This window comes from Natator depressus, chromosome 21, assembly GCF_965152275.1.
Source record: "Natator depressus isolate rNatDep1 chromosome 21, rNatDep2.hap1, whole genome shotgun sequence".
NCBI lineage: Eukaryota > Metazoa > Chordata > Testudines > Cheloniidae > Natator > Natator depressus.
The window spans coordinates 12823657-12943791 of record NC_134254.1 but is presented as its reverse complement, the minus strand read 5'-3'; the positions used below and the strand labels follow the sequence as shown (position 1 = coordinate 12943791).

Below are 120135 nucleotides of genomic sequence, written 5' to 3'. Positions count from 1 at the left end.
CGGGCAGGGGGCTTCTCCCCGGGCCCCGGGGAGCCTGGAACCCAGGACCCTGCGCCCCGACTCCCGACTTTTCCACCCTCCTGAGCTCCTTTCATAGAATCCGAGAGGATCGGGGTGGAGGGGCCTCAGGAGGTCACCTAGTCCCACTCCTGCTCAAAGCAGGACCGGTCCCCAATCTTTGCCCCCGATCCCTAAATGGCCCCCTCAGGGATTGAACTCCCCACCCTGCCAATGCTCCAACCACTGACCTATGCCTCCCGTAACCCCAGATCCGCCTCGCTTACAAACACCTCGCTTACAAAATCAGACCGCAAAATATGAAAGTCTCACAGCCACGAGTACTGAAAAATGACGTTTTCCTCATTTTTAACCCTACCGTTGTCAAATAAATCGATTGTACTTACATTTCAGTGTGACGCTTGAGCTTGTTCTTTCACTCGTGAGCCTTGTTTGAAGCCCGAGTCCCACCACCCCAGCGTGTAACTTAGCTTCGCAGGGCCCCCGGTGGCATGGGGCCTCAGGCAATTGCCCCGCTTGCTGCCCCCTGCTGCCAGCCCTGCACTTGCAACCCCCCTAAACCTGTCCCATGACCCCCCCCCACAGGGGCTGCCACCCCCTCGGTTGAGAAACACTGATCTAGATGAGTTCCTTCTGGAAGATCTCTGAGTGCCCCCAGGTGAGCCACTTCTCTCGGGTATCAGCTGTTGGTTACTGCGAGAGACAGGGCTTGATTAGTCTGATTTGGAATGAAAAATCCCACGGCAGATGCCCAATCTAGGCCCTGCCCTGTTCCATTGTCTGCTCCTCCTCTAGGTCACTGAGCTCATGTGTAAGAGTTTATCACCGGTACGTGGCAGGTGTTTAATACTTTAACACACTTGTTTTCAGTAAGTGACAGAATAGAGGAGCCCCTCTACTGAGGTGTGACGCTCTTCACTCCCCACTGGAGGGCATTACATTTGCATCCAAATGCAGACCACACTGACTGGAACCGCACACCTAAGTCCGGTTTACAGAGGCCTTTCCAAACAAAATACCTGACCCGCAGCTGGCACAAGCATACGCATACTCGAGCTAAGCGCTGTGTAGAGACTGGGTTCCAGGTCGCATGGGAGTTCATGGCTACTGAGGGCTGAAACCACAGCTACTCCAATCCAAGCCTCCCCAGCTGCTGGGAATGGAGGGCCGAGGGGGGAGTTCATAACTACGACGCTTCCAGCTTGTCCCAACAGGAGGCGCTGAGGTGACAGCTGCCCCGCACCAAGCCGGACTCTGTTACTTTGCACCTTGTGTTGTCATTTATACTGCTGGAAGTCAGGGGTAAAAGGCTCCCAGATCAGCATGGTCTTGTTTTCTGCCCACTGGTGTAAGCGATGACCCACGGTGCAGGACAGGGGTGGCCAGCCTGTAGCTCCGGAGCCACATGCGGCTCTTCAGATGTTACTATGCGGCTCCTTGTCTAGGCACCGACCTTGGGGCTGGAGCTACAGGTGCCAACTTTCCCATGTGCCGGGGTGGGGGGGGCACCTCACTGCTCAACCCCTGGCTCTGCCACAGGCCCTGCCCCCACTCCACCCCTTCCCACCCGCTCCCCTGAGCCTGCCGTGCCCTCGCTCCTCCCCCCCCCAGAGCCTCCTGCACGCCACAAAACAGTTGATCGGGAGGTGCGGGGAGGGAGGGGGCGGGGCTGCCGGTGGGTGGGAGGCGCTGGGGGCTGGAGGAGGGGGAGCGGATGCGGTGCTGCTGACGTATTCCTGTGGCGCTTTGGCAATGTACATTGGTAAATTCTGGCTCCTCAGGCTCAGGTTGGCCACCCCTGGAGCAGGACAATGCTGAGTCAGACCCAGAATCTATAGGGCTGGGATTTTTTCCTCCCTATTAAGCCTGGACTCTGAAGCTGAACGTGGCCTTGGCTGCTGGCGCTGTGAACGGACACCCTGGTTTATTGCCCTATTGACGCAGGGCGGACATGACGAACGGAAAGGAAGATGCCTTGCGTAAGAGACATTGGTGTAAATGCCTCCTTGGCTGCAGGGTGACGCGTTTCAGGGCAGCGTGACGCTGGCTGGGTGGGAGTGCAGATCGGATCAAATCGCCATTAGTCGCCCCGTCCCCACAGCAAATGGAATTAGCAGCTGGAAATGAATGGAAAATTCATTACAGAGGTCGCTGTTGGAAATTACAGATGGAAATTTATTCAAGACCATTCAGCTGGTGCTGAAGCCTCTCATCTATTATAGGATTTCAGCTCCTGGGAGATGCAGATGAGACCCAAGAACCTCCATTAAGGCTCCATTGTGACTCCCTTATTCCACAGGCATAGTCTGACTTCCATATCTTGGGGGGCTGGGGCACGAGGGAGCTCCTGCCAGGCCAATGGGGCCCTGCGTGAGGGAGGCAAATTCTGCCCCTGCCTGAGACTTGCAGTTTAGAATCATTGGTCAGGGCTTGCCCCATGTCCATATCTAAGCTGAGGGCCCAAGCCTGCAAGCTGTGGCAGATGAATGTCACTGGAGTTTTATGCAGGCTCAGGGGTCTGCTCACAGAAGAGTGATTGAGATCAGAGGCAAAGTGAACTGTGTTTGACCCACCTTTGGGTACCACTGGTTTAAAGGGCATGCCACTAACTGGCAAGGTGCTTCAGAAGCCAGAAGCTCAACGTCAGAAACTAGACCATTAAGGGATGGTCAGACCTAGGGCTTAGTCAAATCCTTCCACATTTGGGGCAGCACCTTCTCGTTTGGGCCATTGATTTTATTTAAAGGGATACTACCCAATTCCTGTACACTACAGTCCCCCCTAACTCAGACTGGAATAGAAATGATATTCCAGCCTTCCCTTTCTGGCCAGCCCCAGTTGGTCGGTCCCAGCTTTCCTGTGTAATGATCTGAATTGAGTGTCGGGGGCTGCATATTAAATCAAATGGCACGTTAATTCTGGCACTTCAGCACTCTCGCCCTGATGCGAAAGTCAGAGGCAGCGAGAATAATGCCTCTCTTGATAGTTCCAATTGCCAGCGGCAAAATATCCCATCTGTCAGAGTGGCGCTGGCCCTCGCTGGCAGGCAGTGTCAATTACTTGGGGGAGATAAAAATTTATCACTCTGTGGACATGGAGATATGAAACAGAGCCAGACCTCCTCCATCATCCCAGGGAGCGGCGCATCCAGCCGCCCTGGGGCAATTCCCTCGCCCTCCTAAATCCTGCACTGCCCACCCTACATTTGCAACTCAGCCCAGGCTCTCGTACTCCATGCACATCACGTACACATGCCTCATGCTGTACACTTTCCTCTACCAGCCTACCCAGAATCCTGAAGAAAGCATCTGAATCAGCCCCGCAGTGCAATTGTGTTCATTCCACCAGGAAAGCGTCATCTCTCTGCCGAGCAGCAGCAGATGTTGGGGGCCTAGCAGGGTAGCTTCCCATTGGCGGAGAGCTCAGGGATAAGTCTGGGTATATTCGTAATGTAACTTGTTTATTTACGCCAAAGACAGCAGTCCTGGAACAGAGGTGGGCACACAGGCAATCCCTTATTTCTGAAATCTCAGCCCAGCCACCGCTGCCCAGTTAGCAGCAAGCAACTCTGCCCCATGAATTGATGCTCGTTGGCGAGTTTAAGGCAGAGAAGAACCTCGCTAGCTGTTCTAAGACTACCCTGAACACAATATTGAAAATTCCAGGACCGAACACTGCTCGCATGCTAAGGAAAAGAACATGTACAGTTCTGTGTAACAGGACACTCTGGTGATTATCGCCATAACAGCAGTTGTTGTGACTGTCTGGTCGGAGGGAAGTACAGACAGAGAAGGAGATCCTGCAGGAAATTTGGGGGCTAAAAGCTTACGGTCCATTGTTGTCGGCATTATCCAGGAAGAGGGGAAGTCTGACCCTGTGCATGTGGGTAGACTTTATTTGGAGCAGGGTTAGGGTGACCAGACAGCAAATGTGGAAAAATTGGGATGGGGTGGGGGGTAATAGGAGGCTATATAAGAAAAAGACCCAAAAATCAGGACTGTCGCTATAAAATCAGGACATCTGGTCACCCTAAGCAGGGTGGGAAAGTCTTCTGCTCACACTACAGAGGCATCAGTTCACTGTCAGGTACTTTCTTTCATGTAAGTAAATAGTGCTGGGGTTGGCATCCCAAAGCCTCCACCTGAGAAGACCAGATCTAAGCAGTGGTGGCTTACAGCCATCAGAAGACCTTCCGAAGCGTTCTCTTGCCCTGAAGGCTAATGAGGGTCTGAATTAATGCTCCTTCGACATCTATGCAAATGGGTGCACAGCCTCTGCCCGGCCATTTGCAGCTGATGTCTTCAATTGACGGTGACATTGGCAGAAAGATATTTTGCAATGATGGGTGTTTGTGAGGGGGAGGGAGGAATTCTGCACTTGATGCTTCCTGGGGGAAGAACTGGGCATTAGTCAGGTTGGAACTGAACTGGGGCCCCCGGCCATATTGGTCACTCGTTTACACAAAGGGCAGCACAAGCTCAGAGAGGTTGTTCTGAGATAGCCGGTAAGCGGTAGGGGACTCCTGGCTGTAACCATGATGAAATAGCAGCAAATCCTCCCGTGCTAACGCACAATCTGTTTGAGCATCTCTTTCGATACCCTTTAATATTTGCACTTCAACATTGCTAAAGCCAAATACAGTGAGGAGATGGTAAGCCCGAGACGTGACCCCTTGTGGCCATTTGAGCTACTCAGCTGCTACTCGCGGTGTTCATGTGAACCGCCCAGGATTGGAGATCCCACAGCATTATTTGTACGCAGCTGGGCCACTCTTCGGCTGGCTTCAATGGCACAGCTCCGACTTCAGAGCTATGCCCATTCGTACCAGCTGAGTTGCATCCTCTTCTTCCTGTGATTTCAATGGGGGGGGGGCGTCAACTCTTGCACCGTGTTGCTATGTGCGGGTATGCAGCTGCCAAATTCCACCCCAGAGGTGGCTGCATTTCAGGGTTTAAAGCAATTCCTGACTGTATCTAGTACGTCTGAAGGCACGCTGTAATCTAAGATGCCGTTATAGGTATTATAATGACCAATACACACACCCTGGAGCCCATGAGATATGAGCTTTGTTAGCAAGGAGGTGAACTTTCACTTACTGTAGGTGTGAAAATGCCTTCTGGAGCCGATAGGGTGACAAGATGTCCCGATTTTATAAGGACAGTCCCGATTTCTGGGTCTTTTTCTTATAGAGGCTTCTATTATCCCCCATCCCCAGTCCCAATTTTTCACATTTGCTGTCTGGTCACCCTAGGAGCCGATCCAAGGTCAAATTCAGCAGTCAGTCAAGAGGGACCCTCTGGAGGTAGAGTTGACCAGCCCCTTTCATTGTATGTCACACCCATAAAACTCTCTAGACTCACTGGGACTCAGACCCCTTATCCAGCTGTCATTACACCTCACAACTCTTCTAGACACCCCAGCTCTGAGTATGGCTCCCATGCCTGAAAACAGGATATGTAGGAAGATACACATGTTGGCCAATGACATCAGCTCTTTAATTTGGGGAAACAAGTCCTGAGTCATTGTCTGGCCTGTGGTAGCTCCCAGAAGGGAGGGCCTGGAGCTGGGCGGCTGGAGGCGGTGAGAGCAGGGGTTGGTAGCCGTTCTCTTGGGGTATTTTGCATGCCTGTATTTTCTGGTTCATTGGCAACCATTCACAGCAAGTGGGACTATGCCTTTTAAGCTCACCAGAGGCTGGGCTTCATGGGGACAAATTCCAAGCTCCTCAGCCAGGCAAAACTCACATTTAAATCAAAAGGAGTTTGCTGGTGAGAGGACTGGGTAGAACCAGAGCACTGGGCTTTTACATGCTATCCGGTCCCTCTATTCTCGGAGTGAGAGTTGTGTTCACATTCTTGGCATTAAGTCGAGTTCATTTAAGGTGGGTATTGGAGTTTGCCAAGGGTGTGTCTTGTCCCCACTCCTGTTTGTGATTTTCATGGCCGGGATATCAAGGCGAAGCCGAGCTGTGGAGTGCATCCGGTACGGGGACTCGGAGGTGGCATCTCTGCTGTTTGCAGATGTTGTCCTTCTTGCTTCTTCAGACTGCGATCTCCGCCGCACACTCGAACGTTTCGCTGCCGAGTGCGAAGCGTCAGGGATGAGTCAGCACCTCCACATCAGAGGTCATGGTCCTCTCCCGGAAGAGAGTGGACTGCTCGCTCCAGGTGAGGGGGGAGCAGCTGCTCTTAATGGAAGCGTTCAAGTATCTAGGGGTCTTGTTCAGGAGCAATGGCAAGCGGGAGCATGAGATCGACTGGCGGATGGGTGTGGTGGTGAGGCGGGTGCTGTACTGATCCGTGGTGGTGAGGCGGGAGCTGAGTTCATGGACAAAGCTCTCGGTTTACAGGTCGATCTACGTCCCCATCCTCACCGCTGGTCATGAACTTTGGGTAACGACCTAAAGGATGAGATTGAAGTCTTTAAACCATGATTTGAGGACTTCAATAGCTCAGACATAGGTGAGAGGTTTATTGCAGGAGTGGGTGGGTGAGATTCTGTGGCCTGCATCATGCAGGAAGTCAGACTAGATGATCATAATGGTCCCTTCTGACCTTAATATCTATGAATCGCAGGTACAAACGAAGGAAAAGAGGTTTCTCCGTAGGGTGGCTGGGCTTATTCTCCGAGACAGGGGGAGGAGCTTGGCTATTCGGAAGGGCCTCACAGTAGAGCCACTATTCCTCCAGATCGAGAGGAGGTGGTTTGGGCACCTGATAAGGGTGCTCACTGGGAGGCTTCCTTTGGAACTCTACCGGGCACGTCCCACTGGGCGGATGCCATGAGGCCGAACCAGGACACTCTGCAGGGGTTATATCTCCCAGCTGGCCTGGGAACACTGGGCAATCCCCCAGGAGGAGCTGGAACCCGTTGCAGAGGAAAGGGAGGTCTAGTCCTCCCTTCTCTCAATGCTGCCACCCAGACCCTTACCAGGGAAAGCGGCGTAAAGGAAAAAGACGACGGAGGGAGGGTGAAAGCAAAACAAACAGCAAGGAGGAGAGGAAAAGAGAGCGGTTAGTGTTACTCCTAACGCTCCATAGAGAAAGTATGCACAGGCTGCAGAGGGCTGGAAAGAAACGGGGGGCCTGATTCCCCTCTGGCTCATCCCAGTGTAAATCAGGCCTAAAGTCAACTGAGTGACACCAACAGCAAACAAAAGCCTGGGTGCTCCGGTTCTACCCGGCCTTCACACACGCAAACGCCTTTTGATTTTAATGTGAGTTGTGCCTGGCTGAGGAGCTCGGAATTTGTCAAGGTTCTGCAGCCCGGATGGCCTGGCTCCCTAGCAGTCAGAGATGAGCAATTGCATAGGGGCATTTTCAGGAAAGCCTCGTTGCTCAGGCTTAGAGGTAGCTCCAATCCAGACGCTTAGAAGTTGTGGGGAAACACATGACCGGTGAGAGTTTGCCCCCCCCATCTCCATTTTCAATGACTCCCATGCCCAAGCCCCTCTGGCTTTATAACATTCACCTTCTGGTTTTCAGATCACCCAAGGCACAACGCCAGACAGAAGGGAAACAGAGCAAACTTCATTGGCACAGGTGCAGCCCCAGAGAGAGATGATCTGTCGCAGCACAAAAGGGGCCCTGCCTGCCGCAAGCCTAAACAATGCACAGCCCACGAGTCGACCAAAGGATAGAGAGTCACTCCAGCGATGGTGCCTATTGATTTGGAAATGTCAGAATCAGAATGTTCACAAGGCCAGGATTAAGGGGAGACTTTTATTTACCCTCCTCCCCCAGGGGAAATCAGGGCGAGTGGCTGCTTCTGAAGTCACACAACAAGCAGGCCCCTCAGCAATTCAGTTTGCTGCCAAATTCATCAGGGTTCATGCTTGCAAATGATCCATATTCCTCCCTCCCTCCCTCTCTCTGGACATAGCTGTTTCAGACAGGCCGGCGATGACTACGTGCTGTGTCCCAGATGAAGATGTTAAATGGGAAGGTTGTTTTCCACCCTTAGAAGTGTCCCTCTAAGGCCTGATCTTCACTTAAAAGTTTGCTGGCCTAGGCTAGCTACATTGGGTAGGTGTGAGGAAAAATACCACCCACCTAACCAATAGAGCGATGCCAGCAAAAGCCCTAGGGTGGACACAGTATCAGGGTGTGAATCTACACTTTCAAGCCGTTGTAATGGAAGCTGCATGCCGGTCCTTTCAGTGCCCTGTAGCAGCGTCCTCGGGGGACATTACAGCGCAGCAAGCTCGTGTGCTGTAGATTCACACCCTGGCTTGCAGCCCTGTTCCTTGCTCTGCAGACGAGCAGAGTTACTCCGGCATCGCTGTGCTGGCAAACCCTTCCTTGTACGCACCAGACCTGAGGCCATATCTACACTGGGCTAAGAGGTGGGCTTTATAAAAAATGTGTTCGCTACAATGTTTTAATTCAGACTTGTTCTATGCTATACACTTCCGTCCGCGTAGCTACTGTTGTCCAAGGGAAACATTGTTCCTTCACTGACTGAAAACCCCCGTTCTATCGGTGTAGGCTGCATTACGGGGTTATGCCGGCAGCTACGGTGACCTTCCACCCCAATCACCGGCCTTCTCCACTGTGTCCCAGTGAGGGTGAGAATTCACACCAAGGGAGGGTGAGGAAGTCTTAGCACTCTCTGCCACCTTCCCAGGCAGGAGGGTGGGGGGTTTCCCCCCGGAGCGGCAGGAGAGCTCCAGGTTGCACTCTGGGCTCCAGAGATGCCACAAAGGCTGCTGAGGGGATGCTCCGGGTCAGCACATTGTTGGGCATGCCCCATTCGCAGTCAGCACCACCTAAGGATGGGCCTGGGATGAGCAGCCCCTCACACCCCCAGCCCAGGCACGAGGGAGGTTTTATTTGCTTTGTACCCCAATTCCCTGGCTGCCAGTTTCATGTGCTAAATACTACGGGGCAAACTGAACCGGAGGAGCCCATCAGTCAATTCAGCACAGGGAGAAAGAACTAATGGCTGGATGCTGAAGCCAGAAAAAATCCATCCGGAAATACGGCACAAATTTTTAACAGTCAGGGTGATTTACCCATTGGCACAAACTACCAAGGGAAGCAGCGGATTCTCCATCTCTTGAAGGCTTCAGATCAAGGCTGGATGTCTTTCTGGAAGAGATGTTTTAACCCAATACAAGTGATTGGGCTCAATGCTGGGGGCTCGGGGAATTGAAGGACCTGTGTTATGCAGGAGGTCCGATTAGGAAATTGAATGGCCCCTTCTGCCAAATAGTTCCCCCTGAGGATGGGGTGGCAAAGAGGAGGTTGCATCAACCCCAGATCATCATATTCCAGCGGCAAATTTTTGCTCGTTTGTTTCTATGTGGCTAAGCCTCATGACTAAATATTTCTGGCGGAAACAAAGAAGACGCTGTACCCTCAGGCAACAAAGACATACCTTTCGATTAGATCCCACGGCAGCTGAGGTGCACCAGACAGAAAAGAACCCTGGCAGTGCACTGATCAGAAACACCACCACAAACACAAAAACAATCACCTTCCGTTCCACAAGAAGAGAAGCCAGAGGGACCAGATGGCTCAGGGGATAGTGATTGGAATTGCAGCTTCTGGCTTATCTATTCATGGCCACCTCCAGCTGGTAGAGCACCAAAAATCTTAGCACAGCTGTTGGGGGACATTAAAGATCCCCGAGCCTTTTATGTGAGAGTAGGAGTCCCCATGTTTGTACAGCATCGAGCACAATAGGACCTCAGTCCTGATTGGTGTTTTTGGCTGATTGCACTCTAAACACCAACAACCCTCCGTCCTCGCCAAATTATAACTGAAATGATTATATCCTGCTGCCCTAAAACCCCTTTGCAATTTCAATAGGAAACAGTATTTTTCTCCACTTCCTGTCCTAAACTGTTGTGCCATGTTGCTTTCATCCATCCTTTGTCTCGTTTGTCTGTTTCCACTGTAAACTCTTTGCGGGCAGGGCCCTGTCTCTCACTGTGTGTTTGTACAGCGCCTGGCACAATGGGCACCGATCACAGCTGAGGCCTTTAGCCTTATATATACAAACAACACACAAACCTTTTCCTTTATCCTGGGAACGGCTTTATGAAGCCAGTCAGACAAGCATCTTACAGAGGAGAACCACGTGATTCCATCAGCAGTGGCCGGGACAAAAGCTCCATACATTTATCAGCACGTTCCGTCAAAGGCCGGATAATGTCTCCAGCCAAGTACTGCTGGGGTGGGCTGTGTGTGGGTTACAATCCTCCTGCTGCTGTAGATTTCCCCGAGGGCAGTTCAGGGGTCGTCTTTATTTCAAAGGCTCCATTTACAGTTGCGGTGGGTGAGGGTCAAGCTTTGCTTTCTCGTCTTCTGAACAGCCCCGGTAACTCTGCTACACTTTTCCTGTCATGGTGCTGAACTCCACGGGAGCAGTCGTGCATAACTGTGACACTATGTTTCTGCCATTCAGAAGCTGGTTTCTGTCAATCACCCTGGAGAAAGTCCCTTCATTTGTCCTAGAGCCGGAATATCCTTTGTTTAAGAGCCTGAACGGTAATAGCAGCTGGAGAACAAGGAAGAGAGGCACTTGACGTGTGCTCTGAATTATCATTGTTCATCCCGTGGCACCAGCCTCTCCTTGATTTAAGAAGTCACAGCTGGAGACCCAAACCTCTGTTCTTGTTTCTCAGCTATCAGTGATGTGTAGTCCAGGTAAAGGTCAATAGCTGGAGCACCTGGGCTTGCAATGCAGGTTAATCTTGTTGTTGAAATAATAGCGTGGTGATGTAGGTTCAATTCCTTGCTCTGCCACAAACTCCCTGTGTGACCTTGTGCAAGTCACTGAATCAATCTGTGCTTCAGCTCCCCCTTTGTGAAATGCCATATCCCATAACAATGTCAAGCTCATATATCCTACTCTTTCACCACAGAACTGAAAGCACTTTATAAGTCTCATTATCCCTATTTTACAGCTGGGAAAACTGAGACACAGAAAGAGTAAGTGAGTTGCCCAAGGTCACACAGCAGGCCGGTGGAAGAGCTAGGAGTAGAACACAGGCTCCCTGACTCCCAGGCCAGCGTGTGAAATATTGGACCATACAAGACACTGTCCATTTTCTCTATTTAAATCGTATGCTCTCCAGGTCGGGGCTCATCTCCTAGTGTATCTATACAGCGCCTAGCACAATAGGGCCTGGATTCCAGTTGGGGTCTCTGGTTGCAGTTACAACGTGCATCATAAAATTGTAATAACGGGCCAGATCCTTAGCTGGTGTAAACAGGCAGAGATCCACAGAAGTCAATGAAGCTGTACCAATTTACACCAGCAGAGGATCTGGCCCCGTAAGAGAACCTAAAGAAAGTGGACACTTGTGGGGATGCATATCAATGGGGTAGAGAGACCAGGACAGGGTATGGCTGGTTTCACAGCATTTCCTATTTCCATCTGCATCTCCTGATGCTGTGACAACTTGCAGACAACTCTCTGGAAGAAATAGAGGGGAGTTTGTGCCCTCAGATGAAAAGGAAAAGGAAATTAGCCATGCCCAGTAAAGGCTAATAATCTCTAATGAAAGAACATTAGAGCAGCAGCAGCTGTGAAAATTGGCCTTAAATGGTGGTAAGTTATTTTGATTTGTGAGTTCCACTGCACAGGTGACTTATCTCTGCAAGAAGCCCAACCTGGAGACGCTGCTCCCTCATTTATTGCATTGTTAAGTGAACCCACCTTTCTCATTTGTTTATGCAGCAAGCCCAGAGGTGCTGGGGCTATGAACCGCCAAGCCTAGAGGCACCGGGGCTTAGCCCTGGCAAGCCCTGGCACAAATGAAGCACTGCCCGCAGCTCAAAGGCAGGAGTGGAGACTCCTTGCGGGTCTCTCTACACCTTGGAGGTTGCATGGAGCTTGGCAGGTGGGAGTGATGGGACGTCGTCACTCCAGTTGGAAAGCTCGTAGTAAAACCAGCCTCTTCAGTCCTCCCTTGGAGCAGCTGCAGGAAGATCAGGAGCGAGGGGAGGGGGACTCTCCCCACATGCGATACTGGTAACGTCTTTCCTCCCCATCCTCGTCTGTGCTGGCTGAAGCCTTAGGTCTTCTGGGAAGCCGAGCGTAAGGTAGAGCAGACCTGAGGCTGCGTGACTGACGCTGAAGGACTTGAGCGGTCCCTTGAACAGCTCTAGAATGAAGAAAAAGTCTACAAGCTACCTCAACTACCCCCATCTCCATCCTGGTGCCGAACAGGGCACCTGAAAAGGAGGCCCATTGTTCTCAGCAAGCAGGGAAGGGGGTCTGTCTTGGAGTGACCATGATTAGTAATAGTATTTATTATTTGTGGTGCAGTAGCACCTAGCAGCCCCACCCATGGATCAGGGCCCCATTATGCAAGGCGCTGTACGAACAAAACAAAAAGGCAGTCCCTGCCCCAAAAAGCCTACAATCTAAGTGAGTCCTAAGCATCTCAGATCCAACTATTTCCTGGGGCTTCGAGTTCTGAGGATTTTAGCCCATCATGAAATATGCACTCTGACAATTGCTAAGCATGAAATGTTTTACCTCTACGAGGGATCAGGCTCCCCTCTGCCCACAGGAACCTTTCAAAAAGCCACTGTAAGAAAGTAAGTCTGATTTATGGAGAGTACTAGGGAGAGCCTCAGAGATACAAAACAAGGCGTTTGCTGCAGTCATTTCAATAGATCTTGGCTTGTCGGAGGAGAAAATTAAAATGTTATTGATAGGGGAAGTTAAGGAATTTTTTAAAATGGTTTTGAGAAATGCCACCCGTCAGCAGAGCTGGTGCAGCTTTCGCGCTGCTTTCCAACAGCGGACGTCGCAGAACTGACTCACTTTGTCTCATGCCGTCTCTAGGGCAAGAGATGCCTGCAAAAGGCTTGGAAAGTCCTGAGCCAGAGGAAGGGGAGTCAGGATTCCTGGGTTCTGTTTCCAGCTCTGGCACTGATTTGCTTAGGTGATCTTGGGCAAGTCACTTAAACCTCTCTGGGTGGGTCTGTGTAGTGGCTGGGAGACGTGATGCCGCGCTCGGGTAGAGGAACAGGCTCGAGATAGCACCTCAAAATGGCAGCGTGGCCGCCACAGCCTAAACTACAGCTTGGGCTAGCCAGCTGAGTACAACCCCCTGGGTACGTACCGGACGGCTAGCCGGAGCTGCGGCCTGGGCTACCATAGCCGTGTTGCTATTTTTAGGCACTAGCTGGAACAGAGCTAGCCCGTGTAGGTCTACCGGCGCTGGGAATTACACCTCCCGCCGGCTATGCGGACTTACCCTTTGTGACTCAATTCCTTATGATTAAACTTACCTCCCTCTTTGGGGCTTTCCAGTTTAAGTGCTGAGGGACCAGAGCCTCAGCTGGTGTCAACAGTGTAGGTCCATTGACTTCAGTGATGCTGCCAATATGTCCTTGATTTTCATGGCGCAATGCTGCTTTGAACCAGCTGAGAGTAAGGACTTTAATGTGACAGATGCTAGTTACATCACCGGAAGGCACTCGGATACCCTGGTAATGGATGCTGCCTAAGAAATGGAATAGACTGGAACTGAATGTGGGTAAAGCACTTTGAGATCCTCAGAAAGAAGGCTCTGTGACACTCTTCCCCTTGACTTCATTGGGAGTCAAACCAAGTGCTTAAGCAATGCAAAAGAGGAGGAGGAGGAGCAGGGGAGATGCACATTTGTGTCTAATTTAATCATGTTTCCTTTCACATTGTCCACGTTTACTGTTTCAATCCAACAGCCTCCCAGGTTCCAGTGTTGCCACTTCTCATTTTATTGCAAGTCGCACAATGTTTGATTGTTTTTCTTTAAATCACCAGCTCCTGGAGCCCTGTGATTACATGAGAATCTCAGCTTCCCATTTGGGGTTGTTGGGTTTTTTTAAATGAATGTTTCTCGCTCTTCTGGTTGCGGAGGAAAAAGCTGGAAAAACATGATTCCTAAAGGCCCCAAACACCAGAAGGCAAATAAAAAGAACCCAATGTTACTTTTAAAGACTCTCATGATTTTTTGTGGGGGGGGGTGGGTCTTGACACATGAGTTTTGAATGTTTAGGGTTGGCAAGCCCTCTTCTTCTCTCTAACAATTGTCGCTAGCTGGACCCAAGTGAGTATTTATTCCAATGGAAAAGAGAGGGCCTGAACCTAATCTTACTGACACTGATTTGAAATGACCCATCTCCATGGACCTCAGTGGTGTTACTCCTGATTTACACCAGGGGGAGCACAAGAAGCAGCAGGTCCGGGCTCTCCTTCACTCTGAGCATCCCTCCCCACCCGCTGAGAAAAGGCAATGCCTGACAGTCAGCCTTTGGGGTAATGTCACCCCAGCTGGTCTCAAATTTAGATGACGATGTGTTGAAATAGGTCACGCATGAGCCAGGGAAAACATGAATGTGTCACCCAATGTAGAAGTGACAATCAGTGCAGCATGAGAGAGAGCCATGCTGCAAAGGGGAAGGGGCTGGATGGGAAGAGGGTAGCACCGTAGAGCATGACCCAAAGTCCATGGGATTTCCCTGCCGCTCTAGAGGCACCTGGGAGGCCATGTTTCCATGAGCGCGCAAGACTGGCTTCTCCAGTGATACGTTGCCTTGGAAGCTTCCTGGCTTCAAAGCTGCTGAGTTTTCTGAGCAACTTGTCCCCTCATGTAGGTTTTCCATAAGAGGCTGCACCTAGATCTGCTCTAGGAATTAGTTTGGGCGAAGTTCAATGGCCTGTGTTATATGGGTCAGCCTAGAGAGTCACCAAGGTCCTTTCCGGCCTTGGAATCTAGGACCAGAAAATAGCTGAAGGAAACAAGAGGAACAAAAAAAGACTGAAAAACCTCAATTGCATGATTTGGTTCAGGGCCCAGGTCTTCTCTGCCCCACAGGAATCCTTGAGGGGAGAAATCGGAGCGATTGATTCCAGGTCATTCCCTGGGCCAGGCCATTACTGCCTTGTTTTCTTTGTGGTTGGAAGTAATTAGTTGGGGTCCACGTGAGTTAGACCTTATTGAAGCACTAGGACGAGTTAGAACAGCTGCCGCTTCAAAGGAAGGACTGAACTCCAGTGCAGAAAACTGCTAGGGTATTTTTAGACCACAGACTAATTAAATATATAGACAATTCAGCATCTCGCTGATAGTCTCACAGAAAGGAGTTCTGCTCCCAGTGGAAAAATCCAGCCGAAACGTAGAGAGTGAGCTGCAGTGATATTCGGTTTCACTTGCTTTGTCCATCTGACTCTTAATTCCAGCAGCCTGGGCCAAGTTACTCCATCAATATCAACTGAGTTACCCCGGGGAAGACTTGGGCTCAATAATTCAGATTCACTGGTCCACTCCACCTGCTTTGTGCTACTCCAACCAGGCCAAGCAGCCATAAACCTGGCTGAACTGGCCAGTTAAACTGGGATTACAGCAGTTTTGCAGCCAGAGCATACTGGTGAATCTGGCCCCATCGTTTTAATCTCCCTCGCAGAAAATAGCCTGACACATCAGGGCTAATTGTCAGCTTTTTGGGGCAAGAGGGCTGTCTTTCCAGCACCTAGCACAATGGGGCCTGCCTGGGGCATCTAGGCCCTATTGCAATACGAACAATAAATATTAATGACAATGGGAGGTGGGTCCAAGTGAGGAGTGCAGGCAAGGGGTTAAGGGAGAAAGATGCTGTTGCATTAGAAAGGCCTTTGCACAGTGAGGAGAGAGTGGAGTGGAGCGGAGATTGCAAAGAATTGTGGGTCCTCAGCTAGATTCCTATCTCACACTACTGTAAATTAGGAGTCATTCTGTTGAACTCCATAGGGTTGTTCTGGATTTACACCAATGTAAATGAGACTGGAATTTGCAGATGATACAAAACTACTCAAGACAGTTAAATCCAAAGCAGACTGCGAAGAGCTACAAAGGGATCTCACAAAACTGGGTGACTGGGCAACAAAATGGCAGATGAAATTCAGTGTTGATAAATGCAAAGCAATGCACATTGGAAAACATAATCCCAAGTATACCTATAAAATGATGGGGTCTAAATTGGCTGTTACCATTCAAGAAAGATCTCGGCATCATTGTGGGTAGTTCTCTGAAAACATTCACTCAGTGTGCAGCGGCAGTCAAAAAAGCGACCAGAATGTTGGGAATCTTCAAGAAAGGGATAGATAATAAGACAGAAAATATCATGTTGCCTCTATATAAATCCATGGTACACCCACATCTTTAATATTGTATGCAGATGTGGTCACCCCATCTCAAAAAAGATATATTAGATTTGGAAAAGGTTCAGAAAAGGGCAACAAAAATTATTGGGGGTGTGGAACAGCTTCCAAATGAGGAGAGATTAATAAGACTGGGACTTTTCATCTTGGAAAAGAGATGATTAAGGGGCAACGTTCCCTCTAATTTTTGACAGGGCGTGTGTGCAAAAAATTTCTTCTCTGCAAATTGTTGTGATTCTGTGAAAATTTTTGTGCGCGCAATGTTTTGCCGTGTGCGCGGGGCTTAGGATCTGTGTGCGCACGCACACTCGCACAGCTTAGAGGGAACGGTGCATATGATAGAGGTCTATAAAATCATGACTGGTGTGGAGAAAAATAAATAAGAAGTGTTATTTACTCCCTCTCATAACACGAGAGCTAGGGGTCACCAAATGAAATTACTAGGTAGCAGGTTTAAAACAAATAAAAGGGAGTGTTTCATCACACAACGCACAGTCAACCTGTGGAACTCCTTGCCAGAGGATGTTGTGGAGGCCAAGACCATAACAGAGTTCAAAAAAAGAACTAGATAAGTTCATGGAGGATAGGTCCATCAATGGCTATTAGCCAGGATGGGCAGGGATGGTGTCCCTCACCCCTGTTTGATGATTGCCTGTTCTGTTCATTCCCTCTGAAGCAGCTGGCATTGGCTACTGTTGGAAGAGAGGATACTGGGCTAGATGGACCCTTGGTCTGACCCACTATGGCCGTTCTCATGAATTTGCCCCTTCTGTCTTAATCATTGAGTTAATTAAGTAACACCAGGCCTAATAATGCAGCAGAGCAACAGAAAGCTTTAAAAGGTACGCAGAGTTCCTGTGTGAATGGGATTCTATACACATGGGTGCTTGCTTTCAGGTGTGAGCCTGTTAAGACTACGGTCAATATATCCCGCATCCACCGAACGGACACAGGCTGTTCAAGCCACGGATGGTCATTTTCTAGATGCTTGTGCAGCACCCAGCGGTTCCAGCCAGACTGGCTTCTAGATCCTACCTCAATATAAATATTTAATAATTGAGGGCTTTAAAAACCTCTTGAGGTTGCGATTCCACTTAGCAATGGAGAAGGAGGTGTCCAGCAAACAGTTCATGTTGATGGGGCGCTACCATCAACCCCTGCTTTGCATTGTCGACCCTCCTTTTCTCCATTCCCCGCCCCCACCCCTGTGCTCCGATTCCCAGCTTAGCTCTGCACAGCACAATGGCAGGAGCTCTCTCTGAACTGCATGGCGTCTCCTATTCTACTTAGGGCCTGATCCAAAGCCTATTGGAGTTCATGGAAAGACTCCCATGGATTTCAGCGAGCTTTAGAACCGGACCTTAGAGCTCTGGCCATTTCGACCTTTCACAGAAACCCTCCTGCTGCTCTTTATAGGTTCACGACCCTGAATGTGTTAACATGTCTCCTGCGCTCGCCTGTTTTAGCCACTATCGCTCAAGAGCAAAAGCAAAAACAATTCCTGAGTAGCTCTGGAGGAACAGAGCGCGAGATGGAAGGACGGGCCAATCAACTAGAGATGGAGAGCGGCTCAGGGGAAGCCCATTTGGTTGTGAAGCAATTGCAGGGATGTCCCCGTACCACAATGTTAGATAAACACTGAGTGGTGAGCAGTCGTCTCCTCTGCTTCATGTTTTAGGAGGCCTGGAGTTAGCTGCGAGGTGATGATCCCAACACCAAAGCCTTTGGAGATGCTCTCTCTCAACAGGGCAGGTAAGAGCCCCACCCACAGGTCAGCTGGTCTCGACGACATGGAACGTGGGGAGAAAGCCACAGGGAACCCCACTTAGCAGAGCGGAAGGATGATCTCGTGGCTAGGAAGGACAGATGGTCCAGTGGATAGAGCACTGGTCTGGGATGTGGGAGATCTGGGTCCGGTTTGTTTCGTCTCAGACTCTCTGTGGGTACGTCTACACCGAGGCAGGGAGGTGTAATTCCCAGCTTGGGGTAGTAAACATGAGCTATCCCAGGAACATTAGCAGTGTGGCCGCAGAGGCACGGGCTAGCCACCCAAGTACAATGCGTCTGAGATAGCAGGCAAGGAGGTGGGTCCTGATGAATTCTCTCCCCTTCCCCTGCCCAAAAATCAGCCCCCCGCAATGGGCTTGGCAGATAGCTTATGCTGCCACCCCAGCTGTGGTTTGCCCTGCTCTTGAGGCGCATCCCTGGGGCAGCTGTTGGCTGGAGGAACCCCTGTGCTGTCCAAGGGCTTGCAGGGCAATGCAGAGAATAGGGGGCTAGGCGTATAGGCTTGTCTCCAGGTGAATTCTGCTGCCTGGTAGGCAGATCCTCAGCTCATATAAATCAGCGTAACTCCCTTGAAGCCACTAGAGAGATATTGACAGGTACCAGCTGAGGATCTCAGCCTCAGAGCCAGGATTTTACCCAGGGGGCAGGCGTGGAAGCGTTTTGCTGTCTGTAAAGTGCCGGGCAAATTTACAGCTCTCTATAAATACTTAATAAATAATAATAATAATATTGGGCTTGCTCAGGGACCGGACAAGCTTGCTGACTCCACTAGTGGCCAGAGGCAGGCGAGCTCATGGGTGAGTAAATGTCACCATAAAGCAAATGCTATGGAACCGAATAGAAACAGGCTGGTAGCTGATTAATGGCCAGCCGCAGCCCCACAAGCCCCTGGGGAGCGATGCAGATGCCTGTCGGGTTTAATCGCACATCTAGTCTGAGATTAATGCACCAACGGCCACAAGCTGCTCTTTCTGGCAAACTGGAACCATGGCCTCCCCCCGTTAACTTGCTAGGCAGGAGCCTCTTCGGCAGCCAGTTCATTTGTGGGTTATTGAAGTGACTGCTGAGTTATTGTGTGGGATGGGGCTGTGATTAATATGGGCAGGCCCCTACATGTGTGCTAAGCAGTAAGGCTGGGATTTTCAAAGCACACTGTGAGAGCCAGGCACCCAACTCCCACTGATTTTTCAGGGAGAACTGGGTGCCTAATTCTCTTAGGCACTTTTGAAAATAGCAGACTCAGGGCCTAGAGTGGGTGCTAAAAATCTGAAAGGAAAGGACCAGTGTGTATGTGTTGCGGGGGTGGGGGTGAGGACCAACCATACCCTGAGTTTGCAAAAAGAGATACATTCTCCACAGTGCAGAGGGGCCAGAAAGGGGCCTCAGCATCACTTACGTCCTATTTTGGAAGCTTAACTGGAGTTTAGCTGGTGCCTGGGCTTTGCGCTTTGGCCTTCTGCACAGGGGGTAATTCTGCCTAGTGGACGCAAAGAGCAGGCTTATGTCACATGCTCAGTGGCAACTGGGCTGGGTGTAAGTGATCCCTCTGCCCAGCCTGCTAGAGCCTCTCTTGTACCTGTCTGTTTGAATCAAACAGGACCGGACCCAATCATTCTCTACATGAGGAAAGGAACACAGCTGATGCATAAATAGACTTTCCCCTAGGTGCATCAATTCCATGTATAGCAGCAGACCTCTGTAAGACTTAGGGGGAGATTCACTCAGGGGGGCAGCACACTTAAGTCCCACCTCATGCCAGTTTTGAAGCCTGGCATTGGTCCACAGCCCAGGAATTAATTCCACCCTAGAATTCCAGTGCTCCACAGCCCCCTTTGTTTATGCCATTTTGCTCTTCCGATTTCTCCATTTGCTTTTTGAAAGGGACACTGTCAACATAAAAATCCTCTACATTAAAAATCCCTTTTCTGCATTACTTGGATTAATTCAAAACAGAAGGGATGCACTTTTTTCTTTCTGCTGTTCATGTACTTTATTTGTAATTCACGCAGCTTAGATGGTGATTTAGATTAAAGCCGGTCAGTTTCGCTTTAGAATCACAGAAGCAGAGGGTTAGAAGGGACCACAAAGGTCACCTAGTCTAGGATTTGGCTCTGGGTGCCTTCGGGAAGCACATCCACTCCCCTTTTCCTGCCCAGGTGCTCAGGGTGCTGAAACAAAGGTACCTTCTTCCTAAAGCCCTGGGCTAAGAGAGCAAAGAGCGTGAGGGAGGCACTGACACAGAACAAAGGAGAAGGAGAAGGAAATAACGGACCAGTGATGATGATCATGCTAAATAAACACCCATGGAGAAGAACTTGTCCATGTGAGGAGGGAGGGACTGAAGTTGGGGATTGGTCCTGCTTTGAGCAGAGGGTTGGATCAGATGACCTCCGGAGGGCCCTTCCAACCCCCATCTTCTATGAGATGGCCGTCATGGGAGAGCAAGGTCCACAGCCTTGGGGGTCACTGCGGCAGTGGGCTGATGATCCACCAACCTAAGATGCCCCCTAACGGGCAGGTGGCATCAATGCAAGGCTTAGGGAGGAGGTATCAGTGCGGAGTCTGCTCACTCCTGCCCGTGTGAAGCAGGAGTAATTCCAGTGAGGTCTGTAAAGAGCAGCAAAAAAAAAGGAAGGAATTTGCAGGGCACAATGCTAACAAAGGATGGGTTCGCTCAGACCCCTGGACAATGCTACTTATTCTTGAGCACCATCTACAGTTAACTAACTGCTGACCGGTCTACGGACCTAGCACTCTCATAACAAAAGGACTGGATTGGCCCCAATACAAAACCAACATGAGTAAGGTCAGAATCAGGTACCTTAAATATAGCAAGGAGGACCAATCCTCTTAGGGATTTATATCCATAGGGCCAATTTACTGACTCATATCTAGTGTGTCAGGGTATACCACGGTAATGCAATAGTCAGTGCCTTAGCCAGGATACAGCTTAGCTCTGCTTTGCCTGGACTGGACCAAAGTGTGCTGTAAACCATGTTCCAACCCTGTCAAGCCCATGAGCCAGATTGTGTAGGTCTGCCCGTGTGGATAGACTCGAGCTACTTGTGTGGACGCACTGGCTGTTGCTTGAGTATAAACCCAGTGTTACCCCAATGGAGAACTTGACCCATAGATTACAAGTAGCCTTTCACGGTCACCCACCCCAGGGTTCCACATCAAGCAGGATCGGCCTCTCCCCTACCCATTGTGCTCGACTCCCCTCATTAGGCAAATTGTCCTGCTCTGTGATGATCATCCTTCCCCTTAACGTTGTCCCCTCCCCTGCCAATATTCCAGCTGAATATTACTGCTGTTAATTGAAGCCCCCATCTCCTTCTCATTGCATTAGTGTCTGGTGTCATTTTCCCCCTCTTACATATTACTATGGATACTGTGGAGCACCAACAGCTGCTCATTAATTAAGGCTGCAACTTTGAGTTTCCATCCTACCTTCTAGAGCTTTTCCCTCATGGTCCCCAAACAATCCTTGTGAGTCTTCTCTGGCCCAGCTCACCAGAGCCTGGGGGACCAGGGGCAAAGGATGAACCCCACCATTGTGAGAGGAACAGCACAGAGAAATGAGATGAGCAGCCCCAAGTAGCTCAGAGACCCCAGAATGTGCATGGGATAGGAACTGGGCACATGGCTTTTTAAAAAGCCTACATTTGCCAGCTAAGTCTGTCAGTATTGTTGGTATTAGTTGTATTCCAGTAGCCCCTAGAGGCCTCAATGGAGATCGGGGCTAGATTTGGGGATGGGGAAGGTTTTCCAATCCTATAAGAGCTGGAGATTTCAAAATCCACTCCCCAAGTCGGGACAAAACCTAAAGTCATTTGACCAAAAATGTCAAATCTTGAAGTATTTTGTGAACTGATCATCAGAAACTAAACTGCATTCAGGCCATATGAAAGGTGTTTCAGTAATTTCAAAAAGATGTGTTTTGATTTTGACTTTGAAAAAATAAATACTTTTTAAAAAGTCTGAATTAACTAAAATTTCTAAATGAACAGTCACTTCAGACTGTACAATGAAACTCTTCATTTAGAAAATGTTTTGAAGTTGAGAGAGTCGTCCAAACTGACCCTACCCAGTGAACAGTTTTGGTTTTGATGAATCAGCACCTGCTGTGTGTGTGTGTGTGTGGGGGGGCAACCAAACATGGTCAGAAAATTCCCAAGTAGCTGTAATCAGGGCCTCACTGTGCTAGGCACTTTACATATACCTACTTAGAGTCCCTTTCCCCAAAAAGCTTACAATCGGGGACCATTTGTTCTGTGTTTGTACAGCACCTTGCACAATGGGTTCCATGGCTCCTGGGTGCTATGGTAATAAAAACAATACATACAATTAAGGCAATACAGACTAAAGTATTGTCATTCCCATTTTAGAGATGAATAACTGAGGCTCAGAGAGGTGAAATGATATGCCCAGGGTCACAGGAATTCAGTGGCAAAACCAGAAATTTAACCCACATCCCCTGCAGCTCAGGCCAGTGCCTTAACCACAGAGGCACCCTTCCTCTCAGAGAAGACTGTCACCCACTGAAGCCTGCCCCAGTGTTTCCTAGAGCAAGCAAACATGTCCCCCATCTCAATTGGGAGGACTTCTGTCTATAGCACGCACAGAGAAACAAGGCACTTGAGGGCTCATTAACAAGCGGTGATCCATTTTAGGAGACAATTTAATGCTGCAAGAGTGAGCTGTGCAGAGAATTAGCTAGCACAGATGTCACCCAAGCCGCCTTTGCTAACGCGAATGGAGGTAATTCTTGATATCCTTACGGGACCGAAACATCCTGCAGCGATGCTGGCCTGCCTCTGACCCTGCTAATGCGTCAGGCTACGAGATGAGCTATGGAAATGTTCTAACATCCAGGGGACAAATATGCCCATCTGAGCCTTGACCGGCACTTTGGAACGTTTCCCCTCTTCTCAGGAAGAGACCCCTTTCCTGCAAGTTATTCTGCTCATTGGGGTTAATAGGGCTCCATGCATTGCAGGGATCTTCCCACCCAGCAGAACGCCTTGCAGGATTGGAGCCACAGTTTGTCAATTGTTCAGTCCACCAGGTTTTTGGACTGTTCCTTCGGAACCTTTTATTGGCTGCTTTAACCTTTTCTTGGAGAAAATGATGCAAAAAAGGAAAAAACACTTGGACAAAAGTGGGACGAGAGGTGATGGGGAGGGGGTAGCATGCAGCATCTGGGAATGGGGAGAATGGTAGAAGGGAAGCCAGGAAAATGAAAGGGGAAGAGAAGGGTTTGCCATGCCCCCAGAGCAAGGCTCAGGTGTAGCAGTTCTTGCTCATGCTGTTATGTGGGTTTTATAAGGGTTAAGGAATAAAAACGCAGCTACTAATAGGCTTAGGATGCCGCTTGGAGGGATTCGATTTTTACTGGTCAATGTGGTTCAGGTATCGATTTCACTGTATGCACAAATATTTCTATCCCTGCGAACTGAAATTTACAGTTAGGCAAAGAAAGAAAGATAGATAGATAGGGCTGAGAACGGATTCGAGTTTCATTTAGGGTTGTTTACTTGGTGTATTTTGACCAGTGATGACGACCGCATGCGTGCTAAGGGTTAAAAATCTGTAACTTTTCGAATCACAATGGCTACAGTCATTAAATAATTGTCCGCTCCCCCCCCCCTTATTGCCTGACACCCCCATAATTTCCTGCAACTGTGAAAACAAACTGAGAAAATTTGGGGGGAATGCTTAAAAATTATTATCTGTTGAAATTATAACCCCCCCCCCACCAGAAATAGCATTCTGCCAAGCCTACTTATGAAGACAACCTGGGGATAGGACCCGATACAGACAAACGTGGTCTTCTCCAGGGCTCCTGCTCCAAAGCCCACTGAAGTCACTAGGAAGACTCGCTGACTCCAGTGAACATTGAACCCAGGCTTGCATCTGGCTTCTAGGTTCCTCTCATAAGGACAGAAAAGCCCTTGCAGACAGGGATTTTCAAAAAGGGAACCTAAGGGAGTTAGGTGCCTAACTTCCAATGGGATTCAGGCACCTTGGAAAACCCCCAAACGTCAGCCTCAGTCATACTTACCTCTTAGCTAGAGCTTTTGTAGCTGTCAACCTCAAAGCATTGAGCAAAGGAAGGGCAGTATAATTATCCCGGTCTTCTTATTGTTTTCATCACAGTGGTGCCTAGAGGCCAAATCTGAGATCAGGGCCCTTTCGTGCTGGATGCTGCACATACATAGAGTCAGGCTATGCGTACACAGACTGCGGTGCGTAGAGAACCCTGTAGGCCCCCCCAGCACGGGTATAAAGAACAGTGTAGACAGACACCTCAACACTGGGAGCATCTACCCTACCCAGCTCTCTACACACTCAGGAAGTGCCACCCATGTCTACGCTTTTTTTTTTTTTTTAAAGCAGCGTAGCTCCCGCTGCCTCCCCCCTGCCTAAGTCTTTCACGGCCGCGAGTTGCTACACAGCACACAGTGTGGACGCAGGCTGCTTTACACTGCTGTGTGTTGCCATACACTCCCTCCGTGCTGCCACAACCTGAGAGACAGAGCCCCAGCCCAAAGAACTTACAGTCTAAGTAGACAAGACAGGCAAAGGGGGTAGAGGTAGAGCTGTCAAATTCTCTCCAGGGGGTTCCCTAGGGAGGTGGGGGAATCTCCTTCTTTAGAGGTTTTTAAGGTCAGGCTTGACAAAGCCCTGGCTGGGATGATTTAGTTGGGGATTGGTCCTGCTTTGAGCAGGGGTTGGACTAGATGACCTCCTGAGGGCCCTTCCAACCCTGATATGCTATGAAAATGCCGGGTTGTTGAAAGTGAAACTTTCCATTGCAATGCGTCAATATCACTTCATTTCCGGGGGGCAGGCGGTGGGGAGAAAAGTGAAAGTGTTTAGAGAAGGATGAAACATTCTGTTTCGACCACCTCAGAATGGGATGTTTTGATTTTTTTTTTTTAAATGACTTTATATTTTGACAAGTTTCAGAGTAGCAGCCGTGTTAGTCTGTATTCGCAAAAAGAAAAGGAGGACTTGTGGCACCTTAGAGACTAACCAATTTATTTGAGCATAAGCTTTCGTGAGCTACAGCTCACTTCATCGGATGCATACTGTGGAAACTGCAGAAGACATTATATACACAGAGACCATGAAACAATACCTCCTCCCACCCCACTCTCCTGCTGGTAATAGCTTATCTAAAGTGATCATCAAGTTGGGCCATTTCCAGCACAAATCCAGGTTCTCTCACCCTCCCGCTTCCCCCCCCACACACACACACAAACTCACTCTCCTGCTGGTAATAGCTCATCCAAAGTGACCACTCTCCCTACAATGACAGGTTTCAGAGTAACAGCCGTGTTAGTCTGTATTCGCAAAAAGAAAAGGAGTACTTGTGGCACCCCAGAGACCAACCAATCCATCCGAGCATGAGCTTAAGTGAGCTGTAGCTCACGAAAGCTCATGCTCAAATAAATTGGCTAGTCTCTAAGGTGCCACAAGTCCTCCTTTTCTTTTTAGATTTTGAAATATCATTTTTAACCTATCAAACAGAACTGAAAAGTCAAAATAAGAATGAAACCTTTTGGTTTTGTAAGAAATAAAAACGTTTTGATGGACCTAAAATAGTTCTTTGAAATAATTTCATTTCGTGGGCAACTTTTTGGTTTTGTTCCAATTTGGAATGAAAACAAATTTTGAAATTTCCCACAGAACAGAAATTCTGAATTTCAACAAGCATTACAGGAAAGGGAAACTGAGGCACAGCGTGGCAAAGAGACTTGGCTAGGGTCATACAGCAGGTCAGTGGCAGAGTCAGGAATAGAATAGAAGTCTTCTGAAACCCAGCTGGGTTCTCTGTCCATTGGACCATGATGTGAAATACCAATATGACTTTTCACAGGTTATAATTCTCTTGTTTAAATAGATAAATGGATTTATAGACAAGTGTGTTCATATTGTTTCCTGGACTTAAAATGTTTTGGAAGATATTTCAAGTATAAGCAGACAGAATATTTTCAAACCTACATTAGGATATTTACATACTATATTCAGAAGTAATATAGTCACACAATTCTCCCCCTTCTCCCCCACAACACACTTATCACGGATACCAACACGTTGCACACTCTGCACTAGCATGGGGGGGGGGGAAAATCAGCCTAATTTTGTCTTTGTTTTTGCAAAAAGTTGCAAATCCTTAATTTTATTCTAACACAAATTTATAGTGGCTATAGAAGGACAGTTTAAAACAAATCCATATGTTTTTAAATCATTTAAAAACTGCATAATTTGTAAGGGTAGAATGATTGTCTTCTCATTCTAGTTCATTAATTTTTTTTCCCCCCCACACATCAGCAGAGTTGGGTCTCATCTGCCTATTCTGAGATCATCAGAAAAAACATCAGTGAAGGAGACTGAAGGGGCTGAGATGTTATATACAGAGCCAGGCGAGGGAGGGTGCTCTCAGATCTCATCAGGAGGAGAGCAAGGAGAAAGGGGACAAGGACTTCAGACATCGCACTGTTATTCTGGCACGACAGAGAGAGAAGAGTTTCCTTATTTTCCTAGTCACCATGAAAACGGTCATCCAAATCTTGTGCTTCTTCCTTTTAATAACTTTTTACAAATGTGCAGTCATCACTGGGGTAAGTCTGACTTTCTTGCCTATCTAATGTGACATCTGAACATGTCAGAGATCTTGTATTCCTTCCAAGATGCGGGTGCTACAAGATTCCCTAAGATTGGAGAAGATAATTGCATCTTCTAGCAGTGAAAATATTTATTTTCTGAAATTCAGAAAAGAATTTCCTCCTGAACGCTCAAATAAGAATACATACAGCAAAAATTTATACTGTGCTTATATCTTCAAAGCGTGTCTTTATATTAATTATAATGAAATATCATTGTGTGTGTGTTAACAGCTCACATTTTGGTCCCAACATATCAGTGATAAAAAAAATAAGCAATCCTAAACCCAAGAGAAATGCTTGCACGGTTTTAATTTTCTGTTTCTGATGGAAACTTAGTTTGAACTAAATCAACATTCCTCCAGCAGCACTTGATGCCTAGTGAATCTGAAAGTGACACTGACTATAAACAAAAGTGAAACAGACTTGATTCCCACACCCCTACATTTCAGCAGAAAGTTCTAGAAAAAAATAGAACTAGAATAAATATGGAAAAAGGCATTATGATTTTTACATTTGTTTGGTTTCTGTAGAGGTTTATTAGTAACACAAATAATGGTTTTACTTGTACATGATTTTTTGAGCTGTGATCACTCGTATCTAATTACATTATTTCCAAAGTGAGACAAGGCTAGCTGAATGATAAGAAGTACTGGATTTTTGTATGAGTTAGACTAAACGCTAAATTCTTACTCACTGATCATCTTTTGTAATCTATCAGCTATGAACCCACAGAGAGAAATGTATGCAGATAAAAAGCAGGCAGGGGAATCATAAGTGCTTATTCATAACACTATAGTGCCATAAACTGGTATTTGAGTCAAAGAGGGGAGGTAAGAAATGTTAAAAAGTTTTCAAGCTGAGAAAAATGTCAAGTTTAAGAAACACAACACAAAGGTCAGGACATGTTAATAGACACCCCCAAACTGGTCCATGAGCATTTTGGGGGCTTTGATCCTAGGAGGCACTGAGCATCCCAAACCGTCACTGACTTCACTAGATGTGAGAGGAGCACAGCACCTTCAGACAGAGGCCCTGATCTTCAGCTGGCATAAGCAGTCCTAGCGCCACTGAAGTCAGTGTCGCCTATCTGCCCCAGCATCCTAATTAATGTCAGTCTCATTAATTTATACCCAGAGAAAAAACCCCCAAATTTAAAAGAGAAAAGGAGAGAGGCCAAGAGCCCAAGCAATATATCCTAATGTATTTAAATAGTGTTAATTTGCGTTGGAGGTATATAAATTCTGCTTTTGTGAGAGCATATTATTAAACTGCTCTTGGGTCAGAGTGAACTCTGAGCTGTTGGAGGGGCCAGGCTGAAGTCAAAGCACAGAGGAATAGTGAAATTCCTGAGCATCGCTCCAAAGCCCCTTATGTTACTTTACATGTCAAAGTCCTGTCTCCCTTGTTTTCCATTTCAGAGACATGAATTCAGAAAAGGATTAAAATACAAAAAAGCAGATTCACTCTCTCATGAAAGAAAGCAAATCCTAGAATATCCCTTTCTTCTCCCTGCAAATAAATTTGTAGTGGAGACTTCTTATGCCCAAAGAATTGTTTAAAGAAGAGAGCTTCATTTCAAAAAAGGAATGTACAATTTGTTTCCCTCCCTAACAAAATTAAATTCACACCTGCCTTTCTGTGCAATTTCAGCCTGATCCTGGTCCCACAGCTGGGAGTTTTACCATTGACTTAAACAGGATCAGCATCAGGCTCTCCTTCTAAAAGGTTTAAAGTTTTTACACTTTACTGATCAAATCTAGCTTGTTTTAAAAATTGAAACTTTTATAGTTTCTCTCTCTCTCTCTCTCTCAATACACACATGTAAATACTGCAGAAGAGATTGTAATTCTATCCCACTGGTTTCCGTTATGAGCTCCAATATTCTTCCTTTATAAAAGGAATCTAGTGGCTATTCTTAGTCTGATAAAGCCACACAGAACAAAGGCCTTTTTCCACTTCGTTTCATCCATTCCCAAATGGTACTCTAAAAAATGAAAAGTTAGCCCTAGAATTATGACACTCCACCACCAAGTAAACTGTAAAGATTCTCCAAAGCAGCAAAAAAAACTCCCACTGATTTCTGTAGGACCAGGCAGTGTGAGGGAGGGGATCCGATTCTAGCCATACATGTAATTTCAGCAGCTAAGAAGCTAAAACCTGCCGCCCTGTCTCAGGCGAATCTCCCATTGACTGGTATCAGCTTGCTCGGTATTAGCCAAATGTCTCAAACATGGAGCATTTTGGAGCAAGTGGAGCATTTTGTCACGCTGCACTGTACAGTAGCTTGGTGATTTTGGATACAGGAAACAAATGCTAGGTAGGGATCCACTTGTGTCTTTGATTTGAAAAGTGCCCCTACTTTCCAAAGTTCAAATCTGTGCAGATTGTCAAAAGAAAATAACTTGCTTTAGCTCTAAGCGTTTCCTAGAATATTTGGGCCTAGAACCATGATTTTCTGGTACACGTTACCGGTTCCAAGCTTTCAGGTTTTTGGCTCCCAGATTCTAGAGAATGAAAGATTTGGGGCCAGATCCTCAGCTGGTGTAGTTTCAGTTAGTTTCAGTGGGAGCAACACTGATTTCCGCCAGGGTCCTGATCCCTGACTGTAATGCAAACAAATAAGTGACTATTTTATTATGTAGCCATTGGTTTAATGCTGAACTCAGCATGGCTGGCTTCCCTAGCTCACCTCATGCATCACCTGTCAGCCTCAGGAGCACAAAGACCTTTCCTCCCTGTTGGCATCTGAGTCCTGAACATGTCAGAAGAGCTTGTGTAAAGCCCTTCTAGCCAGAATCGGATTCTCACTCTCACCACAAGCCCTCATCAACTTAACCTGAGATATGTGGCTTTCAAAGAGTCTCTTGTTCCGATTAAGAATAGATGCCTGTCTTTGAAGCACCTGTCACCCTGGAGCAGGGATTTTCCCCTGCACACAGTAAAGCTGATCCGAATGCACCTCTGGCTAATTGGCGTTTGTTTTGCCTCCCCGTTAGGCTTGCGAGAGGGATCTGCAGTGTGGAACCGGGACATGCTGTGCCATCAGCCTGTGGCTTCGAGGACTCAGGATGTGCACTCCACTGGGACAGGAAGGAGATGAATGCCACCCGTTCAGTCACAAGGTATGGCCTTAACCCTTTCACAGCCTCGTCTAAGCAATGGCCCAGGGGCTGATCTTTTTCAATACTGCTGCAGCTATATTTTCTAGAGCAACTCTTTGTTGGGAGGGATGAGTTCAAAGGTAGTATTTTTTTTTTTTAAATGGCACATCACATTAGTCTAGGCAGTGTTATAACCCTGCTAACCAGATCCTGTAAGGTATGTTCATGGCATACACAGAGAATTCTCTTGCGGGAAGGTTGCAACGTAACATTATCAATCTGAATTCTGAGAAATAAGGTAAACATAGAAGAACCCAGAACAGAGAGAGAGAAAACAGGCTGCTCCCTAAAACAGAGGCACAACTCATCCCATCTTATTCTAGACTTGCTCTCTGCAGACTTCCAATTGCAGACCCCCCCTAGCCTACTAGCAAGACAAGGAAACCCCTTAGGATTTAAAGTGACAGCTTGTAATTTTTACAGTTTACTCTATCACACTGTAATCTGAAGGACTTTCAGGGATCAGGGTGCACAATGCCATCCATCTGTGGATGTATACTCCAGTGGGGCAGGCACTGGTCTGGGACTCAAGCACTCTGGGCTCTGCTCTCAAACGGAGAGAATCCCTGCATGACATGTGGTGCCTAATCTGTGCCTCAGTTTCCCCCTATCTGCACCAGCACACAGAGGCTTATCCAAACATGCAGAGCTGAAAAGAGAATCCAGGAGTCCTAACACCCAGCTTCCCCTACCATGACCACTCATGCTTCCAGCCAGACCCTCAAACAGCACTCTACTAACATCAACCTGTCAAAGCTTCTACAGGTCACTGCTGGCCTATGGCCAGTGCTGTACAAGCCTGTTTAACAGCTCAAGTCGTGCTGTGCACGTGGCTCCAGGGGCCTCAATCTGTGCTTTCAGTTTATTTAAAGAAAGGTGCTTTTGTCACTTGAGATTTAATTCTAAATACTCAAAGCAAACCAGAAGCCAGGATAACGTCCGTGAACCTTCAGAACTCCGTGGCTTTGTCCAGCACGCAACACAAAAGCCTTAGCATTACCCCAAAGTGGGAGTACTTAGCACCAGTCGCTAAGGCCTTTGAGGGACTCTGCTAATAACTCCTCAGACATTGATCTCGTAGGAGGGAGACTCAGTAAATAATGCAGGGCTTTCTGCCCGGGATCAGCCTGCAGGAGATGGGGAAAGATTCAGAAGGGATCAGACTTTATTTCCCTTTGGCGGTGATTTCAATAAAGATACATTCTCGAGGCTTAAATTTCATAAGGGATTGTTTTGAAAAGACAGGAGATAAATGTCTGCCACCTCACCTTCCCATTTAATACCAGAAAGGAGGGAGAGAAGATGGGGGATGAGAAGGACAAATGGAGGAGAGGCGAAGGAGGAAGTTGAAGACATTGGGGAATCCAGGCATTGGCCTGCTAAACCCAGGGTTGTGAATTCAATCCTTGAGGGGGCCATTTAGGGATCTGGGGCAAAAATTGGGGATTGGTCCTGCTTTGAGCAGGGGGTGGGACTAGATGACCTCCTGAGGTCCCTTCCAACCCTGATATTCTATGATTCCAGGATACTCATTGCGGGCGGGTCCCAATGCAGGCAGAATGGCCGACTTTAATGGAACTTCCCCAGCTCACACCAGCAGAGGGTCTGGCTCTCCGGTCCCTGTGAGAACAGGGAGGAAGTTGAAGCTAGACAATTCAGGCTGGAAATAAGGCATTCATTTTTAACAGGGGAGGGTCATTAACCACCGAAACCATCTACCGAGGGTCACGGGGGTTCTCCATCACGGACCATTCTTAAATCACGATGGGTGTTTTCCTACCAGATCTGCTCCAGGAATTATTGGGATGCAGTTCTCTGGACGAGGTGAGACAGGGGGTCAGACTAGAGTCTTGCCCCGGGAATCTCTAAATCTATGAAAAGTGAACTAAGGCAGCCGATGAAGTGAGTGGTAGCTCACGAAAGCTTATGCTCAGATCAATGTGTTAGTCTCTAAAGGTGCCCCAAGTCCTCCTGTTCTTTTTGTGGATACAGACTAACACGGCTGCTACTCTGAAACCTAAGAGCAGAATGAGCCAGAAACAGGAGGGGGGGCCTGCTGCAGACCCCGGCACCTCTGAAAGTCAAGCTGTTCTTATGTCACTGCCCACTGGGATTGTCAAAGGAGCCAAAGTGACTTTCAAGGGAAATTGGGTGCCTTAGCCCCTCCACCCCCACTTTAAAGGCCTAACTTCATGCACCCCAGTGTAAAAATGCTGGTTCCTAGTTTCAAGGGAAAGAGGCAGCATTGTCCAATAGTGAAAGCAGTGGGCTCTGACGCAGGACCCTTGGGTTCTGTTCCCAGCTCAGCTCAGAACTCGACCTGCAATGTACTGCAAGGCACCGATTGTGGCTCCACTTGGCTACAGAGCACGGGGAGCGTGCACTGCTCTGTTCAGAGCACGTACAGCGACAAGGCCCCTATCCCTAAGGTGTGAGAGCCTAACAGATGCATGCGAGATGTGAGAGGACAGCCCTAGGGGCAGACAGCGGGGAAGTGCTGGGCAGGGGATCATGCTGGGAGGCCTGTGAATCTAGCATGTTTTAAGGGAGGATCCAAAGGAGAACTGTATTTATCCACCTGTACCATCAAGACACCTGACAGCACATGACCCCTCAATAGCCACCTGATGAGGCTCACGCTAGTTCCTCACCTGCCTGACCCAGCCAATGGGAGTTGCACCTGCGGGAGGGGCAGCACATGCACCCCCCGGCCACCCCTCAGGCTACGAGCCGGACATGGCGGCTGCTTCCCGACCTGGGAGCCATGCGGTGTGGCGTGACGGCTAACAGGGAGCTGCCAGCCCTGCTGTGTAGCACGGCAGCACCACCAACCAGACAGTCAAACAGCCCAGGCGGCAGTGCTGACCGGAACCGCCAGGATCCCTTTTTGACTGGGTGTTCCGGTCCAAAACCGGACACCTGATCACCCTACTCCCTGGAGTTGCCAGGCTAAATTCACTCATGACTGTAAGGAGTTCCGAGTTGAAAGCCTCAGCTGGCTGTGGTCCAAATGAGCTCCAAGAGGATACTCGAGTCAGGACCAAGCACCCAATCCTGCAACCCTTTACTCTTGCTAGGAATCCCATGGTCAGCAAGGGGACCCGTGCTGCCCATCAGAGCTACAGGATTAGGCCTTGGTTTGCAGTGTTGCCCACTTTGACCATTTTATTGTCAATCTGGTCGCAGCGGGTGTTTTCTCACAAGGCCCCAGCTCTTGGAGTCATGCCATTATGGGAGAACCTCAACTTCCATTTTAAAATAAGGCAGTTGCTAACCCCCATGGTTAGAGAGAAAAGCTGATTAAACAAGACCTGGGTGTCCCCAAAAGCTCAGACATGAGGAGGTTAATTAAATAAGCCAATACTTTTTAAAAAGGCCTGTGATTTGTCAAGTCAAGTCCCTGAGTTTTGGGGGCTTGAGTCCTGAGTTTTGAGCACTTGGCGTTGACAATACTGCGCCTGACCAGTCCTATTGAAGCCGGTGGGGATTACTCACACGGCCAAAGTTATCCATTAGCTTAAGTGCTTTGCTGGATTGGGGCCAGAGTAAAGAACTTCAGGATTTGGCCCATTGTCACTGGACATGAAACCCCTACAGGAAGGAGTCTGTTTCACCCAGCCAAGGATTTTCCTAGCATTGCTCTGTGGTTGAAGTTCTGACATTCTTTGCGGTGTCTTTTGTCTCTTCCATTTTCTGCTGAAGGTCCCTTTCCTTGGAAAACGCCAACACCACACCTGCCCGTGTTTGCCAAACTTTATATGCTCCAGGTTCATTGATGGCAGATTCCGGTGTTCAGTAGACTTCAAGAACATAGACTTTTAGCAAACAGGATGGAGCTTCAGAGCCCTTCCCAGCTGGAGGACCGGGCAGCACTGCTCTCTGAAATGAGCACCACCCAACGCCTTTTTTAATTTCCCTTCACCACCACCAAGTATTCTACAGTGAGTGTAAAGACAAAATACAGGTAGAGTGAGATTTTCAAAGGCACAAATAACATTGAGCACTGATTAAGCACAGCCTGCAGTAGATCTCAAAATGCATTACTAAAGAGGTTAGGATCATTATCCCCATTTTATAAATGAGAAAACTGAGGCACAAGTAGGCAAAGTGACTTACCCATGGTCACTCAGCAGACCAGTGGCAGAGACAGGAATAGCACCTTGGTCTTCTGAGTCCACATCCAGTGCTTGGTTCACTAGCCTGTGTGCACTCACCTAACTCCCATTGACTTTCAATGAGTTGGGTGCCTAACCGCCCTTTGAAAATCTCCAACATCTTCTGAAAATGTCACTTTGCATGTAAAAAAAAGTGGGGGATGCTGTCAACAATACTTCAGACCCAACATTTTATATAACGGAACGAAGGGGTTTTACTAGAAAAAGGTTTTCAGGATTAAAAAACCCTCACTCATATGGTTAAGTGCTTACTCACCCAAATAACCCCTGTGCTGTTATTCTTAGTAAGGCATGGAGCTTATGCTTAACAGTTATGGGATGCTTGAATAAAAAGAATATAAGACCAGAGGCAGGCTGCAGCTTATGGCATCCACTGTCTGATCTGCTCCGTGCTGTCTACACCAGAGCTCCACCTTGCAAAAGGAGGAGGAACTTTGGCCTCTGTAGTCAAACCCCACATCCCTGCACACCAACAGCAGCTGCTCCACACAGTCCTGTTGTATCCAGTGGGTCTACTCTGGGAGTAAGTACTAATCAGGGTGAGTACAGGCTTTACAATCAGACTAGTGCAGGGGGAATAGGAACTGAAAATAAACAGCAGGTGAAATTAACCAGCTGAGTTTCATTAACCAACCACAGTGAAATGCTAAGCTGAAGAACAGCTCTGTGGAGCTCAAAAACTTGTCTCTGTCGCCAAGCAGAAGTTGGTCCAATAAAAGCTATTACCGTGTGTGTGTGTGTGTGTGTGTGTGTGTCAGATCCTGGGACCCACACAGCTACTACAACATTGCAAACTAGATAGTGTACATTCCCCACCCCCCCCCCCCCCGCCCCATTTCATTTTTGAAAGTCTCAGCTGGTCAGAGAAACTTTCATAGAACCATATTTTGAGAGAACATACAGGTCCATCAAATCAAAATGCTTTGCGAAATGTGGTTGTTTGCAGTGGAATTTCCTTTTAGAAGAGAATTGGAAAAAAGCTCCAACAATATCAAAATGGGATTGACATTTTCAGAATAAAACCTTTTAATGACAAGTCACCGCAAAACAAAAATCAAATTTTTATTATATTAAAATATAATAAAGAATCAAAATTAAACAACTGTGTCAATTTATTGTTTAAAAATCAACCTGAAATGATTGCGTCATTTGCAGAGAATTTCAAAATGGTGGGTTTTTACTCTGATTTAGAACAAAGCTAAACGTTGAAGTCTCAAAATCCTGCACAAAATAGAACTTCCATCCTCTGCACAGCTGTTAATCCAAGCTGTAATGATTAACAGTTAGGTTTTTAAGGATAGGACCAGATGCTAGCATCCACACACATGTTGTGGAGTATGCTACTCCACAAGCAGTCCTATTTGTTCTTAATGGGATTGTTTGCAGAATCAGCTACTACTCAACATGGGTAAGAGTGGAGAGACAGACTTTAAGGCCAGAATGGACAATCGTGATCGTCTAGTCTGGCCTCCTGCACATTGCAGGCCACAGAACCTCACCCACCACTGCTGCCAGAGACCCCTATCCTCTGGCTGAGTTATGAAGTCCTCAAATCGTGGTTTAAAGACTCCAAGTTACAGAGAATCCACCATTGACACTAGTTTAAACCAGCCCAACCCGTTTTTTATACTGTGTGTCCCTTTAATTATTGAACAGTTTGATTTTCCTTTAGGTGCTCACCCAGATACAAGCCTTTATCGTAATGTTTCAGTTAAGTCTAGCATTTATTCACTAGGAGCTTGAACCAAAGTCCATTCAGGTCAGTTGCAGTATCTCCATTGACTTCAGTAGGTTTTGAATCAGTCCTTAGGGAAAGTATGTAATACTAAAAGGAAAGGTTTAGTTATTCACACCCTACTCAGCATCTGCCTAAGCTTCAGATATCCTATCATTACAATATCACAGGCCGGTCTTCACATTTAGGTCTGTCAAGCTCACTCCAAAAGTATACTAAATACAATTAAATATTGTTCACTAATATATGTGGTACGTTACCTTCAGGAAATTTCATCAGTTCAGAAGCCTGTATGCACTTGCCCTTTTTAAAGGCCTGTTTAAGATCCTTCTGTGTCATTTGACCTTGATTTCTGGTTTAATTTTAGCAGCTATTGCAAAATGGAGGTTTGTTTCCAAGAAGATAGAAGCAATGCAAAAAACTTTTTTGGAATGGATTCAAAAACCCTGTTCACTGGGAAAATAACATTCTGCTTGTAATATTATGTACGTGGGAAACCTGTGTGTTTGACTGTATTATGATAAACATACAATGGTAAAACTGTGTTTTGAGATCTCAGTTTTTGTGCCATCTAGTTCAGCACTAGACCATTCATTTGTATTACGGTAGCACCCACAGGGCTGCAAATGCTGTTAGAACCCTGTTATTCTTTACAACTATAGAATAAAAGGCAGTCCTTGCTCAGAGTTTACAATCTAACTAGACAAGGCAGGCAAAGGGTGAGAGAAAGGCTGTTTCTGTCTCTTTCCACTTAATTTTATCTGGAACATCAGATGAGATATTGAGTTTGCAGAGTCTTATTGACAAGGATACATCATCTTTAGTGTTATAATAGGTGAGTGGGCTGATGTGATACTTATCTGGCGCTTTTCTGGGGACATGCCATGTGGATCCTAGTTCATTGTTGGAACCAAATAAAATAAGTGTTAGTGGAATGATTCTCTGTATGTACTAAAGAACTAAAGGGCTTTGCTTGAGCTAAAGGAGCAAGACCATTAGATTGTGGCAGAAGTAGGTTGTTACCCTATGATGGACCAGCTGCTAGAGCAGAACGTGACAACACATACCCTGCTAGTGAGTTTCTCATTTTGTTTTGCACACCAAGATACACTTGCAGAGCCAGATTCTCTGCTGGTGTAAATGGAAGCAACTCCATTGAATTCAAGGGACTGCTATCCACTTACCCCTGTAGAATTTTGCATTCAGTTGGAATGACTGTTTTAAAACTAAAGAAAACAGCAACAAGAATGAACAGAAGTAAAGTTTGGGGTGGGAGTGAGAGAGAGCACAGTGCATGAGCCCCCCTCTAACAAGCTGCAGTAATGCTGAGAACAAAATGGCCACTATCGCAGCACATAGGTGGAGTTCTTTGACATTTTAAAAAGTGCACTGTGCAGAAAAAAGAGCAATACAGTTTCACAATGACATACACCCCCATAAGGGATTATGGTCTTTAAAGTCACTGTGACAGGGTTAGGACTCACCACCACTGGCACCTCCCACTGGTTGCTCCGGGAATTAGCTCTGTCCAGCCACAGAGCACCTTTTTCGCATGGTGCCTTGCCCTTCATCTACTCTGCTGCTTCAGGGATCCTTGTTGCTCCCCGCTCAGCAACATCCTCTTCAGGACACTGCCCTCCAGCAGTACGCACTGCTCCAGTCTCACCCCCTTCCGGGGTCTGGTGTTATCGGCAGTACACGATCTGCACCTTGTTGGAGTGGCTTGCTGCAGCCTCTAAGTCTAGCCCCTTATCACCGGTCCCAGCCACAGCCTGGATGGGGCCATGCTCCTCTTCAGCCTGGTGTAGCACAAGAGGAAGGGGGGGGGGACCCAGGCCCACCCGCTACTCTGGGTCCCAACCCAGGGACCCTCTAGCAGCAGCCTCCCTGCCCTCCTTCTCTCCCCTTTCCTGCTATTGTCCCTGGGCCACTTCCCCTTCAGCCCTATGCACCTGCCTGGCCTAGGCCGGCAGCCTGGGTTTTCCCTGGCTGGAGCTCCCCAGCTCCTTCTGCCCTTCCCCAGCACTGCTCTGTCTAAGGTGCTACCTTTCCACAAAGGAGCCTGTCCTCCTCCCTTGCCAGTCAGGGAGAGACTGCCTGCTCCCTCCCTGGGGAGCCTTTATATATGGCTGAGCCTGGCTCTGATTGGCTGTCTCTCACTCAGCCTCTGATTGGCTCCTTAGCAGGCCTTCTCTGATTGGCCACCCATGTGCACCGCCTCCCTGGCCTGTTGAAGCCCCATCTAGTAAAGGAGTGGGGCAGCCACCCCACTACAGTTACCCTAAGGGCTTAAATGAGACTAGGATCGTACCTAGGTCTCATGCCATCCCTCTGCACTGGGGTGAATTTCACTAGACATGAGGACTGGTTGTAAAACTGAGGGGTTTTTTCCCCCTGCCAGAAATTTCAAACAGTACATTTGTTCAGGTTTTATTATTTTGTTTCTCCCTCATCCCCACACACGCTTGTCACAGGACGTTTGAAAAGTTTGGTTTTTGTTTCTTTTCAATTCTAATAGAAATTGTTGTTTCATTTCCATTCTGGAAAAATATCAAGCCGAAAAGTGCACCTCAACCCCGAAAACATGGTTGCAGTTAAACATTTCCCATTGAAAAACAATAAAATGTAGCCTGGAAGTGACATTTTCCTGTAAAACCCTGTTTTTCGGTCAAAATGCGGACAAGCTCTACTCGACATGCATAGCAGACATACCCGTCATCCTGAGTCACTTATCTTATTCCAGACGTTTTCCTTTATCGAACACATGCTTGTTTCTGTTGCCACCTCGTGGAGGGAGCATTTTATTCTTCAACCGTATTGAAGCGAAGACCTTGGAGAAGGTGGAATTATCCAGAAAGCTAATCATTGCATAGGTGCTGGAACTAGGGGGGCTGCCACACCCCCTGGCTTCAAGTGGTTTCCATCATATACAGGGTTTATGGTTTGGGTCAATGGCTCTCAGCCCGCCCCCCCCCCTAAAAACTGTTCTGGCACCCCCGAATCTATGGCATTTTTATGAGCATCTCTGTATTATGAAAACTGACTAGAGTAGCAATGTTATAGCATTTAGACACCCAACATAGAGGAGACTGAATTACACAAACCCTTAAATAGATGGACACATGAATATGCTGGTCGCAGATTTACATTAGGACTGGAAAGGACCCAGAATATGGCATTTTCTAGACCATCTCCAATAGGTACCCATCAAGCAGAAACTTAGAGGTCACTAGCAATTTTGGTTCCACCATCTTTTTCAGAAAGGTGCGCTACTAAACATTGTATTCAGAGAAATTGATTGTAATGACAATACAGAAGATAAGGAGCTTACTAACTATAGTGTTATATACACCCACCTATAGGCCAGAATCCTTGGCATAATTCAGTCCTAAGCCTTTAAAACATGTAAGACAGCAGATGCCGTCTGTTTCACACACAGGAGATGTAGGTTGAGTAACTATAACTGCTAACTAGTTAGATTTAATGACATACTCTTCCTAAGTTGTGAAGTAACTTCCTCTTTTACCTTTGTCTTCAATTTTACAAGCTTTAAACTTATCATTTGTAACAGAGATACTGCATCAAATAGTATGGCTTGATCTACTGCAGGGGTTCTCAAACTGGGGGTCGGGATCCCTCAGGGGGGTCATGAGGTTATTACATGGGTGGTCGTGAGCTGTCAGCCTCCACCCCAGACCCTGCTTTGCCTCCAGCATTTATAATGGTGTTAAATATATTTAAAAGGTGTTTTTAATTTATAAGGGGGGGGTCACACTCAGAGGCTTGCTATGTGCAAAATGTGCAAAGATCATCTAAAGAGATCAGGAGATAAAATTGTCTTGCCCTTCATTTCCTTTACTTTTATTAAAAAATGCCCCAAACATTTCATTGGGCCTACTTTTTTTTAAAAAATAAACTTTTCTGATTAGCTGAAAATTCCAAACCGTTTTGGTTCAACCCAAACAGATTCCCCCCCACCCCGTTTTACAGGGCTGCCAGTGAATCGAAAACATCAGTTATTTGCCCAGCTCTAGTCAGGACCCAAACCTGGACAGTTTTGAAGATAAAAATCAACACCATGAAATGCACCCAGAAATGAATGTAAAGCCAGGGGGAGAATTAGTGTAATATGCTCCCCACACAGTGGTCCACTGAATGGGGAGAGATATGTTCTTCAGTAGCTGTAGCCTCTGGATGGTCTTCAGAAGTAAGTGCTATAAATAAACAAGAACCTAATAAATAAGTGCTTCTGAATTCTACGGTGATGGTCCCAAACACTGCAGCTTCTGACAGGGTAAGGACACGTAGGACACAAAGTAGTAACCCTGTCTGGGGCTCGGACAGTGGATAATTATGGCAAGGCCTGGATCAGAGAGAAATATTGAACCAAACACAGATGGAAAGAGGTGCTTTATCACCCCCAAGTGATGCTACCTGAGACTGCAGGAGGAATCAGGGATCCAGACCCATCTATAGCCTGTGGTGAAGAGGGGGAGAGGTAAGTCCCCAGCTGTACCATACTCTCTAGATATTTCAGCTGATCTATCAGCATCATCTTCATTTTGTTCAGCCTTAGATTTAGCCAGATTTCTATCCGCCATTCCCCCAAGCTCACCCAGGCCCTGGGATACCTGGGAAATCACACTATCTTCACAACATGAGGGGGACACGTAGAACCTGGTTGGAGCTCCGAAGAGAAAACCCAAGGGATGGATGAGCAATTACACACATCCATCCTTTGTGTGAAAAAAGAACACACAACGAAGCAAGCACCCATGTTCTCCTGCCAGGGAAATCAATAGAACCTCATCATCAAGGGTATCAAAGGCTGCTATCTAGAGGTTAATTGCATTGTTTAGTGACATGCCAAGCTCAGTTCTTCTGCACTTGTGTGTCACTTGCTATTTAATATTCTCTTTCTGTCGTTGCAAACCCGGGTTGCTTCCGATATACCAGAAAAGTTTTCCCTCTTTGAAAGTCATCAAATGCATGCCTGGGATTGAAGCGGAAAGCTCCGCATCTCATTATAAATTGATGTTCTAGTTATTAATATTTGATGCAAAAAACTGTGCATGTAATATCTATATAAAAAAATCCAGCCTCAAACCACCAAGTAAATTAGCCGCCGCATTTTATCATGAGTGCATTTGCTTCACTTCATGCACTGCAAGAATTGATGAACTCAGAAACAGTAAAAACCAGTTAGCAAAAGAGAAATCCACCTGGTCTTGCTTTAGTTCATTCTGGGCCCAAACCTGGTTGAACTTGGTGGAGGGCTGACAGGATCAGGCCCTCAGACTCAGGTTGTATCTACTCTGCAGTCAGAAGCGAGACTGTAAAACTCGCCTGTGTTAAATAGTCCTGTGAGGCTCGTAAACCTTCCCAAGCTTCATAACGGCCACATCTCCCCACTAGAGAAGCTACATTCAATCCCTGAACAATATATAAACTTTGCATTTATAATTCAGTGGACTCCAAAACTATTTAAACCTCAATTCAGTAACATCTCCCAAAGATATTGCAGGAAATTGCCATATCTGTCACAATGAATCTGTTACAGGCCTAGCTGCAGAATCCTGCTTCTTTAATTCAAGCTGTAGCCGCTAATGCTTTTAGCTCTGGAGGTGCCAGGTTCAATCCTAGCTGCGTTGGCCAAGGTGGCAGCCATCAGATAAATGGGGGACTGTCTGGGCTTTGAGTCACTGTGCATCTCAGATGAGCTTCCTTTAGTAGCCTTATTAAATTACTGCATGTGTGAATGTCCCATGGCAGAACCTGCCCCACAAAATGCATACAATATTGAGCTAAGGTCCAAACCCTGAGCCACTTGCTCAGACCTTTAGATTACTCACTCCTGGAACAAGAGTACAAAAACCACAAGGCTAGGGGCCTAGCCTCTATTCACTAGTTCCACTCTAGCCCCTGTTTACTCCAGAGAATGATTTTCAAACCTGGCGTGACTGACCCATTGCTTAAGCATCCCCCATTGACGTCAGTGGAGTGACACCCGCTTTTATAATAGTCCGCGCCTATGGAAAGGATCTCAGGGCTGGTCTGCATGGTAAAGTTATACCGGTAGAAGCTAAAATGCAAATTTAAAGTGATGCAGTAATATCAGTGTAACCTTCTGTGTACACACACTTATTCCAGGATGTGTCTTTTTTTCAGTTTAGTTTGTTAGTTGGTTCCATTTATACCAGAATCAGATAGGGGATTATGCCAACATAATTATACCAGTATAATTCTACTGGTAAAACTCTCCCATGTAGACAAGGCCTCATTCTCTCTCAAATTCTATAAGCTTTACAACAGTCTCTATAGAGCCCTGTTACTTATCGCCATTCAAGTCACTGGGTAGGACACACACGGCCAGATTCTCAACTTGTGTAAGTTGTTGTAACTCAGTTAAAGTCAATGGAGCTAGGACTAGCTGGGGATCTGGCAGTGGCACCTGTTCCAAAGCCACTGACAGACTCCCATTCGCTTCAACGGGCTTTGGATCAGATTTGTATTGGTGCCTTTAGACAGGTCCAGCTCCTGAAGTCCGTGCTGGGTCAGATCTCTCAGTGCAGTCAGTGGGAGGCGGCATGAGTAAGGGCAGAACATACAGCGAGCGAAAGGCTCAGGATCTGAGCCCGAGAACATGTGTTTGTGTTCCATTATCAGGGTTTAATTCTTAGGAAAAAGTTCTAAAGCACCACCTGCATCGTTAAGATTCGAATCATTTCAAACTCAAGCACACCCTTTATTCTGGCAATTGCTCAGCATCACAGCGAATGGCCTGGCGATTGCCGGCTGCCAGGTGATTGCGGATACGGGCACTTTCCTCTGGGCTGTGCCAACACCTGCCATCAGCAGCATACAGAATGCCACAGGGGCCATGCCGGGCCAGATCCCTTCTTAAAAGCTTTGTCACAGCATCTATGTACTGCCCTGCGAAGGGGCAGGGTCCCTTCCCCATTCTCAGCAGGGCATGCCGACCCTGACTAAGCCTAGGCCTTGACTCCCTGCTAACTCCAAACCAGTAATGCAGCTTATACGTTAGCCCAAGCTTGGTTATTCCTAGCGTTTCCCTGCCAGACCGCCTCTGTCCTAGCTCCCTGGTTCCTGCTGGTCCAAAGAGCCACTTCCACTCCCCTTTGTAGCCTGACTGGAGTGAATGGGGCCTGCCTGCCAGTGTGACTCAGCAGTAATTACCCTACATTTAAACACAGGGTTTTAGTGTCTGAGTTTAGCCGCTCAGCAGAAGAGTCCAGCATTTCTAAACTGGGCTGTCATGGGGCTCACTCACCGCTAGGGCACCTCCTCCTGGCTGCTCTGGGGATTGGCTCCATCCAGGTCTGATGCCCCATTCCTTTGTTTGCTCTGGCCACAGTTGCACGCACTCTCTAGGAGTCAGCAAGCTCCCTCTTTCCTTCTTCATGGCTTGGCCTTCCAGACAGTCACTACTTGTTTTCCCCTGCTGTGGGTAGCAAAGTCTCTCCTGGAAATCCTCTAACCTAAGACTATGCCACTTTCCCCATGGCAGGTAGGGGAACACAGGCCTGCCCGTTGCCCCAGGCTCCAGCACAAGGATTCTCTATCCAGCAAGCAGAGTCTGCTTCTCCCAGACCTCATCACGCCTTCCCTGCTCGGTGTTCTGGCCAGCCTCAAACTCCCAGAGATTAACTACAGGCTACTTCTCCTACAGCCCTTTCTGGGCTCAGCTTTCTAGCTTTGTCCCAGGCAGCCTATAGCTGCTCAGCTGAACTTCATCTGCCCTTAGGCCTGCCAGCCTAATTCTCCCCCGGGTGCAGCCTACTAAGTTAATTAGCCCCTTCCAAGCTACCTTAACCCCTTCAGGTGAAGTGTGGCATGAACACTCCATCACAAGGGTAAGTCTACACTGCAATACAAAACCATTGCACCAAGTCTCAGAGCCTGGGCAGCTGCCTCGGGCTTGTGGAGTTCAGCCTGTGGGGCTAAAAACTGCAGTGTAGACATTCAGGCTCGGGCCAGAGCCCAGGCTCTGAGACCCTCCCCTCTGGCGGGATCTCAGAGCCCAGGCTTCAGCTCGAGTCCATAATGTCTATACTGCAATTTTATAGCCCTGCAGCCCAAGCCTTTCAAGCCCAAGTCAGCTGCCTCAGGCCAGCCGCAGCTGTGCCGCGCGGGTCTTTTATCACTGTGTAGACTTAGAGTCTGCCAGCCTGGGAGCGTCTATGAGCCCTGTTCCTTTTGTTCTCAGAGCTCCTGCTGTCTGTTACTCCTCCTGTGCTCCCTTATTGGGTTCTCTTGCTTTCATTCTTCTCGTTCCTGTCTGTCATCTTAAACAGCAATTGCCTCTGAAGTATTTTATAGCCCTTTGCAAATAAGTCTCTGTGCATGGAAAACCAGTAACACCCCATTCTGTTCCACCAGGGACATCACTAGAGTTACACCAGTAGAACTAGGGGAGGAATTTGGCCCCAGACCATATTTTAACACTACATGATCTGAGTCCACTATTGGGCTTTTTGTGGCAGGGGGTTGGCTGAGGACCAGAAGGTCTGGGTATATTTGGCCAAACTGGACAGTCTCTATGCAAAAGAATAAATGGACACAAATCTGACATCAGGTATCATAACATTCAAAAACCAGTAGGAGAACACTTCAATCTCTCTGGTCACTCAATAACAGACCTCAAAGTGGCAATTCTTCAACAAAAAAACTTCAAAAACAAACTCCAACGTGAAGCTACAGAACTGGAATTAATTTGCAAACTGGATACCATCAGAATAGAGACAGGGAGTGGTTGGGTCATTACAAAACCTAAACTTAATTTCCCCAATACCTATTTCTTCCCTACTGTTACTCACACCTTCTTGTCAACTGTCTGGAATGGGCCACTATCTTACCACTTCAAAAGTTATTTTTTCCTCCTGCTGTTAATTGATTTATCTCGTTAGACTGACCTCACACTTGATAAAGCAACCCCCCATCCTTTCATGTATTTATACGGGCTCCTGTATTTTTACTCCATGCATCTGATGATCAGTGTCATATGTGTAGCCATAGATGAGAACTGTGACAATATTGTCGTTGCCATCAGCGATGGACTACCAACCACCAGGATGGGGTGCTGACGATCATCTGGATTGTTTATTCTTGTAACAGGCCATCAGCGCATGGGATGGATTCGTTTGTTCAAACAAATCATGAAGATTTCAGGCTAAAGCCAAACCCTGTGAAGCTTGCCCACCTTCATCTTTTATGCTCAGCATGGTGGGCTCATTGTTTCTTTCATAAGAGGATTCCCTTCTTGTCCCCTCTAGTATGACATTACCTGTAGCAACCTGATCATGCCTGATGTTGTCTTTGTCATCAACGGGATGCAGTTTCCTCTGATTCCTTCAGCCTATGCAAACCAGGTAGGAGAGGGAACCTTTTCCCCAAGCAGTGCAAGAGCACAGAGGGGCACTGTGCACATGGGAACCACTGTGACATTAACAAGCAGTGCGATCAATGGCAGTCCGATTGTATTTTAACGACTAGTAAGGTTGCAGTAACCTGTGATGATGTCTCTGAGGACACTCTGTCTGGGCTGTAGTTGGTAACACTGTTATATTAAACAATAAATAAAGCATCCGTAGTTTAGAATTTGTTAAAGACACATTGGTTTATAGGCAAAGTAAGCAACAGAACAGCCCAAAGTTCAAACTGTTTATACAGCCAGAGGCTGATACCCTCACACTGAGTAGCACCTTACTTTCCAAGCAGATGCACTGAAGTCCATGGGCTGGATCCTCAGCAGTTGTCCATCACCAACGCGCCATGGAAGTCAAGGGAGTGATGCCACCTTTCATCACCTGAGAATCTGGCCATATCTTAGGTGCTATTATCTACATTTTGCCCACGGGGAACGGAGGCACAGAACGGCTAAAGCCCAGATTGTTAAAGGTATTCAGGCATTGTTCTTTTCAGCATTGCTACACCTAACTCATTTTCAAAAGTGACTTAGGAATTAAGTTAGGGGCTTAATTCCCTTTAAAAATCTGGCCCTAAGTGACACAGAAAATCGGTGTAGAGACAGGCCCTGAACCCAGCTCCCCCAAGTCATACATCAGGGCCCTAACCACTGGACCACCCTTCCTTAGCAAGATGACTGCTGAAGTAAGGCAGGGCCTGCAGATTGTTATTTAAAGTGTGTAGAGGAATTGGTTCCCCGCCCCTTAGTCCCTGACGCTTCTCTTCCCTTCTCGGGTGCCTCTCCCATGAGCAGCTTGACGCCCTCCAACTGGGGAGCTCCTACATCTACCCCCTTCCAAATTTGAGTGGTGTTGCAACTTGGCCTGCAGGGTCACATCACCGATCAGGTTTGGCCTTGCCAAAAGGTGGTCAGACCATGGCCCGGTTGGCCCTCCCAGGCTCCGTGGCCTATGAAGTAAGCTGCTATTCATCATCATAATCAGACCCATAATGGCCCATATTCCATATAGAAGAACTACACCAAGAGAACATTAAGGCTGCTCAGCTAAGCACTCTGAAGTCAGGGAATGGCAAAGTTAAGATTGGACATGCAACCTTAATTCTGACACCTTTTGTCTAAACATTACCTGTATAAGACAATCTTTAATCGCATGATCACAAACTGTTTCTCAAATAGTATAAATAGCGTATTATACCATATTTTTTGCTCAAACTTTCCAGAATCATTTACCGGGCCTGGAAAATTTCAGCCCCAAAAGTAAAAGTTTCAGAAAAGGAAATGTTTAAAGTTATGAATGAACACTTGAACACAGGGGCTTGGAATGGACACACTTGGGCAACCTTAGCCTTATTCATGGCTCCATCTCCAGCTATAATACAAAAAGAAACCCACTGACAATACAATCTGTGGGTGAACTCCCGCCCCACTCAAGCCAATGGGGGTTTTGCCATTGACGTCAATGGAGCCAGTATCCCACCTTATGTATCTATCACCAACCACCATAGTATCTGGGTCCTAGATTCATGCATGACTAGTACAAACGAATCTGTATTGCAATGAGAATGATACAGGATTCCATAAAGCAAAGAACAAAAGATGGGCTAAGATGAACCCCTGGATCTCTCACACCCTTCCAAATGCCAAGATGTTGAAAAAAAGCCAGATCTGGATCCAAATTTTGGGCCTTGAGGCCAGACTGTAGATCCTAGTTTAGAATCAGTTTCAGGCAGAGGTGAAAGTAAGCTGGTATGGTCAGGTACGGTGTACCAGTGAGAGTCGATGCACAGCCAACCGTACCAGCAGGAGGCAGCTTCCCCAGGTCGACAATTTAAAAGGGCCCTGGGCTCTCAGCAGTGGCTGGAGCCCCTGGCCCTTTAAATTTCCGCCAGAGCCCTGCTGCCGGAGCCCTGGGGTAGCAGCGGCGGCCGGGAGTCCCGGTGCTCCGGCAGCGATTTAAAGGGCCCAGGGCTCTGGCTGCGGAAGCAGCGGCCGGGAACCGCAGGCCCTTTAAATCACCGCTGGAGCCCTGTGGTAGTGGCGGTGGCAGCTGTGAGCCCCAGTGCTCCGGCGGTGATTTAAAGGGCTCAGGGATTTAAAGGCCCCGTCCCTACTGCCCGAGGCCACGCCCCTTCCTCCCGAGGTGCCCCCCACATACACCTTGCTCAGGACCCCGGCCCTGCGTTCCGGTAAGTCCCTTAAGTTATTTTCACCCCTGGTTTCAGGCTAAGGTTCAAACAAGGCACACACTGGGCCACTGGGTGAATTGGTTGGATAAAATTTTTAAGATCCAACCTGAGCCTTCCTTAAGCCAAACCTGAATGAAACTGCTTTGACACAGGGGGAAGGGCTTGGAGATCAGGATTTCGTAGCTCTGGTCTCCTGAAGTATCATAGTTTTGCCTGGTGGCTCAGAATCCACCAGTTGAAGGCTTTGTAGCTCGTGGGCTTGGGAATGGAGACATTCTTTAGTGACACAGCAGAAGCGTTTAATGAGACTCTGCCAACCCCTTTCCTCTGTGTCTGGGACCAGGGGAGGAGAACAGCGCTGAAAACCAATAAAGGGAGGCCAGGCAAAGGAGATCAATCCCACGTCACTTTCTGCTGGTGGGATGGGACAGCGTTTTGCTGAGGATCCTGGAACAGAAAGAAAAGGAAGCAAAGTATGAATCAGCACTGGAGATAGACAAATTGGAGGATTGGGCCAAAAGAAACCTGATGAGGTTCAATAAGGATAAGTGCAGGGTCCTGCACTTAGGACAGAAGAACCCAATGCACAGCTACAGACTAGGGACCGAATGGCTAGGCAGCAGTTCTGCAGAAAAGGACCTAGAGGTTACAGTGGACGAGAAGCTGGATATGAGTCAGCAGTGTGCCCTTGTTGCCAAGAAGGCCAATGGCATTTTGGGATGTATAAGTAGGGGCATAGCGAGCAGATCGAGGGACGTGATCGTTCCCCTCTATTCGACACTGGTGAGGCCTCATCTGGAGTACTGTGTCCAGTTTTGGGCCCCACACTACAAGAAGGACGTGGATAAATTGGAGAGAGTCCAGCGAAGGGCAACAAAAATGATTAGGGGTCTGGAACACATGACTTATGAGGAGAGGCTGAGGGAACTGGGATTGTTTAGTCTGCAGAAGAGAAGAATGAGGGGGGATTTGATAGCTGCTTTCAACTACCTGAGAGGTGGTTCCAGAGAGGATGGTTCTAGACTATTCTCAGTGGTAGAAGAGGACAGGACAAGGAGTAATGGTCTCAAGTTGCAGTGGGGGAGGTCTAGGTTGGATATTAGGAAAAACTTTTTCACTAGGAGGGTGGTGAAACACTGGAATGCGTTACCTAGGGAGGTGGTAGAATCTCCTTCCTTGGAAGTTTTTAAGGTCAGGCTTGACAAAGCCTTGGCTGGGATGATTTGATTGGGGATTGGTCCTGCTTTGAGCAGGGGGTTGGACTAGATGACCTCCTGAGGTCCCTTCCAACCCTGAGATTCTATGATTCTATGATAGATGCCTGGAGTGCAGGGCCAGCCTTACACACCAGCAGCACAATGTGGACATCAGGGTGGGCGAATCTGGCTATAAAATGATAACGCTTTGTGGGTATCCTCTGCCATTAAAAAGCCGCTGGTGGCATTCAGACCCCCAATAAAGCCACTACTGAAATTATCTGCTGGCTAGAGATGGTTGGACATTTTTAAATTAGCAAAAATTTGTCAACATTTTTTCCTGGCAAAAATTTGGCCCTTTTTTATTTTTGCAAAAACGTGGCATAATATTTTTGACAAAAATTTGGCACCCTTTATTTTTGCTGGAGAGGTGGAGTGGCAAAAATTTGGCACCAAAAATGCATCAAAAACACTTTGCCGACATTTGTGACTGTTTTTTTTTTTTAATACATATACCAACTTCCTGAGTGGTCGCAATGCTTCGAAAATTCAAAATGGTGGTGACAATTTTTCTTGAAAATGTTTGCAAAATGTCATTCCGCATTTTTCTCCCGACGGCCTAACCCATTCGGTTTTTACCACAAAGGGGGCAAAACCCAGGGCTCAGCTGTACCAGTGTGAACCCTGTCCTCCACAAGGAGACTTGCTACATGGACTGGGTGAGCTTTGGCAATGCTTGCAGTACCTTATCGATGGAGCTAATTGAAGTGAGAGAAAGGGACAGAGGCGGGAGGGTCGAGGTTAGTACATTGCTGCTCATATACGTTTCGATTCTCTCTTACCGGGGCCTTGCTGGAGGGGAAAGCAGACATAGTAATACTGGAAGACGAAGGTTCTTCCTTCGAGCGTCGAAGCCTCGTAAATAATTTCCAATACTCCTCTCTCACCTGAGGGTTGAAAATCCCCCGTCACTTACGGGATCTGAGCAGGGATGTAAACAGAAGTCCCTGATCACATCTTGACATGCTAAATCCCACAAACACACACCAATCCATCCCAGCATGCTAGCCAAATCCCAGTGCAGGTAATTCCATTCTGCGGGCCAGGTCCTCAGCTGATGTTTGACTCCAAAGGCGATATCTCAAATATCCCCATGGAGGATCCAGCCCAGCTGTTCCGGCGCTAAAGGGTTGTACTGTGTTGCTGTATGCTGCTAAACAGCTACTGTGCTTTGCCCCAGAGGTGGCTGCATTTCAGCACCCTACTGCTGCCTCACAGCACCCTACTGCTCTCCCTTCCCCTCCCCTTTTCCACTCCCTTCATTTCTCTCCTCCCCTCACTCCTTTGCCACCCCCAGTAAAAGCTCAGACCCAGCCCACACCTGCTGCCCGTAGGCTGGGGGCATGCAGGCTTCACCTTTCTATTGAGTAGGCAGTGCACCACAAAGATGAAGGTTCCCAGCATGCTGTTGGTGATGGTGAACAGGTACCCCATCACCATGGCCAGCGGGCCGAACTGGAAGGTGCCCAGCCCCCACGTGAGGCCCAGGACTAAGAGATGAGCCAGGGCTTTAAAAGTCAGTGACCTGAAACAGGGGGAAAACAACCATGTGACAGCCACTGGGATATTGGCACTGGGAGGGAGAGCATCAGACATGAAAGCAGAACCTCCCCCTGCGTTTCCATTCCAGATCCCTTGAAAAGGTATCGCCCACGCTCAGTGAAGAGCAAGAAAGAAGAACACCCGGTCGAAAGGGGATCCTGGCAGGTCCGGTCAGCACCGCTAACTTGGCCATTACTGTCCAGCTGGCAGCATCACACAGCTCCTGGGAAGCAGCCGGTATGTCTGCCCTCCAGCTCCTATGCAGAGGGGCAGCTGGGGGGCTCCGCGTGCTGCCCCCGTCCCAAGTGCCACCCTCCCATTGGCCGGGAACTGGAGCCTCCTGGCCATGGCTCCGCTTGGGAGCCGGAGGGGGGACATGCTGCTGCTTCCGGGAGCTGCTTGAGGTAAGTGCTGCCCAGAGCCTGCACCCCTGACCTCCTCCCAGGCCCCAACCCCCTGCCTCAGCCCCAGCCCTGATCCCCCTCCCACCCTCCGAACCCCTCAATCCCAGCCCAGACCACCCTCCTGCACCCCAAACCCCTCATTCCCAGCCCCAGCCCAGAGCCTGCATCCCCAGCTGGAGCCTTCACCCCCCCAACCCCCTGCCCCAGCCCAGAGCCCCTTCCCGCTCTCCGAACCCCTCAGCCCAAGCCTGGAGCCCCCTCCTGAACACCAAACCCCTCAGACCTGGCCCCACCCCAGAGCCCTCACCCCCTCTTGCATCCCAACCCACTGCCTCAGTCTGGAGCCCTTCTACACTCTGAACTCCCCATTTCTGGCCATACCCTGGAGCTCGCACCCTCAGCCGGAGCCCTCACCCCTTCACACACCCCAACCCCTGAGCCAGCCTGGTGAAAATGAACAAGTGAGTGAGGGTGGGGAGAGCGAGCGACAGAGGGAGGGAGGATGGAGTGAGAGGGGGCGGGGCCTTGGATAAGGGGTGGGACATGGACGGGGTATAGAAGGAGGGCGGGACAGGGGCGTGGCAAGGGTGTTCAGTTTTGTGTGAGTAGAAAGTTGGCAACCTTCCTCCATGCCTCAGTTTCCCTATGTGGGAATAGGTTCATAGTATTTCCTCCACCGCCCAGAGGTGTTGTGAGGCTAAAACTATTAGTGAGGTATTCAGCCACTGTCGTGACAGGGACCACGTAATAACCAAGAGAGAGATTATCCATTTCCCCCTAGGAATCTTGCCTGGTGTTCCTCAGAGTAGACAGCTCTGCATTGAGGGAGGAAAGATGCTCTCGCAAAAGCTTCAGAGTAAGGCAGAAAAATACAAAATTTATCTGTAAAGAGAAAAACCAAAGGAGTCCCTCGTACATTTCATCTCAACCTCAGGGTCCAGAGCCCCACCTAGTGTAAATCAGCCTAGTGCCTGACCGGACTGTAACCAAGTTCCACCAGTTGAGGATCTGGCCCTTGGGATGGAAGATTAAATTGGACCCTGGGGCTAGAATTACTTTTGGCCGGTGGTTCGAGATGGCCTAGTGTCCCAGAGAAATGCCTCATGGCTGACCTGCAGCCCCAGCACTTTGTTGCTCTAGTCCCCAGGCCTCGTGCAGGTCGATGATATACGGGGGGAGCCTACACGGGCCAGGAAATGTTCTGGACTGTGAGAATATTGAACGTCAATGAATGTCAAAAATACCCAGTGGTGCCTGATTGCCCTCTCACTCAGCCTGGTGTAAACCAGGAGTAACTCCATTGGGCCTGTTTCCCCTCTCCCTCACGCCAGTGTAAATCAGGAGGAACTCCACTGAAGACAATGGAGGGAGACCAGGTGTGAGGATAACCAGGCCCACTCTGTTGCTCAGACGGCTCTGAACAATGTTGTTCTTTATGTTCTAGATGGCCCATCCCCCCAACTCCCCCACATCATAGGCTATAGCTCTCCTTAGGAGGTTTATCTGTCTGGGGTGTCTCTCACTGCTAGCCTCACTGAGGACGTGTAGGGGCCAGAGCTCTGGGATTACACTAGCTGCTCCTCGGGGGGCTGCCGTTCCCAAAATGGGGTAGCCATGCATTCATTTTGCAAAATCTCCTTGGTCAGGTCGGGTTGTATGCCTTCAGGCTCCAGACCCAGGGCGCCTCAGACCCGCCTCCTCCTAGCGACTCTGGTCTGGGCCCCATCTCTTTGGTGTTCCCATCTATAAGAGATTCCACCACAGCCCTCTGGTTCTGCTGCTCTGGGAAACCCGAGACCCTGCTGTACCCACCACAACCACAGCGCAGACAGGCCCAAGGAAATTCCATCTAAAACCATTATCAGGATTGAGCCAGCAGCTACAAAGAAAGAGAGAAAGGCCATCAGCAGAACCCTGGCAAGACCTGTAGGGCCTGCATTTGCTACCTCGGCACCACTGCCATGTGAGCTGGTGGCACCGGCATTGCTGATCTAAGGTGGGGGTCTTTATACAGTCAGTGTGAATGGAATTCACCCCAGTGCCTGGAGGATGCACACGTGCTCCTAGGCACAAGGCTCTGGCACAGGTTCTCCATCCTGAGACAAAGCTCCCCCTTGCCACGCAGGACTTACTGATAAGGAGTTCCATAGCTGTTGGGAGCGCTGGCTGCAGACGTGATCACAATCACTGCGGGGAGTCCGTAGCCAAAGGGGTACATGCATTTCTGTGTGCATCTGCCCGTGCCTGAGTAATTTTTCACCTTCAGATTCCTGACAATGAGGTACAGACTCACTGCTTCTAGCAACATCCAGGCAAAGCAAGCCAGGAAGAGGTAATGCAGCAAGCCGGCGGTGATGGAACACATAAGCTGGAGGAGGAATGGAATGTCAGTCCAGGTTTAGTTGGAGAAATGAGCTCTCTTCCTGCCTTGGGAGGGTGCACCTAGATTGTGGGCAGGCAAACGCTTAGGGTGGGAAACTGAAACTGACCCTAAGTCTGTTGAAGACCTGGCGTGAGCGCTGTCCCAGCTCAATGCTGCATTATAGGTGCAGGCAGTGGAAATCCGGGGATCTTGTCTCAGCAGGGTCAGAGCAGGCTTTGGCTTTGTTTCATACCTGCTGAGATTTGCATTGGGATGGAATCAGTTCCAGCCTGCTCCAAATATCAGCCCAGATTCACTGAACTCAGCCCAGTTATGGGGTTGAAAGGAAGCCTCTAACCTGGGGCAACTGGGTGAGGGTTAGATTATTGAGGTTTTACCCAGCTCTAGTTACAGACCCCAGCAAAGGTTGCAGTTACAATGGGTCACAGAATCATAGAATCATAGGAGTAGAAGGGACCGCAAGTGTCATCTAGTCTAACCCTCTGCTGAGATGCAGGATTTGTTCGGTCTAAAATCATCCCTGGGTGGTGCAATCTCTACTGCAGTCCACTGACTATGATTCTCCTCTCACTCACCCTGGTGTAAATCAGGAGTAACTCCACTGAAATAGGTTTCAGTGGTAGCTGTGTTAGTCTGTATCAGCAAAAAAACAAACAAACAAACAAAAAAAAACGAGGAGTCCTTGTGGCACCTTAGAGACTAACAAATTTATTTGGGCATAAGATTTTGTGGGCTAGAACCCACTTCATCAGATGCATGAAGTAAAAGATACAGGAGCAGGTATAAATACATGAAAGGATGTGGGTTGTTTTACCAAGTGTTAGGTCAGTCTAACGAGATAAATCAATTAAGAGCAGGATACCAAGGTGCCACAAGAACTCCTCGTTTTTTCCCCCACTGAAATAGCGGAGTGTAAGTGCAAGCAGAATCCGGCCCAGCTGGGAGTCAGCCCAACATATGTGAGATCCCAATACAGGTAGGTGAAGAAACCACAACTGGAGCTGTGAACGGTGCCTGGAGAATTCTGCACCTACTGTACCTTGTTGTAAGTCTTGTCTATTCCGACTATGAAGAGGAGATCGGCCAGGAAGAGGCACATGCTGAGCTGCAGGTGGAGGAAGGTGCTGCTGGTGTTACGGATGGGGTGGCAGAAGAGGAAGGTGACGATAGCCAGGATGAGACAGATCAGGGAGATGATGAGCCCAGTTTGGCTGATAACAAAGAGGGCAAAATCCACCTGTGACACAGAACAGCTGAAGTCAGGGCCATGGGTTGCTCCCCACTCACCTAAGCAAGGCCGTTGGTGCTTCTAGTCTGTCTGGGAACTCATAGAATCATAGAATATCAGGGTTGGAAGGGACCTCAGGAGGTCATCTAGTCCCACCCTCTGCTCAAAGCAGGACCAATCCCCAGTTTTTGCCCCAGATCCCAAATGGCCCCCTCAGGGATTGAATTTACAACCCTGGGCTTAGCAGGCCAATCCTCAAACCACTGAGCTATCCCTCCCCCGCTTCTTACTGCACCATGCTGGTTTTGCATGCATGAGCAACGTAGCCATCTCACCTTCTCGTGGCTGCCCAAAGTGTGCGTAGGGGGCCTGGTATAATAGTGGCCACAGACGTTTTCCTTTAGCTAAAGTGGCAGAGGCCTGGGCTTTTGGAGCTGAAGTTCTAGTGGCTTGATTTTTAGAGATACACTCTACCCAAGAGGCAGCTGCATTTCAGAGGTGAGAGAAGCAATTCCTCTACACATGCTGCATAAGACACGTGAGAATTGCTGTAAACTGCCCCAACCCTATTTCTGCTGTATTAGCATGACAGCCATGATCTAAATTCAGTGGATTCTCATGGGACACTGACTGTCTTGGGGGATTAGCATGACATTTTATTAAACGGGCGGCCCAGGACTAGAGAAGCAAGAACTAGACGGTACACTGGATTGACTCATTTTACAGCAGTTTGCGAAGGCCCCTGGGGAGAGAAAGTCATTAGTTCAGTTTATCCAGTGAGTTAATTGCACTTCATTTATAGGCCTGGATCCTCAGTGGGTGTAAATGGGCATAACTCTGCTGATTTCACTGAGTTCAATGGAGCTATGTTGATTACACCAGCTGAGGATCTGGCCCATAGGTTGTTTTTTGTTGTTGTTGTTGTTGTTTTGGGGTTTTTTTAGATATAATGAGAGAATGGCAAGAGATTTTACTAGATTATTATATGCAGTATTTTCTCTGCCATTATGATGAGCGTAGCCCTCCCCTCCTGTGCCATGTTAACTAGGGTGACCAGATAGCAAGTGTGAAAAATCAGGACGGGGGTGGAGGGTAATAGGCACCTATATAAGAAAAAGCTCCAAATATTGGGACTGTCCCTATAAAATTGGAACATCTGGTCACCCTAATGTTAACTGCCTTCAAAGGAAGGGAATTGTTTCTCTCCTCCCGAGCTTTGCTTGTCTCTTCATTTGCTTGCTTTGAATTTGCCAAAGCAACAGCGCCCCCTCGTGGAAAGACACACAACATCTTATAAGCAGGCCTATACTTCCAATATGTCTAGTTGTCAGTATTTAAAATTATACCCCTCATGGAAAGTAGAGGTTGATGATCTATGGATAGTTATCACAATGGTCTTTAACCAGCAGTCTGATCACTGGCTCACCAATTAAATCCCTCTAGAGTAAATCTAAGGAGCAAAGTTGTGCCTAATTGATAGATTGGGCATGGGCTGGAGAAAGATACAGGGCTAATCAAGCCATTAGCCCAGAAAATAGAAACGTGTGGGTGATGGTGGGGGTGCGACATGACATGATATGACATGACACCAAATCCTACGCTTTGAGAGTCGGAGCCAGAACAGATCTCAAAAAGGGGAAATACCTTTGTTCCCCTGCCCTTCGCTGAGTGAGCTAAGGCGTGGATGGTCTCCAAGTGGTTTGTGGAGAGACAGGAGAGGAATAATGCCCTGTCACAAACCCCAGTACTAAAAAACAGAATTTCAGGTTCATGGCAACATGGAGTTCAGTTTTTAACTACACCCTATACAAAGACAATTGCTTGTGTTTTTAGATTTAGATTTTAGATTTTTAGATAGGGGGAGGGATAGCTCAGTGGTTTGAGCATTGGCCTGCTAAGCCCAGGGTTGTGAGTTCAATCCTTGAGGGGGCCATTTAGGGATCGGGGCAAAAATTGGGGATTGGTCCTGCTTTGAGCAGAGGGTGGGACTAGATGACCTCCTAAGGTCCCTTCCAACCCTGCTATTCTGATTCAAGGTATATAGGATTAAAGGTGCCCAGAATGGGTCTTGTTACTTGTGATCACCTTGACTACAGTGTGGGTCTCTGTAGAAATAGCACTATGTTTAGCATCTCTGTGACCCTATTAAATGTGCCGCTCAGCAGATGGATCAAAAGAAATATTTGTCTAACTCCCAGTCGTGCAAACTCAGCTTGGGGTCAGAGCACATGGCGTGGTTCCTTCTGGAGTGTGCATCACTCACAACAAAGATTCTGCAACTGGAATCTAGTGACCAGTTCTGCTAATTCTGCACGAGTCACACGCAAATCTAGCAGTGCTGGCTCAGTAGGGCTAACAGTAAAACAATCTAATTTTAGTCAGCAAAGAGGAAGACGCAGCAGCAAAGAGGAATTTCTATTACAACAGCACCCAGAAGCCCCTTCTAAGATCAGGGCCCATTGGGAGGGGTGCTGTACAGACACATGGTAAGAGACAGTCCTTCCCCCCAGTCCTCTGTCTGAGCTAGAGGACAACCCTGCTTTGTGAGTCAGTGGTACTAGGGGTGGGTGACCAGTCTGGGTTGTAAATATCGAATTCTGTCAGTCCTAAGGCTCTACAGAAAGGGTCCAAGATCTCCAAGACAGCAGGAAACCTGCAGTGATGTTTGCACGGCAATGCTACGTGTGCTGGGAATGAATGTCGGTTTGGATTTCTGCCCCGAGACCTGATCCTGCTGTCCCTGGGGAGAAGAGAAGACGTCAGTTGAGATGGGCTGGAGCTGTTGCTTCTGCTGCTGTTAAAGTCTGATCCTGTTTATGCAGCAGAGACAGCTATGAACAATGGAGGGACTGCCCAAGGCACATGGCAGGTCAGAGCTGAGCCATGTGGGCTGAGGAATTGCACTGGCTGCAGATGCAGGGTCTAGGAGATTGGTTTTGCAGCCTGTGTGCATAGGCGCTGACATCCCCTCTTTTTTGTGGGTGCTCGACCCACCCCTTTGCCCCCTGTCCTGCCCCCACTCCACCCCTTCTATGAGGCCCCGCCTCTTCCCCCCCTTCCCCGCCCCCATTCCAACCCCTTCCCCAAATCCCTGCCCCGGCCCTGCCTCTTCCCCGCCTCCTTCCCTGAGCGCGCCATGTTCTCGCTTCTCCCCCACCTCCTGAAGCGTGCTAACGCTGCCAAACAGCTGTTTGGCGACAGCTGGGCGGGAAATGCTGGGAGGTAGGCAGAGGAGCGGGGACGCGGCGCACTCTGGGGGGCAGGAGGAGGTGGGGAAGGGCGGGAGGGGAGCTTGGCTGCCAGTGGGTGCAGAGCACCCACTAATTTTTCCCTGTGGGTGCTCCAGCCCCGGAGAGGCAGCAGAGAGACAGAACTTCTTGGGCACAGAGCTTGCTGGAGTGGCAGGCGTGGAGATTTATGAGCCAGAAAACTGCCTGTTCTTTGTATGTCCTGTGTTCAGGAAAACAGGACTTTGTGTACATGTTTTGTACATAAACAAGATTACGCTGAAGTACAGACCTGAGCAGTAGCATCAATTTCTCCACCCTGCAAGGCTCTGAGTATTGGCCAACTGCTTGGGCCAAGGGGACATCGTTATGCCCAGTGGGGAGCCCAGCATCCCATGCACTGACCCTTCCAGAGACACCTGATTTTAAGCCCAAAGTCCCAAATACCTGAACGACACCAGGCGCCATCAGCACCGCAAAGCTGGCCAGGTAGCGACAGCTGCACCGAGTGTGAGTGACATTGGAGTGAAGGTGTTTGCAGCCCTGGGGGGACCAGACACCATCCTGGCCTGCAGAGTTCCAGTGGACACAGATGGCCCGATCCAGCAGAGTCTTGTCCTGCAAGGATTTGCAATCACAGACAGAAAGGGGGTTCAGACCATATTAAGCAACAGCAGAGTCTTTAACAGCAAATCAACACAGGGATGAGTTCGGAGCTCCTGGATTCCCTCCAGGACGTGGTGATTAGGGTCAAGCAGGAGTTTCTCTCTCCCCACCGTGCTCTGCATGGCACAAACAACTAGACTCATCAGGAAGGATGCTGTGTTTGTTGGACACATGGGCTGAACTGCTACAGCCAGTCATGTGTCCCTGGGATCCTTTGATGTGTTTGGTCTTTCCTAAATCTCAGGGGATGAGAGCCCATGGGACAAGGCTTCAGCTAATTTCAGGCATGAGAAATAATGGACTGGCATAAAGTACCTTTATTGAGACCCACATCTCGACACTCTACTACAGCAATGGTGCAAAACACAGAGTGATTGTTATTATTAATCATAAATATTTGTATAGCACCATCAATAATTATTTTTATCCAAGGACCTTAAATGAAGGTCAGTTGGATTAACCTGATTTTACAGATGGGGAAACTGGGGAACAGAGCAGTTAAGTAATTTGTCCAAGTTCACCCAGCAAATCCACAGAAGACCCTGGAGTAGAATCCGCATCCTTGGAGCGCCAGTCTGAAATCTTACTTTTGATATTCCCTACTGTCTGGGAGATACATACAGGGTCCCTGCCCCAAAGAGCTTAAAACCTAAGAAGAGACAAAATGAGGGGTATGGACAAACACCAGGGGGAGGAGAGGTGGTGGGAAGACAAGGTTCATTGATCCAATGGCATCAGCTGAGCTACACCAGGGCGATTTTGAGCTTCAGTATTCAGCCCCAAGGGGTTAGAAATATTCGTTGCAAGAAATGGGCCCACAGCACAGCTTTTGGGGACGGATCCTAAAACTTGGGGTATTTGGTCCAGGCTTTGGGTTTGGCCCCTCCTCTAGAATTGGGATTGTTCAATGATGGATCACGACCAAGCAAAATTAAATGAACACAACCCAACGGGGGCTCCCCCCACACCCAGAAAACCCACCACAAAGAGAATGAAAACATCCACCTGCTCATAGGTTCCTGGGAATGGGGAGGTCAGGGACGGGGAGACAGACTGAGAGGCTGGAGAGGGAGAGAGGGCTTGGTGTGCTGATCATATCCCAGTCCATGTCAGGCCAGCAGCCACCCATGAAACAGAGGAGCCAGGCAGCAGCCTCAATGGGCCGGTGATACAGTACAGGGGGTGAGGCAGTGACCTCACAGAAGTCTAGGGCAGCACCATGGGATACAGGGATGCATCTGGTGGTGCCCTTCCCCCAGCTCCTGGCGCACTATTGGGATCCCAGGTGCTTCCATGCCAAGCAGAGGGTATCCTAGGACCCGACTTGCCAATGGGATCCTATGACTTTCCCTGCCAAATACATTCCATGACCTGCAGTGCCACGCCAGTGGGATCCCATGGCCGGCCCTCCCTGCCATTTCCAGGGGGGAGACGTGGTGAACACATCATCCCATGATACTTCTCCAATATCCTCCCCCCTCTCTGAGCCTTTCACCACCACAGGCCATGAGGCCAGAAAGACAGAGATTCTTGTCTTAACCTATCACCTGGGGTTGCCACCTGTCCAGGTTTCCCCAGGATCGCCCCCCTTTTGAGGCGGCTGCCCTTTGAGAGCTGGAAGGGCGCTCAGTGCACACGGCCAGCTGCCAAGTGGTAGGGGCACAGCATCGTCCCACGTGTCCTGGTTTTTCGTACCTGAGAGGTGGCAAACCTATTACCACCACTCTGACTGAACTCCTGCAGCATGCACCTAAAGCTGGGCCCAAGTCACGGAGTTCCGATCTAGACGCGAATCCAGATCCAAAACTCCCTGAGGCTTCTCAGAGACCCAGGGTCGTGGTTTGGGCCTTTACGGACTGCCATACTCTGCGGGGGACCATAACAGACGAGATGGGTTGATAACAGACTCTCCTTTCCCCCAGCTCATGCTGTTACATATTGAGGACACACGTTGTCGACCCACCTCGAGGTGCTGGAAGGTGAGGTTGATGGGACTGGAAATCTTCTTCTTCCAGGTGCTGGTGGAGGTACTCACCACTCTGGAGTTCACGCGAACCTGTTCTGGTCTTGCCTTGCTCCCTGGATTTTCATCCTGCAGAAATCTCCCTCCCAGTAGGGACTCCAGCCCCGTGTAGGAGATAAAAGCGACAGCAGCAAAACCTGCAGGCGGGTGAGGGTGAGGGTGGAGGGGCTGAAACAGCTTAGGGGCAGATGGTAGGGCTAGTTGGGGAATTTTGTTTTCCTCCTGCAAAAAAATTGTGATGAACATGACCCTTCCCCCCCTACACCCCACCCCCCGTTTCCTTCAATTTTTTGTATTTTTGTCAAAAAAAGAGAAATTTTTCCAACAACTGAAATTTCTTGCTCAACATGCCATTTTATCAAAAAAGCCATTTTCTGCAGGACAAAAAAAAAGTTTCCACCAGCTCCAGAGAATGGCTGAACCAACGGGTAAAAATGATTTCCCGGACATGTTGCTTAAGGTAAGATAGCACAGAGTCCAGCTCTGCAAGGTGCCTTCAAATTCCACTAACTTCAGGGGGACACTCAGCACCAACAGCTTGTGGCTATCCTAAACCTCTGAGTTACAGAAGCCAGGAGGGGAAGACGGGTTGATTTCTCCAAATTGCCCTGTTTGTTACACTCCCCCTGAAGCTCTGGCACTGGCCACTGATGGGAACATTGGTCTGACGCAGTACGGCCCTTCTTGTGTGAACCGGACTGGGGTCAAATAGCATCCGATTGGAATATTCCCAGACTGTGAGGCCAGAAGGGACCATTAGATCTTCTAGTCTGACCTGGCCTGAGAATTTCACCCTGTTATTCCTCTACTGAGCTCAATCACTTGAGTTCGGCTAAAACATCTCTTCCAGAAACGCAACCATCTGGATCTATCAAGAGATGAGAAATCCACCACTTCCCTTGGCAGTTTGTGCCCATGGCTAATTGTCCTCTGTTAAAAATCTGTGCTTTGTTTCTAATTTGAATGCGTCCGGCTTTAACTTCCAGCTGTTTGTTCTTGCCAGGCCTTTCTCTGCTAGGTTTAATGGGGTTTAAAAGCCTCTCCACTGTCTGGGATTGGCTTTTGATCAGGCCCATATGACATTCCTGCCCGCACAGCGAAGTTTGACAGGGCCCACTGAGTCCCTACTTGGGCAAACTTGCCCTGACCTTGGTGTCTGAGGAAGTGCTTGATCCAATAAGAACAGGAAGGAAGGACTTTTTAAGGCATGCAAGACCTGGGCCTGACCCTGAGGAATCAGTGAGAGTTGAGGGTACTGAGCAGAATCAGGGCCCTTTGTCGGTGCATTAACACCAGCGGGGGAGCCAAGAAATCAATGAGACGCTCATTTAGAAAACTGGCCTATGAGGAAGAATTGTGAATATTTAGTTCAGAGAGGAGAAGGCTGAGTAGGGACCTGATAACAGTCTTTCAATACATACAAGATTGCTATACAGAGGATGGTGATCAATTATTCTCCATGGCCACTGAGGGCAGGACAGGAAGGATTCAGCTTTTGCAGCCAGGGAGCTTCAGGTCAGAAATTAGGAAAATCTGTTTAACTCTAAGGATGGCTCAGCACTGGAACAGGTGACCTAGGGAGGTTGTGGAATCCCCGTCATTGGGGGGGTTTTAAGAACAGGTTGGACAAACACCTGTCAGGGCTGGTCTAGGTATATTTCATCCAGCCTTAGTGTGGAGGGATGGACTAAGTGACCTCTTGAGGTCGCTTCCAGCTCTACATTTCTCTGCTTCGGTGATTCCATTACTAAGGGACTTGCACAGTATGGCTGGTCCCCACACTACGGGCTGCATTCTGCCCCTTTACTCATATGGGATCAAACGCACTGTTGTCAACCCATTGAAGACAATGGATAGTAAATTGCTCCACAAAGAGTCCTGTAGACCTCATGGCGCCATTCACAGAGTAAGGGCCAACTTGCCATGAGCAAGTTACTAATCCACGAGGATGCCAGTTTTATATATGAGCCCTGAACTACAAGGCACCGGAGAGGAAAGTAGTTATGATCAGTGGGTTGCAGGAATGTCTCCATGGTACCTTCCATGTCAGCATCAGTGACAGCAGTGCAGTGAATATCCATTCTGTCTTCGTGAGCACTGAACCCAAGTACCTTGCTCTGCAGACTACAGTTCTCATCGGTGAGCTTCGTCTGAATCGCTGAAAGGTGCCAAGAGAAAGGGGCTTGGGTAACTGAGTATTTCTCATGCACATGTATTAGTTGTATTACAGTAGCATGCAGAGGCCCCCAGTTAGGGATCAGGGCCCCACTCTGCTGGGTGTTGCACAGACAGGTAGGAGGAGACAGTCCCTGCCCCACTGCTCTTACAATCAAAGTAACTTCAACAGCAATATCTCTGTTCATGGATCAGCCCCCAAGGGATTCTGTCAAAAAGCTGGTTCCAGCCTCTAAATCCACACCTGGATCCAGGGCTGAATGTAGACCCTCTTTCTAAGACAGACTTAATCATAACCCTGTACTGAACACCCCAAAAACCTGGGGGTAAGTGGTTAAAAACCCGGCGCCCGACACCTATGTGAATTTCATGGCTCGGGCCCAGTCTACTTCTTACCCATTAGCTTGGTGGTCGCAGTCTGGGTTTGGTTCTCTGGAGAGGCGAGGGCAGCTGTCACTGCGGCCGACCCCACACTCTGCAGAAGCAGCGTTGCCGCAGAAGCGACTTCTTCCATGCTTTCGATGCTCCATAAGGAGCTGTCCACAAGGACATGTTCGAAGGACGCCGCTGTCTCCTAGAGAGGGTTAGGGGGTCAGAGCCTGCATCATGACCGTTTGGAAAGTCTCCGGCTTTCCCCTGCATTCCAACGGGGGCTACGTTCCCTCTGTCCAGCTCCACGCACTTAAGTGTGGAACTCCTGGTGGGAAACAGGTTGCAGCCCACTGATTTCTGTGGCCTTTGGGGTCGGGCCCTAGGAGACGACTCAAATACTTATGGAGACACCAAAACGGTGAAGGATAGTCCTAAAATCTGTGTGGAAAATCTATGCAGGCGGATAGGCAGACAGACAGCCTGGCAGGGACTATCCTGTCGAGCGATTGCCACTCCTGTGCAGAAGACTAGAACAAGGCCTGTTTCAGTCTCCTTTAAACCCTACAGGATGTAAGTGACACATACACCTTTTGCTGGCCCGCTGCTCAGTGATACATTTGATGTCAATGGGAGTTAGGCAGGGCTGTCCTTAGGCATATGCAGCAAACGCAGCTGCCTAGGGCACCCAAAAATTTGGGGCACCACGGGACCATAGGCGCCGACTTCTCATCTTGCTGCGGGGGTGCTCAACCCCTGCACTCTGCTCCAGGCCCTGCCCCACTCCACCCCTCCCCCAAACCCCTGCCCCACCTCATCCCACCCCTGCTCCACCCCCGCCCCACCTCTTCCCTGCCTCCTCCCCTGAGCGTGCCCTGTCCCCACTCCTCCCCCTCCCTCCTGGAACTCGAACGCTGAGAATCAGCTGTTCGCGGCACTCTGGAAGCACTGGGAGGGAGGGGGAAGAGTTGGTAACTGCACTGGTGGGTGCTCTGCACCCACTAAATTTTCCCTGTGGGTGCTCCAGCCCTGGAGCACCCACCCACGGAGTCCGCCCCTATGACCAGGACAGCAGGTAAGCGCGGGTCGGCTCCCACACACCCAGCGCACGCTGCAGTCTCCTTACGAGGCAGAAGGCAGGGGCCGTATTCATTTTGTGTTGCTAAGAGTAAGGCGGGCATAGGGGCACCAGTTTAATAATACTGCGGCGGGCCCCATAAATCCTAAGGGTGGCTCTGGAGTTAGGCATGCAATACCTTTCAGGCTCTGGGCGGTTGTTCCTAAAGTGAACAGGGATATTTGTGGCACCTTAGAGACTAACAAATTTATTTGAGCATAAGGTTTCGTGGAGCCCACGAAAGCTTATGCCCAAATAAATTCTTTTTGCGGATACAGACGAACACGGCTGCCACTCTGAAACCTGTTCCTAACGTGGAGTGTTACAAGAGGATTCTAAACAGGCTCAGCCAGTGTCAGTCAGGGAGCTACCAGTCCTGGCAGAGACCGGGGTGTCCCAGTGTTAAAGGTGGGTCTCTCTAACAATGGAACATTTCTGACCTCTAGGGAAGTGGTCAAGCTGACATTCTCGCAGGCAGGTGTCAGGAGGCTGAGGGTGGAATTGACCAGCGAACAGAACGAGCTGTTTTTCCTGTTATCCCAATTAATCTAGGAAACCACAAGAGATAAGACACATGTCACTAGGGTTCATCCAGTGAGCAAAGGCCAGTCATGCACAGTGTCCCAGAACATAAGCTTGTGTAAATCGATACAGCTGCATGAAAGCCAATAGAGCTACATTGATTTACATCAGCAGGAGGCACAAATACCGTTCATGGAAGAACTGCATTGCTCATACGTTCTATCCCAGCCCTTCTATCTCATCTCAGCAGCGCAGGAAACCCCTGGGAATTATCATCAGTGCTCTTCATTGACACTTAGAATAGGGGATAACAATCCCTAGCTCTTATATAGCACTTTTCATCAATAGCTCTCAAAGGAGGTCAGCATCATTAGCCTATTTTGCAGAGGGGGAAACTGAGGCATGGGAGGCGAAGTGACTTGTCCAAGGTCAGCCAGTAGGCCAGTGTCAGAGCCAGAAACAGAGACTCAGCTCTTCTGAGTCCCACGCTGGCGTCTTGTCAATGTGTGTGTCCTCCAGTGCTATTTTCACATCCACGAAACCATGCTAACTTACCTGCTGTGATCCATTCAAACACATCTTCACGTAGTCATTTTCCCTCATGAAACCTGATTGGCAGTGAAGGGGGATTTCTGTGAAAGGGAAGAACAGGGTGAGACCATTTGTCCTCCTCACGCTGTGCAGGACAAATGCAGCTTGATTTTTGGTTTTGTTCACAGCTAACACCCTGGAGCCAAATGTAGGGTCCCCGTGGCCTTAAGTGATACATGGACCTGTGCTGGCCCTCTGCACAGAGGTGAATTCCACCCTGTATGGGGACCCTTGGATGAAAGATGCTGAAGAAAGACACAGTGCTAGTGTGACACTTACCCTCACAGCCGGACTCACTGGTAGCAAGGAAAGGCTCTTTTCCAGAGATGAACCTGAACCCGTCTTCACATATGCAGTGAGAGATGTTACAGGAAACCGCATTGGGGCCACAGTCATAGTCGCTGCCACTCCCGCTTTCTACATCTTCAGAATCATCAACAGAAAGAGCTGGAACAATAAAAATCCGCCCATTTCAGTACAAGAGTGTCAGGGTCTGCCGGCCCTGTCTCTCGGGCACCAGATCAGACTCCGATGTGGGGGAATTGGTGGAGAAGTGGGCAGTGGCAGGGAATCACCCTCAGCACCGATGATCGGGGACTGCTGGAGCTCATGACATGTGCATCCCAACTGGCTATGTAGCACTAACTAGGACAATTAGAGACTCTTTCCAATGGGCTTTGGATCAGGCCATCACTGAGTTAAACAGAGGGAGATTAAAAGAGGCAGGGCAGGGTGGAAAGGCGTGCGTTCAGCTGGGAGGTAGAACGAGCTGGAGTCGGTGAGGTGGCGAGTTTCCGGGGGGCTTTCAAATGGCAGGAGCTGAGGGGAAGAAAGTTCTTGCAGAGTGTTAGTAGCCTGGCTGTAGAGCAAGCCAAAGAAGAGGCCAGCAGGAGATGAACAGGAATGAGGAGGGGCAGGAGGAAGACGAGATCTGTGGGGCAGACTGGGGGAACTCCAGAGAAGGTCTAAAACACAAGGAGCTGAACTCCAGCTGTGGAAGTCCCCCAGTGCAGAGGAGCTCCGAGACTATCTGCCCTTTCACCTGCAGTGCAGGGGGAATGGGGAGGACATAGGCAGCATTCTCCTGGCCCTTACACCACTGGAGCAAGATTCCTTGCAGAGCTTGGGTGGGCGGAGGGCAATTTTGAGCTGGATCTTGAAATGAACGGAGAGCCAGTAGGGACGAGCAAGGATGAGGGCAACGTGATCGCAGTTCACTGTGCCGCACTGTGTTCTGCTCATGCCTGGAGCTGGGCATGGAGCAGAGGAGGAAGTTGCAAAGGAAGGGGCGTGAAGGCCCGGCTGAAGGTTGCAGCCGAGCTGGACTTGAGGTGGGTGGAGCTCGGGGGTGCGGTTGCATTGCGGGCAGGACATGTGCACACACAGATGACGTGAGGGTAGGAGAGTCCAGAGTTAAGGATGATGGCTGGGACACAAATGGTGGAAGATACTTATGATTAGGGGGAAAGATGTGGGGGAAACAGCCAATCACCATCCCCTTAAAAGCCCTGGGAAGGAGTTACCTGATCTTGGTCAGGCTACCAAGCCATCAGAGGACGATGTAGGTAAGTGGGGGTGGGATCACTAACCCTAAGCAAACACCCCAGAATCATGAGATTAACTGAAAAATGATAAGATTTTTCAAACTAACAAATGTTGGGTTATTTTTATTTGCTTGCTGGCACTGGGTCACAATTATTGGGAGTGGACCACATCCACCCTGACTGAATTGGCCTGCAATGTTGGTTCTCCACTTGTAAGGTAACTCCCTTCTCTTCATGTGCCAATATATATTTATGCCTGTATCTGTAATTTTCACTACAAGGCATGTTTTCTAATCCTTCAATCATTCTTGTGGCTCCGTTCTCCTGAGAATATGCATTTCCATCAAAACCAAAATGCTTTGTGAAATTGGGTCAATTGTTCCAGAATTTTGTTTCGGAAGAAAACTAGAAAAAAAAATTCTGACAATGTCAAAACATTTGACATTTTCAGAACAAAACATTTTGATTTTTCATTTTGAAATTACTTTTCATGTCAATTTTTAAAAATGTGTTATGTATTATTATATATGGTTTCGGGCATGACCTGAGACCAGGGTTCAAATCTCTGCTCTGCCACTGAATTTCCTGTGTGACCTTTGGCAACTCACTTAGCCTCTCTGTGCCTCAGTTCCTCATTTGTACGAGACTACAGTTGAGGTGGCTGGCAGTCTGGGTACCAAAGAAACCATCAGAAGTCAGCCCTACCGAAGCTTGGCATTGGAAACAGGAGAAGGTGATATATGCATTAGCTTCTAATACAATACACAATTTTCAAAAGTCAAAATGGAAACAAAACATTTTTGGTGGACCCAAAATGATTTTTTTCTGGAATTTCCTATGTGGAGAGTTTCAAAATGATCAGTTGTTGTTCTGATTCGGAACTGAGCCAGAGTTTGAAGTCTCGAAAGCCTTTGCCAAATGGAATTCTTGGGCTCTACACACAGGGACTGCCTACCAAATCCCCAAATATCACTTCAGTGCTAGGAATTGCTTCTTTGCCTTGTGCTGGCCCCTTTGTAATACCACCAGCTGTTTGCCTAGGCCCCTTTCCCTTCTTATTAAAATGTAATAAGGAACTGGAGGGAATTAAAATTCATACTCACAGTAGAAAGTCACATGATAACAGCTGAAGGCTGTGGAAAGAAAAAGAAGGCAAATAATCTGAGAGTGCATTAAGGTAAATGCCCTGGGAGAGCTGCTAAGAAAAATCCCAGTACACGTTGAGATGCTGCATATATGAAATGTGCGACATGCGCATGTTGCAAGTATATGAAATCATCCAGGAGAACGACATGAAAGGGACAATTGATTCAACTCCCACTGGATTTAATGGGGCTCTTTCTCATTGATTATCATGCAAGTTGGGTCGGGCTCCACCCATTGACTTTAAACTGATTAACAGCAGCTGAGGATCAGGCCCTTAGTAAAAAGGGCTTTACAAAACTAAGGACCTAAAGCTGCTGCCCTGTGTACTGTATGCAGCCTGACGCAAAGCTCACTGAGGTCAATGGAAAAACTTCCATGGGTTTGGCACTAAGCCCACACGTTAGTCCTACATGGAGTGCTGTTAACTTCAGCTGGTTCCTGAGTGAATAAATGTTTGCCAGATTGGGCTCTGGAGTGCTTTTTATTTATGCTGTGCCCATTGTGGTGGTATCTGGTCACACAGCAGAGATTAAATGCCAAAATAATTGCTTCCCACCACAAGTACAGACCAATAGGCACAGGCTAAATTCCGATCAGCCTACCCCACTAGATGGGAAAAATAACTCAGGCAATGCACCCAAAGTCAGAAAGTTAAAAGTAATCCCACCTGCTTCGTTGCAGAAAAGAAGGAATCCGAGACCTGCAGTTAAATAATAATCGGATGTTAAAAGGGTTGTGTCTGAGGGCAGAGGTTGTGAGGACTTCCCCCTTGTTAACCCCACCCAGAGCAATTGATGGGGCTAGGCCTTATGTACTAATCAACAGGACTCTTTGTTCTTTAAAGAAAGGTAACATGTGATTTGAAATGACTGGAAGTCTCACTATCTTCCAACTTTAGCAGGCAAGGGACTCTGCTCTAGACAGCTCCAGGACCACTGGGCTTTGGACTCTACCCAGGGTCTCTGTCCTGTACACTATTCCCCATTCATTTCAAATCTGACCTTGCTTTTCAAACCCACTTGCACCATCCAATTTTCATGTCTCTTTCTCTTTACTCCCCTCTGCTTTACTCCGTTTTCTCCTCTGCTGCCAGCCTCCCCGCACTCCCTTTGAACAATCGACTGGTGAAAGAGTCTTCTCCTCTGCAACCTCTGAGGCCTGGAACTGCCTCCCTTCCTCATTCTGCCACATGAGTTCTCCATCTGTGTTCAAACCTCACCTGAAAATGCACCTTTTCTCCCTGGCATTTACCATCCCCTTTAGTGTGTCCCCCTCTCTGCTGTTTTTTATTACACCACATCATTTTATTCTGTGCAGCATTTAAGTAAACAGTGTGTAAAAAAAGAGCTGCACAAAAGCTGTGTGGTGTGTTGAAATTAATGGTCCCAGAAAAGCTCTGCTGGGCTCCTGTCTCTAGCTGCGATTCCAGAGGCACTCTGGAGCTGCTCATTTAGCACTAGTTCTAGAAAGAGGGGAATGGCGGGGGTGGGGGACGGGGGGGGGGGGGAAGGAGCTGGTATTGTAGTGGAATGCCAGTCAAGCATGAGCAGGACATCAGTTAAATCAGCCTGATATTCACTAACACAACAAGAGGTGTAAGTTACACAAGCTGTTACAAGGGTGTAATTGGGTCCAGTATAAACTGGCGTAATTTACAAGCTGAGGGGGCTGGAAAACAAGGCTACTATGAAACAGATGTTAGTTGCATTGCTTAATGAACTACTGAAAGGTGCTCAGATACTATGGAGATGAGCACATTATAATAACCTTATAGACTAGAAAAACACAAATAAAATACATGTTATAAATGACCCCCTCTTAGAATCTCTTGAATGCATTTATAACCACTTGATAGATGGACTGATAGAGGGACAAAAGACTGTGTCTCATATGATGATGCTAGGTAGACAGGTAGGCAGATGGAAAAATAGAGGGATGGAAGACTAAGTCATTATAGACAGATTATATAGGTAGAAAGACAGATAGATGTCCCATATGATGACAGATAAATAGATTTTGGTCCAAGGAAGATTTTGACCCCAGAATCAGACTAATTTTATAATAATCCTAAAATCAAATAGTCGAGTGTGATTTTAAAAAAAACAATTTTCACACAATAAAATTCCTGGAGAAAATCACCTTTAAATATTGTCCCACAGATCAGTGAAAATGGTCCCCCCTCTGGCCCTGCGTGTCGTACTCACCCCATAAAAAGCACTTGGGTCTGTTCCTCATGGTGTTTCTGGGGTGTGTTAATATGTCATCAGTTCCAAAGCATGAAGGAACTTCAAACTGCTGGCACTGACTTATATAGGGTAGAAATTGCTTGTTTACTTCCGCAAATACTGGGGCCTTTTTGTAGAAACATTCATTATATGGACTCTGCCTGCTAATCTCTCTGTACAGCAGCTAGCCCTCTATCTATCTCATTGTACAGTCGATCAGTGGGTCTCAACCAGGCATACGCGTACCCCAGGGGGTATGCAGAGGTCTTCCAGGGGGGCACATCAACTCATCTAGATATTTGCCTAGTTTTACAACAGGCTACATAAAAAGCACTAGTGAAGTCAGTACAAACTAACATTTCATAGAGACAATGACTTGTTTATACTGCCCGATATAAGATACACTGAAATGTAAGCACAATATTTATATTCCAGTGGATTTATTTTATAATTATATGGTAAAAATGAGAAAGTCAGCCATTTCTCAGTACTAGTGTGCTGTGACCCTTTTGTATTTTGATGTCTGGTTTTATAAGCAAGTAGTTGTTAAGTGAGGTGAAACTTGGGGGTATGCAAGACAAATCAGCCTCCTAAAAGGGGTTCAGTAGTGTGGAAAGGTTGTAGGGGGTGAGGGATAGCTCTGTGGTTTGAGCCTTGGCCTGCTAAACCCAGCATTGTGTGTTCAATTCTTGAGGGGGTTATTTAGGGATCTGGGGCAAAAATTGGGGATTGGTCCCATTTTGAGCAGAGGGTGGGACTAGATGACCTCCTGAGGTCCCTTCCAACCCTGATATTCAATGGTAATAGAGTTTCTTCTCTCATGTCCACCAATAGGCTCCAGCTTTTTAAGAATTTCAAAAACTCACGGTTGTTCAGTGAACAAGTTTAAAGGAAATCTTTGACTGTTCGAAAGCCGAAGGAAACTGAAAATTGCAGCACGAAAGGATATGAACAATTTGCTTTAATTTCGAATGTTTTCACGGGGGGAAAAATCATTGTAACTGAACTGTTTTCACAAGCTATTTTGATTTCGATGGAATGTATTTTTCCACGGAAAAGCATTTTGGTGGAATCAGGTCTAATAATGTGCATTTGTGTCCATAAAAACTATTGTAATGCACAGGCTCAAAAGGGCAGGGTCAAGTTTACGTTAGCAGCCTTAACTTTGGCTTTCCAGAGTTGTAAGCACTTCACTTTGCGAGCTGTAGCTTCTTGGTACTGCTTTGGAGCCTGTAAAGAGGCCCTAACTGGACATCTTAGTATGCCTTTGGCATGGGGAAATCCATAGGATGTGTATAGCTGGAGTCATGTCCTCCCTGCCTGGCCTCCCCTCCCTCTGGCATAGGTGTATCAGAGGTGTGTCTGGAGGCAGAGGTATGGCCAGAGCCTGGCTGGATTCTGGTGGCCCCTAGATACTTTAAGAATCCCTGTGAGCCTATTAACGTGGGTGTAAGTTAGAGCAGGCCTGAGGCTGCTCTAACTTACCCTGGGGTTTAGAGCTGTCCCCAGGAATTCCAGGAATCAGGGGAGTGCCAAGATACCATACTGCCTCCCCAGTTTGGGTCCTGCACTGAGTGCACTTCATTCAGCCCTGAGCATGAAAGTCACTGAGTCTGAGGGCATAGGCGCCGACTCTGTGGGTGCTCCAGGGCTGAGCACCCACCGGCAGCCCCCTTTTCACCCCCCTTCATTCCTCAGTGCCTCCTGCCCATCGGTGGGCCCCACCAATCAGCACCTCCCCCTCCCTCCTCGTGCCTCCTGACCGCCGCAATTAGCTGTTTCACAGTGTGCAGGAGGCTCTGGGGCGAAGGGGGAGGAGCAAGGATGCAGCACGCTCAGGGGAAGGGGCAGAATGGGGTGGGAAGAGGAGGGAAAGAGACGGGATGGGGGCGGGGTGGGGACTTGGGTGGAGTGGCGGCGGGGCCTGGGGCAGAGCCAGCGGTCAAGCACTCCCCAGCATATTGGAAAGTCAGCACCCGTATGTCTACACTGCACATGAATCCCAGGCTCTGACTCAGGTTTGAGCCCAAGCCCCCTTCGGTCCACACGCAAATTAGTCTGACTTGGGTCAGTAAGCTCTTAGGACACTGCTAGAGGGGTGGGTCAGAGCCTGAGTGCTACTGTGAGTTGTATCCAAGCCCCGTCATTTTGCAGTGTGGACGCAGGTCAAGCCACAGACCCGAGTCTGCGTGGTGCAGTAGGGATGTGGTACCCCGGCTCTGAAACCTGAGTCCAGTAATTGCAAGCCTAGTGTGGACACTCAACCATGGGCTTGAAAACACTGAATCCACAAGCCTGGGTCCCACAGACCCAGGTTTACAATGCGGTGTAGACAAACCCTGACACCATTAATATTGGTTTGGTGGAAGTGCCCAGAAAATGTGTGCCGGGAGAAAGTCTTAAAGGGTAGATGCCTTCAGCTCATCGCATGCTTCCTCCGCAGATGGTGTCAGCACATTTCAGACCACAAACAAATGTGTTTTATGTGAAAAAGGAAAAGAAATTAGGGAAATTCCTGGTTTGGTTCATTTGATCGTGAGGTGGTCACCTGGGAAGCCAGGACCTCGGCTATCCCTCCGGACACACAGTTCTGCCTTTAAGTGACAAGCCCAGACTTGTTGCTCCCTCATTTGTCAAGGAATCAACTCCATGAATTAATCAAATGCAGTGTTGGGCTTGTTCTAGGGGCCCCGTTCATTCTTGGAGACCAGCAGACTTCCTGTGCGATAAAGAGGAAGAGACCTTAGGCTGAAAACTAGCAACAAGCCTCTAACTATTAATAACCCAGCTATTTCTAGCCCTGGAACAGGAAAGCTCAGAAACAGAGAACAACAGCAGAGCTCCAGAGTGCATGATGGATAGGCTTGGCTGGATTTGATTTTGCTATACATGATCTATAAATGTTGGCAGATATGATCAATATTTATTTTTAAGCCTTTGAAAGATTTTTACTGATTTCAACTTTCACAGTTGCACGCAATTATGGGGGGTCAGACAACATCGACTGACATTAAATAGTTATTGAGATTCAACCTTTGTAACCATTAAGACACAAACTGTCAACATCACACGTCGAATATACAAAGTAAATATCCTGAAATCAAACTCTAATAAATTCTTGAGCAGCATTTTTTTAAACTTTGCCAGCCTCTAAATTGAGATTATTATTGGTGGGATTTTTTTTTTTTTTTGGTCAGATTGTATGTGTTTGGTGAAATAGACATTTACTGACATTTACTGATAAAAATCTAGCCTTTCTAACCCTTATGTATGGGTAATACGCTATGGGCTGCTATGGGTTGGTGAGAAATATCAGGGATTAGCCCTATGCAGCTTTATGAGACACTTTCTCCCCATCCTTTGTTCTCTTCATTCTCCTTTTCTCTCTCTATCTACAACATCCCTTGATCCCAGCATGCTGTCTATCAATCACCAAAGTCCTGATACAGTTCTCATCAGCATAGTATCTGGGAACTCTTTCGCTAATGGACCCCTTTCGTGGACCAGCAAAATAATTTTTCTCTTTCTCTAAAATGGTAAACAATAATTTACTGTGACCCTTGCCACTTGTGGATCCCAGCATTGTTGACTCTCATGCTTTTATAGTCTGATATTTGGTGTTTTCCTTAAAGTCCACCTCCAGGAGTCATATGATTATGTAAAAAGAACAGGAGGACTTGTGGCACCTTAGAGACTCACAAATTTATTTGAGCATCAGCTTTCGTGAGCTACAGCTCACTTCATCGGATGCATTCAGTGGAAAATACAGTGGGGAGATTATGTGAGACCCACAGCTTTCATTTAATAAGAAAAAGTAAGTTTCTAGCTCTCATGGTTGTGTAGAAAAGCTTGAAACGTGACCCAAGTGTGACCTAAAGGCTCTGAAACTAGTAGGCAAATTTATTAATTTAAAATGAAAGAAATCTCGTGATGTTTAAGTCAATCTCGTGATCTTTTCAGGCCAGCGTCATGATTTTTGAACACCTGGGGTTGACAGTACCGGGAACTCCCAAGATCTGAAAGTTAAGAGAATGCAGCCCTTGGCTTCTTCTGAAAGGGGGCAATCCCCTCCCATCACCTCCGCATACACACACAAAAGGAGGAAGCTCCACAAACTGAAACTCTAATGGGGCCCTAAAAGGGATCTTGCCTGGTGCTCAAAAGAGGAAACCCCGGGGGAACTCCTCTCACAAGCTGAGCTGAAGCCACTGGAAAAAAAGGTGAAAGAGCCTTCGCTCATCTGTGAGAAAGGAACTTTTCTATCACCCTTGCTCAGTGGGGAAAGGTGGCCCTGCAGTCAAGGCAACATCTTAGGATGATGGAGATCTGGGGTTTACTCCAAGCTTTGGTACAGATCGGATGCATGTCATCAGCCAAGTCACGCCATCGCTCTCTGCCTCAGTTTCCTCATCTGTAAAATAAGCATGACCCTTCCCATCCTCACAGGAAGGGGCTGTGTGGCTCAATCTTTTCGGGCTTGGATTAAATTCAGATGGAAGGAGTTAGAGAAATTGAAAGTATTTCCATTTTGTTTCCCAGCTTCCCAAGGAGCATGGAAATCCAGGGCCCATTACGTCCAAGATCTCACTTCTGAGGGTCAAATCTGGTCTATTGCAGCATTTCCTCATTTTTGGCCATCTCTGAGTCAGTGTATTTTGCTTGAGGGGAAGAAATTTAAGGAATTCACCATAACCATCCCCTTTATTACCCTCTTGGTTATGACTAATTTGGACAGATTATTTTAAACGCTAATTGCAATACCTGAGGGAGCATCTGGATCCAAAAAGGTCATAGCAAATGGCTTTCACCATGATACTTCCTCTTCTTTAGGATGGATCTAAACTGAGCCCAGGCACTCCCCTGCGGGGGCCAGCTAGGGCTCCGATCCTACCAACGGGGGACTTTGCGTATTGAAGCCTGCCATCATGACTCCGATTGCAGGATCCAGACAGAGAGAGGGGTTCAAGCAGCAAAGGCATCTGCATGAGCCTGACCAGATGTAAAGCTAGAGCCACTGATGCAGAACGAATAGCGGGGACTGGATGCGTGATGCAGGTGGCAGCCAAAGGTTAACAACAGCAGGGCAGTGGGCTGTGGATAAAGTCACTGCAGGCCTGTATCTTCAAAGGGTGTGAATTGGGTAGTGGATGATGTAAATAGGATGCACAGAGGACGTATGGTGCAGATGCTGAACGTGGTAAGATGCTTGCTGGAGCACTGTGCTGCAGGGGTTTTCATGGATCAGCAGATGCGTTAACAGGACAAGAAAGAAGGGAAGAGCAGCTGGGGGTGGCCAAGGGGACGTACAAAGGCTCTGTTTGAGTGGGGAAAGGAAGGCTCATGGGGAAAATTAACAGAGCTCTGCTCCAGCCCACGCTGGCCCCAGTGTACACCCTCTGCCTACCATGCTGTATATTGCCTTCTCCTCCTGGGGTATGTTCTGTGGGACGCGTGGCCTTGGTAACCCCATCGGAAACAAGGAGTGTTAGGAAGTGGCAGGAGCTAAGGGAGGGAGCTGTCTGGGGAGGGATGGAGGTGGCCAAGTGTAAGGACTCCAAAGTGTGTGTGAAGAGAGATCAGTGACTGGGGTGCAAAGCAGGGGTCAGGGGAGGGGAAGAGGGTGGCAAAGCCCCTAATTTGTGGGCTAACCCACTTCCCCCCCCTTCCTAAGGGCTCTCCACCTCAGCCAGTGGGACTGAGCCTTTCCTCTGGGTCAAAGTCCACTCAGAAGGTGGGTTGTGCTGTATTTGTGCATGTACTGAGCTGCATTCCCAGCTCCCGTCACAGCGTTAGGGAAATCAGGGTGTGGAGACTAGCCCAAGCCGGAGCCCCGAGAACAAATGCCCAGAATGGGCTCGGATTCCTCATCTTGATTCTGTGAGTTGGGCCTTCAGCAATATGGGAACGAAATGTTAGCAAAGCACTTGCAAAGCTGATGTTTGTCTTGGAGCACCACCTAGCGGCCACCATGGGGAGACTGCAGCTGTGTTACAAAATAAGCACTGAGGTCATGCTCATAAAATGACAGAAGAGTCACAGCTAGAGCTAGAAAATAACAATACCGATCTCGGCATCAGCAAATCCCAACGCACTGTACAAAGCAGGTCAGCATCATTATCCCCATTTTACAGACAGGGAAACTGAGGCACAGAGACGGGCAGTGACTTGTCCGAGGCCACCCAGTAGGCCTTTGGCCAAGCCAGGCCTTTCAAGTCCCACTCCAGTGCTCTAACCACTAGGCAAGACTCTTCTTGAAGACAAAATCCATCTTCCCTTATAACCATCCATAAAGTCAGTTTACACAATGGGAGTGACCCTGGCCACACACACACACACACACACACACTCAGTTATTGACAAGTTGCATTAAATCCCGTTTCTTGGAACCCTCTGTGCAGGGACATAGAATCATAGAATACCAGGGTTAGAAGGGACCTCAGGAGGTCACCTAGTCCAAAGCAGGACCAATCCCCAACTTTCGCCCAGATCCCTAAATGGCCCTCTCAAGGATTGAGCTCACAACCCTGGATATAGCAGGCCAATGCTCAAACCACTGAGCATTCTTCCCCAGCCTCCATCCATCACCCCCAAGGCATACACAAGCAATGTTCAACGGGCACTTGAGCAACAGAGATGCCAGACAACTCACTCAAGGACAGCAATTACTCACTGCTACCATCTCAGAGAAGCAGAACAGCACAGGGACCAACTGGCCTGGTCAGCCAGGGATCACAGCACTGGGTAGTACGAGTGCGTGCCATCAATCCCCAGAATGTGGCATGCTCAAGGCACCCCTCCCCACTTTCCTCTCCTTTTGTACTGAGGTGTGTCATATGTGTTGCATGGACACTGATCATCACCTCCCCAGCACAAAGCATTGGGGATAGACCTCCAACCACCTTCTAGTTCCCCAGCACTCAACACCAGAGCTACAAAGGAAGGGGATCTGGGAGCAGCTCTCAGCAGCAGAGTCACTGCATCCAAAATGTTCAAAAGTAACTTTGGGTGACTCGATTTTTTTGAGCCCAACTTGAGACTCCTTTAAGGGGCTGGATTGCCAAAGGGCAGGTGCTCAGCACTTCCTGCATAATCCAGCCCCTTTAGTGAGTCTCCAGGTGAGCACGGAAAAAAAAATAGAGGCTCCCAAAATTACTAGTAGCTTTTGAAAAGCTTGGCCCATGTCCTCGTTTCAGGCTTCCAGCTACTAGGAGGCCAGGGCAAGACAAACCAATGAGGCAGGGCTGGCGCATGCCATGCAGGGGGCAGTGATGGATGTGCGCACACCAGTGTGCAAACACACACACAGGCACACTTCACGGGTTCTATGATACCCACATAGACTGCACTTAAATAAGACCTTTCAGGAATTCTTAAATTACTCTGTTTCTAACCTTGAGGCTTTAAAGGGCAAGAAAATGAGTCTGAGAAAGGGGTCGTTCAGGATGCATTATAATGCAGTTTAGTGAGAGTTTCTTGGCATGCCACGCTGGGCAAATGGTGCTCTCACAACTTTTTATGGTGAGTCTTGCAATATTTGGCATACTTCTTAATGCACCAGCTCCTGGAGTGAGGTGGTTCCAGGAAACTCTCAGCTGTCATTAAAAAAACAAGTTCATTTCTAGCCCTCCTGGTTGCAGGGGAAAGCTTTGAACACATGTCCCAAGTGTGCCCTAAAGCACAGAAACCAAAAGGTCCCCAGATGTGTTTTTTTTTTTAAAAATCTCATGATTTTTTCAGGAGCTTGAATGGTGATTTTTGAATGCTTGGGGTTGCCATGCTGATAAGAGTAAAAAAAACCAGACAGTCAACTCATGTATGTCCCAACCAGACAGGAGGAGGCTACACATTGTGCATGGGGTCCAATCCCCTATGCCCGGTATTGTCCATTCCCGACCACGTAGCTATCAAAGCACTTTATAAAGGAGAGTCAGTATCATCATTCACATTTTACACACTGGGGAAACTGAGGCACAGAGAGGCGAGGTGACTGCATCAAGGCCACATAGAGTCAGGAACAGAATTCTAGAATCCCAACGCTCAGTCCCTTTGGTCTTCAAATGGTTGTTCCTTATTATGTGTGTTTGGTTTTGAGAAGATGTGTTTTTGACTGTGGCGGTAATTTGTGGGAATCAGTCACACGCTCTCCTATTTCAGATGCTGGAGTAGAAAGCACCTCTGTGTTCCGATCTCTCCTCCGTCACATTGGTGGAGCAGTCACTCCCAGATGGCTCCGAGATATGCTTTCCGTCTCTCAGTTGCTACCTGCAGTTTGCAGTCACTGGGATTTGGCCATAGTTTTGCACATTTCACTGTAGCAAGGCTGTCAGCTAGTGCTGTTGAGAAGCTGTGTTAGCTGCTACTGGAGTCAGTGAATACTGATCCCCATTATGGACCATGGGCATTATCAAGCCTTTGTAACTCTGGTCCATAGGAGGTGACTGGGTTCAGGAGATAAATCCAGGTTCCACCCAGCATGCCTTTGTGTCACCCGTTTATTACATCATGGGCTTCTTCTTCTTCTCATGTCTTTCCATCACAATCATAGTTATTTCCAGTGTTGGGTACATGATATGGCCCGATCTGTAGCCCTGACAAGATATTCCGTGGTGCACAGTTCCTCCAGGAGCTGGCAGACCAGCAGATGTTGCATGGTTTGCATTTCACCATAATCACATGTGTTTGGACCACTGCAATAGCCCCATTTCTGCATGCGGACTCTTGACTTGCCAGTTCTTGGCTGGAGGTGATTTAAACATCTCCAGGCCAAACAATCCTCCTCCAAGCCTACAGGAAGGTGTTTGGCAACGCTGATGCGGATTTTGACGTCCTCGTTGAGTATTTCGAGCTGTGCGCGCTCCATTTCCAGTCACGTAGCTGTTGGAGATCTTTTAAGCTCTCCCATTGCAGCTAGGAACACATACCGCATCCCAGGCTGACAACAAGTTCACCCAAACTACTCAGCCACGAATACTTACACGCAACAGAAACAAAGTCAATCAGGATCAGGTGTAAACCTAAACTGGTAGAGAATGCAGAACCAGCTCAGCTGGTGTGAACCGGTGTCCGTATTGAAATCAGCAGGGCTGCACTAATTTACATCAGCTGGGGATCTGGCCCATTATTGATATAGAACAGTTCCCAGCCTGCTCTGCTTACTTCATAGGACAATACTAAGACTCCCCACTAGGTGCCAGCCAAAGCTACGGGATTCACCCATGACAACCCCCCTTGTACACAGGAAGAGAAGGAGAGGGAACCTTGCCTGTCCTCGAATGCCCATTGATTTAGCTGGCGGTTAACACACCCTGCCAGGCGTGTTGGTTGCCTTGAGCTCTCTTTGTCCCTTAAATGCAGATTTTTATTAGTCTTTTGCAATCTCTCTGAAGGCAGCGGGATAAAATCCCCACTGCCGTTCTCAAATGCCCATTGGGAACCTGGCTGACGATGTAATTATGCAGCTTCATTAGCCAGCAGTGAATGTTTTCTGAAAGCTATACCATGCAAGGAAGGACAGCCAGGTGCTCTCAGGGAAGCGGGTGTGAGTGAGCCCTCATGCTTTTCATCATGTACCTGCGGTATCTGGCATCACCGGGCACCTTATCCTGCATGATTGCTTTCAGGTTGCACAGCAGTTGCATAACTGCATCTTGGAAATAGGATGCTACAGAGGCAGGATGGTTACACAGCATCTCACATGCTCCCACCTTCATATGCCTCCGTGGCCAGATGGCCACTTTAATTCAGTGGCAGTGGAAGGTAAGCAGGTGATCACTGACTGACGGCCTTACTTTTAACCACAGGGCAAGTACTAGCAGTGCCAGATCAGTATGAACACAGGGACTATCAAGATCAGACCGGTTCATCTAGCCCATGAGGATCCTGTCTCCAATAGGAGCCAGCACCTGCTGCTTCAGAGGAAGGTTTCAGGAACCCTTCAATAAACAGTGATGGGTTAACTTGCCCCAGGGGAAGTTTCCTCCTGACCCCATTGGTTAGAGGTCAGCTCGTGCCCTGAAGCAAGAGGGTTTAAAGCCCTTCCAAACCTATTGTGTTTTTTAATCTTACCCTCCTAACTCTGAATATTCTTGTCCTCCACCTAAATATCCACATATAAGTATTAGCCATATAAGTATTCAGATCTAAATATCCAATCCTTTTCCAAGCCAGTGAAGCTCTTGGCCTCCCTGCTATCTTGCGGCAGTGAGTTCCACAGGCCAAACAATGCATTGTTTTAAGGAAGTATTTCCTTCTCATGCACCCTCCTGCCAATGTACTTCAACACTGAATGGAGTGAGGGACTTATCTCCAGCAGTGGGCACGCACACTTCAGTCTCCGTAGCCCATTTGATCTTTGGCCTCTCTGCTGAGGTTGTCAACAAAGCTCTGAATCAGTGTCAGCTGCAGGGGTGGTTCAGTTGGTGGGGGCACCTAGGAACTGGGCTAAGCCCCACCTGCCAGCATATCGCCACGGAGGGAGAGAAAGCTTAGGTTCCTACCTGCACTTCCCAGCTCAATTCTGAGGCGAACCTGCAGAGTGTGATGCTCTACCTCCCATTAACTGTCTGGGTCTATTTCTCTTATGTGAACTTATGGGGCCAGATCCTCAGGTGGTGTAAATCAGCATAACTCTATTGGCTGCAGTGGAGCTATGCCAGTTTACACCAGCCAAGGACCTGGCCCATATATTTTCTAGAATCTATCCCTACCCAACGGCTGAATTGTCTTCCTGTAATTAGTTTACCAGCCCATTGCACTTCTGGGATGCCTCTTACAATGGCTATACTCCGTGCAGTAGATATTTAGCACTGCTGGGTGCAATTCATTATAGCCTCGCACCTATGGGAACACCCTTCACTTGTAGATCACAAAGTGGTTGATCAGGGTAAGGCAGTATCATTACTTCGTGTTACCGGGGGGGGGTGCGGGGGGATGAAGCACAGAGAGGGGAGTCAACTCACCCAGGGATTCAGTGGCAGAGCCTGGAATAGACCTAGGGTTCCTGACTCCCAAGCCAGTACTCTGCCCACTAGACCACACTGCCTCCATGGAAGTGAACGTGAGTTACAAAAGGAATCCTCAAGTGCCTCTTCCATTCTCTAATTCGGGCAGCTGTGGGGCCATATCCCCAGGAGGTGTAAATCACTAGAGCTTCATCCGAATCAACACATCTACACCAATTTGCACCACATTCTGGGGATCTGGCCCCTAGCGTCTGGTGCATTACACTGTCACCCTGTTGCAGTTATAGCTGGTTGAATATCTGGCAGGAGAGTTTTCTTCCCTCATGTCCTGCAGCCCTGTGAATCTCCCAGCAAGCCACGTGGGGACGCGGCCGAGTCTAGAACAGGAGCAAATGGGATTGTGAGGGGCTTAATCAATGCCAGTCCCTGTGTCTGCATAAGAGCTGCACCAGCCAAGGTCAGTCAGGTTCAGACAATGCCATGGAGAGAGGCAGATCACATCAACCAAATGGGGAGCTGCAGCTGGCTGTCACCCCCTGTATCCCCTTCTTCTTGCCACATACATCTGATGCCATCGGCCTTGGGTGGGTGGGTGGATGGGGGGGGTCTCTTTGCAGGAGTTTCCAGGGCTGCTGTCTCTTGCCTCCATCCTCAGTAGGGTGTTTGGTTTTGCTGGCGTTGCTCGCTGAAGGATTGATGGTGTTTGCTCCAGGGCTTCATTCTTGGTCCCATGCCCCTTCTTATTTATGCTGTTTGCTTTGGAAGTCAGAGTTTTTAGTTCATCCCGGCCAGCTATCCTACTCGGCAGATGATATCTCATCCATCTCCCTCTCTCACCCCACTGATTCTGCTAATGAGACTCTGAACTTTGCCCCATGTTTTCTTGAGTGAGATAACTGGCCACCTCTGGAGGAACTGTTAGGTTGCTCAGATAAGGGTCTCCACATCTGGTTTCTACACCGTTTTCACTGCTGCAGTTAAGGAGCGCACAGGTTGGAAGATATCTATCCTGGAGTGAATCAAACACCTTCTACTGCTTTACTATTCCGGGAGCCTTGCTATCAGTATTATTTGTATTGTGGTAGCATCTAGGAGTCCCTGTGGTGGACCAGGACCCCATTGTGCCGGGGGCTAGACAAACACCAAACATGCAGAAAGCCCCTGCTCTAAGTGCTTACAATCTAAATCTTCCCTCTGTTTTCTAAGGCCAGCTGTGAGTCTTTAATGGTTTGGGGCTTGTTATAATTCACTTTATGCAGCCATTTCATCTGAAATCAGCCAATAAACTGCAAACTCTATGCAATGTGCCTGCTAAATTGCTTGATTGAGACGAAACTGACCAACGTGTTTACCGCTTGCCTAGATTTGCTTGCCACTAGATAAAAGCATTTTCCTGTGTGGATTTGAAAAACGTTGAAAGACTTTTTCAGGCTGCGGATGGCTGCTGGTTGAGGACCCATCTAAAGGAAGGCAGCAGAGGGCATGCCCTGAGGCAGAAACGTAGGCACCAAAGGAACTGTCACCCTGAAAACTTAGGTGCTGAGTGCTTAAACTCACCTACAGGGTTCAGCAGCAATTTTGCAGATCACAGTAGAGCCAGAACTGGGACTTGGACACCTAAGCACCTTTGTGGATCTGGGTCCACATGTCTTTCTATTGATTCCACTGGGCTTTGAATCAGACCCTATGTTCTGGTAAGATTGAGTCACATATAGATAGCTCAGGGGTTTGAGTATTGGCCTGCTAAACCCAGGGCTGTGAGTTCAGTCCTTGAGGAAGCCATTTAGGGATCTGGGCCAAAAATTGGGGATTGGTCCTGCTTTGAGCAGGGGGTGGGACTAGATGACCTCCTGAGGTCCCTTCCAACCCTGATATTCTATGGTAAGATGGGTATTAATTAAGACCTGATTGATGTCATATACTTATCAAAAAGAGCCTCATTCATCCTAATGTAAATCAGGCATAATAGCATTGGGATTAATTCCCTGCTCACTCACTCTTCTGTAAATCAGGAGTAGCTGGAGATCCATCAGCATTATAGAGGATGAAAGGAGAAGCAAGCTTCGTACATTTCTTCCAGAAGAACTCTCCTTTGAGACGTCTCTGCTCCTTGAAGTCTTTAAACCACGATTTGAAGACTTCAATAGCTCAGACATTGGTTAGAGGTTTTTCGCAGGAGTGGGTGGATGAGATTCTGTGGCCTGCATTCTGCAGGAGGTCAGATTAGATGATCATAATGGTCCTTTCTGACCTTAATATCTATGAATCTATAAGTCTCCCGGGGAATTTGCCCTTTGTCTGATTCAGCAGTAAGAGATTTCAGGGTGGATATCCATCACCATTCAACAATGATAACCACGAGGCAGCTCAGCTTAAAAATAGCAAGTGGTACACCCAGGACAAAGGCAGATATTCTTGAAGTGTTCTTTCCTGAGCCCTTCATCTGTCACGGTGAGAAAAGTGTTTCTGAACAGGCCAAAAACCTCACGGCAGAACCAGTGCAGCATTTGAGACCATGTTTGAACAGCTCCATCCATTATTGTTATGGGCATGAGTGGTCCTCACTTATTTAACAAAGTAGCACAGTGGGGTAAATTAGTTTCATCTTACAGAGGGGCTGCCTGGCTGGTTTGTTTTGCAAGATCATTTCTCCCTGGTGCAAAACATTGTTTATAGCAGCTGTCAGTTGGTGGTGCTCCCCGCCCCCAATTCTTTGTTGCTTCTTCTCTTCAGCTCTAGGTGCAAGTGAAAAGCCAAGAGCCCAGATTGAATAATGGGGAATTGTCCAAAAGTTTGAATGCTTCCCCAAATGCCCCCAAAACATCACAGAGCAATCGCTTTCCTCCACTGAGATCTTGCTGGATGCAAGATGTTTGTGGGGAGAGCCATCCTCATGGCCTCTTCTGTGTCAACCCTATTCGCAGAATAGCTTAGAGCAGCCTAGTGTCTGCTCTAACTTACGCTAGCTAGCAATATCCCTAAGTGACTGCATGCCAACTGAGATTGCTGAACTGCAGCACAGTCTGGTCAGACTCCCTTCTCACTCCAGCATCAGAGCTAAATGGGAGCGGGTGGCGCATGACTGGGAACTTTGGTTTTGCACCAGCACCAGATGCCACTTTGTTCAACAGGCATCCAGTAATAACCAGAGGTGAAGTCTCCAGACCCCAGTACCAGTCCTCTGCACCATCCCCTTATTTTCACCTGGCGCCTCTCGCTATTGTTCAGAGTGCGCAGATTCAGAGGGAAAGAACAAGTGGGGCTACAGCCCCGGGTGTAAGCTAACATGCTCTCACGCTGCCCCAGCAGTCTACTGCTTCGTGCATGCCGTGGCCAGCTTGATCTGGCTCAGGTTATAAATCAGGTTATTCAGAGAGTCAGCCAGGAGTCAGTGTCAAGCAATTCTCCCATCCGGAATTCAGACCTTGAGTGCGAAGTTGGCCAGTGCAGTTGGTGGGGTTCTGAGTGTCGTATTTACCCAGAATGCAAGGTCAGGAAAGGAAGGACAGCCCAGCAGTTCAGGCAATAGGCGGGGACATAGGATACCTGGCTTCAATTCCTTGGTCTCCCACAAGCTTTCCTGCAGGAGGCTGGGTAAGTCACTTGGGGCCAGATTTTTAAAGGTGTTTAGGCACTTAACTCCCATTGAAATCAGTGGGAGACAGGCACCTAAATTCCTTTAGAAATCTGGCCCTTGGTCTCTCTGTGCCTCAGTTCCCCATCTGTAAAATGGGGATAACAGCACTGCCCGAAGAGGATAAATACTTTAAGGAGTATGAGGTGATCAGTTACTATGATAATGGGGGCCCAGTGGTGATAGGATGGAGCCTGATCCCTGCTCAGAAGAGGAGACTGGTTCTTGCGCATTCCCCTGCACTGTTACGGGGGCTAAACTGTACCTCTCACCTTTGTATTTTCATCCTTGGTTGGGAAGCAGAAGGAAAAAGGGCTGGAATGTCCCAAGTGGCCGTCAGGGATGCCCCACCACTGGCTGCAAAGCCCAGAAAGGGACTGAAGCTGTCTGGTGCAGACGGGATCAACATGAGGTAAGCAGGGATGAGGAGGACCTGGAGTGCAGGGCCTCCCTGAATCTTCATCTACGAGACGTGGAGACCCAGCCGCCATAGGAGTGAGGCTGAAAGGGAGCACAGAGCTCTCATTAGCTGGATGAGGACTCTGCTTAATCCTGTCCCAACCACCCCCCACCCCCACCCCTTTTCTCCCCAGCTACACCCATAGCCCACTCCTTTCCCCTATGGCCACACCCTACCCCACTCCTTTTCTCCCTGGCCACACCCATACCTCACCCCTTTTCTGTTGCGCTCCACCCCGCCCCTTTTCTCCCCGGCCACACCCACAGCCCACCCCTTTTCTCTCCAGGAGCATAGGGGAGTAGGTGCTGACTGATTATCCCTCAGTGCAGACACAACACCTGGGGACAGATTTTCACACAATCGGCATCCACAGTGGAGGCCGGACGTTTAAGAGTGCTCAGCACCCCACGTGTCCCTGCTCTGCTGAGCTCTTGGAGACAACCCCAGCCTTGGTATTTAGCCTACGACCTCACACATTGCCTCCCTGGTACGATGGTCTTGCACCCGCCACTGAGCACCACACCTGATCAAGCCCTAAACATCCTTGTTCAATTTCTAAACTCCCAGTCCACCATCCCAGCGAGATACTCCAGGCAGTGCATTTTAGGAAAGTTTATTGCACTTCTCGGGTAATTAAAGCCAATGGGCCTCTGCCCCCTTTCCTACAATGCTACTCCAGGCTCGTTAGAGCACTGGTTCTCAAACTTTTGTACTGGTGACCCCTTTCACATAGCAAGCTCTGAGTGCGACCCCCCCTTATAAATTAAAAACACGTTTTTATATATTTAACACCATTATAAATGCTAGAGGCAAAGCAGTGTTTGGGGTGGAGGCTATCAGCTTGCAACCCCCCATGTAATAGCCTTGTGACCCCCCTGAGGGGTTCCGACACCCAGTTTGAGAACCCCTATGCTAGAGTCACCCCTAAAGGCGCTTGCTTCTCTCATCCCATCACTCGTCGTTCACGTTGTCACTGGGCATTAGCCAGGCAGAAGGTATCCTTGTCTTTTCACCCTTGAGCTGGCTGCCTGGAACATGAAACAGCCACTGTGACATCTATCTGTAGCAAAATAGCCCGTGCCCTCTGTCATGAGATCAGACAGTGACCGCACTGTGGAGGCCAACTACAACACCAGGCCTCCAGATCAGAGCAAATACATTTCCTCAGCAAAAGGTTTGCTGTTTTGTTAGCACCTGGGGAACTAAGAGGACAGCTCTGGCAGGAGCAGCTGTTCTCGCCTTGCCCATTTAATGACCTTCTGCGTCATCAGAGTGCAATGCTAGAGCACCCCGACTTTATTCACCACAGATCGGGCTCCTAAATTGTATACCTACCTTTCCAGTTCCTGGGGCCGAACAGAGAAGCATTAGCGGAGTCCTCTCTGCATAGGCGGCAGGGTGTATACCTGCCACAGACCCACCTGATAGCTGGATAGATTTGTACTCCAATCAAGACCCAGCTGTGCTGCAGATGTGCCCAGCTGCATACATGCCACTGCTGATCCATCTGCAGAAATGACCGTCTTATAGTGCTACACAATAAAGAGAGGATTGCTTTTTTTCTTGGGGTGCTCTCTTTCTCCAAGTTTTTTTCTCTCCTCCATTCTATGCTAACAGGGGTAATGAGGGGTCTCTGCCTTGGGCTTCAGAACAGTCCCTGGTGAACAATGTCCGGGGCAATTGATTTTTCCTGAGGAAACACTGCTATGGATCTGTCAACACTGGAGTTTTTAGCATAAATTAACCAATTGCCAGTTATCTCAGGACATGCAATGCATCTGTGAAGACTAGTTGTGGATAATTTGCACACATTTGATCAGGGCTACAAACAGTGTTCTTTACCTTAGGGATCAACCCAGGCCAGGTAAACCGCAAATATCTATCACCTGAAACAAACTTCTGCAGAGTATCCAGACTGGTAATCAATTAATTCAAGGTAGAAATCTCCAGGGAAGATAAGCCTTTGGCGAGAGTGTCACATGCTGACATTTCACAGGGCAGCCTGTTGAACCTCCCCTGATTTTCACTGGGGCTTCCCAGACCCCCAGGTCGAAAACGGAGTCTTGGAAATAAGGAAGCGTTCTTTGAAACCAGCTGCACTGATTGACTCTCAGAAGAGGTGCATTCAGAGTAGCACTGGTTACCAGCTACATCTTGGAAAAGGAAGAGGCTCATGATGAAGAAAGCACTGGATGGGGAGGCCAAATCCACAAAAGGAATAAGGAGTTGCAAGTTTCAGCTTTGAGGTACCTGGCCATGCAGTGGAATCAGCAAATCCTGAGTTAGCTATCCAGGACCCCTATACAACACGTGAGGAGAGACAGGCACCTACGAAGGGGATTCACATGAGCCAGGATGCTATCTGTGGAGTCATCTCAGCTATCCAGTGGGAGATGCTGAGGAAAGGGGTGTGTCCTAAGCCCCATGCTTGTCAGAAAGTTTGGCATGTAAGTCCTTTTGTGGGTCTGGGCCTGGGAGCCAGGAGATACTTGGTGAAATCCTGGCTCTACTGAGGTCAACAGCAAAACTCCCACTGACTTCCAGGATCCAGGATTTCACCCTCTGGATTCCAATCCTGGCTCACCGTGTGACCCCCATCTGTGCCTTTGTGACCCCATCTGGGTAATGGGGCTAGTGCTATTGGTGGTGGAATCTCCTTCCTTAGAAGTTTTTAAGGTCACGCTTGAGAAAGCCCTGGCTGGGATGATTTAGTTGGGGATTGGTCCTGCTTTGAGCAGGGGGTTGGACTAGATGACCTCCTGAGGTCCCTTCCAACCCTGATATTCTATGATTCTATTCACTCACCTCTCCAGATAAGTGTTTGTAAAGCATTTACCCTCTGCAAGACAGGGAAGTGGGGACTCTACACCAACACCAGCCCCAAAGGGAGTGCAAATGTGTGCTTCCTTCTGCAGATAGCCAGCTCTGCCCTAACCTTGCCCCTTCCCCACTCCTTGCGGAGGCTTGCACCCTTGGGAGGATACTCTGTTCTCAGGAGCACAGAGAGTGCGATTCCAGCCTCTGCTAGCAGTGGGCGGTAGTGCTAAAGAAGAAAGCTTTGCACCTTTTCCTACCATGGATGCTTTCCCAGGGGCCAGGGGCAAGGTAGTCGGGTAACTGGGTATGCTGAGAAATTCCTGTTTTGTGCCTGCCTGTTTGCTGAATTTTCACCTAAAACATCCCTCCCTCTCTGGCCCAGAAACATCAGCAATCATGCCAGCCACACGACGCACCTTAACATGGACCAGTTATGTCTGTCAAACTGATCTTCACGCAAGAGCTGCAGTGTTTTAATTTAACCAGCTAGCTAATGCCCTCTAACGGATCTGTCACATCTCTGATTCACCAGGGCGTGCCTCGCACCAGCGTCGCTTCCTTATGCTTTCACACTAAAAGCAACAGAATTACACTGGAGCATTAATTCTGGAGCAAGAGCATAAGAACAGTTGAGGAGCTACTCCCCCGCAACCACGCGTGCACCCACCAGAATCAGCAGGTCCGACTGCTCTCGTTCATCCCAGTTTACATCAGGAGTCACACCATCGGCCCTGATTCCTGTCTCACTCCCCCTGGAGTAAATCGGGAATAACTCCATTGGGCCCAATTCTTAGGGTCACACCTATTGTCCCGCTTGGGAGGTGGCTGCCCTGGGAGATGTGTGAGGGCACTCAATGCACACTGCCAGCTGTCCCATTTTGTGGGCTCAGGACCGTCCTGGATGTCCTGGGGTTTGTACCTCAGAGGTAGCAGCCCTACTGATTCATTTAGAAAGGTTTCATTTCGGGCATTTTGAAATTTCAACTTTTCATTTTTAAAAAGTGTTCTGGCTAAAAATGTTGTTGTTGTTTTAAAGGGTGGCAAAACACCTGAAAACAACCCAAAACAAAAAAAAATGGGAAAAAAAACCCCATCAGTTTCAGTTTAAACCAAACCGGCTTACCAGTTCAGCCTCTGAGCCTAAAAATTAATTATTTGCTCCGCTCTATTCTCTACAGAGTAACTTAGAGCCGCTCACAGGCTTTGGATTCAGCTGAGGATATGGGTAGCTTAGGGCTACCTTTCCCCTTCCACTACCCCAGATCCTGCGCTGGTCACAGCTCTGCTGCATGGAGGATCTGGTCCAGAGTTCAGAAGCAAGGAAGAGACCGGGGAGTCTGAGAGTATGGAGGCCCTGAGGAAAAGAGAGAGATGGGGAGTGAGTGAGAGAGACACACAGAGGGTGCATGCAAAATAATAAAGGGGGTGAAGGAGAAAGAAAGGAAGTAAAAGAAAAATGAACGGAAGATAAAAGGAGAACTGGGAATACGGAAATGGGGATGGGGCAAGTGGCAAGAAATGGCATAGCACCATAACAGAATTCAACTTAGATTGTAAGCTCTTTGGGGCAGAGTCTGTCTTAACGTTCTGTGCCCGTACAGCACCTGACACAATGGGGTCCTGGGACATGACTGGGGCTTCTAGGCACAACAGTAAATAATAAGTTTCCAGCATACTCAGCAATCAACCTGCACCTAACGTACTGAGGACTGGCCCCGACTGGTGCTAGCACCCATCTCATTGAGCCTGAGCTAAAACCCAGTCAAAAGGTTCCCCTTGATTTCTAGGGGGTTGGATCAGGCCCCAAAGTGATACCGTCAACTTATACTTATCCCATATTTTAAACGTTGTGAAGAAAAATTCTGTAAAACCCCAAATCCAATAGAAATGTTTCCAGAACCACCAATGAGAACAGTCGCTTGTGAACCAATCCATTTGGTTTTCGTTCCCAATTGGAACGAAAAGTCAAAATTTCGCAAGTTACCTCAGAACAGAAATTCTAATGTGGAAACATCAAAACGTTTCATTTCTATAATGTCGAAACCCTATGATATAAAAATTCAATTATACATAGTATTAAATATAATATATATTGCAATGAATATTTTGATATAATATAAAAGTCAAAACAAAACTAATGAAAACACCAAAACATTTACTCGTATTGTTTTAAATTACTGAAATGAAATAAAGGTTGAAATGGTTGGTTTATATTTTCTCCCATCGAAAATTTTGTCAGAACGGACATGTTGCTGCAAAATGTTTCTGTTTCAACGAAACTGTATTTTCTGATGGAAACCTGTTGTGTCAAACTTTGTAACTACAAAGATAGTCAAGCTCTGGAACAGGCTTCCCACAGAGCTTGTGGAATACCCATCACCGAGGGGTTTTTAAGCACAGGTTAGACAAACCCCTGTCAGGGCTGGTCTAGGTTTATTTGGCTCTGCCTCAGCACAGGGGGCTGGAGTAGATGACCACTTGAGGTCCCTTCCAGGCTGACATTTCTAGGATTCTAAATTTTTCTGTCCTGGGTACTTACATGCTCTCAACACTGTGGCATCGGAGAACCACACAATCTTTTAATGCATTTATCCTCCTAAAACCCCTGTGAGGCTGGGCAGTGCCATTGTTACAGATGGGGAACTGAGGCACAGAGAGACTAAATGACTCACCCAAGGCCACACAGGAATCTGTGGCAGAGCAGGGAACTGAATCCAGGTCCCAAGCTAGTGCTCTAACCAGTCAACAACGCTTCTCCATGGTACCCCCTTGTGGCCCGACAGGGTACTCCTCACCTTGTTACAGGGTCTCCGAAGATCAGTTGTCACCTCTCACAGGTCCAATGTAGTGATGCTTTAGCCCTCCGGCTAAAGGGCACCTGAATCCCAACCCTTCCGGAATACTAAAGTCCAAACAAAAAGAAAAGCTACAAACTCAAAACTAGGGTTGTCCAATGAGTCTTCAGCTGGGCGCCACCCCTCTACTCGGGGCTGGTCTTCAGACAGCCAGCCTGTTTAGACAAGTTCCCCAGGCCCTGTTGTTCCATCCACTGGGAGGGCTTGTCCAGACAGCAAGCTCTCTCTGACTGTTGGCTGAAACCAGACGTCCCTCACCAAGGAAGAAGCGAAGCAGAGCTGAGCTCTGCTCTGCTTCCTGGTCAGTCTCAGACTGAGCTGGGCCTTCTCCTTTTAACACCTCTCTCCACACCTGACATTTGCTGCAGGTGTAGTAGGGTAGCAGGAGGCAGATGGGGCCAGAAGTCCTTGTTACGCCTCTCCTGACTGGTATGGGGCCTGTGTGCCCCATCACAGCACTCTTCTTTATACCCACCTTGCACAGCTGTGAACAACAACAAAACTTACAAGCCGGTGGAGAGTCAGCCCTAAGGTGTACGGTATTGAAGAATCAGGTTCCTCTGTGCTTTGAGAATCCATCCACTTAAGGCCGACCCTGTTACGGTCATAGCTGTTCATTCCAGCAGCGTGGCCCAGTGGATCATGCACTGGACTAGGCCTCGGGAGAGCTGTTTTCTATTCCTACCACTGCCCTGCTGGGTGACCTTGGGGAAGTCACTTTGCCTCTCTGGCCTTAGTTTCCCTGTCTGTAAATTGGCAATAAGGAAGCTGACCTCATTGGAGAAGCACTTTGAGATCTACAGCTGAAAAGAGATTGGTATTAGCTTTACTATCTACCACATGCTCACTGAAACAAGTTTCAGTTCCCAAGCAGAGGAGCGAAATGCTGAGCATCGGATAATGAAACAGGTCGGTGGGCAGAGGGGAGAGATAAAAGACCATGTTTATTTGAACGGCCGCAGGAAATTGGAGGACTGCAAAATGTTTACCAAAAAAGAAAAAAGCATACTGTGTTTTTTAAAAAAATTACAGAGTGCAGATGGTTTACACCCCATTCATTTATCAAATCCATTCTGATACCAGGCAGTCCCTTCAAGCCCATGACCTGTCATCATTTCCTGGGCATGTCACGGTCACAACCCCCGTTGGTTTTGTTCAAGGACTCCATGCTGCCATTGGCCGCAGCCAGGCTGGTAAGTATTTTCTCCACTTCCCTGGGTAGAATTTGCTTCTCCTCGTTCTCCGTCTCCCTGTGGTAGAAATAGTTAAAGTTGGAGACGATGACTGGGACAGGAAGCGCAATGGTTAACACCCCCGCAATAGCACACAGAGTTCCCACTATCTTCCCACCCAACGTGGTAGGGCACATGTCTCCATAGCCGACCGTTGTCATGGTCACCACAGCCCACCAGAACCCATCAGGGATGCTGGAAAAATGAGACTGTGGCTCGTCCACCTCCGCAAAGTAGATGGCGCTGGAGAAGAGGATGACTCCGATGAAGAGGAAGAAGATGAGCAAGCCCAGCTCCCGCATGCTGGCCTTGAGGGTCTGCCCCAGGATCTGCAGGCCCTTGGAATGCCGTGAGAGCTTGAAGATGCGGAAGACCCGGACCAAGCGGATGATCCTCAGTATGGCCAGGGACATGTTTTGCTGCCCATTTTGTTCGTTGTGCTGGACCAGCTCAGTGGTGAGGGTCACGAAGTAGGGAATGATGGACACAATGTCGATGATGTTCATGATGTTCCTGAAGAACACAGCCTTGCTGGGGCAGACTACAAATCTGACTAAGAGCTCAAACGAGAACCAGATGATGCAGGCTGTCTCTATGACAAAGAAGGGGTCCGTGAAGGTGCTCGGGGCCAGGTTGGCTTTGGTCAAGTTGTTAGCAGCGTCCTTGATGACCTTGAACTCCCGTTCCTCCCTGAACTCGGGCAAGGTCTCCACGCAGAAGATGATGATGGAAATGACAATGACCAAGACTGAGACCAAAGCCACGCCCCTGGCCGCACTGGAGCTTTCGGGGTACTCAAACAGCAGCCAGAACTGCCTGTGAAAATCATTGGTGGGCAGAAGAGTCTCAGGGTCCTTGATGAACCCTTCATCTTCCCTGAACTGGTCCATGGCTTCATTGCCCAGCTCATAGAAGGTGATTTCATCGGCAAAGACATCTATGGGGACATTGGCCGGGCGCCGGATTTTCCCACCGGACTGGTAGTAGTAGAGGATCCCATCAAAACTGGGCCTGTTCCTGTCAAAGAAATACTCGTTTCTCATGGAGTCAAAGTAGCACATCCGCTTCTCTGGGTCCCCGAGTAGTGTCTCTGGAAACTGATTGAGGGTTTTGAGCTGCGTCTCGAACCTCAGCCCAGCAATGTTGATGATGACTCTCTGTTCACCCTCGTCCATGCCCTCCCGCTCCCCCATCAGGTGCTCACCGAACTCGGCAGAGAACTTGGAGAAAATGGTCTCATTGTTGGTGTTCTCACTGTTGAGGAGGATTCTCCAGTGGGGCAAGAGGCTGGCACAGCTGGGGTGTCCCTTCTGCAATTGGGCAGCAGTGCTGAAGTCGTTTGAATAACAGGGATCTTCCATTATCTCATCATTGTTGTCAAAACTGACTAGTGCCACCTCCATCTCCTTCCAACTGGACACTTCCATCATACAGTAATCAGATTAGCAGCATAAATCCCGGGGTCAGATACCGGCAGCTTGCATCTTTCCCACGCTATGATGATCTGCAAGCAAACAGACAGAGATACGGAGATGAATTATGTATATGTGTGTCACTTCCTCCTTGCATGCAAAGAATAAAATAGATCTGAGACCAGGATAACCTTTTTTTTAACAAAAATTAATTGTACTTAGTGATAATCCTTTCATCGTCTCTTTCAACCAAGGACTTTGCATGCATTCACTATTGCATTTCACCCTCACAATACAGCTCATAGTGCCCAAGGTTAAGGCAGTAGCAGAGCCTGGGATAGAACCCCGGAGTCCTGGTTGGCAGCCCCCTCTCCCTGCAATGTTTTAGTCCCTTTCCAACAAGGAGTTCAAAGTGATTTGCACACACTAATTACGGTAACGAAGCTTCACAACCAGTGCCTCCGAGGTCACAGTGAGACAGACGCAGATCCTGGAAAAGAACCCAGGTGTCCTGACTGGCAGCTTCCTGAGATCTAACCAGGAGAGACACTGCCCCAGATCCTGGTATCTCTGACGTCAATGCCCAGGATTTGACTCCCAGCCTCCAATTTGACCTGATGAAGGTGCCAGACTGACACCCCAGGAATTGAAAGCTCTCTTATGGATAGGCCAGGCCCAGGAGCAGTGCTCTTGTATGCCTCATCCCTGACCTAGTGGGAGCACTGCTAGGAGAGGAAAGTTCAGCCCTTCGTGGGCTCTCTAGGGGTGCTGTTGTGGTAATGTGCACACACATCACATTAAAACCTGCACTGAGCCCCCCCAACTCATTTCTCATCAGCCAGCGGTTACAGACCCAGGCCACATGAGCTAGAGGTGAGAAGCTCCCTATCCCATTACCAGTCCCTGAGTCACTCAAGCCCAGTCCTCCAAGGTATTTTGGCACCTAACTCCCATTGATTTCAAGGGGGTTAGGCACCTAGATACCTCTGGATAAGTCACTTATCTCTCTGGGGCCATGTCTACACTACAGAGGCTCTGCCAGCATGGCCCCCTGGCAGAGGGAGCATGTTCCAACAGGCCCTCTTCCGATAGCACAGGCACACCACCTCCTGCACGAGGCTGGCTAAGCTGACAGACGCACTCTCCTCTTGGCATAGCTGCGTCTGCACCGAGGGTTTTGTCGGCCTACCTCTGTCAGCGAGGGGGGATGATTTTTTTCACACCCCTGGCCGAAATAGCCACACCGGCATAGCTTGGTGTCGTGTAGCCCAGGCCCGGGTAAAAGTTGCAGAAGCAGTTAAGTGGAAGTCAACGGGACTAGGGCCTTGTCAGCCCAAGAGAGGCTTTGTTGTATTGATCTCACTATACTGGTAAACCTCCTAGTGGAGACTCCGTTATAGTTTATAGCAGTTCCCAGAATGAAATAAGCTACATCAGCACTATTTTGCTGGTATAAACTGTGTGTACTCAGGGGCTTTTGTCTACGTAAGTTAGGAAGGGTGATTTTTTTTCCCCACTCCTAACTGATGAAGCTACGCTGGCAAAACTTTTAAGCACAGCCAGGCCTTAGACTACTAAATTACTTTGAAAATTCTACCCTTGGTGCTTATTTATCTATACAGTAGAACCTCAGAGTTACAAACACCAAAGTTACGAACTGACCAGTGAACTACACACCGTCTTTGGATGCGGAAGTACACGATCAGGCAGCCGCAGAGGTAAAAAAAAAAGTAAATGCAGTACAGTCCTGTGTTAAACGTGAACTACTACAAAGTAAAGTCAAAGCAGAATTTTTTTTCTGCATAGTAAAGTTTCAAAGCTGTATTAAGTCAATGTTCAGCTGTAAACTTTTGAAAGAACCACCATAATGTTTTGTTTCAGAGTAGCAACCGTGTTAGTCTGTATTCGCACAAAGAAAAGGAGGACTTGTGGCACCTTAGAAACTAACCAATTTATCTGAGCATAAGCTTTCGTGAGCTACAGCTCACTTCATCCACTGAATGCATCCGATGAAGTGGGCTGTAGCTCACGAAAGCTTATGCTCAAATAAATTTGTTAGTCTCTAAGGTGCCACAGGTACTCCTTTTCTTTTTCCATAATGTTTTGTTCAGAGTTAGGAACAAGCTCCATTCCCGAGGTGTTCGTAACTGTGAGGTTCTACTGTCATACTTATCTGATGCCCCAGTACTCACAATGAGAGCTGCTCGGGCATTTCTGGATGGAACATTTTTTCCATTGGAAAACGCCGTTTTGTCCACATCAATTTTGTCCACGGGAACCTATCAATTTCAACAACAACAATAAAAATCCAAATTAAACACTTTGATTTTATTGGAAGGAAAAATTTTAATTGACCCTAATTTTATGTTTAATTTTGTTTTGTGGAAAATTTTGAAATTCTTTGGTTTCATTCCAGTTCAGGCCAAAAGCACATTTCAAAATTGTGGAATTTCCTGTGAAATGTAAATTCCAGCTCCCATGCCTCACAATCTTTAATTAATGTATCCCCATAATCTTCTGTGATTGCAGGAAGTGCTATTATCCCCACTGTACAGATGGGGAACTGAGGCACAAAGAGACTAAGTGACTTCCCTAAGGATCCACAAGAAGTCTGTAGCAGAGCAGGGAATTGAATCCAAGATGCTCAAGTCCCAGGCTAATGCAGTAACCACTGGGCCATCCTCTGCCTTGGCTCTGTAGCTGTATAAGGGGCATAATAAATCGTCCTTTGTCTTCTGTGTTTAGATTGTAAGCTTTTATGGGCAGAGATTTTCTTTTAGTTTGTGTGTTTCCAGCACCGAGCACCATGGGGCTCTGATCTTGGAATAGAAATAATAAAAATAAAGAATTTCTAAATGACAATGCCTGGCAAATAACAATGCCTGGCAAATAACAATAAAATAAAGCCTCCACTGGAAGGCACCAGAGAAGGAATTATTAGTGAAGGAGCATTAATGACTCAAGATCCAGTCTCAAAGACTGCCCTGGGACCTCTGGGAAGCTCACCTCCAGTTGTAGTTCCCAATAGCTCTCTGACTGGATTTAAACTCACAGCTGACTTAGCTTGATGCTGCATGGCACTGAGAGCACTCCACTGGCTTTAAAGGGAACTAATGAGGGTATGTCTATACTGCAAAGAAAAACCCACAGCACCAATTCTCAAAACCCAGGCCAACTGACTCTGGCTCACGGGGCTTGGGCTGCGGGGTTGATAACAGCAGTGTGGGCATTCCCGCTGGGCTGGAGCATGGGCTCTGAAACATGGTGAGGGTCTCTGAATCCAGACTCCAGCCTGAGTGGGAATGTCTACACTGCTGTGTTTAGCCCTGCAGCCTGAGCCCTGCAAGTCCAGATCAATTGACCTGAGCTTCGAGAATCAGTACAGCAGGTTTTTCTTTGCAGTGTAGACGTCCACTTAGTGTACTCAGGACCTTGCAGGATCAGTGCTAGTGGCAACATACTTTGCTCTTTGTGCATGGGTGTCACAGTCCCCAGCTATCACCCTGATACACGGCTCTGCAGAGTGCGCCCTCCTTAACCCTTTGGTGCTGGGAATCTGCATCCTGTGGCTGACAATGGGGTTTATTAGTGGGAAATAGCGATTCCTGGTTTCAAAAGAGAAAGGAAACATCAGCACCCACATCTTTGGATGCTGATTTTAATCTTTTGGGACAGCAAAATTCAGCTCTAAAGCTACCCCCTCTAGTATCTGTCTGTCTCTTTTTCCCAAACAGGATCAGCCAGAACTACCTCTGATGCATCTGTGAGGCATGAATGTCTCTCAGATTCCTGTGATTCCTTACCCATTCATAGAGGGAGCACTAACCACATGGATGCATGTGTAAATCAGTGAACATATACTCTAGCTGGAGGGCTGCAATCTTAGCACCCTACCCACCCTGCCTTCCTCATGCCCACATCTGCCTGTCTGGATGCTGGGAGCAGACAAGGGAAATCCTATGATTAGAGAATGTGCTTAACTCCCTCCAACATCCTGCAGAATTGTATGAATGAAGCAGCAACAGCCAAAGGGAGTGGAACATAGGACTTGCTTAGTTGGGGGACCAGTGATCAGCACTACTTGCCACCTAGGAAATGAAAAACCCTGTGAGAGGCAGTTCTGAGCTCACCTGACCCTAGTGGAAGTTTCCTCCGGACACTCCAATAGTTAGGGGTTGGCTTTTCCCCAAGGAGACTGTGATGCGCATCAGCACCCCTGCTTTGATGCACATTGTTTCCCTACAGATCTCATGGTTATCAGTGCTGAAAGGATGCTTAATATCTGCACTGGTACCATCATCTCAAAGCAATTACGCCTCGCCCCTTTATTTACTCACACCTGGTTTACACCTAAAACTTGGGTCAACCTAACTACATTGCTTAGAGGGGTTAAAAATTTGCACCCTTGAGAGTTGTAGTTAAGCTGACCTAAGACCCACTGTAGATTCTTTCATCATCCTACTGCCTCTCAGAGAGGTGGATTTACTACAACAATGGAAAACCCCCGTCTACACTACACTGGCACCGCTGCAGCGCTGCTGCTATCGTGTTTCTAGCAAAGACATACCCTCAACCTCGACCACTCGTTTGACACCACCCAGTCTGAAATCTCTGAAACCCCGCATGGGCCAGGACAGATGAGGCAGTGTCCTCAGACGCCTAGAGCAGTGGATGAGGCCTTCTGTTCTTGGTCTGACACTATCTCGCCGTGTGACCTTGCGTAAGTCACTTAGGCTGAAATTTTCAATTCCCCACTTGTCTGAATCCCAACTCAATGTGTCCGTCTAGCACGTGACTTTTCAGAGAAGAGGATCAGCTACCACTCCCACTGGCTTCAACTGGAGACACTTTGGACAATGTTAGCCGTATCCTCTTGGTGCTTCAGTTTAGCCCCCTGTTAAATGGAGATGATTATACTTCACAGCAGTGTAGATGTGAGGCTTCAGGAGTGCCACTTTATAAGGTACCTGGGGCCTGATCCAGTGCCCTCTGAAGTCAATGAAAAAGCTCCAATGGACTCCCATGAGCTTTAGAGTAGGCCCATAGTTAGGGCTGAACAAAAATAAAATTTCAAGAGAAAACAGCTTTTTCACGGCAGCAGAAATTTCTGTGGGAAATCTCTCTCACACACACACCAACACCCACACACACACAAAATACAAACTTAGGAGGTTGTTGAAAAAATTAAAACTGAGCAGGGTTCAGTTGCCAGAAGGAGAAGAAAAAATTTAGCTTTGGGTTTTTTTCTATGCACCCCAAACCTTTCAAAGACAAATTTCAGGGAAAAAATAATGGACATGAAAAATTCTTGAGGGAAAAACAAAACAAAGAAGCAAAAACATCCTCTGATCATCTTGATTCCGGGATGAAAGTCATTGTGCTGTATCATGGCTTCTAACTAGGGTTAGGGTTAGGGCTAGGGTTAGGGTTTGTCCCATTCCTCAACCAGCCAGAGATCTCTGCTGCTCATGGTGGGCAGTTATTTTGTACAGCGCATGATGGGAGCAGAAGTCCACTGCAGGGCTTGATTCAGATTCATGCTTGACATTGAGGCTATTCTATTGAAAAAGTGGTTGGGGGCATAGCGAGATGTTTGTTCCTCTGGCTATGATTTGCCCTTTTTAGATAGCCCTTTGCAGTTAATTTTTTAAGAGAAGCAAAGGATAGTGGAGTCACTTGAGACTCAGAAGTTTCTAAGCTTTAATCTGTTTGCAAACTTAATTGGGGGACGTAGAAAGCTGTCTGGACCAGATCCTCTACTGCTGTAAATCAGCTGGTGTAAACTGCTGAGGATCCAGCCTCTGTATTTTTGGCTTGTGCCTTAGAAAATCTCAAGTAAATCACTGGGAAAAGTAGGAATAGGTCCTGAATCATCTGGCTTTGTAATTAAATTCAGATCTCAGTTCCTATTTGGCCTAGATTGGTTGCCTAGCAGATAACCATGATGGGTGATTAAGAGAGCGTGACATGGAGGATGCTGGGAGCCCACTCCTGTACTTTCAGCCATACTACTCTGGGCTGTGTGACCCCATTAGATCACATGAGCCACAGCACAGGGTCGGGCTGGGTTAGCCCAACAGGGTGCTAGAAGAAGAGCAGTTGATGGTTCAGTATCCCCGGGAAGTGTGTGTTACTGTGTTAGAGGTGCTGGTCTGGTGGATGATTTTCTTAATATTTGCATTGCTGTAGTACACACAGGCCCTAATCAGGGATCAGGGCCCTACTGCACCAGGTGCTGTACATGCAAAAAGACATACAAAAAGGTGCTGCAAAAGGGCTGACGGTTGCTGAGAAATAAAATCAAGATCCTGACCACTTGTTGGTGCCACGGTTCTCCTCCAGGACAATCAAAATCAGTGGGCTCAAGGTTACCTTCTTCCCCCTCAGAAGCTGGGATTCCTGCAGCACCCTTCTCCCTCCTGCCCTCTGAGGCTTCCTAGGAGCAGCAAAAGTAGCTGGCTCAGGCAGCAGCTGCCTCGAAGTTGGAGGCGGGGAGCTGTGAAAAGGAGCAGCACCTGGGAACAGGATGGAAATGAATCCGTACAGATTTGTGTGTGTGTGTGTAGGGAGTGGAGGAGGGAATGTGTAGGACTGGGGTTGTGGCCATAATTGAATGCGGGTGTGGTTACGGTTAACCCCACCTTTTGGCAAGGAAGTGACAGTTCCCACCTATCCTCTGAAAACTGAAGTCTGGCCAGGCTTTGTGGAAATCAGACGCAAAAGGGGAGCAATTGTGAACGGAGTGAAATCCCTTTAGAACATGAACAGATCTCTGGAAACTATTCTGCATTATTCACCCAGCTCTCGAGAAAGAAAAACACATGACCCTGGTTTTCAACACACTGAACAACAACTAACAACATATAACAACACGTTAAAGAATATTCTTGGCCCAATATCAACAGTGAGATTGTGGGGGCATCTTCCTCCCAGCTACTTGCAGGTCTGGGTGCATCAGTAGCTTGATGCATAGCTTTCCCTTATGCAAAGAGCTTCTGCTTTCTTGCCAGGATTCATGTAAGAGAGCCAAGCCAGTGACTGGGCACCAGCATTAGGATGCGGAAGACCCTGTATTACACTAAAGGGGAATGTTATACAAAATTCAGAGGAAGGACTGGCTACCGGTTAAAGAACTGCCATGGGACTCGGGAAATCTGGGATTAGTTCGCTGCTGTGCCACAGACTCCATGTGACCTTGAACAAGTCAGCAGATTTCTCTGTGTCACAATTTTCCATCTGTAAAATGGGGCTAAGAAGGCGTCCTTTGTCTGTCTTGTCTATTTAGACTGTAAGCTCAAAGATTGTTCATTACTCTGTGTTTGTGAAGCTCCTCATACAAGAGGGCCCTGATCCTAGGTGTTACGGTAATACAATTTATAAAGATAATAATACTGTAATAGACATAACAACAGGCAGGTGGCAATGTGAGTGACTCTGATCAAATTTGGATGTAGCGAAAAACCACCAGCTTCTGGAGCCTGAAATTTAAAGTGAATGGCAGAAGTGGTCAAACAAAGCAAATTGATTGTTCCCTAAACCCCATTGAATCAGAAAGTATTACATTCACCTCACTAAGTTAGATAAAGTAAAGAGTTTAGCTGTTTAGAAAAATATCAGCCAGCTAGATTCTGCTATTGGCTTCCCCAGTGTAAATATAAAATCACTCCAGGGATGTCCGGGGAATACTCCAGATTTACACCAGTGTAACTGACAGCAGGATTGGTTCACCTTGCTTAGGTGTCAGAAAGAAAATACCACCCTTAAAGGAAAGCAAAATCCATGCAACAGCTTGGAAGGTGTCTTATGTCAAACTTAATCATCATAACGTTCACCATTGCTAGAACCCAATGACCATCCAAAAGGAGAGGAAGAAGAGAGACCACAGCCTGTATTTTAAAAACAGTGGCTCGTAAAAGCATGCCAATTGCCAGGGATAACTAAGTATGTGCTGAGAGGTGATCTTGCTAATCCTTGTATTAAATATACTTCATGAGAGTTCCGAACTCTTGCTATGAAAGGCCTTAGATACACTGACCGTGTGTTGCCTTACCCATTCTGTATATTATTCTCTGTCTTTATGACCTTAGAAGAAGATCTGAATATACCGTTAACATTTCAATGCAGAGCCAGGCTTCCCCATGGTAGGTGAAACTTAGACAAGGGTTGTAGCTGCCGATTGCTGGTGAGCTATGCTGAGTGCATGGGTTTAAGTTTTCCGCCACTTTCCCTTGCTGGTTCTAGTAGGTGGCATGAAAATTCACTTCATGTGATTGGTGGAATAATACTGCAGGGCCTGATATGAATAGCAGGCAGACAAAGCCCTATTAAAAATATATAGGGCCAAATTCTACCTTCAGCCAGTGCAGCCCCGCTTGTGTTAGTGCAATTTTGTGCCCTTCTATGGGACTGCGCCAGCGTACGAGAGCAGGATTTGGCCCTCCGCCTCTCATCCTTCAAGCACTTTGCTCATATCAACCAAGCCTCACACACACCCTCCCCTCTGACAGATGGGGAAACTGAGGCACGGAGGGCTTCAGGAACACCTGGTGGATGGCCCTAGTAATAAGGATTGGGAGGGCAAAAGACTTCTTCTCTCCCCTATGTGCACCCGGGGGATGGCGAGATTACAGTCCATCCTGGCACCCCTTTCTATCGTCTTCCCCCTCTATTGGACAGCAGAGTTGGCTACATGATGCATTTCTTCTGCATGCCTAGGAACGATAGTGTCAATCAGACACAATGGCCCAGGTCCTCAAAGGTATTTAGGCTCCTAACTTCCACTGGAGCAGAAGTACCTTTGAGGTTCTGGGCCAATGGGAATCAATCAGGGCTGAACAGCATACTCAGAGAACAGAACCCAGGAGTCCTGGCTCACAGCCCAGTGCTCAGATAGCCCGCTCATGTCTGTCTGTCTAGCACTCATAAATAAAATTACAGTAAAACAGAGTATTTCCAATGCCACAAAACATAATGAAGAGAAATTGAGCCACTTTATACAATACATGCTTTAGGCTTCAGTGGTGATCAGAACCTGAAAATTGTCTCTTTTTTTCCCTCCTAAACCATCAAACATCTGCTTCCTGGAATCTGATTTACTAATACTCTTTATCTTAAATCCCCAGCTGGGGTGGGGAAAAAGATAAAGGTCATTTTAAGAGATAGGTTCTGTTTTTTCCATCACATGGTATTGGCAAATTAGTATGTTTAATGTCACCATTTCACCTCTCCCTCCCCAGCCTCAAAACACAGCAGCGGAAATAGTTACATTCAATTCATTTATGCTTCCAACCAGCTTAGCGCTACGGTTTTTAACAGGAATGACTGCTCACCCTTGCTGCAATTAAAAACCAAACCAAACCCCCAAAGTTATCAAACTGAAAAAACACATGCACTGAGCAGACTTTCCCCCTGCTGCTTAGACTAATGGTTAGGATTTTTGTTGTTGTTGGGGTTTTTTGCCTGTGACCCCCGAAACAGCACGGTCACCTTAGGACTTACCGTCGCAAGGCAGAGAAATGCCAAAGCTCTTTGCATCTGTAAAGTGAAATATTGAATACAGAAAGAGATGGGGAGGGGGAGATGACTCACCCATGCCCTTGCAAAGTCTCTTTGGGACAAAAGGAGCAGCAAGTGCCACTTTATCAGATGTAGCCCAAACTGATGGAGCAGTGAGAGTGGTGAGGACTTGGGGATTTGGCCTGCAGGGAAAGCGAGAGCTGGAACACATTTGTTGATCCTGTGCTTGAAAGCCGTTGGCATATGAAAGTGCAGGTGAGGGCTGGGGTGGAGAAGAGGCTGCATCTGAAAGCGACGTGGGGGGGAAACGCCGCGAAAAACGAAAGCAGGTAAGAGGACTCCAATGCTGCATCCGTGTCACTTGTTGGCCTCATCCCGTTCATTCCGCACTGCTGCACCTTTACTTTCCCGTTCCGTGACAAATACTTTTCTACTGAAGCCCCGCTGTGTATGATGTCCTCCGGGTTGTTCTGCTCATCACCAGCAGAGCAGCAGAGCAAATCAACCTTTTTTAGAATGAAACAGGGCATCAGCCACAGGGCCGTGGCCTTCTCTCGGATACTCCGTATAATCCCTGATAATGCCACCCCATATTCCTCTACCGACAGTGGAAAATTCTTGCCTGTGACATTGCGAGCTGGGGGTTGGCAGGCGGGAGGGGAGGAGGACACAGTCATTGACTTCAGAAGAGAGATTTACATGACAGAATATGGCTTTTTATTAAAAAAAGAAAAAATAGATCAGTCTTAACAGGGGAAAACAAGGGTGCCCTCAGATCATTTCAAGAAGCATGTTACAGCCGAGGCGCCTACCTCTCGTCTGCAACCACAGCTACAGCAGGGTCCTTTAAACACGTCTTGTTTACACTCCCTGTGAGTCAGGAATCGTCCCAGCGGATCAGACATCTTAGTCCAGTTTCCTGTCTCCGACGGGGTCCAGGGCCAGATGCTTCAGGGGAAGGTGCCAATAAGCCCCGAAGTAGGTGACTCTGAAATAACCTGCTCATAAGAGGACGTTGTCTTCCGAATGCCTGTCCGCAAGCAGCACTTTGGCTGCTGCCCCAAAGCAGGAGGGTTTATAGCCTTTATTAATAAATAAATAACTGAATGACCCTATCAAATGTGACCGTGGATGTTCTCATTATCCATATAAATAGCCAGTCTTTTTTTTGAAATCCAGCTAAGCTCTTGGCTTTGATGTTTTCTTGTGGCAGAGAGTTCCACTGGCTAATTATGGATTGTGTTAAAATCCTTTTTGATTGCCTTTCAAATGAATGAAACGTCCCCTAGGTTTTGCACTATGAGAGAGGGGTGAATTCATTGTTCATGGTATTGTAACATCCCCTCTTAATCTCTCCTCAGTGATCTAAACAGTCCCAAGCTTTCGAATCTCAGAAGTCAGTCCAGGCCTCTAATCCTTTTCGTAACAACTTCTACGTCTGCTGTCTCCTTTTGGAGCTTGGGTGAACACAGGATTCCAGCTGATGACGTGCTGATGACGTGATTAATTGCAACAGCATTATAATATTCTCACTGGTATTGTCTATTCATGCATCTTTAAATGGCCATTGCTTTCTTGACTGCTGCTGCACGGTAAGCGAGGTATTCATGAAGCCTTAGGTAATGATGTCCAGGTCCTTTTCCTGAGCAATTACAGTGAATTCAGAATCCAGCAATGTACACGAGCTGCTCTTACTTTTCTTCACAGGGATCTTATCTCAAATTTGTCGATGATGCATTTCCTCTGCATCCTTACCATACTACCCATTCACATAGATTTGTCAGAGCCTTCTAAGTTTCCCCAAAGCCTTCTCTAATCTTTGTTACCTATGTCACCTGCAGGTTTTGCCACTCAGTGTGTGGCCTTGGACAAGTCACTTTGCCTTTCTTGCCTCAGTTTCTCCACCTATAAAAAAGGGGATAATAACTTTTATCCACCTTGGTGAAGCAGTTTGAGAGCTATAGATGAAAAGAGCCATATAAATGCTACGTATTGTTATTACTTGAGACCCAAATTCTATTTTATCAGGGTCCTACCTATATCTGTTGTAATCCTACTATTTATTTCAGTGAGCGCGTGTTGAAATTTGTGTCTGGTTTAGCTTGGCTGTAAACTCTTTGTTGGCAAAGACTCTCTTTTTGTTCTTTGTTTGTGCAACACCTAGCACAGTGGGTCCTGGTCTGTGAGTGGGGCTCGCAGGTGCTACCACAATGCATAATAAAATAAATAAATAAATAAATACATCCCCAGAGCTGATTCAGGGCTACTAGGACATGGGTCCTATTATGCCAAAATCTCACACGCTCTTACCACAGGATTTGAGCCCCAGATAGCAGAAATCTTATGCAATCAGCTGATCACAGGGGATTTCAGCAGAATACTAACTGCCTCTGGAAAATCCACTCCTTCTGACTTTGGATTCAACCTAAAACCCAAACCCAAGAGACACGTTTGGACCTGAGGATTCAGATCTAACTCCCCGAAACGCCTCCAAGGAATGAAAGGAAGTCCAGATTCCTGGCATCCTTTTGGTCCCACCCATGTCATTAATATGACATCAGAGGTGTTGAACATTGTTAACTCTTAGTGCACCGGTGGCAGGCAGTGAAATCTACGGTGATGAGCATGGTCTAAGAATCTGCATAGAACAGAAGAGAACTCTGATGGAATCTTCAGCCATTCTTCCATTGCCTGTTGCATCCTTTATTTCTGGGGGGTTTGTAACACCTCTTGTAGAAGCCCAGGTCATCCCCTGGGGGCCTCCCAAGGGTTTAGATGGGGGCAGAGAAGTGCCCGCTGTAAGAAGCTGGAGGAGGAGTTTACTGTAAAAAAGCAGGGACTGAGAGGGAAGACAGAGCCTCAACAGCACGGCTTGACTGGTCTGGATGACCTGTCCCTCCTCCTGAGCTTCCTTTTGCTCTGATCTGTTCTTCCAGGCCTGCAAGAAGCAGGCCCCTCGCCACACAGTGATGCAACCTTCCAGGGGATGAACTTGGCCCGTGGCTGTTCTAAAACCATGAAAGAAAAGGATCTGTATCGGCCTTATGTACAGATACGGGAACCCTGCCCAGCAGCCAGGTCTGCATGCACAGGTCTGTCACTGAATCGGTGCATTGGCGTAGGGAACATCAATTCTGACGCTGGACATTAACAAGCAACTTGAGTGGCAGCATAGTTCAGTGATCAGTACACAAGACTAACAATCAGGAGACCTTGCTTCTAAGCCCTGCTCTACCAGTGATTCCATGAGTGACCTGGGTTGGGTCACTGCCTGTTAATTCAGGGATTGTATAGCAATATGGTTCCCTGGGGGTCCTGGCTGCTTCTCTAATGCTAATAATAAGTTTAGCCCTTTATTCCTAGTAATGAATCATTTAAAAATGGACGTTGACTCTTAAAATACATTTGTTATTAATAATTGTATGAATCATTTACACCAATGAAGTTCAGCCTATGAGGTCACTCGTGGGCTATTCCCTTAGGTTGTTCATTGGTCCCCTGATGTTCTTTTTCCTCCCTGATTGGATAGCTGATTCTCTCTCAACAGGAGAATGCCCAATAACGCTCTTATTCACCTTCCTAGAAGAATATTTGGACAGAGATAAATCACATCCAAATATCATGCAAACCTGTTAGCATGGATGTTTGTGAATGAGGGAAGAACAAGAGGCATGGACATGATTGCACAGAGCAGCCATTCGGAGCTGACTTGAATGCTCATGAGTCTGGAGCATTTGACCAGCCCAGGGGCCCACACCGAGCACTGAAAGGTATCTGGAGTGAAGCCCTTTCTTCCACCAGCCAAGTTTCGTTGCGTGCCTTACGCCAATGCTGTGCTCGGGAGAAGAAGGTGAGGAAAAGTATCACGCGTAGTCTCCTCCACAGTTCCACGCTCCGGGTTAGAGGACCAGGACATTGTCCATGCACAGTTATCCACTTTGTGCTTGCAGCTGTATATTTTCCATGCACTGCTGCCCACTGGGTTCATGCAGCAACATATTTTGCAGGCTCATTTCCCCACGCTCTGCCGCCATGTGCATGTTTTGCAGGATCAGTTCAGGCTCCTCTTTCTGAAAACTCCGTCCACTATTTTCTTTCACAATAATTTTTCTGTTCCAGGGGCCTGGGCAGAAAAGAAGCCTGGTGTAAGGATATGGAAACCAACCCAGCCCAAAGTTAGCCTGCAGCCCATACCAGTTGGTGATGTCCTTATCAAAGCGACGACAGTTTGAACATCTCTCAGCAATTACACAGTAACAAACACTGTCCATTTCAATAGCGTAAAGAACAGGGCCTTGCATATGCTTCTATTATTCCTGTCCCCTGTCAACAACTCCTGCACCGTGCAGTGGTCCCATAGACAGCAGGCTGTCAATAATGCGTTGCTTTCACTACTTGAGAACAGGGTGCTGGCTCCTTGTCTTGGCTCTCTTGCTGAAGATGCTACGGAGTCCTGTTCAAAGCCCTGGAAGCACAAAGGGAAATTATGGGAGCTTTCATGTCTAGGTGGGTTTCTATAGCTTGTGTTATGCAGGAGGTCAGACTAGATGATCCAAATGGTCCCTTTTGGCCTCTGAATCCATGAGTTGTTCGGGTTTTGGAGGCTATTATAGGACAAAAAGGTGACCAAGGAAGGGTTGTAGTGGTCTGTCAGATGATTGGTTGGTTCTAAGTATCCCAAAATAATAATGGTACCAAACCATTCAGGGGGTGCCAGGAGTGTCTTGAGCCAGGTTCTCTGCTGGTGTAAACTGGTGCAGCAGCATCAGAGCTGCAGCATTTAATTCCAATGAAGAATTTGGCCCTAAATTCATCGCCGGCATGCATGCGAGGGGGCAGACTCACAGGTGATTGATGGTCTTCTCCACCCAGAGGGAAAGTTGGCTCGAATCACAGGAGATACTGCCTCCCAAGCATAGTGCATGAAGCTGATACCAGATCTGACTTACACCTTAAAGAGGTAAGAGGATGGATACGAACTGACCACCACCAGGCAGGGCTGCAGTCAAGCCTGGCTACACAGAGTGCCCCCCCATCTGGGGAGATAAAAGAACTAATCAACTGATTGCAGCCATCTGTTTTCCATCTGCTTTGATAGGGGACAGACTGCAACACAGAGGGCCTGTTCCTCCATTCCTTGCTCGCACCCGTCTCCCTCTTGGCTCCAGCGGGAGTGTCGTGCATGCGAGGAATACAGGAATCACACACTTTGCTGACTTTCACAGGAGAGCTCAGAATAACCAACAGCCTGGCAGCGGGGTGGTAAGAGACCCAGGTTCAAGTCCCTGATCTAAATGAGGCCGCACAGACACCAGAGCCAATAGCTGAGTGGTCAAGACCCGCCCGTGGGAAGCTGAGGTTCAAGTCCCTGCTCTGCTTGGTTTAGACCAAGAACTTGAGCCTGGATATGTCTACACTTGGGGGGTGGGGATGTGCATCAGTTAGTATCAGAGCCGGCACTAAGAACAGCCAGGTAGATGGTTGGGTTCTGAAGGCTGGGGTGGGTTTCAGAATCTGAGCTGGAACATCTACAAGGCTAATTATAGCATGGGTCTGTAGACCCAAGCTGTGAGACTTGCTGCCTTGGGTTTTGGGTGTGTGCAGTACAGTGCAGACCTATCCCTACATCTGAACCGAACAGAGACTTAAAACCTGAGTCTCCCATATCTCAGGGAAGTTCCCTAGCCCTCAGGTGGGTCTCTCAGTCTCTTCTGGGGTGGGTCTCAGTCTCTTCCGTTGGAGCTGTTCCACTTTGTATGCCCAATTAAATAGTCATTGGAGCAGGGACTTGAACCTGGGTCTCCCATCTGTCAGGTGGGAGACCAGTCTATGGAGGAGGAGGGGGGGAGGGAGAGCGAGGGGAGTCTCTCTTTCTCTCGTGTGTGTGGGTATGTAAAACTGTAAAGGGTCTCGGTTTTGTCCTGCTGGGGGTGGGAAATTTCTTTTCTTCCCTTTTTTTTAAAAAAAAAACCTCAAAAAGTATCACAGGACAGAAGAAACGTTTAATGCCCAGATTTAGTTATCGGTGCTCCGCACCTCTGCAGATCAGGCCAGCTGGCTAGCTATAGTTTTAGATGCCTAATTTTAGGCAACCAACTTTGTAATTGCTGGCCTAATTTCCAGAATTGTTGAGCGTGTACAAGCCTCAGTGGGAGCTGCTGGTGCTCAGCACCCCTTTAAATCAGGATCAGGTGTCCCAAAAATTGAAGTTGCCCCCAAAACTAGAGGCCACATTTGGAAAATCTGGGCTTTGATCTGTTGAAATTTAAACCTCTTTTTCCTTTTGTTAATGAGCCACTTGTCACTCTTGAACATGTACTTGTCCAGTTGCTTGGCAACTCTGATAATGTCATTATACATACAATCAAAGCTTTGCAATGCTATGAGAAGCTAAGCTATATGTAAAACCAAGAGTTCCCCCATACAGGGATCTGCTTATTGATAGTTAAAATACCCGAGGAATTTTAAAGACAGAATAATGCTTAAAACAAAATATTAGACAACCTGAATTTATAGCCAGGCTTACAGAATGATGATGGCAGAAAAATCTACTTTAGTAAGGAAGAAGATAATGAAAAGAGAGATGGCCAAAAATTAAGGGTGCACAGAGGCTGTGGTGACCAAAATACGTTTAAAACTTCACAAGGAATATGGAAAAACTATGCAATGCCTATTCGCGCATGAGTCAGTGATGAGAAAAAGCCCAGGGTGGCTCTTTAAAAGACAGGAGGGGTTCCCCCCCCCTTTTGCCAAGAGATGTAGAAAGCAAATGCTCTGCATGAGTATTTGCAAAAGACACAGAAGGTCACCACCTAGTGATTTGGATGCTATTGCATTTCCCCTTAGATAAGTAATTACACATCGAAAAAGGATTTCATCACCTATCCCTTAAGCATAGTACTTCTGGAAATTAGATCCCTTAAAGTTGCAGCCAATGCTTACAGCACAGGGTGCAGGCAAGTCACTGCGGAGGGTGTGCAAGCAAGGAAGGGAGTCAGGAAATGTCATTAGCACAATTGCGTTTATGAAAACTAAGAAGGATTGGAGGACAATGGGAGGTGGGGAGGTGAGAGTTTTCGTATAACTGTTTCTGTATGGGAAAGGACCGAAAGGAGCTGCAGGATCACATGCAGTGTTTAAGCAGACAGAAACATCACCTGCATTTATACCAACTGTAATAGAATCCAGAGGCTTCAACCAAGATCAGCACCCCTACTGGACACAGTACGAGACTCATAGTAAGAGAGAGCATTTGTACAGCACCTAACGCAATGGAGTCTCGGCCCATGGCTCCTAGGACAGTAGTACAAATAGTAAAAGAGACAGTGCCTGCCCTGGGGAGTTTGCGGTCAGAAGAGACAAGAGGGGAGAGAAAGGAAGAATGATTATCTTTCCTTCACAGACAGGAAGCCGAAGTACAGAGAGATTAAATGATCACCCCAGGACACACAAGAAGTCTATAGCGGAGCCAGGAGATGAACTGAGAATTTCTGATCCTGCCACCCGCACCCCAGTCCAGTACTTTAATCACAAGACCATCCTTCTAATGCCCCAGCCCAGCTAAATACCAGCCATGTCACCTTAACATCGGACAGCCTGGCCAGCTCCAGTTTTGAACTTGTCAGGCAAAATGAGCCGCAGCCAAAAACTCTTATCCAAACATCCCAGATCTGTTGTGGCAGTAAATATGTCAACTAGGGAACAATCATGCACTGTCAGAAAGACAGGCTAGATAATCTAATAAGGTAGGTCTTTCCAACCCTTAGATTCTAGTTTGGATTAGCTCTCAAATGCCTAGCTAGCCTGTATCCCTGTGATGGCATACAAAATAATGAATGGCATTCGGATGATATATGAATGGTATGGCGTGGTCATATATGAATGATACAGAAAGGATGGTAAATCAAACTGTCTTGTTTGCCATATCCCAACATAAGGACAATCAATACATTGAAAGGTAACACATTTTAAAACTGATAAAATGTTTTTTTTTTACCCAGTGCAAAATTAGCCCGAGGAACTCATTGCCACAAGAGATCGATGAATCCTAGAGCTTAATAGAATTCAGATAAGGATGAGACTTTCATAAGGATAATGGGAACATCATCTACCTTTAGATTAGGTAGTTTAAAAAACAGAAGGGTTAAAACGCTCCTGCTTTTGGGCATGAGGCAACCACTCACTGAAAGGGGATAGGAAAGAACTCCCATCAGCTGGTTATTCCATAATTGACCACTAGGAGGGTTCTTGCATCTTCATCAGCAGGTGCTGGTCCTGGCCACTGTTGGAGACGATACTGGGCTAGATGGAGACTCCCATGGAAGTCTGGATTCGGATCGCAAACCTCATTCGATCACAGTGACTTGGTCCCCTCTCAGATTCCAGGTAACTTAGCAGGAGAGGGATGTATGTCCCAGCCTCTAATTCATACAGACACTGCACCCAGCTTCGGCACTGTCAGGAGAACAGGGAATGGAGCCATCTGTCAGAGCCTGCAGCCATCTGCACTGGATTCCTCAGAGGAGCTGCATGACATCAGAGGGAGGTTGGCCCAGGGGAAAGGGAACCAGAGTAGGGGACTGGGATTCTGTTTTCCAGCCCTACAACAGACACTGTGATCTCAGGGAAAGTCACCTCACGCCTCTGTCCTTCGGTTTTTCCATCCATAAACAGGGGGCGACACAGCCAGTTTCCCTGCTGTAAAGAGCTTTGCGATCTATGGATTAAAAACACTGACTACCTGTTATCGTGATGTTGGCTGCTCCTTGTTCTGCTCAAAGCAGGAAAGGGAGAGAACAGAGACCAAGTCCCGTCTGCTGGCCTGGGGATGAGGGGAGCCATGTTACCAACTCCTTTGTTCTGTCAGGAATGAGGAATACCATGAGATAAATGCAGACTTTTTAAGGCATTGGTCTAGTGGCTAGAGTGCTGGCCTCATCCGCAGGAGATGGATGTCCTAGTCCAGGCTCTGCCAATTCTCTATGCCTCACTTTCCCATCTGCAGATAAAAAGCACTGTGTAGGAGTATTATTTCAAGAAACTAATAGGAATTGTGTAAAAATCCCTGTGCTGATAAATCCTGACCTGAACTCCTGGGTTCTTAAAATCTGCTAATGCCCCTGCTTCCCCCCAACAGCATGACAGACAAACTATATATAGAACTGGGCTGACCTGAAATGTCCATCAGGCAGAGATGGGTGTCTTGCTGTGATAGCAACTACAGCCAGCCCTATTTAATCCTTCTCAGTTTGCATACTTTATTCAGATTTTTTTTAATAAATAAAAATCTGATTAATGGGGAACCTGTACATATAGTACACGCCATGAGACAGATGAATTCTTCCTGATACCCAGATATACCCGCTGAATTAATCAACTGTGGATTAACCGGGTCAGGCTGTAATTTAATAACGAGAGAGATCAGGGATCAACGTTAAAAGGGGGCTGGAGTCAGGCAAAATTGCCCATACACGAAGAGCTGTTAAAATATGGCACAAGCTGCCAAAGGCAGCAGTAAGAGACACATGGTGTGAAATCATCTCCAAAGGAAAGCAGGCCTATTTCCGGGAGCACACAGAAGTATCCACAGCTTGCGGCATTATTTAGCCTAATTCAATAAATCCATTGAAATAAGTGAGACCTGGAAATCAGTGGGCATTAGGAGCCTAAATAGCTTTGAAGATCTGGGCCAGACCCTTTCCATTGGCTTCAAAGAGTTTTGGATTAGGCCATTAGGTTATGATTCAGGAAGAGGGACGGTCAATGTAAACAAACTGGCTCGCGGGCCGCAGGTTGCCCACCACTGTTCTATACCAGGTCAGCTAGCTGTGATCAGCCCCTGGCTGCAGCATAGACAAAACCAGAGAGAGAACCATCCTTCCAACTCAGGCACGGATGGGCCCATCCCCCACCCACCTCATGTCATCATTTGTAGCCATGCAGAGGGAGTGTGAAACTCTTCCTGAGCAGAATGGTACCAATTTACACCCACTTGGCACTGGTGTAAATGAGGACGCAAGATAGACGGCAAGGGTGAATCAGGCCCTCACTATGACATCTTCCCACAGTGACCATGCATTGTGGTCTTCTTGCCTCAATCCTTCTCAGCCTTCTGTACATCTGCATTTATATCTAAAAGCCTTCTTCCTGGGCTTTCTGCTGTCAGGTGCTGCTCAGAAGCAGCCATGTGCCCTCGGCCCTTTCTGTCGCATCCCTGTGCGGCACAGAGAGCAAAGAGAGTTGTACGCTCCCATGAAACAGCGGGGAATTGATTCATCTAATATGCGAGCCCAGCAGGATTGCTCGAACTTGTTCTGCCTGTTCCTTAGACATTCCTTTGTTAGCATCTCTGGCAATCTGGATGATTCACACGGTGTCTGATAAGAAGCATCTCTCTCTCACACACACACACACATACTGTGAAATCCCCATCACTGGAGGTTTTTAAGAACTGGTTAGACAAACACTTGTTAGGGATGGTCTAGGTTTACAGACTCCCGTCTCAGCGTGGGGGGATGCCCCCCTGGAGGTCCCTACTGGCCTTACATTTCCTTGGTTCTATAATAAACATTGTTCGTTGCGCCCTTCAAAGCAGACCTACTCTTATACTGTTCCAAAATGCCAAACACAATAGATTAGTGACAGCGCATAAATCATGCTCCATGTAATAATTTGGCAGTTCTCAGAGAACTGGTTTCATAAATAGGTCGCACATTGAACCATTATTCATTATTATGTCTACCTTGTTATTAATTCCTGTTTACTCTTTAAGTGGATCTCCCTGCAAATGGTGTTGGATTGATAGTTTTAAAAAAAGAGAGTCCTATATTTATCCCACAACAGATACAACACAGGCAGACGCTGTGAACTCTTCCTCTGCTCCCTTTCCTTAGTTTATGACAGCTAGGCTGATGGCTAAAGCATCAGATAAGACTCATGATACCTGAGTTCAAGTCTTCGTTCTGCCATTGCCTTCTTGCAAGACCTTTGGCAAGTCACTTAGCCCAGGATTTTCGAAAGTGATCAGTGTTGGCTTAATTCTGTCCTTGTGGAAATCAATGGGAGCTTTACCGGGCCTTGTGAAAATCCCACCCTTAATTTCTCTGGGCCTCAATCTCCCAACCTGGATGGGGATAATATTCCTCCTATTGTCTGTTTTGTCTAGTCAGATTGTAAGATCCTTGGGGTGGGGGGCCTAAATGCAGAAGGAAGACAACTTGCAAGGGACCATTCAAGATGGAAGTTCATTCTACATGCCATCATGGCCACATCACAGCCATGTGAATCTGCTGCAAGATCAGAAACTGTCCTCTCTGGGCTGTTATTTGACCTGGTTCTTATTCCAGCTGAACCAGGATACCTGGTCCTAGTTATATATCTCCTTCAAGGGCCTGATCCTTCACTTCTTACTCAGCCAAAACTCATATTGGTTTCAGTGGAAGTTTGTTCTGAGTATCGGGTTCAGGATTGGGCCCTAAATCCGTGACCTGCTTTGGATGCCAGTTCTTTCATTAACGAGGGAGTGCAGACAACTTTTATTTTTTTCCCTAGCATTGGCAAGCAATAGGCTCTCAGCCCGCTCCCAACCTACTCTGCCCCAGATACACTAAAGCTCACAAGCAAAGGACAAAGAGAAGCATTTTCCTTGAAGGGAAACCACATTGCTGGGCGATTTACTCACCTCCAGTGTGTTGAAGTGTTATGACATTTCAAAGTGGACCAGTAAGGGCCATTCACCATACTCCCTCCGAGACCTGATTCTTGTTGCTGCCCATGAGACCTGCTCCAGGCCAGCCTGTTGCCTTGAAATTCATCCCAGTGAGCGAACCTGGCCTGTTTTGTTCCATGCAGTGTCTTTGTGCTTTTGCATTTTGGACAGGGGATGATAACACAAAACAAACTCAAATCATTCCCACCAACATTTACATACAGGGCTAGGTTTCCACATTTTCTCCACTCCCTCCTAGGGGCTGCGTTTCCCCGGCGTTTTGGGTGCCACAATGGGACCTGCTGGATAATGGGCACAATGGAAAATTTCGCTCTTATTTTAGGTACCTAAATGGAAGCTGAGCTCTTTGAAAAAATCCAACCCACTATGCTGAGGTTATTCCTTATACCCCACCCACGTGAGGGCGTGTTTATCCCACACAAGTCCTGGGTAAGCAAAATGGGCCAATTAACCCTGTGACAGGTTGCACATGGAGGAGAGTCAGGGCTAATAAGTTCTCACTGATGATGAAACCCAGCTGGGCAGGGGCAGTCTCAGCTGGAAGTGGAGCACAAGAGGGGGCTGCCGCAAGGAACTCTACAATCACTCCCTAGAGAAGATGGGAGTTGGCAAGAGACCAGGAGGAGGACTAGGGGGAGATTGTGCCCTCAGATGCTGCCTTGGACTATAGGGAGGCCTGAGAAGGGTGACATAGCCCCAGGGAGTAGCAGAAGGCCCAATGGTAACCCAGAGGGGGGCAGAGCTAGAGAAGAAAGGTAGGAAGCTGTCCAGGGAAATAGCAACAGGGTCTGGGATTGGGTAGACTATGATTTCTGGGGCATAAGGTCCCTGGGATAGAACCAGGAGTACAGGGCAAGCCCAGGTTCCCCTGCCAGCCAGTGGGAAAGTGGCATAGTCTGGGCAGTGCACTGGAAGACTACCTGAGACAGTTAGAGACTTGGATAGCCCGGAAGGGGGAAACTGTAGTGACCCGGCTGGAGGGCCAAGTCACGAAGAGGGAACCCCTGATTTATGAAGAGGAAGTAACCTGACTCCGGAGAGAGTGGGACCACAGAGCGAGAAACCAAAGGAAGAGGTGTCAGACTGGCTGAGAGCTAATCTCCAGACCAGTGGTTCTCAATAAGGGTTCCCTGGGGGGCTGTGAGCAGATTTCAGGGTTCCGCCAAGCAAGACCAGAGTTAGACTCGCTGGGGCCCAGGGTAGAAAGTCAAAGCCCTGCTGTGCAGGGTTGAAGCCTGGGGCCTTCAACTTTGCCACCCAGGGCTGAAGCAGAAGCCTGAGCAACTTAGCTTTGCGGGGCACCTTGTGGGGAGGGGCCCTGGGCAACTGCCCTGTTTGCTACCCCCTAACTCTGCCCCTGGCTTTTACATGCAGAAAACAAGTTGTTGTGACACAGGTGGGCCATGGAGTTTTTATAGCATGTTGGGGGGGCCTCAGAAAGAAACAGGTTGAGAATCCTGCCCCAGATGACGCCACAAGGAGATGCCACCGCAGTGAGTAGTAAACCCCGTGACACCCCACGTAGGGCAAAATTCTGCCCCCATACGCACTGTCCACTGGTATCCCCAGGGATCCCTGTTTGTGTGCGGCCCGGCTCTGAATTTTGCTCCTGAGCACTGATTCCCAATTGACTCTCTGTGACCTTTGAGAGCAGATACACTTTCTTGTTACCTTATACAATTCAAGGTGATGCCACTAAGAGCTTGTCTGAAAGGTTTTATAGCAGCCAAATCTGGGTAATTTTATTCCTGTTACATTCAAAATTTCTGGAATTAAAGGGAGACTGCTGTTTTTCCCCCAGCACACACACTAAATGGCACATTTGTCTCCCTTAAGGTAATTAAATGACAGCTGAGAAGTCTCTTCTTGTCAGCACTTCTCCTAGAGATCTTCCACACGCAATGAAAAACAATGCACCCTGGCAGAAACTCAAATGCTTACAACTCAACTCTGTTAACAAAGCAGGAGTGTTAAGTAATTTTTTGGGATATGTTGAGCTGTTACTCCTGACGTGACAGAAGTGGGGTATTAGGAAGTTTTCTGTTTTGTTTTGATGTCGCTGAAATTTTCTCTCATTGAAGCTGGACCTTTTCACCAATTGTATATTAGAGGGAGTGAGCCGTGCTGACCAAAAATTTGGCATCAAAACGTTTTATTCAATGAAAAATGTTTTGGTTTTTCGATCAAACAGAAGTTTCCACACACACAAAATTCTGCTTTCAGTAACATTTTGGGAGGGGGATTTGTTGAAAAATGGAAAACCAAGGCACCAAAAATCTTTCATTTTTGGAACCAAAAACAGAACAATTTCAATTTTAAGTTGCCAAAACAGAAAAATGTTTGGCTTTGGGGTTTTCAATTTACCTCTGAAAACACGAAGGACAAAAAACAGCTGGAAATAACAAAATATTCATTTCCAATTAATTTTTTCATTGGGGAGAGAAAAATACAGGTGTAGTTGTATCTCATGTCTCACATCTTACCAAGTCAGTATTGTTAACAGGAATGTGTTCCCCAGCAGGCTTTTCCTGATGATTAAAATAATTAATAATAATAATAATTTTTGCCTCAGTCCTGACAAAGTGGGACTAATTTAGGAGTGGATGGTAGTTCAGTACCCACGGCCCCACTCAGGTCTCCTAGGTGCTCGCGGAATGGCAAAGTAGATTCCTAGTGGAATTTGCAGTGTGGACATTGGCCTCTAGGAACGGAGACTACACAATTTGTTTCGCATACGATCCCAAACAGCCCTTCAGATGGTAATGAGTTTGGGTCACTGCTTGCTTGGGCTGGGCAACCGAGCAATGAAGTCTCTCTAGTCCATTACTAATCTCTCCCACCAGCCAGTGCCCCCGAATCTTCTTTGCTCTGAATGAGCTTTCCATTACTATTCAGATGGTCAAGGATGCTCTTGACTGCAGCTGCCTCTGGCTGCCATTCACACACCAGCATGAAAAATCTTGACATTCTAGTTACTGCGCTGATTGATACCCTTTAGCTTCAAACCTGGCTGATTTCATTGTATATTCCATTTATAGGCTTTCCAATACAGACCCATGGGTAAGGCCAGGAAAGACCACAAGGCCCTGACCCTTTGTAGACTATTCTCCACAACTGGCAAAATTCATCCCTGGAATTACTCCATTGCCTTCACTGGAGTTACATCAGGGATTGATTTGGCCCAGTATTCCCACTAATGTCTCACGTCCCAAATTCCATTCTCTACGCCAGTTAAATGCAAAATAACTCCCATGACCTCATCTGAGAGACTCCACTGATGGCTAGGAGTGAGAACAGAATCATATTGTTCTATATCTCACTAGCTTCACTTTTAATAAACGCCACTCAGAAATGCCCCATGTTTTAAGAGATCACACTTCAATGCACGACGTTAGTTGCTTTCAGTGATATACTCACAAATACTTTTACCCCAAACCTTTCTAAAAGGCTACACAAAATGAAAATACATTTCACTTATTTCGTTCTGTCTGGAGCAAGAGTCAACAAAATATACTGTAAGATCCAACGATCCAAAGACTTGTCAAGTATTAGAAACAATCAATAATCACAGGATCATTTATATCATGGGAAAAGAAAGGACTGGTGTTAAAAATTATGTTTAAAAGACATGTCATATCAATCTATCCATCTACCCCATCACACCAACCTGTCTGTGTTCTTATTCTGGCATCCATCACAACAGCATTATAAAATGTTGAATCAGTGAAACTTAACCTCAAAAAGTGGGTCAAGGTACCATTTTTATGTAGCCCAATGAGAAACTTTAAAACTTTTTCTTGTATGCTATTGCAAAAAGACTGGTTTTAATACCACTCTGTTTATATGTATGTGTTAGGATCAGTTAAGTTTCTGTCACATGGTAGACACAATTAGCACACACTTAAACACAATAAATAAATTTAAAACCAATCAGCCACTCACCTTGAGTCTACTTCAATCGATCTACGTTAATATTTCCTTTTTCTTGAGCAATAAGAACTTGTGATATGTCCTGTCTCAGATTGTCTTAGACGTGGCAGGTGTCTGTTTGTCTCTGTCACAAAGGTAAGGATTAGAAAGTGTTTGCTTCACATAAGACTCCGATTCAGAAATCCGACACTCCAGTGAAACCCTATCTCATTTTGTTGTTTTGGCTTTAAAGGAAACACAAGGCAGAGACACCATCCCCAAAGTAGAGCTGCTTAAACAGAATTGGTGCTTTTGTGTGCTTGAGTGACAAACCCTGTAAGCAAACTATGGTTTTGTAAGGAAACAAAATATTTTGAAATCTTGTTCTTTAGGGGTAGGCCTAAGCTAGACAGCTGCGGTCCTAATCTGAATTTCCCCAAATACTTTGGGCAGAGTCTCATGTGCTCATAGTTCCATGCATCACCATGACAATTTACCACAGTTGAGGATTATGTGTTTGTGTTTTGTGCTTTCCAGCTGTAGATCTCCAAGCTCTTCAAAGAAGCAGGAAAGTGTTGTTCTCTCCATTTTAAGGCTGGGTGAAGTGAGGCATGGAAAAAAAAATCAACCAATTTGCCCAGTTAGAGATAGAACCCGATTCCCATGCCACTGCCCTCTCCTGCTGGCCTACACGGCCTCTCAGATCAGAGCTGTTTGGATCTAGGGTTGTAGTCTCTTTATAAACAGGCTTTCAGTTGATGAAATGCTGAAAGAGCAGTAGGCAAAGATTTTAAAAGGGGACTTTCAGCGCCTCTGTTTTCTGGGATGTCTGACTTGAAGCATCTCAGAGACGTATTAGGCCTAGGCCTGTGGGGACAAGCGCAGCTACGCAAGAACCATAGAAACATGCCCATCTGTGAGAATGCAGGCAAAGGGGGCTGACAGGGAGCGGTAGCAGCAGTGTGTCACGGACTCACAGGTCGTGCCCACTCTTGGCCCCGTGCGGGGAACCCCCTTCAGTGAGACAGCCCTTCTCGGGGGTCCACTCTCTCTTGGGGGGTAAGCCCCTCCACCTCCTGGAGCCGCACCTCTCTGAGCCTTAGCACGCCTGCCTCTCGCCGTGGGCCCCCTCAGGGAGTCCTCTCGCTCTGGGCCCCCGGGGCCTCCACTCCCAGAGGGAATAATGCAACCCTGCTCTCTAGACTGGAGCGACACTCAGCCAGCGTAACACAGGAGGGTTTATTGAGTGTTTGAACAGAGCATAGGAAACTGTCAGGGCCTCAGGCCTGGCCTCCCTCAACACAGCACCTCCAGGTCTCCCCTGCGTCCAGGTGGGCTCTGCCTGCTCCCTCTCTCCCCAGCCCAGAGCCCCCCTGCTTCCCAGCTGGGCATCTGATATCACCGGCCTCAAGCCCCAGATCTGTCCATTGTCTACTCTCCAGGTAAACAGGGTCGCCTGGGCCTCTTCTCCCCTCTTCTGTCCTCTGGCCCCCTCTTGCTGGAACCAGCCCATTGTCTTCCCACTGGCCAGAACCAAGTGCGACTCCTGAGCTGGGCCTCCGGGTCACCAGGTCACCAGTGTCTGGGGTCTCCATTCTCCAGGCCATTGGCTGGGGTCCCAAGTTCCCACGCTGGTCCTCTATAACAACAAACTCCCTCTCCCATCACCTCGTTAAACCAGTAACACCCAGGGAAACTGAGTCTCACCCACTCTGCATGCAAACCCTTGGAAAAAACAAGAAAATCCCTCCCTTGGTCACACAGTGCTGCATGGAAGTGAAGGGATACCACAAGGTGGAGTGAGCGCAACAAGAAACCGGCTACTTTTACAAGAAACTGCACGTCACACGTGGAGGTGACCCTG

The 120135-nt window shown here is 47.8% G+C and overlaps 3 protein-coding genes across 4 annotated transcripts; 1 reads left to right on the top strand and 2 right to left on the bottom strand.

Moving 5' to 3' along the window:
- Positions 1-26507: 26507 nt before the first annotated feature.
- PROK1 (prokineticin 1) lies at positions 26508-34528 on the top strand. The gene is made up of 3 exons (XM_074936126.1): positions 26508-26579; positions 29621-29746; positions 33488-34528. Exons 1-3 carry the CDS (start codon positions 26508-26510, stop codon positions 33605-33607), a joined length of 318 nt encoding a protein of 105 aa, XP_074792227.1. The 3' UTR covers positions 33608-34528.
- A 12869-nt stretch (positions 34529-47397) lies between these two features.
- On the bottom strand, positions 47398-78607 carry LOC141975820 (adhesion G protein-coupled receptor E3-like). Its single transcript, XM_074936481.1, has 15 exons — positions 78517-78607; positions 65112-65279; positions 64797-64873; positions 64160-64267; positions 62630-62807; positions 62097-62216; positions 59999-60195; positions 57817-57987; positions 53954-54151; positions 52664-52899; positions 52344-52410; positions 51322-51413; positions 49942-50110; positions 49368-49472; positions 47398-47776 (listed from the first exon to the last, which is right to left on the bottom strand). The coding sequence occupies exons 1-15, from the start codon at positions 78605-78607 to the stop codon at positions 47723-47725; spliced, it is 2031 nt and encodes a 676-aa protein (XP_074792582.1). The 3' UTR covers positions 47398-47722.
- Positions 78608-91585: 12978 nt separating this feature from the next.
- KCNA10 (potassium voltage-gated channel subfamily A member 10) lies at positions 91586-110926 on the bottom strand. Of its 2 annotated transcripts, none has more exons than XM_074936003.1 (2): positions 110818-110926; positions 91586-93210 (listed from the first exon to the last, which is right to left on the bottom strand). In XM_074936003.1, exon 2 carries the CDS (start codon positions 93134-93136, stop codon positions 91586-91588), a length of 1551 nt encoding a protein of 516 aa, XP_074792104.1. In that variant the 5' UTR covers positions 93137-93210; positions 110818-110926. The 2 variants fall into 2 exon arrangements, with proteins under 2 accessions (XP_074792104.1, XP_074792103.1); XM_074936002.1 differs by lacking the exon at positions 110818-110926 and adding an exon at positions 102707-102797.
- Between the last annotated feature and the right edge of the window lie 9209 nt (positions 110927-120135).

Excerpts from the sequence above, each read along its gene's own strand:
- LOC141975820 (XM_074936481.1), bottom strand. The coding sequence starts at position 78,607 with ATGGAGCGCGCACAGCTCGAAATACTCAACGAGGACGTCAAAATCCGC. Across the intron at positions 52,411-52,663 it reads AGCTATGGAACTCCTTATCA|CTGCTGGCTCAATCCTGATA; the intron begins GTAAGTCCTGCG and ends CTTTCTTTGTAG. Across the intron at positions 49,473-49,941 it reads ACTGCCTACTCAATAGAAAG|GTGAGAGAGGAGTATTGGAA; the intron begins GTGAAGCCTGCA and ends TTCAACCCTCAG.
- PROK1 (XM_074936126.1), top strand. The coding sequence starts at position 26,508 with ATGAAAACGGTCATCCAAATCTTGTGCTTCTTCCTTTTAATAACTTTT. Across the intron at positions 26,580-29,620 it reads AATGTGCAGTCATCACTGGG|GCTTGCGAGAGGGATCTGCA; the intron begins GTAAGTCTGACT and ends CCTCCCCGTTAG. Across the intron at positions 29,747-33,487 it reads GCCACCCGTTCAGTCACAAG|GTCCCTTTCCTTGGAAAACG; the intron begins GTATGGCCTTAA and ends TTTCTGCTGAAG.
- KCNA10 (XM_074936003.1), bottom strand. The coding sequence starts at position 93,136 with ATGATGGAAGTGTCCAGTTGGAAGGAGATGGAGGTGGCACTAGTCAGT.